The following is a 144,179-nucleotide window of genomic DNA, read 5'->3' on the forward strand; positions in this document are numbered from 1 at the left end:
AAAGACTCGTATCAAACATGTTGGCCTGTCCAGCCATGACAGGCACCTCGCGGTGCTCCTCGAGACCGTGCTGCCCGACACGAGGAATTTAGACACCAGTCGCAGCCTTACTGCAGCCGAAACCCCGGTTAATTAGTGCGTCCACGTGTGGAATACACCAGAGTTGTTAGGAAAGGTGCAAGTGCCGACAGTTAATAGACTTAAAAGCAACTAAGCATCTGTTGATTCTGACATACTGCATTTATTTAATGTGGGCTAATAGTATTAAAAACGTTAAGTTTTAGGAAAAATCATTCTCTTTATCTGTTAGTAAAGAATAATACAGTTTAAGCAGTAAGGCTTTAGAAGACAAGCCATCAAGAAAATGTGCTCTACTGCTGATGCCAATCTGAGAAAAGATTTTGTGCGTTTTCTAAGGGACGTACCCCAAGAAGAAACACTTCACTCACCCAGGATAACCCATCCCATCAAAATAGTAATTTTAGGCTTCCTATGTTTATATGAATTTTTATTTCTGTATTTTTTTTTCCCAAGGTGTAGTTCCTTTTATGCAAAGGATAAACTGTGATTCATGCATAGAAAGCCATCTAATTAATACTACGAATACTTTGAACAAGATCACAGGAGCGGCAGAACCAGAACAGGTTATTGTTCTGTTACGTCAGGCATTTGCTTCTGGGATGGCCTATATACTGCGGGGGAGGGGAGGGCAACCGGACCAAAGCAATTTTATACATATAAGAGGGAACTCTGCAATATTACACCATGGCAAAATTATCTCATCATCAGGTACCATTGTGTTTTCTGAAGCAGGGCAGGTGCTACTTAATTATTTTCATAGCATCCTGAAAAAGCTAACCAATTGTACATTTTGATTGGTTTTTTATGTTCTATAAAAATACAGTTTCTGCTGGTGGTCATTGCCAGAGGTGGGTCACGTAGGGTACAGACAAAACATTGGCGGTAGGATGCGGCATATTCGATTTGAAGTGGACAGCCTGAGCCAGCATCAAAGGAGCGATCTCTGCACCATCTTCCTTAGAAGAGGTTATTCCAGTTAATAACTTAAATTTCGGTACCCCGTGGGGTTTGTGTTTTGGTTGTGGGGTTTTTTGAGAGCTCTGAACTGGGAGCACTGTCACCGGCGGGGCTTTCTGCCACAGCCGTGTGATACTTGGTGCTGACCTTGCTCCCCCAGCTTCTGGATGGATACCCTGGAGTTTCAAGCCTTTTTCCAGGCGCGGGAAAGGAGCCCAGGGGGGCACTCCGCTCCGGGGCGGCGCCGGGGGCCCAGCGCAGGGCGGGCGCTGCCGTGGGGGCGGGGCCGTGCCGTGCCGTGCCCGCCCCCGGGCCGGGCCGTGCCGTGCCGTGCCGTGCCGTGCCGTGCGGGCGGGGCCGGCGGCCGCGTACAAAGGGCGGTGCGCGGCGGGGCCCCCCTAAGCCGCAGCCCCGCGCCTCCGGTAGCAGCGGACCCCGGATTCAGCCGGGCGTCGCAGGGCGCTCGGCCCCCTGCCCGTTCCCGGCCGCGGCGGAGGGTGCCCGGCCGCGGCGCATAAGGCTAAGGCTTTCCGACTTCAGCTACAGTGCTAGCTAAGTCGGGGAAGGCAACACGGAGCGAAGCCGCGCGTCCCCCGCCTCCTCCGTGCAGCGGGCTGAGGCAGCGGCGCAGCGGGCCGGCATGGCGCGGCGAGCGGGGCCGGCGGGCGAGCGGCGGCGCGGCGGTCAGTGCGCGGGGGGGCGGCCGGGCTCCCGCGGGGCTCCGCTCACCGCCCCGGCGCGGAGGGGGCGGGGGGCCCCGGCGGGCGGGGGGCGCCGCCGCCCCGTAACGCGCGTCCCGGGGGCGCCCCCCCCGGCGGGGCTGCTGGGCACGGTGGGTGCGCCCCTGACTCCCTGAGCGTGTGTCTTGTTTCTCGTTTAGGATCCGTGCTTGCCTTCTTTACGTCTGCAAAGTTCCTTCTTTATCTTGGGCATGCACTGTCCACTTGGGTAAGTAAAGAGCCTGGCAGAAGTACGGCTTTATTAATCTAGCGCGACTTACCTGCACGGGGTCGATGCTCTGCAGAAAATCTCCACGGAATAGCACACCGCCACGAAGGCGGAGGGCTCGTTACAACGTCTGGCCGTTAAAAGCCTCCATAATCTTTACCTTGTATGTTGCAAGAGGCGCAGCTTTCAGTAGTGCTGCCCTGGGCTTCCCCGGGGCCTGGATCTGTACCCTCTTGTGCCTGTAGGTAACCACAGAAGCAGTGAGACTCCTTCTAGAGTAAGCTCTGAGTGACAGAAGCGAAGCGTAGGCTGTAACAGCATGAGAGACGGTCTGTTGCAACATGTGTTTGAAGGACTTGCATACTTACTAAGGGGCAATACTCTGTGTTTGCCACGGACCCATAACTGCCACTTGTTAGCAAACCTCTTGGGAGCGGCAGGGAATGTCCTTCTGGCAAAACTTTGCCTTAGCAAATGCTCTCCTTCTGGCTAAGGTAACATGCTACCCAGTTTTTAATCATTTGAAGCATACTAAAAAAAATAATTCATCTTTAAAATATGCACTAAAAATAGACAATCTGGTTCTATTCCTATAATAAAATCTTATAATGCAATCTTAAGTTTCCATCCAGTGGCTTGATTCAAAAAGAAGTGGAAAGGCCCTCCTATTCCCTGTTCTGTCTTTAGTCCTGTGTTTGGACCAGTTTAGCGTGTGCTTTGTATAGCATTGAACAAGTGGCTGATATACGGTTACACCGCTGCATGCAGAACCCTGGCAGCTCCTTGCTGGCGCTAACCTGAAAGGTCACACTGATGCTTCTGTTAATGGGAGCAGCCTTGGAGTGGTGTCACGCTGCTTTAAACAAGTGCACGATTTTAGCAATTATTATTATTACTGAAGGAGCTGAGTGGCGATGGTTCTGTTCAGGTTGCTGCTTTTTAGAGGCCAGGGTTGTAACCTGCAACAGTTTCTGTCAGGTCAATGCCTACAAAGTGCCCAACAGGGAATTGGCTCAGCCCTGCTTACTCCTCTGAGGAGAGCTGCAAAGCTTGGTAGCGGGGCTGCTCTCAGGGTACATGAGTCAAGGTGACAAAGCAGGGTTTGAAAACAGTGTTGCACACCATAACAAACATTAAGACTGCAAGATGTCTTTTTAGCCGTTTAGTGGTATTAATGATTATCTCTTTGGTCTAGTCTGTTTTCTTTTGTGCTGCAAATCTTGACTCAAAACCAACCAAACCTGCTGAAGCAACATAAATACAGCTTATTTTGACAGGACTGGGCACAGGACTGCACCTTTTCTATCTCCTGAGCTTTAGTGTTCCTGTGGTCTGAACATTTTTGCTTACAGGAATGATAAACGAGCACCTTAATCTTCAGGACTCGGAAGTAATAGATCATCTTTGTTCTAAAATGGCTACATCTGCAATGCAAAAGCTGGCAGAAATGTGGTTTTGCTGTGATTGAGAGAGCTAATTTGGTTTCTGTGTTACTAAGCCGTTCCCAAATACAGGAAAAAAGCTGTAAATAATTAAACGTGTCACATCTCTGCAAATGCTCGGATTTGAACAAAGCCTGGACTATGTCTTAGGCTGCTGTTGAGTAAGGCCCTTGAATGTATGCTGTGATCTTAATAGTCTGGGCTGCGCTGCTGAACTGGAGGCTCCGAGCTTACGCTGTTGCCTTTTTTTTTGTGTGCTTAATTTGTTACTGTCTGTCACTTGGCAGTGAAGAAAGTACAGAATGAAACGGCGTTCCCCTTGTTGGTGCCGGGAGGTCAGTCCCCTGCCTTGCCTGTGCCCCTCAGACCCCAGCAGGCCTGTCGGGAGGGAGCAGCTGGGCTACGGCTCGATCTGCTGCCTGCAGCTCTGAGACGGGGTCGTATACGTTTGGCCCGAGATTATTGTAAGGATAATTGTCACAGCAGAAGAGCCAGAACCATCTTTAAAAGGATGGGGATGCTAAACAGCTGTAGCTGTCGAGAGTTGAAATACCCACGTTTTGAGACAATTTAAGGTGGGATTAAGTGTATATATAGTTGACTTTGGCCGTATCTGAAGGCAGTACTCATTTACGTTTCAGTAGGTAGAACTTAGCTTGCACTTACATACCTCTGTAATTCACTAATATTATTCTTCCCTGATACTAATTTATCTTTGCTCTTCATGGTTTTTAATTCTTGGGAAAAAACCCTCTTACTTCTAGGTTGGAACAGCTTTAGTTACTTGAAAAATTATCTGTGTTGATTGGCCTGTTCAAAATAGTCTGGGTAAATGTGTTGGATATAGTTGAACGGCGTTCACAGGCTCCTTAAATGAATTGTGTAGCAAAATCGTGATCTCGCTGGAGTCAGGAATCTTCCTGTGAGTGTCAAGTGAGGTCAGGTTTTTCACTCTGACATTAGTGGCTGGCATTGATTATAACATGCTCACATTTCTTAAAAATGCCTTTTTCATCTTGTGAGAATTCAGTAACTGAAACATCACTGCTGAAAGGGGAAAAAAAAGAAACCCAAACCAAACTTCTGTTACGAAATTTTAATGTGAAAGTACTCTTTTGGCTTATTTTTTCTAGCTTAAACAGGTATGCAGGCTAATCAAAACTTGTTAACCCACCTGCATGTATTTTAAGTGAAATTTAGTAAAGAGGTGCCTCGGGTTGTACTAAGTGTGAGTGCTAGACTTGGGAAGTGGCATCCTGGTGTTTTCATTGCTGGGATACTTTCTATATACTTCTACTAACCATGGACTAAAAGTGGAACATATTTTACAGAAGACTTTACATCTCTCTGGAGAGTGAAAAATGGTTTAATATGTATGAGAGGGCACATCTAAGCTGATGTGATTATGTTTGCATTTTTTTAATTGCTTTTAATTAAAAAAAATGTACAAAATCCAGAGGTTTTTCTTGAACAGGTGAACGTGATTGGAATGTAATTTTTTCTTTCCACCCAAGGTTAAGGAAACAATTATGAATGTTTTAACATAACGATATTTGAAGAAACCTCCTTCAAGGAGCTTCAGTAACATTAAAGGCAAATTCCTTTTGTGTATCTGTACTACACTGAAGACTTCAATCAAACTTTGCAATTATTTTGAACCTCCAAATAGTATGCTTTTTATGTATCTTTGGATGTTATATGATCTGTTAGATCAGGCAGACTTTGCTTTTAAAAAGTGCTTTTATGTTAATGCTGTCCCCTTAGAAATTTGTACTATTCACTGTATCACATTGCTGCCTTATCTTAAATAAGCAATTGCTGAAGAAAACAGTTTCATGTTTGGTTTATAAAAGGCTAACATTAGAGACCCTTACTAAACACTGTGTGGCCTAGAATACTGTGAAGGATTTCTATTCATCTGTTTCATTATTGATTACATAAAGTGTTTTTTTGTAGTGCATTTCTCTCAGTATGTGCAAAACCATATGTGACTCCTATCATGTGACCACACAAAAACCTCAGTGATTTCATTTGCAAGCCACAGGTCTGTTTGGTAGCAGAATTAATGTTTTGAATAGTATGAAAACTACTTCACTTGGGCATGTTTAGCATTTTGTTGTTTTTTTTTTTAAGCTGTAGTTTTAAGTGATATCAGAACATGAAAATTGTGTATTCTAAGCACTAGGTTAAACTAGCAATAGGCTAGATAGGTTGAACTAGCAATGAGTTTGCAATGGGTTAAACAAGACCTGATATTCTACTTCTTAGTGATGTGCTGATCTTTAACGTTGTTACAAGATCTTAAGTCCATTGGCTTCGGAAACTTCAGTTAATATTTAGGAGAACATCTTCCATGATTTAGCCATATCCATCCTGAATTGCGTTGACTTGTTTTGGCTTGACTGGCTCTTGTGTTTTAAAGCAGCGTTTAAGCTTTGATCATCTAAGAACAAACTGCCAACTTGGAAAGTTACTTAAATAGTACTGGTAATCAATGAATCTGTCGATACTTGATTTGCGCTGGAGAATCTGTGTAAGCTTTCTGAGCCTTGTTGGATGTGGCTGGTAATGGACTTTGTTAATATTATTATAACAGATATTTTTATGTAATGGACTTTGTTAATATTATAATAGAAAAAATCTGGGATATTTGACACGGTATTATAAACTGTGATGTTGCACTTGATTAGGACAGATTATTTTAGTGAAACTGGGATAAAATCAACGGTGGCAGGATGTAGTCATCAAAAATCCCAACCTAACCCCCCAAATAAAGTAAACCCAACATCTTTCCCCTGCCCCTTCCCCCCAAAAAAAAAACAAAACAAAACAAAACCAAAACCAAAACCACCCCACACCTTGCCCCTGCATGTGTAACAAACCTTTATTTTAACACAAACTTTTGTCAGGACGTTAGTGAAATAGTCAACTTGGGTCCTCGCAAGGTGCGTATAGTGATGTTGCGTATGTACTCTCTGTTACTCTTTAAGGGAGATCGTATGTGGCATTTTGCTGTGTCTGTATTCCTGGTTGAACTTTACGGAAACAGCTTACTCCTGACGGCAGTCTACGGACTGGTTGTGGCGGGATCAGTTCTTCTCCTGGGAGCCATTATTGGAGACTGGGTGGACAAGAACTCCAGGCTCAAAGGTTAGATGCACAGAGCAGGTTATTTACTGAAGGATGGATCAAATCAATGTGAAAGGATAAAGCTGACTCCTCAAGTCAGATATGAGAATGGGGCTTGCTAAGTTTTTTGTGTTGTGTTTTTTTTTTTGAAGAAGAAGAGTGATGTTTGAGGGTGGTAATGATTATACAAAGATAGTGTCACAGACTGGAAGAAAACAGTTTTACATAGCAATGTATCTGCTACTCAGGCTAAACCTGTATAGTACGTATTAGTGTGTGGACATGCAACAGGTAAAAAGCACATCTCTTCAAGAACTACAGGCCCAGCTCTTCATAGTCTAATACTAACATGTACTCGCATTATTTGTTGTCTTCCATCTGGATACAAACATCTTCCACTTAGGTGTAATGTAAATGCAGTGCATGTTTACACTTACTTTAAATATGTATGCTCTGTTCTGTTTTATAAATAATGTGATATTACATTCTTCAGTATACAAAACAGCATCACTTCCATGGTATGCTGAAGATGAATTTTAGAGACCCAGGCTAAGCCCTGGGTTTGCCCCTTTAAAAATAGTTTCAGCATTTGAACAGGTACAGTTTGATGGGTTTTTTTTTTTTTTGATTAAGACCTACTTGGGCTGTAAACTGTTAAAAGCTGTGAGTTGTTAACAGCCACAAAGTTACATCAGACATTAATACTGTTTCTCTAAGACAAGGGAAGATTCAAAATCTAGTATGAAGTATAGTTTTACCACTTAGTTTTGAGGGGGAGAATAAGAAATAAAAGCATTTAAAGATTTTTTGTGCATGTTCCTTAATATTAACTGCCTTAAGCTTATAGTTAGCTCATTCTTATGTTCATAGCTGTTGCTGTCTGTTTTGATTTGAAACAGTGGCCCAGACATCCTTGATTGTACAGAATGCGTCTGTCGTCCTGTGTGGTATCATCCTGATGGTTATCTTCTTGTTTAAGACTGAGCTTTTGACCTTATACCATGGATGGCTTCTGGTGAGTGCTTGAACATGTTGATAAGGAATTAATTTGCAAAGAAACTTATGGGGAGTGTGGGAGACAGGTGAATTTTGATTTCTCTCTAGTCTGTTTAGACATTTCTGGGAGCTAAAACTAGCAAATAAACTTTGAGCTAGTTGGATAAACAGAGGTGTACATTTTCTATCAGGAATTGTAAAGTAGACTTGGTCGTGTTTTGTCTGAAGAACAACACTAAAATGTATGGATTCAAATGTAAAAATGTCTTTTCTGGTTGTACAGGGTAGGAGTGGAAATCTCCATCAATTTTCTCACATTGTAACTCTTTCCCCCCATTTCTCTAGACGATGTGCTATATCCTGGTTATCACAATAGCAAATATTGCCAATTTGGCCAGCACTGCCACAGCCATCACAATTCAGAGGGACTGGATTGTTGTGGTTTCAGGGGAAGACAGAAGCAAACTGGCAGGTGAAATATGTTGCCTTTTTAATACCTTTAAATGTCTTAATTTCAAAGATTGTTTTTTAGAGTTTTCCAGACGTCAGCAATCTTTGAGTCCCAGATACTGTTTTACAGCAGGTAAAAAAGGGCAGCCTTTATTTTCCTCTCCACTGCTCTAGACTACACTTATAAGATTAGAAATTACTGTTGTGATTACGGTGTAGTTAGGCATCCCTAAACTTGATTTGTCCACTTTTTAGTCCTGCTGCAGCTTTGTTGGGAAAACTTTACTCTTGCTGAACAAAACCAGACACCACACTCTTAAATCAAATAACCAGTGTTTAATAGAAAAGCTATTTAACTTCCAGGCACTTAAAGCGAAGTGTCGCAATACTTTATTTTTAGGTCCCTGGAATGAAATGGAAAACTGTTGCGTAACTGGGCTCCTCACATAGGAATCAAGAAAGAGGTACATGAGAATGAAGTCCAGAACTGTAAATAGGCAGATGAGAAAATTGCTGGTAGGAAATGATGTGCATGCAGATATATTTGAAATAGGGCACTTCTCTAGCATTAGATGTCTAACTCAGAGCTGTGAGCACTTTTCTTCAGTTGGAACTGAAAGCTCTGTATTCCTTTAATATCAGATACCTTTGTTATTAGGGTATAGATTTAATCTTCCTCTTTGCCTAGTAAATATTTTTCCTTCTTTCCCCTTTCTTGCACAGTGGTGTGGCTTTATTAGGGGAGAGAGTGAGTTCCCATTCGAATTCTGCTGCAGCCTGGTAGTCGTGGCACTGCTTAGATGTGAGAGATTGTTTGGGATCCTCCTCCCCAAGGATGCATTGAACCTGACCCTCCTTGCTGGAGGGTACTGCTGGCTGCAAGGCCATTCACCCCAAGGGGGGTGTGATTCACCTCTGGCTCTGACTGAACAGTGTGGGAAGCAACATGTATTTTCTTTTGCAGTGAACTTGGCCAGGCTTTGTGGGCTCTGAGTCAACCCTATAAGGGAACTTAAGCCTTCCCAGATATAAGAACTGATACTGAAGTGCGAACAAGGCACAGAGCAGCTTAACATGGCCAAGACATCTTCAGCTCGCTGGAGTAACTCTGGGACCAAAGTTTTAAGTCTGACACTTGTGGAGTTTAGATACCTCCAGGCCTAGACAGCATTTCAGCTTGTGGACTCTGATTTTGGATGAAGCTGCTTAACTTGCCCATAAAGTTCAGTTTACATATCGGAGTCTTTTTAGGGATTTGAATCCTATATTGCAGATTTATTCTGTATCTCCAGTAAAGGAATCTTACTTGCCTGTTTCATCCAGGAGAGGCTAGTTGTTATTAGATATATTAAGTGTCTTGCTTTCATTTCCCAGTATACCGATTTTCCACCATAGTCTTTTACTTTGACCTTGCAGTGCCTTTTAAGGCACTTTTTAGTACCTTTTTAGGTACAGAGCAGCAGTACAGGTTAACTTTCTTTATGAGTGTGAATCACTAGTAGAAAAATGCCATCTATCTGTAAAAGTCTTAAAGTTCTAATGGTCCTCGTTAACCTTTCTTGTGTCAGATCTTACTCAGCAAATTGTCTCCCCAGTCCCTGTGCTGCTTACTACACATGAGATAAGGCACAGGCCACGCCTGGGGAGAAGTGCGGCATGGGAGGCAGTCCATTGGAATTGTATGACCACTTCTAGGCTGGATTGAAAAATCAGGCAAGAGGTTACTCCAAACTCTCATGCAACTTAATTTAAAAACAAAAAACCCCACTGAGCAAGTGCCTTAGTTCAATGGATCTATCTAAAGGATCTCCTCCAGGCTGAACAGAGTTGTTGTGTGTTTGATAGTAATTGTAACTGGGAGACTGTGGAAATTGCTTAACATAAAATTGAACACCTGCATTGACTCTGCAGCAGATACTGTTTTCCAGCTCTGCGCTGTTCCTCAGAGGAGCCTTAGTTAAGCAAGTTAGGGAAATGAGGAAATGCCTTGGCTTCCCCTTCTTTGTTGTCCTTGATTAGTTTTTCTATTCACTCTTAGTTTGTACCTTTTCTGAGTGGGAGTATTTGCCTTCCTCAGCTCGAAACCCAGAGCTTAGTTCTTGGAATTTCTAAAGCCAAATATTGTGCAAGTATCTAACTTATCTTAGTTAACCATCAGTCAAATAGTTAAGATTGAATTCTAAATAGAATAACCTAAACATTTCTTTGAACAGCAAAGAGTAATTTTCTACAGATTCAGAAAAGCAGCTTCATGCTAGTATACGGTTTCACTTGCCCTTCAAAGGCTCTGATTTCATAATAGGACCCTAGAAGGGTTTGAGATGCACTTCGAAGTAGCCTAAAGCCCTGATGTGTAAAACTACTGAGTGTCGAAGTGACTTTTAGAAGTGGAACAATGGTACCATTAATGGGAAGCTTACAGGAGCCCGGAGGGCGTAGTGATGCTAAAGTGGATAAGGCTGGGGAGGCTGAGATGTCACCTACCAGCAAATGGAAGATGTGTTTGTGCTAAGAATGGGCTCCTTGTTTTGACCGGAGACATCAAAGTGTGGACCAGAAAGGAGTGAGGACTTTGCTCAGTAAGTTCTGAGACTGCCTGCAGCTGCCATCGACCAATGTGACTCAATAAGGAAATTTAGTAATTTCAAAGGTCTGTTGCTATCGTGGTGGGTGCTGTGGTCACCAGTTATAAGAAGTCAGTGGAGGAGATTAGGGGATACATGGTCCAGTATTGGGAGGTAGTAGTTGCTAAAATTATATTTACAGGAAAGAATTCTACCGAGTGGAATTCCTTTTTATGTCTGGAGTTAGGCATGCTGGGTTTGAATGTTAGAGGCAGGTTTAGGAGTCCGTAATATCACTAGGATGTCAGGGTAGTCTGATCTCATGACTAACAGTTACTTGCAGGAGCAAGCTAAACCTGGAAGGCCTCCTGCAGGCAAAACTGTTGGGAGCGGGGTTTTGGCTTACAAACACCTTGGTTGATCACGACTTAAATGTTGCAATGCTCTAAAGGTGCCCCTGGTTAGCAGCTGTAACTCCTGCTGGAACCAGTTATAGCTGGGGCAGGGCTTTGTAGCTGGATGTATATATATGTGTGCAGTCGTCAGGTATGTTAGTGAATGTTTTACTGTAAGTTTTCAGCAATTACTTTGTATCTTCCAATAATTTGACAGATATGAATGCCACAATAAGAAGAATTGACCAGTTGACCAACATCCTGGCCCCAATGGCAGTTGGTCAGGTAATGACGTTTGGCTCCCCGATGATTGGCTGCGGATTCATTTCTGGCTGGAACCTGATGTCAATGTGTGTGGAATATCTGCTGCTCTGGAAGGTTTATCAGAAAACCCCTACCCTGGCTCACAAATGTGCAAAAGTTGAAGAATCGGAACTGAAACAGCTGAATGTGAAGAAAGGTATTGAAAACACAAAAGTATTCTGTGAATTTCAAGTTATTCACTGTATCAGTCGAACTGAAGTGTGGACTTGCCTTTCACAGATGCTGCTGTGAGGCTGTGTAGCTGCCTGCTCGTAGCATGGACATGTCAGGTTTTGGATACAGATACCAGGAGCTCTAATCTAAGTAACAATCCTTTGTGCAGCTATTTGAGGAAACCTGTAAAATGCAGCCAAAGAATGAATTATCTTCTTTTAATTAGTCCTTTAGAGTGTCTGCCCTGTTACTTGGGGCTGATTATGAGGAATGCTCCTGTCCATCTGTAGCATAGTTAATAAGCTGGACAAAGCCCTTTGTATGATCTACGAGCAAAACAGCCTGCATAGGACTCTTTCCTGCTAATTCAGCTCTGCTTACACGTAGTACTAACAGGCTTTCAGGAGGCTGTAGAATAGGTGGTAGTATTTCTAGTCTGGCATGCTTCAGTGAGTTCCACATGCTGCAGGAAATGGTGGAGAAAAAAATAAATTACTTTGAGCTACTCTGCTGCAAATCCCAGTTGTTCAGCTTGACTAAGAAAGCAGGGTACTAAACTCAAGTGTTTTCCCATTTTCAGGGTACCAGTAAGCGGATACTCATGAAAGCTCATGCTATAGGCTCCCAACTACAACCTGCTGTGGTTGATTCTTTTTTTTAAAGAAAGGTTATAAAGAATTTGGATTTTAAAAGCTAGTTAGGAATCTGCTCTTTGCTCAATATATAGTGAGATAGGAGGCTGCTACTAAAAGTATTGAAGAGGCATTTCTTCCCAGCTAGCGGATCCCCTGTGGTAATAGCTGGTCCACTAATCTGTCAGACTAAGCTGATGGCAGCCTAGGATGGGGGAGCAAGATAAAGAGCATAGAAGGCTCTGTAGCTTTGCAACTGGTTCTTGAATGCCCCTGAAGAATGAAGCATTTGGCAACTGTCAGTATGTAGGAAACATCTCTCAAAGTTTGCTGTTTCAGTAGATGAGTTGCATTTTTAAAAGTTGCAGAAATACTTTGTTTCACTTGCTGTGTGTGGAGTTCTTCAGACTTGGCAGTGTAAAAACACAGCTCAGGCATTCAAGCATCTATCAACATTAGTAGTTTCTATCAATGTTACTAATCTGTGGGTTTTCTGGATTTTTGTTTGACCGGTGGAAGTGCCTTTCTCCTATATTAGAGGGGAAAGGGAATTGTAGAAAAGCATCGTCTGAGTCTTATGGTTTTCTTTTTTTTAAGTCAAGTTTTGAAAGCTTTTGGCTTTGGTAGCCTTCAGCAAGTGTATCTGCCTTGGTTCTTCTACCATGATATGAGGTACTGATGGTGGGGGAAGTATTCCCGATGTTCTGTGGTTAGTGCATTTAAACATGCAATGTTAAAATGCAAACCAGCATTGGCATTCCTTAAGCAAACAATTTCTTTATGGAAATGGAGCACTTGCTCACAAGTCTAAGGAAGAGAAGCAGGCTGTGTTTTCTCTGAGCACAATTTAATTAAATAAGCAGGAGTCTGATAGGGATAAACCTTACCTGACCTTACTAGACAGGTGGGATTTAAGGACACTTGAAGACATTCAGGTGACCAGAGGATGGTTGACTGCAGAATTTAACTGATGCACTTCTGTAGCAGCGAGCTTAACTGCAAGCGATTGTCTCGCGGTTCGCACTCTGGGCTTTCCGGGCAGGCGTGTGCCTAACAGTTGCATTTCTGTTTACAGAGAGTGACACGAAACCAGCTGAAGGAGTGCAGTTAATTGTTGAGAAAGATGTAACTGGCTTTGAGCGCCAACAGGAGAAGGAGATCGGCTGTGCTGCCCGCATCGCCGAACCTTTCATCACGTTCCGTGATGGATGGGTGGCGTACTACAACCAGCCGGTGTTCCTTGCCGGCATGGGTCTTGCATTTCTGTACATGACTGTTCTGGGCTTTGATTGTATCACCACCGGCTATGCATACACTCAGGGCTTGAGTGGCTCTGTGCTGAGCCTCCTGATGGGTGCCTCGGCAGTCACTGGAATCATGGGAACAGTAGCTTTCACTTGGCTCCGTCGCAAATGTGGCCTGGTTCACACGGGCCTCATTTCTGGAGTTGCTCAGTTTGCTTGTCTGGTTTTATGTGCCATCTCTGTGTTCATGCCTGGAAGTCCTATGGATTTGACTGTTTCCCCGTTCGCTGACATCAGTGCCAGGCTGTTTGAAAGTGAACGATTGCCTACTATAGCATCTCCAGAAGATAAACCTGGAATAGTTTTTGCAACTGGAATGCCCAACTTGTTAAACGGGTCTACTACTCCTGCTAACAGCGACCCAGAGATGAGTCCTGAGCCTGTGCCTTTAATCTCTGTTAGTCTCCTGTTTGCAGGAGTCATTGCTGCTAGAGTTGGTAAGTATTACATCTCTGTTTAAAATCTGATGTACTGGCTGCCTGTCCACTAAATACAAGTTTGAGTTCAGAACTGTAGGCTATGGTGGTTGTGTCACATTTCTAAGGCTAATTCATTGTATTCCACATAAAAATAGAACAATCTTGCAATAGTGCCACTACTGCACAGACTGCAGTACTAATTTCTTGTGTATTGTATATCCCTAATAGGGGAAAAGTAAGTTACCACATCTGGAAATGAATGTAACGTTTTTTGGAATGCTCATCTCTAAGTGATCTTCCTTCACAACCAAATAAAACCATTTGTTAATAGGAAACAGAACTCAACACATCTGCTATGAAAACCTTCAAACTTAGCAGTTCACTAAACGAATCCATTCACTAAATAAACTGTCTGACCTTTAAACTTGTGACCAGCAAGGAGATTTAGAACAGAAACTTAGATTTGGATGACAGATTAATTTTTTGAGGAATTGCTGGTTAGCGTTAGTATTACTGTCTGTCAGCGGAAGAGGCAGTCAGATGTGTAAATGTAATGAACAGTAGTTCTCATCTGTAGAATTTTTGTACTCTTAATTTCTGCAGGTCTTTCTGGGTTTTGGAGGAATAAAATACTTCATTCACATGTATTAGGTTTGTCTGCAAGATAAACTTCTAAAACTCAATCTTTAATAGACTAAACTAGTATAGAAGCTTGTGTCAACTCAGACTGTAAGTTAGGTATTCTGTGTAGCTGAAAATGTGTTTGACTTTTGCAAGCCTCTTAGGCAAAACTTAGCGCTTGTAGCTAGCATGATCACACTGCAAGGAGCTGTTACAGCTTTTTAAATAAGGAACAGATGAGTGAAGCGTTAACTTGATAGACGTGTTGAAGAAGTATGTGACAGGCAAGGTAATGCGTCAAGCTGTATGTATTATTTCAGGAAATACTAGTAAAGGGGAAGTAAATTGCTCTTGACTGTCGTGGTGAAATCCATTGCAGTCTGCCAAGAGGCTAGCTTGTCCTCAGCACTTCTTCCAGAAGTGAGTGTGTGGCAGTATAAATTTAATTGTGCAGTAATGAACTGACCATGAGAAGCCCAGTTGTATGGATAACTGGTTTTTTTTTTTTCTCTCCATAGGCCTTTGGTCCTTTGATTTGACTGTCACACAGTTGCTCCAAGAAAATGTGGTAGAATCTGAAAGAGGTATCATAAATGGTGTCCAAAACTCCATGAATTATCTTCTTGATTTGCTGCACTTCATCATGGTCATCTTGGCCCCGAACCCTGAAGCTTTTGGCTTACTGGTGCTTATTTCTGTGTCTTTTGTTGCAATGGGCCACATCATGTACTTCAGATTTGCCCAAAAAAGCTTGGGAAAACAACTTTTTTTTTGTTGCACTCCTGATCCCAAAGCAGTCTCTGACTGTTCACCACCTGGTAATACATCTACTGTCTGAAAGGATCCACTTCTTACTAACCTGCTACAGGAATATCATGGCTAAACACATGCTGCCTTCTGTGACCCTGTCTAAGGTGTTTCTCTAGAGTTGAATGCAGAAGTTAGCTGTTTGAGGATGCTGTCCCAAGAGAGCTAAAATTCATCTCAGTTTCATTTTTACACTTATACAAAATCCAGCGTAGTTGGATCTTGACAGCTGGTGTTTCAAAGGATCCCGCAAGTCATACATCTAGTACTTATTTGATCGCAAAAAAAAGGTGAATTTGTGTTGCTGACTCCCCCAGCGATACTGTTTAGTGGGTATACGTACTCAATTTCTTCACGAATTCTGAACAATTCTTGTTTTCATAGAGAAAAATGAGAGGGATCTTTTATTTAGTTGCTTCAGAGTAACTTGATATACAGTATTTAGTGTTCTGGTTTTTTCTTTTTTTTTTTTCCCCATACCATGAATAGTTCTGCTCCCCTATCTTCTCAAATTGGTATAAACATCCTGCTTGGATTCCTGAAGTGGACTCCAAATGCCAATATTTTCCCCAAACACCTGTTTAGTATTCTATCTGTTTTGGTTTAACTTTAGAGAAACACTTCTGTAGTTTTGTGTGTTGCCTTACAAATTAGACAAGTGCTAGGTACAGGATATTGTATTACACTTTTGTTGCACTTGATAACATAACACACAGCCTCATTTTAACAGTTGCTATTAATGTAACATTATAAAGCATGGCTTTTTTTAATTGCAAGTGACAGGTCTGCTCAGGTTTGATGTAGCAGAAAGTGCTAAGGTCAGGAGTACTGGTACAGAAAGATAAAGTCTAGGGCTAACTTAGTTTTTGCCTCAGAGTACAAGCAGCTGTAGTCTATTTTGAACACCTTTTGTTTTCAGAAACCCTATTAAAACCTGACATATTGAAAAAATATTGAAAATTATTAGTATTCCAGACAAAAGAAGCCAGAAAGTGGATTTCTTGCATTTAGCTGTCTTACATGTGTGTGAATTTTGACTTAGTTTGATACTGCTAAAACAATGGGATGTTGGACTGCGTGGCCCTCTAAAGCAACTTCAGACTGATGAAGAATGTTATGTCCCTCTGATTTTCAAGAAGTTCTTGTGTGGTGTTTTTTTGACCCTGCACGTGTACTAACACAGTACTTTCATAGTCATTAACCATATGTGCACTTTTGTAGGAACTACTCTACGCACTTTGCGTTCGCAGTGGAGTTGAACCTGGTGGTGTTCTGAGTTTTCCTCTGGCATGACAGTATGACTTCTGAACTTCAATCTTTGTACAATGTTTGTTTGCAAAATAAGTGGTATGCAAAAACATATGACAACTTGCAAAAAGTGTCCTCTAACTTTTAAAGCTTTTTGTATTTTAGGTACTGTCCTTCACACAGTCATCTGTGTTGCCAGACTTCAACCCTGGAATGTAAGCGTGTGAACTCTGTTGACACTGAAGGTGTTACACCAGGGCTGAACCTAGGCCATTCATCATAAAATTTGCAATGATTTACATTATATATCAAACTAAATAGAATTTAAGCAAAAACCTCTAGAGGCTTTTGTCTCAAATTACAATATTTTGTAAGGGGAGGGGAAGTGAAGGAGTAGGAAGCCAATGTACAGCCAATGCACTTGTAGCCCTCAGTATTCAACAACTGGATGTAACAATCTTCCTCCTCTTAATGGACCAAATGTAGTCATTACTGCTATGTTACTGAAAGTTTCTCAGGGATGTTTTCACTAGGTTTATAAGTGTTTATACTTTGACCAAGCTTTTGGGTTTTGATATAATCAAGTAAAATATGTAAATTAGAATAGCTTTGAAATTTGTGACTCAGGACTGAGTGTAGCTTCTTAAGGAAAAGGGAATTTTGCCATCAGCAGAATTTGAGTCAGAAGACAAAACAAGCATATCTACATTTGTAGAATAAATATGCCCAAAGGAGGATAGCTTATACACTATAAGTACACTAGTAAATGAAATACCTCCGATTTGCCAAGTATGTTTTCTTATGTGTATCCAATCTAAATTGGGACCAGATTTTAATACTGCCGAATGTAAAGGTAGCCTGAACGTCAGTGAATGCCTCTATATGCACTTTGAACATCGGAATGCCACTGTATATATTGGATTCACTGGCCATCAGGGAAGCCAAGCTGGAAATGCAGCTTCTTGTGGGCTGTCTGTAGCCTACAGAACCCAGTGTGCCTAAAGCTTAATGCTGCAGCACTAAGCACCACGCATCCCAGAGAGGATGTATTCCTCTAGAGTGCTCTAAAAACATAACAGAACTGGGAACATACCATGTTCCCATGTGTTCCTAAAATTTTGTTTTTTTTTTTTATTCCAAGAGTAATGTAGTCTTGAGTTGCATAGAAATTTGTTGCATGAATGGATCCACTAGATAGTGCAGTCTGAATCTCGAGCCAAAAAAAAAGCAATGGAGGGACTGGACCTTTGTATTTTGTACACATAATATTGCTAGGATTCGTTTTCGGATACATGACTGGAAGGCAAGACAATCCTAAAAGAGAAGAAAGGTGGATACTAGCTTTAAGAAGAATAAAGATGTATACATTGGAAATCTTGTTATGTATTGGTCTGAGTTGGATGTCAAAAAAAATGTACGCTGCTTGAGCACAACCCATTTGTGTATAAGTCTTTAAGATGTATGCAGACACCTGTACTGATTAGTGCTTTGAAGCAATGTGGAGCCTGAAGTCTTACTTAGCAGGACTTTCATTAAGTAAGCATTTTTGGCCTTGTATTTATTTATTTTTTTCTAAAATGTATCCAATTTGGATGAAAACTGCCCTTAAAATGTGCGCACTAGAAATCAATCTTACCAGAATAGCATATTTTATTATAAAACCTTATGCTGGACATAGTATTGATTCATGTATTGCTGTTGTTAAAGCTAATGAATAAATTTGCATAAAATTTTATTTGTCCTGTGTTGTTCTGTTTGTGGGCATCTTGGTGTGCTGTGTTTAGCACGGATCTTGCAGATGAAGGTTTTCCACAGTGATGGGATGGAAACGGCTGTGAAGCACAAACAAATAGCATTGAGGAGGGAGCAGGTGACAAGTGTAGTAAAAGCCTTTCTGTGACTGAGCTCTGGCTTTAGTGAACTGATTTTTATTTAGTATCTGCAGCGGTAACCTAAGATGCAATAGCTGAAGCTGTGGTCTTACAACCTGAGCCCAGGACCGGTGTTGGTGATACAGCGGTCTGGTGTATTGGCTTGCTGAGCGACAGAAGGAAAAGGATTCTGCCTTCTCAGTCATCTTTTTAGTGTACTGAATCTGAGCTGATGGCCTTCTGCAGCAGCAACCCATAGGGGAGAACACTGGGCAGAAGAGTGGTCACAAATAAACGTGATGCTTTTAATATTCCAGTTTTAGTCTTGAAAAGTACCTGGTTCTTGTTCAGTGTATTAGGATACACTTAGGTGAGCAATCCATCTTTGGAAGGATGCTGTGCTCAGTCACTGGGGTTTCCCTGAACTGATTCCTCTTTGAACTAGAGGTTTTCCTAGAAAAATACCTGTGTGGGTTGTCCTCAGTTATTACCATGTTAATACCCTATGGGAATTAGATTTATTGCTAGTAATACTTAGTTATTCCCATGTGGGAATTAGAATGCAAGGCGTTAAAACTACAGCCTTCATTGCACGTACCAGCCTTGGTAGCATTAGGGTAAACGACGTGCCCCTGTAATGAGAGCTACAAAAACGTCAAAGTCAGGTTACCAGTTTTACATTTTTAAGAACCTTAACTTCCTTTGCTGCCACGTACAAACTGAGAAAAGCGTTAGTTCCAACTTGAAAATGTAGCCATGCTGATCCACTCCTGTAGGTACAGAGAAAAAAGAATTGTGAATCATGTTGTGCAGCAAACTTGGTGGATAAACCCCCTTTTTCTGGCTGAAGGTGGCCCTTCTCAGCTTACCCTTTCATGGCTTCAGGGTTTTCCTTTGCTCAGGTATTCATGTTTTGGCAAGTTCTGAGTTTTGTAAGACCCTGTGGAACTCTGTGCTCAGCAAGCAAACGCAGAATGATTGAAGACACCACTCTGTTTACTTGCTTGTTGCACTGCTTTGCTTACTAGGTGGTTGAGATACCAGCTCTGCCTGTGGAAGGCAATGTGTATTGCATGTTACATATTTTATTGTTTTGCTCTGGAATACTTAATTGCTTTTATTTTCAAAAGTTTTGTGGTTTGTTTTTTTGTTGGTTTTTTTTTCTGAGCACTGAGGATGCAGGGATTGAAAATTGAATCTTTTTAGAGGAAAAAAGGTAGTGTCAACTCAGTCCCTTCAATTTAAACTTTTTTTGTTTCCTTAATGAGAAAACTGTCTCTTACAAATTCCCCGAAAGGTTAATATCTAGTTGTTTTAAAATACTACAGTTACTGCTGTCTTTGCTTCTACAAAGCGCATGGTATACGTATCCCAGGTTGGCAGAGCTAGCTCGTTCCCTCCGTTAGCTGGTGAGCGTGCCCTCGGTGCCGGCTGGGGAAGATCACAGGTTTTCATGTCCTGGTGTTACACACGCCTTTCCCACTGGACAGAGGCTCCTTTCACAGCCTCCTACATGACTGCTTTTGCAAAGCATGTATTTAAGCTCTTGATCTACAAAGGATCACAATTTGAAGGTAGAGCTTCATAAAGAAACCAACTATTCTGTAATTGCTATGATCAGGCAATTCCAGGCTCGTTAAAAATAATCATTTCCACTGCTTTTTGGTATTAGAAACTCGCAGCTACTACTGAGTGGATGCCAAGTCATAGGTTCTTTGTGACTTTGAAATGGTAATGGTTTACAAGTGAACCCGGAGTAATTCCGAGTGAAGTTTGTTTCTACTAGAGCAGAGCACAAGAGATCCAGCTTTTCTGAGCCTGGCGCTGTGGGGGTGCTGATGCTGTTCACCTGCCTCAGGACTGACGTGTTTCCAGTTGTGCCGTACCCTGCGTTCAGATCTTTCTCAAGTACTCGGTACTGGAGAAGCTAGCAGCAAGTATTACTAGTCCTTACTATCTCACCTTGTATACTTGCACATTGGTTTTCCTCCTTGGGGGTGCCGTTACCTGCAGGGTGTAATAATCGCTGTAGGACTGAAAGTATTTTATTCCTGGAGGAAGGCTATGCCTCTAGCTTCTGCTTTAAACAAGACAGACTATATTTTGCAACTCCGCAGGGCAGAAACAACTGAGCAAGGATGTTTGCTTAAAGGCTTGCAAAGTGCATGGACAAAGTGCACGCTGTTCAATAATGCTTTTTCAAATACTTCAGCTTGTCCTTGTGCAGGTCAGTACTTCTTTCTAGTTAAACTTTATTGCAGTTGGTCACAGGAGAAGCATGCAACTGTGTGCTTTCCACTCTTATTCTAGGTATGGAGTGATGGAGCAATCTGTCTTCACACATGCCGAGTCAAGAGTTCTTAATCCTTTGTAAATGCACGGGAAGTTACTCATGTTTAGAAAATCTGACTCTTCTCCTTTGGCAGATAAGGGAAAGAGAATGTACAGTAGACGCTGCTGTTAGAACTTCAGTGGGTATCTAAGCATACCTCATTACGACCAAAACCACCCCCCAAAACAGCAAACTGCTGATTAAAGCTGTACAGATTGGCTTAGAAGACAGCGGTATGTAGCCTGTATGATTCATGAATTGAGTCGTTCTCTTTCAAACTGGGAAAAATGGAGTGCTGCATCCCATCTTTCCTTCATGTCCACCTTGAAGAGCCGTGCTAGCTGGAAAGAAACCAGAAGAGTGCAACGGTTGTAATCACAGCTCTAGGAAATGAGACGAGGGTGAAAGAATTAGGGTCATTTAGAGACGAGAGGTGATGTGATAACAATACCTGACTGGTAAAAAGGGGATGGGACTAAGGTATAATCTTGCCTGAGAAGACAAGCATCAACAAAGTCAGATTACAGCATGCTTGAAACCTTGGAAGTCGTGGAGTTTCTAATCCTGAATGTCTTCTAGGGTAGGTACCGTTTTCCCAGCTCTGTTCTTCTCCGATTGCATGTGATGTGTTTCTGCAGTTCTTCCAGTTCAGTGTTTCCTCTAGGACCACTGCTGGGAGAGCCGGGTGCTTCACACGGACAACACCCCCCGCCCTGCCAGCTAACCGCCTCCAGAGAGCTGCCCAGTGGGCAGCTGGTCCATCAATCCATGTATCTTTTCCCTTCGTTTAATGTCTTGGTCTTTGCTTTCAGTTTGCGAGCCATCTCGGAATTCACTCTTACGAGCTGTTCTGCGGGATTATTAGAGCTTTCAGGCATCTTTTATACAAGCGAAAGCTTTTTTGCTGGGTGCTGTCAGAGCCCGCGGTCACCGCGGTCAGGTTGCGTGGAGCAGTGATCCAGCACCTTTGCGAAGGGGTGCTGGCCAAAGACGGAGAGCCGAAATACGTGTTCGAAAGAACAAAGTAGTTCATGTGAAAATCTTCTTTATGCTTGGAAAGTACAAGCAAAGCAGCTTCAGCACCTTTTCACCTAAAGATCCTTTTTAAGTAGGACACCTCAGGCGAAGAAAACTCCTGACGTTAACATTTGCGATACAGTTCAAACCATTTCAGATACTTTGTCTTGCACTGAAGGACTGAAACCGACGCCTCTTGATTAATGTTCACATAATTTCAGCCAAGAATCTTCTTTAACTGAACAAAGTCTTCTGAATTATTTAGTATGATAGTTAGGAGTACTACATTTGACCTCAAGTTTTTTTGTTACGGCAGGACGAATATCCCTGTTTTCATTAGACAGACTGGCCAGGAGTGTTTTCCAGAATGCCCACATGTGATATTCCTGGTATGTACGTATCCCCTGCAGCCTGCTGCTTTGAGATCTTCAGGCTGGCGGTGGCCTGCTGATTTCAGTAAGGGCTGCAGACCTCAGCTTGGAGGGTTTGGACAGTGTGTTTCCTGGGGCTGCTCCTAGAAAGGCACAGTTGGGTTCTAAGGATGCTAAAAAGTTTGAATCCCTTCACTTCTGGGAGCTCCCTCCCCTTGGCTGACCACGTTACACATAAGAACCGACAGGGAGTTATAAAAATATGTGGTCTATCCAGCTGAGAAAGAGGGAGGAGGAGTTGTCCATGTCAGAAATATTTGTTCAGCTGCTACTGGAGTAAGGCCAGTCAACGTTACTGTTTACAGTATGAAGTGTGCTGCAGTTCATTTATCTTCAAACGATAACAAAGCAAGATAAAGAACCCATTCTTTGGGACATTTTTGAGAAAAGTTTCAGAGGAACAAAACTGACCCGAAACTTCAGGAGCTTTTGTAAAATTTATTTACTTGCTTGGCTGCAACGTCCTATTCTCTGTCATCCTGTACTGACCTTGGCATTCCCCTGCCATGTCCAAAAAGCGCAAACTGGGATGCAGCTGGGGAGCGAGGAAACGCTGCAGAGCTCCCGTGGGGGTGTCTGAGCGCAGGCGGAGCTGCGCCGCCAACCCCCCCTGCAAATTTCAGTAGCATCATCTCAGGGTAGCAGTGGACTGAGGGGATGGCATCAAACATTTCCCACAACCCCTGCACACCACGGGGCAGCTGGAATACAACCGGTTCCTGGGGAGAAACACAGCAAATAGCACTAGAAGTGGTATATGCCCATGGAAGAATGGGGGAAAAAAAAATGTTTCTCCCAGGAAGAAAGTTTTGTACAGGGAAGGCTCCTGAATGTCTTTTTGAAAAGCTTCTTCCCCGTTCTGAAATACCAAGAAACGTCATCTGTGTCAGGAAGCCTTTATTTACTTATTTTGAAGACAGAATGTTTCTCTTATTGCATCTTACTGTAAAGCAACAGCTGTTTTTGTCATGCACACCTCAAGGACCTTTACCTTTACAGCCTTTGTACTGCCTTTACTGTCCCAGGATAGCCTTTCCGGGGATTTTCAGTTGCCAAAGAAAGAGAAGTCATGCTTTTGCTCTTTTGTTTTCTATTATCTTGCTCTAACAAGTGCCTGAAGCTGGCAGCTACCGCTAGCCTCAGTGCAAACCCCACAGTGTCTACAAAAGAATAAACCAGATCTCATCGCTTTCGGTTCCCTGCCCTGAATCCGTGTCATTAGGCTCATACTTAGCCAAGAGAGGGAAACTGCTCTCCCACTGTTTGTTCCCTCTAGTTCTTTAATTTTGTGTGATTATGTGGACACAAGGGAGAACAGGTTTTCTGAACAGAGGAATTCAGTCAATAGAGCAATCAGACCTGAGGGTGCCTAATCTTTGGACTCACAGCAAAAGAAGCCTGATTAGACAATAACAGATTTATTTTTTTTTCTTAATATGAATGCTTAGATACATCCTCCCTCCACAAATTATGAGCTCTTATCCAGATCTACTTTGCTAACCGAGACTAGATTTTCAGTAACAAAATGGTAGCTTGGGTTATTAACGTACCAGTTCAAGTTCAGGGCTGTAGAGGGACGTACGGTTTCATTTTATCTGCTCAGCTGTGGTAAAATCTAAATGTTGTCTTATCTAAATGGAACAGAGCAAACAGAAGAGACCAAGGCTGATAGCTGCCCGTTCAGCAGAGGGCTGTGACTTCGGGCTGATTCTGTACTTCTTCCCCCTGTTGCATCCGCTGCCTGGTTGGCATCCCCTTGGCCACAGGGGACACAGGGGAGGTGACATCGGGGCATGGCAACCAACGAGCTAGGAAATCATACCGACCGCCTCAGTGCTTCCTGCTAAGTCCTCTGACCCGTGACGAAGGACTGGGCGTGCAGAGCAGCGTTCCCCTCACCCCTAGCCGCAGACCACCATGCCCACAGAGCTCCACACCGCACCAGTTACGTCTGTGCGTCCAGGATAGGTGCCGAGTTCTGGGTCTGCACGTTTCCCACGCGTCCCCTGTTTGCTGAAGCAATTCTCTATTCATTGACAGATTTGACACCAGTAAAGAGGGTGGCACCCCCGATCAGTGGCATTTCAGCAGGGTTGTCAGTGTTTGCCAGGGGCTAAGCCTCAGGGTGCCGGCGTCGCTTGCAGCCCGGTGCCAAACAAGGTGGCCAAGGCAGCAGCAGCAGCTTTCCCTCTCCTAGCTCGCCAGCTGTGTGCAGTGTTACTCGGGGGCGCACCCAAGCACTCCTTGAGGTCATTCTGTGCAGACATCCGTGCACTGCTGTTATAAATTCCAAGCACTTCACCTTGGGAAAGGACAACAAGCAAATGTGGTACCAAATTAATAAAGATGTATGTTCAGAGAATTATTTTTCTATGACCGTTTCGGTCTTCTAATTCTCTTCATTAAAAGACAGAATTGTTCTGATCCTCCTTGTTAACACTTCAGAATAGAAGGGTATCAGTATGTTATCCTGCTTCTCGTTAGAGACATCAAAAACCATTTAGTCCCTATATATTGCTGCCTGTGAAAACTGTTACTGAGTGAAAGTTTAAGCCATAAAATAGGAATAGCTCACCTCGGTGGTACTGACTGCGATTCCTCCAATGCGTTTTTATTCAGCTAACTTTGCTTACATCTACGAATAACACTGTTCAAAGAAAAGGGAAAGACCAGTTTTGCAAGCCCATCCTGAGGAAGTGATACAAGGCATTATTAGATGTGCTTGAGGATGAGTCAGCGTTCTTATCTTACATCACCCTAAATAAATTATACCAGAAGCTGGGCTACGATCACAAAACAATAGGATGGGGAAAGTCAACCAATTCTGGAAGCCTTCAGTGTAAAAGTTGATTAGGAATGGAAAAGACGGTTCTGGGTTTCACAGAGCAGCAAAGCATGGCTGATAGCAAGAGAGGCAGGGGAGAAAGCAGTTGCTATAATGGACTATTTGTCCAGCACCTGTAGGAGAGCACGTTGGAGAGCTCGGACTGGGACGATAAAAATGTATAAACCAGCAAGGAAGCGGGAGGTACGGCAGCCCACCGGGAGCGTGTGACAGAGGCCTCACAGATCCTGCAGAATGAGATTAATTAGTTTCACGAGGTTACCTCTCTTCTAGTCATCCTTTAAATCCCTGCACCCTTCAGACCTCTAGTTTATTCAGGGGACGTTCCCACCCTTCCCTGCACCCTTACCCCTGGAGCATCGCTCGTCACGCTGCAGTAAAACACCTCGAGATCCTGCTCCTGCCTCTGAGGTCATCCTCAGTGAGACAGTCCTGTGCCATCCTAACGATACCCACTGAAGGTTAATTAATACAGGTCGTTTGTGTCCTGGGCTTGATAAATGCAGAAGACCGCTATTGCTGGGCTCTGATATCAGCCTCGGTCATTCGCTGCTGAAATCTTAAAAAGTAGTACCAAGAAACAAAACGTGTTTGTGGATTTCAGGAAGAGTAACCTATCGGGCAGAGACCAAGAGCAATTACCTAATCACAGCTGCGCTGAGGAGTTCAGCGAATTACTCACGAACTTGTGAGAAACAGGGAGCACAAAGGTAGCTGTAATTATCCTGTGCTAAGGGTTCTTCATGCCGTACAGCAGAAATGGGTAGCACGAAGTACCTAGGACCCCCCGTGCGGCGCGGATGTGGCAGGTGGCCCCTGCCAGGCAGCTTTGCTGAAGCAGCAAACGAGCTCAGCGCGTCTCTTCAACAGACCTCATGTGTCCAAGCCACCACAACTTAGAGTTCCGTAAAGAAAATTCTGGAAATACCATCCTCTGCTGAGTAAACTGCCCTCCGCTGAGCTGGGCGAGCCGGGCTGCCCACGCTTCCTGCCTGGAGACCGTTTTGTTTTTCCAAGACAGATTTTATTTGCAAGAAAAAATACATGATTGTATGTAAGTTACAGACAAAATGCAAGGGCTGCAACTTCAAGGAGCTGTGTCACCGCAGACGTTTTTCTTACCCCTCTTGTAATAAGAAGTGCATGAGAATGTTTCGTTATGCGATACCCAGACTCTTGTGTAAAGGTTACAGGGCGGATGGTTAGAGGGTGATATACTTTATGTTCTTTTAGAAAACACCAGCGCGGTTTAAATGGCCAGATGTTACACGGGTGGCGGTCAGCCACCGCCCGGGATGTCGGATCGGCCAGAGGGGTGGGAAGCAACACTCCCAGAGGGAGCAGGGAAAACTGCAGTAATATTTCTTCCCTTCCTAGGCTTCTCCCTACACTGTCTCCGTGGCCATCCCCCGGGGGCTGCTCGTCGTGCCCCGTTCCTCTCCGGGCTAATGATCCCTGGGCACCCAGCAGCAGCCGTGGTGCCTCAGGGCCAAAGCAAGAGGTGCCGCACGCCGGCACTGGGGTCTGGAAGGGGATGACTCCCCTGCTGCTGGAAAAGGGCTGCCCGGCCGCCATGGGCGGACTTTGCTAAGTTCGTCCCAGCAGCCTGTGCCGTGCTCTCTGCTGATAAACACAGGACTTCAGCCCAGGGCTCTATCGCAGCAGGGCAGATGGAATAAGGGAGGAGGTAAACAGGGCACCCAGAGAAACTGGGAGGGCAGCTCTTGTCTCTCCCCCTGCCTGTGGGATGCCAAAGGCCGGCAAATTGTCATTACAGAGCCTATTAATGAGCATAATGAACTCCAGCTGGAGGTTTTGAACTCAACGTTTTAAACCCCCTCCCTCCTTGTTAAGGGCATTAAGCAGTCACTTTTTCCAAGACCTTAGGGACAACCACTTCCCTCATATTAATTCAATCTTCTTTAAATGATCAAGGCTCTTTCTGCTCCTTAGGTCTAAGAAATAGCTTATAGACTATGTACTGAGAGCATTGCCCCCCCACCAGAGGGGACTACAACAGAGGGATGAGCAATACCTGCTACCCGCCGATGCCATGTGTGTAGAAAGGCAAGTACAGTTTCTTTTAAGGTGTCTCAAATTCAGAATGCTTCGAAAATGTGTTGGGGGCTTTCTTGTTCTGTTAACGTTTAATGTGAAAGGAAGAGCTGCAGTAGGAGAAAACAAACTTGCTATTCTTTTTCTTCCAAGTATTCAAGGAAGACACTTCTTCACCCTCTGCAGCTCTTCAGCAGACTTCCCACTGCAGAGAACACTGATAACTTGTATGTGCTTTGCCAAGTGAAATACTATTTTTGGTATGAGCCTACGGGTATGATTCAGCAGTTTCCTAGCTAGCAAGTAGTTCAAACCTATCCCAGAGTATTTTAAGACTTGCTATCATGTGTTTCTTAGTAACAGTTTTCCTCTCTTGCTTTATCTGTGATTATATGGTAAATCTATTAATGTATCACTCATTAATAATAACTATGGGAGCACACTGGGTTATACAATACAGTGGGAGGGCTCAGTCAAATGGATACAGTGGCCGCTAAAGGTACTCATGTTCAATATAATTGTTACGGCACTCTTTTAAGATATGTTAATTCTTGTGAGAAAACTAAGTTTGAACTAACAAGGTCTGAAATCCTTGAAATACAACCCCAGCAGGGTCAACTCCTTGGTTTTGTACCATCCTACCTATGTGTCACGCTGCACACGGGTGGAAGGATTAGTAATCTTCTCAAGGCTGCTAGTGCAGATGTAGCAACTGGTGTTGTAGTTCCTGGAGTGGGGTTCTGGTTGTGGTTACCTATTTGACATTGACAAGAAAAAATTAACACCGTGGTCAGAGGTCAGCTGTCAGGCTGGAAACTTGACCTGATGGCCTAAGTGTGAACACAAGCATAATGGAAAAGGTGGGATTCAACTGTCTTAAAATATGGGATGTGCGTGTGGGAGGCTCTTGTTTAATCTGCAGCCGGGTGTGCGTTACTGTGACTGTCGTGTGTTGGGGCTTTGTTCTGCATAGCAGAAATACAGCATCGTGAGCAGCAAGTGGTGTTCCTGCTGCCTTAAAAATCTCAATTAGAACTGAAAAGGAAACACAACTCACATGACGGATGCTTCAGCAGTTTACAAATCCCCTTTCTTTGTTCACACAGGACTGCTTTGCACAGATCCCCTCTCCCCGCTGCCCTGCCATCCTGCTGTGTCACTGGCTAATAGCAAGTGTGGGAGCATCTCCGCCTCCAGCTTCCCCAGCAGGAACCTTGAATAGGTGCTTTACTGTGGGAAGGCACTTGGGTTCCCTTACTACAGCAGCCCCCTTGTCCCATAAAGCCGGCTTTCACAGCTCCCCCTCAATCTTCAGGCAGAGAATAGGATGCAGCACATCCGATGCCCCTGGACACATCCAGCCCATCCCTCGCCGGGAGAGGGAAAGCCCGTGTGTAAGATGCTCCCCTGGGAGCCGCTGCAGCCTCCAGAGCTAGGGGGTGGCCAGGGTCCAGCAAGTGGCCTCCCAGCTCCCTGCAGCAGCCACCCTGCCAAGGGACTGCCCAGCTCATTTGTCTTCTGAGGGGCATGAAGATTAGTGGGGTTGTAACAGGGCAACTTCCAGTGTCCCTGAAATCGAACGTGTTCCTCCAGAGAACAATTTCTTACTATTTCCTTTGCAGGGAGGGGCAGGGAATGAGAGGTGGAAAGAATCTGACCTGATAGCACAGTGCTTGCTGAGAAAGCATGAAATACCAGCACAGTTCTCCGTGGAGTTTAGTGGTTGCTGTTGTTCATATGGGAGTGAGGCACCTGAAAGCCTTTGCAAACTCTGTCCGTGATCTAGAACTGAAGTTTCCACCTGGGCAATAAAACTAGAGATCAGTTGTGACCGAACTGGGGAAAAAGATTTCTTGAGAAGGGAGGGGGGAAAAAAAACAACTGTGGATCTTGCTCAGCCTCAAACATTTGAACATTCTTGGCAAAACCTGAAAAAAATCAACAACAAAAGAACATGTGCTCCAAAATATATTTTGGGAAAGCCAAATTATTGGGCCTTATCCAAAGCATGACTGAAAAAGCAACATGCTCTAAACAAAAGTAACTCTGCGAAGTGCAACATTCAGATGTTTTTAAATGTCAAACCTGAACAACTCACTTGTTTGCTTTTTTTCACTAAAGTGAAGAGGAAAATCTATTTATTTTAGTTGAAGCTGTTCTGATTTAAACCAAATTCACAACAAAGCTAGTTAACACCCTAGCCCCAGCCTGCTGACTTGTGCTTTGGAGGGTACCGGGTGTATGAAAATGAACTGGTAAGAATGAGCATGATGCCACAGCAAGGCACCAGCATAGCAACAAGCCAAAGAATCAAGACAATAAAACCCCTCCGAGAATGAATCCGTTGCCCTTTGGCAAAGGTAACCTAAGAAAATGGCTGTGGAAGGGTTTGGGAATTTGTTCACTCAGCTGTCCAGGGGCAGGATTAAACACTTTGGCAGTGAAATGCAAATGTGAGGCGTGTCACGGGAGGTTTTCCCTTGGCTATTGCTGGCAAAGTAGGGCCCTTAGGGTGCCTTTACTCACCTCTTGACCTAACCAGTCAATACAGGGGGAAAAGTGTTTATCAGAAGGTACGTTAAAAAAAATCTGGAGTAGCTGGAGTAGCGAAAGCTGGCCTGTGCCTGCTGCCTTAACGCAGTATGAATTAGTAACTGACGATGGAAGCTGCTTTTTTTTCCCCCTCTTTCCCCCCCCCCCCCCCCGGATTCCCACAGTTTACATTTTTGTAAGCAAGTGAAGCTAAATGAAAATATGAATGCCTTGCAGACCTCTGGGCTTGTCAGCCGCTATGTAAGGCAAAGTTCAGCGCTCTGTGCTCCATCGCTGGGATTCTTGGCAGCCCAAGCTTTCCTCCTACCGCCGCTGGAGCCGTGCCATGGCCGGTTCCAATGTCTCCTTGTTTTAGTCTTTGAGAAGCTGACAGAGGACGTCTGGCATTCTACCTGTATCTTTCCCTTTTTTTTTTTTTTTTTTTTTTTTTTTTTTTTTTGGTGCGGGGGAAGAAAACCCACCCTAAAATCAACTCTTGACACTGCTGTGTTTGGTCCTTGAGGAAATTACTAAAGCATTGAAATTTCACTAGAAGTTCCCAACACTTTGGGCAGATCCTTGTGTTAAACAGAAGTCTCTGGCAATCCAAGGCACTGGTAAAGGTTACGGTTTTGCAAAAGGTTGCACTTAGTTTTAGATTCTTCTAGCAAAGGTGCTCGTGAAGTTCCTAGGTGGTGACAGTCTTTTCTTTGTGTCTGGTGGTTTGTTGGTCTTGTTGTTTGGATTTGGGTTTTTTTCCCCTATATGCAAGAAAGTCCCTTACCAACACACATTATGCTTCTGGACGGAGGCAGGACTTGCTCCTACCTGCTCAAGCTTTGTTCTTCTAATATATAAAATAATACACTGCTCAAATTGCGCATGCCGGTGGTTCCATGTGCCCGGAGAGCCAAACACCCTTCTAAAGCAGGCTCTGAAATCACTTCACCTGTGATTTTCATTAAACGCTGTTTAATGAAATCAGAGAGAAATCTGGACAGGACCTTCCATCATTTAAAAGTTAATACAGCGTTGCCTTTACCACTCATCTTTCATTTCAGATTCTGGAAATGTTTAGAATGAGAAGGATATAAACATAAAGGTTGGGTGCCACAGATCTGATAAGGCTATCGATTTGAAGCCTAAACCTTTATTTTTCAAGGTAAACTTTGACTCTAAATTCTTGTGGCAAGCACTTGACACAAATCAACTCCCTGCGTGGGCTGCTGCCCTCGGGAATGAGAAGGAACTAAAGCATTGCTGCTCTTACTAGTAAAGTATTATCAGAATGACAATTACAGCTGCTCACAGAATCACAGTCCACTTTGCCGACTGCAGACTTTGATTCTTTGCTGCCCTGAGCGGGAGTTCTGCTCTCAGGATCAGCAAAGGTGTGCCGTCTGCTCCGAGACGGCTTTATCACGGCTAGTATAGATTTTTGAATTGCATTAAATCGCTGAACCCGAACTCTGATTACGAGTCACGGAGCAGCTGTTGCAGAATGCAGTAACCTATCTCTGAAAGAGGAAGCGATGTGGTGCTTTGAGGTAGAATTGTAATAATCAGTTTGTTAGGATTTGTTAATTTTTTTTTTTATTTTTTTTTTTGCAAGTTCAAGCTTCTCTTTTAAGTTGGGCTTCATTCAAGGAACGATATGGAGCAGTTGCTGGAATGATTTAAGCTTTATGAACTATTGGCATGGCAGCTCAATTACTTCTCCCTTTGCCTGTAACAGCGCTCATTATTGGGTTTGTTTCCTGAGTTTAACAAATGCCAGGAAAATTATGCGCTTTAAGCTGAGAAACTACAAGTGAAAAATATGCACGGAGGAAGTTTTTCAAAAAAGCCTAGGTTCTGTTGGCTGGCCGAGGTGTAGGAGTGGGCACACACACAAAAAACCCCAACCCTATCTGCAATAACCAGCACTCTAAGAGAAGCTCTCATGTTTTGCCCACGGATTGTTGTTCATCACCCATTGCAGAAAACCAACAAAAATTGGTCAGATTCTGGAAAACTTCTGCTTAACTACTAACACGGTGGAAACTTCAGCTGTCCTGCTCTCTGACAGGGTGAATACAAAGGTTCTCTATGAACTAGCAGACAACCAGCTTTAAAGGTGACTCTACCATTCAGCCTGGCTGATCATCTTTAGCTTGATATCCCAGGCTGAGCGTGTTCCTGAGCTTCCAAAGAGTGGGAGCGCTTCGAAAGGCTTCGTTAAGGAACGGCTCAGAGCTCCGGTCCGCGTCGGCATTTCCCCACCCATCCTCCCTGGAGCACTGCACCTCTAAATGCACTGTGACACAGGGCTCCGTTCTCGTGCCACATCCCTGTCACTGCGTGTCTAGTACTGGAGGAATAAAAAATAGTGTATTTTTGAGTTGCTTTTGATGGGAAATCAGTAGTCTTCATGATAATTTGTGAGGTTTCAAACGCTCATTTATTGCCAAAGTAGTGGAAATATTTCCTTAAAGAGAGATGCGGCGTACAGTAAAACATTTCTCAGCACATCGAAGAGATGTGGATGTGAGGCGCGTGATGTATAAAACACCATCTGCAGTGTACCGAGTCTGCTTAATTTAACACGGCAAACTTCACCCGAGCCATGAAACACACCTTCTGTGCAGGCAGTGCTGGGGAAGCAACAGCGTGCTGGAGGGCAGCTCCATCTGCTCGCCGCTGCTCAGAAGCTGCGACTAGCCGGGATGCTCCAGTCCCTGTCACCATCAGGAGGGTCACTATGCCTCTGGGTACGAGCGTCTGTCAACCCCACAACATTGTCTACGTGAACCAGAGAATTCATGCGGCACCCTTAACTCAGGATCGCTTGGTATAACATCTGCTTTATTTCTGCATTATTTCTGGTCTTAGAAAGAAAAAATCATGTTTCTCAGCACAGACAGAGCAAATATAATCATGCTGATACTTGTAATTGGGGAGTTTCATTTCCTTGAAACTCTTCTCTTTCCTCTGCCCTTGGAAAAACAGAAATGCAATTAGGAAGTCAAATTGCTGTCTATTAGTTATCTATGGAAAGTTGGCACATGCTTCACATGATCTTTATTTTTGTCTTGAAAAGAGCTAATGTGCTCTTTCACCTTGCATGTGGTCTGGAATGAACCCCTAGCTTTTGTTTGCCCTAGTTTAGAGAAGTTACTTTGTTGGGGTTTTTCTTAATTAATGCAAGCTAGAAATTAAAAGAAAACCACCCCCCAAAAACACAACAAACAAAAAAATCCCCTAAACAAACCAAAAAGACCCCACACGAACAAACAAACAAAAACGACAAAAAGAAGCTTAAAACTTAAGGTAAATATGAGTTACAAATATATGTGTAATATTAGTTTCAAGTAATTTCAGATGCTAGGATAAGAAGGGATTCTCAAATGACATTTTAATTAAAAAGTGTTTTTGTAGAATTCATATGGTGGGTCAGAAGTTATTTGTCACGCTGTACGGACGCTCGCCAGAAAGGGGGGGTGGGGGTGGGGTGGGGGCAGGAGGTAAGGACAAAGCGGCTGCAGGCTGCGAAGGGGCACCCAGCAGGAGGGCTTGCCAAGGTGCCCAGGCACTTCGTGAAGTGCAGGAAGAACAGGATAAAACCCAGTAAGGTAAATAAAAGCACATAATCTGTCTGCCTGTAAAGCTCTAAGAATGTGTTTTCTTACATGTCATCTGCTGAAGTTAGTCCATCAGGGGTTGTTCCTGCCTTTTGGTGAATGAAAGTTATTTTTTATTCAATTTACTTACTATAGCATCAGAAATGCAGGGTGGTTTTTTGTTTGTTTTTTTTTTTAATAAGTCCTGCAAATACTCCAGCCTCTTGAAACAGGGAAGTTGGGCTCCTCAGCTAAGTTCTGGTGGAGAACTACATGTTTGAGGGAAAATGGTTTATACTGTGCAGTACTACACCCATAATATGTGCACCAGGCGTGATGGTGCATCCTCATGTAAGCATACGTGTACTATCAAACTCTAAATGTACACAAAAATTGAGATTTCAGAAGGGGAAGTTTCTTTAAAAAGGAAACCTTAGCTGTAAATAGTCTATTTTAATAGATCAAACCCTGAGTTCAGTGCATTCCGATTCCAGCAACAAGCATGCTCTGTGGCTGGCCCCGGGGAGCAATCGCATTCATTGTGCTCATGACACGTAAAAATATACAAGAAATTGTACTTCTGAGGTTTCACATCCTTTCACAATGTAATCAGAAGACCCAGGAGCAGATGCCTGAGCAACGCCAGGAGTACTGCGGAGTCATATGTTTCCCATGGAAATCATTTGCGACTTCCCTCTCTTTACTGCCACGCATCTTCAAAGCACAAAACCAGCTTGTGTTTGGAGCGGAACGATTATTTGCTTTACATCAAAGTTTTATGTAGTTCTTAATTCAGACTAGGTTTCAAAGGAGCCACATTAACGCAGGTCTGTGTAATGCGTGGGTGGTGATGTGCTTCCCCCCCTCACGCTTTCTGCTGGTAGATCTCGCTATACTTTACAAATACTAACGAGCCAGCTGCTGGCCAGGAAGAAAACGTGGTCTGCTGTTTGACAGTAAGGACTGCTGCTAATTGTTGCTCATTCCTCCTGGTTTTGCAAAGAATTTTGAGAGCAGCCACCTCCACACCTTACCTGCTGTGTGACCTTAGCAGGATTATGGTCTGATATATCTCCAAGTATTTTAATTTTAAGCATCTGGGTGGTCTAGTCCGATATCGTACAACTTCGCCTCTCAGGATCATACCCTTGTTGCTGCTTGGATTGTTCCTAGGGGTAAGAATTTAAAATAAAACCCAGGCCTGTTGTCTTATGCTTAATGGCTTAAAGGGCTGCCTGAACAAGTTGTTTGATGTCACGTTCGTGATGCAACTGCAACACTTGAAAAAAATGAATTAGGAAGAGAAATTAATATGAAAAAAATCTATATGTTCTGTGTATTGTGCTGTAGGAGTCTATCAGTTGAGACAGCCATTGAACACAGATGATATTCCATGATAACCCCGATATTTGGATCCGCATATTAGGCAACTTCTTTCATCCTCAAGGCAAGCGCTGAGCGTTAACTAATAAAGAATGTGGACAGTGATACTCCTACCTGTACCCAAAGCCCTGCCTGTGATCCCGGGGTGCAGCTGTGTGCGGTGCTGCCGCCGCGGTGATGTGACCCTGCGCCGCAGTGCACTTGGGTCCGGCCCTGGAAACTGCTGGTCCTGCAGATTATTTGCAGAAAGCCACTTGTGAACACTTTGCTTTTGAATTTCACGCTCGGTCTAAAACTGATGTGAACCAAATGCTGCTTTTTCCTGAAAAGGCTAAAATGGCTTAATTTCGTAATGCCTTCACGGTAAATAGCCATTCCAGCCGTTGTGTCTGTAGTTCTCCGAAGGAGCTATATGCCTACATAGGGCAAGAGGTGAGAGTAGCTCTTTTGCAGTGTTATATTTACCACTATTATAACTATATTTAAAGATCTCTAGAATTGATGTTTTTTAAACAGGGTTAGCTCCTGGTTAAGTTCAAGAACAAAACTAAGACAGGACTTGTTTTCGTTCCTGCTGCAGTCCCTGGCTGTCAGGAACTGAGGCAGCAGAAGCGTTTTGCTTCCCAGGCTGCTGCAGCACAGGTGACAGCAGAGATGGGCGCTGCTGCACGGACGGGACTTTTCCTGGTGGTGTGACATCGAGGGGCAGAGGGTCCTCTCAGAGCAGGGAAACCTCAGCCCCTAACCTCCATCCGGGGGGGAATACCAGGCAGGAGTATCAACTAAATAGCTCTTCTTAGTGTCTACCTGCTCCTTATGCAGTGTGTCAACAGTTCTATTTTATATTTTTACTTTACACCTCCCCATCTCCTTTTTCTACTCACAGACTCTCAGTTCTACAGCAAGATGTGCTTCTTTCCAGGCCAGCCCCAGAGAGGAAACTTGGCAATAAAAATACAAATGAAACATCAACATTGTATGTATAGACATAAAAATGAAGTGTCTAGGGAGTCCAGTTTAGACACTGTGCTTCCTGCTTACCTCTTTGGCTGCCCTTAGACATCGCTGCCCGCCTGCAGACCGGTTCGTCCAGGCTGCCAGACTCGCTGGAGTCCAACCCAAGGGCAGCACCATGAACTCCCTTAACCCCGACGCTGAGTCTGCGTCTCCCACGTGTCAAACCCCTTGGTGGCTCCATCTCTGCAGGAAAAAAACCGTGAATATTAAAATAGTTTCTAGTGACCAGAGCCTAGTGGAAGTCATCATTCCCTTGTTCTCTTCCTGCAGGGGCCAGGGTGAATTTGCATGTTCTATTTTCTTCTTTTAATTTTTTTTTTTTTTTTTTAGTTTTTCCTTTTCTCCCCCCTCCTCCCAGTGCGTGTTCTGCCGGGATGGCTGTGCGGTGCGGCCAGGGCAGGGGAGCTGCTTCCGTGGCCAGCCGTACCGAAGACATGCCGCCTCATGAAGGAAGTCAGCCCTCGGGAACCAGAGGAAGGAAACACTTTTCCTGTTTCATGTTAGCCCTCGCTGAAGCTACTTTTGTCATTAATCTAACCGGTTGCAGTTTGTTGGTACAAAGAGAGAGGTGTATGTTGCTAATCTCTGAATGTCTTTCCTCTTTGGAATTCTAAGGTGGTATGAAATCTTTGGTGCAGCCACATTTTTTAATGGGAAAAATGGTATATTTTTCCTTTGTTCATATATCTGGCCACAGATCACAAATCGAAGATAAAAAGTATTTAGCGAGAGGCTTACTTCATTCTTTCTCCATCTCAGATATTTTACAGGGTTTCTTTATCTAAAAATAGATTTTATCTAGGACAAAAGTTGTGCTTTGAGACAGTCTAGGAGATGCTTCAGCAGCGTGAGGCATGCTCTGTGGGAAGGGAGCCATCAAGGATCGTTTCTGCTCCTTGTCATGGTCCTTCCTGGGGCCCTGCAGGTCTCTGTGGGGACATATTCCAGCGAAACTACAGACACACACACACCCCTTGCTGTACCTGCTGGGTGGTTTGTTCCTTGGCAAAATCATTAAACTAAATAAACGGTGTAGGGAAACTTAAAGGAAAAACGGAGAAAAGCACCTTAAAAACGGGATGTGAGAGTACTGAAAGGAAGGCAGTGCGTTACTCAATAGTTGTGTTGTTTTTTTGTGGCTAGGCAAACTGTTTTGGCACGGCTGCGAGGGCTGCTAAGCGCCAGAGACCCCCGTTTGCGCGGGGCGCAAGCCGCAGCGTTTGTGGTATCAGCCGGCTCGTTGGTTGAGGTGCTGGTTGCAGGGGAGAAGTGCTGTGGCTGGTGCCTGGTTCAATGACCAGCCGTTCCTAAAGTAATGCCTAAAGAATAAAAATGACCCTTTGATCGTGTGATTTTGATCTGAAGAATATATTCTTGTGATTAAGACAAAGCCTGGCGTGGTTTCCAGCTTTAATTTACTAAGGCAAAATGTTTCACGTGGCGAAGTATGGGTTTGAAAACTGTGCGTGAGAAATAATTGAAAACTGTAAAATATCCAACTAGCCTCTGAACGGCTTCGGCGTGCTGCCTACGGTAATCTCATGGTTGCTGTGTGAGATCAGCGCTCGCAGCAGCATAAGTAGCTGTAGATCGTGCTTTTAGCTTTAACCTTTGGGATCTATGGCCTCAAAACTGTTTAATTTCACCTGACAAATTGTAGCCGGTGCTTTTTGTGTATTTTCTGAGTTTGTGATCAGAAATTGGGATCGGTTTAGCTTCTCCAGAAGTGAAAAATGTATATCCTGAAACAGCGCCGATGTACCTGGAGGCGCGGCTGCCCGTCTGAGCACAGGAACCTCCCGCCGGGCGCGCAGGGACCGCGCAGTCACCCGCTACGAGCTGCTCTTCCATTACACATTGCCCTAATCCTTTACATAAATACTGAATACATTTCCCCCCGTCTTTCTTAAAAGGCTGCAGATTTTAAAAGCTTTTCAACAATATGGTGCATGAAACAGGTTTCTCAGCAGGACACTTAACTTTGCTAGCGGAGAAGCCTCGAATTTGTGCAGTAATGCTGCCAGTTGCCCTAACGACCCCAAGAAATGAGTCTCAAGTCCCTGACACAAATTGAGGTTTTTCAGAGAGGGGGGTTGTTTTTAATCGTTCACAACTATACAGTCCATAAATTTCTTGAGTGCTGACACATTGCCTAGTGACTCCTTGCACTAGCTTCGCTTAGGATGCAGAAGGTTAACACCGAATTGCACGTGACTTCAGTGCCGTGGAGCAAGAGTCCTCATCCTTTCGGAGGCAACCTCACTTTTGGGTTTAGGGAGGTGTGATATGATTTCTGCGTGTGAGGGTTCTCTTGGAATTCAGTGGGTTGGGTTTGGGTTGCATCGGCTTAGCTCCTGGTTTAGGAACTGCTGCAGTAGACAACTGCTTGTGCTGAGTGCGATCGATAATATGTGCGTTATTTCCAGCCAGGGCAGCCCAGGGACAGGAGGTAAGCTGCATCTTTCGTGACTCCAAGAACTGGTTGTAGAGGTTACCTCAGCGGGATTCATTCCTGTATACATAAAGAAGTATATTGATAATGGGAAATGTGAAAAAGCATCTATAGATATTTGAAATACTCAATATTATAGTTGCTTCAAAGCTGTGAATTCTTTTAGCCACGCAACCTTAGGAAACACACAGACACTGAGTGCGAATGCAATTACATGCCTGATCACCTTGACCTGCTGGTGTACGCTACACACGTCAACCCAGAAAGATCATGTATGTGTGTGTTCAGCTGAGACTCTTGCTTAGCAGAAGGGTGCTATCTGCCCAACCTTCCCGTCTGACTGACCTCAGGGGCTTCACTGGGGTTTGTCTGTCATCCTAAACACGCACAGGGAGCTGAATTGCTGTCCAAATAAGCATTTTTCTTTTATTTTTTTTTGGTAGATCTAGGAACCCAGGTCTTTGGGGAGCTAAAGACTGTCATTAAACTTAACAGACTGGCAGCACACGCTTAATCATATAGAACCTCTTCGCTTTATGTGGTGTTTGAAATCCAGAAGCTCATTAAGAACATGTGGTGCTACCTCCTTGGCATGAAACTTCGGCCTCTTCTACCTCCATTTCCCACCCTCTGAAGGCCTCTAGGAGTCTGAGTTTTGCAAACATGTAAGTAATTTCTAATACATCTGAATTGTCCCAATAAATTAAATTAGTCTAACTTTGTGTGTAACTCACATGAAAGGACTGGGTCTTTCAGTCTGTAACTTTAATGACGTTAAAGTTCTGAACAGAGAGAGACTGACATTCGGATTTAGATCTTACTTGGGCTTGTGAAAACCAACAGGCTAGAACTGCATCTAGGATTGTAGAACAACTTCAGGCGGCTGGCAAAGCAATTAGTCTCTCTGACTAGACGTAGTTAATTAGCGGTGCCTACTGCTGTGCGTTCCCTGCACATACAGCTTTGTGTGCCTGCCATCAGGGCCTGATCGGGGAGAATTATTTATTTAGTCCCCTAAACTGCTGGTGTTGCAATGTTAGAATTGCGTTCTTTTTATCCTTTTAAGCAGTGCTATCTGCTCCAGTTTTAGGAAAATTAAATCGAACAAATCATGAATGTTCTGTGCATATCATCTGGCTCCAATTACCTAGTTCAGAAAATAAAATAAACCGTGGTGGAACTCGCTCAGCTCACAGGCGTGCAGTCCAGAGGCATGGTACCGATTAATGAGGTACATGTTTGGGACTCACCCACCGCACAGCTCAGTGGTTTCTCGGCTTACTGGTGCGTTGCAGAGAGTTCCCCGACGGCTCTCGTTAGCACGCAGCTGGGAGCTGGCCTGGCCCAACTACAGACCAGGCGAAATACCGAAAGCAAACAGATCCTGTGCTACGGAACAGTGCCCTGCATTGTCTTCATGCAGTACTTCAAGGATCCTTTTACCATGATTTCCGTAGAAGAAAGTCAGAAACAAGTGGCTCAAGTATCACAGGAACATAAATTAAGTATAGGCATGAAATTTAAGGTAAATAAATAGAAGACAGTTTCCTAGTAACTTCTTTTGGCTAAGATGTTCAGAAAAGTAGATGAATTAAAAAATAAAATCAATTGTCCTGAAAGTCACATTTCCTCTTTCAAAATGACCAGTTGTTTTCAGAGTGTGACAGTGTACGTGACTGAAAGAGTTTAGTGGAACAAGGGGTTAGTAAAATCTGTCTAAGCAGTGATATCTGACATCCCAGGAATGCCACTTGATAAAGGATATGGTAAGAAATCTTGTCTTGTTCTATGGAATATACCATCAATTTTTAAATGGATCTATTCTATGGAATAAGATTATTCTTATTCCCAATTATTCTATGGAATATACTGTCAAATTTCTTTAAAGATGGGCTATGCATGTCTAAAATGTATTCTTCCTTTCTCTCCATTTTCTCCAGTTAAGCACAGCCATGGGATAACGTTACCTTAGCAAGGGGTGCTGGGGTTCCTTCACCGTTCCTGGGGCTCCAGGCAGTGTCCGTGTGCTTTCCCTAAGCTATCGGTTAGGACTTGTCATCTTTCTCAAAAGAGAAGATGCTGTAAATACTAACTTCTTCTCATATATCTACTGGTTGTATCAGTACAGTTGCAGGAGGTGGAGAAGTGGAGTAAGCCAGAGACACAGCTGTTTGGTTACTTCTAGAATATTTTTTCCTCTTTTTTTTTTTTTTTTTTTTTTTTTTAAAGAGCAGAAGTGCGTAACTTAACTGTGTCCTCTGGAAACTTGAGGCTGAAGGTAGATTTACTGTCAAGAAACTTTTCAAAGTATTGAACCTGGATTTAATCTTTTACTCCTGTCTGTTATACTCAGATGTACAAACATGGTGCCGCTTCCCCTCCTTGCTTTTAGACACTGTTGCAATAAAAGATTACATATGTAATTAAATGAGTTAAATTCGAATAGTCTACAAATATTTGGAGGATGCTATGAACTTTCTAAACTATTTTTGAGGTTACTCATTACTTCCATCAATTAATGTTTGTTTAAATGCAAACACAGCTGTTCCGTGTGTTTGTTCGGTTGTTGCTCCTCTCGTGAGGGACACTCTAAGTGAGCAAACGAAACACATCGGGTTGGCAAACCTGATTCCTTCAAAGCCTGTAATCCCAAATGACAAATAGACTTGCTCTCCAAACCAGGGGGATGTGTGGGGGTGGGAAATTGGCTTGGGTTTGGGTTGGTTTTTCCCTGATGTTGTTGCCCTCTGGTTTGTAACTTGCCCTCGAAGCCATAAAATGAACCAAGCTGAGCTTCTACTAATTGCTTGTTGGGTGGATCTTGTCTCCACCAGTGTGGCGGCAACGTGCACATGCAGAGGGTCCCCTCTGTGCCGTACGGGGAATGTGTATTTGTACAAACCCAGCAAATTCACTTTGGACTCTCCTCGCTACTTGTGTAGGTGGCCGGGCACGAGCCCTGCCTTGCTGCAGGTGACATTTGGGCCAGGCGGGCTTCACCTGGTCAGAAGCAGCGACAGTAATCCTTTCTTTGCTTGAAGAACTTGGACCAACATATTTGCCTGTGCCTTGCAACCCTTCTGGTCTGAAATCTGCAGCGTGTATCCCTGTTTCACTCTTGCTTTACAGAAACCAGCACCAGAAATACCCCCTGCTTTGGAACCCCTCTCAATAACACCATCCTGCAGGGCGCTCCAGCCTTCCCCAATTGTTCAGGTTTTTCAGAAGGCTTCTAATATTCTAGTTTTTCTTTCTTTAAATATGGGTTTCCTTCATTTCGTGCCTATTTTTCATTATGAAGGTGGAAGGCCTAACCTTTCTGATAGTTTCAGCGAGTAGTGAATAGAGGATTAGCAAACTTGCACAGTGGGTTGGTTCACGTTTCGTTCTCTGCAGTGTGATCTCATTAATGCATAGTCAAATGGAATTTGGAAAATGAACACTGGATAGAAAAAAGCTGCTTTGTACCTTTCAGATTCCACTCAAGAAATAATTAATGTTGACTGGATCTAATGAAAAGGTAGACTTTTCAATTTATCATTTTAAATTGGATGTTTACTATGGAATTCCTTTTTCTTCTAATTTCTTGAGAAATAACAAGACCTAAAGATTCTGAGATCATTTCTATGGAACCCTGCTGATCTCATTCTTACTAAATTCCACAGACCTGAGCCTACAACTATTATACAACTTAAAAGAAGATGACAATTAAAGTGATTATTTCAGTAAAATGTTAAGAAAATTAACCTAATCCCAATTGTTAAGTGGACAGATTTCTTTTTCCTATTGTGGAAAAAAAAATATAACCAATAACTCCTAAAAAGGCTTAGCCTTCTGAGGTCTGTCAAGCTGTTCATATTTTACACTTTATTTAGACCAGAGCCATGTTTGCATTAGTCTAGGTATTGCTTCTTGGTAACTCTTGAATCTTTTTCAAAAAGGTGTCTGAAACCACCGTATGGTTTAGATTCCTTAATGAAAGCAGCTGACTCCTACAGCTCAATTCTCTTTTCTTGTTAGTGAATATTTAGCACATGAAATGGAGCGCGATGGCTGTTCCACGTTTCACGACGGATGCGGAGAACCAAGCAGCTGTGTTCACGTCTATAGCGGATTTTTTGATCAGCAAGTACTTGTGAATGGGAAAACTATGTATGCTTTGACAGCAGAACTCCACTGTTCCTGCCAGCGCTTCTCCTGTGCAAAAGCAAACTGCACTTAGCCAGGAGCACCACAGACACGATGGCCGGAGCTTGACTGCATGTGGAAATTAGAATCAAAACACAACAGTTCCCAGATGCTATCTGTATCTTCCTTTGGAGACCCTTTACTTCTCTGTAAAGCTCTTCCTTTCTTTCTTTTCTTTTTCTTTTTTTTTTTTTTTTTTTAAGAACCCTTTTTGTTTTAATTTTATTCCTGTGACTATCAGGTTTGGATAATAGACCAGTTAGTTATTTCCTGAATTTACCGAAGTCTCGTAAATTCAGATTTACTGAAGTCTCATAAATTTGTTCTGTAATAGTGCTCTTTAGCATCTGCTGTTTGGTTACTTGCATCTGTGTTGATAACTGCTGTTGTTGTTTTAATTATCTTCATAATAGCTTGCTCCAAATTCACAGACCCTGGAGCCTTACATCAACAGAAATCTTCCTTTCAAAAAAATTTAAAAAGAGTAATTGTTGCCCAGAGTCAAACCTAAGCTGTTACATAGTGGTGGTGTCTATTGTGCGATCTGCTGTGTTGCGCCTGTACTGTTTTTGGGTTGTCTCCGGTTGAACATCTTTATACTAATCTGAGTTACTGTAATGAAATGATTACAACATTTTAGTAACTCTTCCAGTCCATTTGACGTGGCTGCAGGAAGCCTCCTTTCTGCTTCTCCTAACCATTCTTACTTAGAAACTGTGACCTAGACTGACTTTGTTAATTGGGGTTTTGTTGTTGTCGTTGAATCTATTTTGAAGTCTGCAGGTCAGCAGGTTTTTGATGCGAGGTTCTGGTCCCTGCGCATCAGTGCGTGGTCACCCGGGTCACCGTCCCTGGGTACCACGGGCGGGAGCGCGGGGGAGCGGCGCAGTGGCCACCCCTCTCCCTTGGCATGGCTGGGCAACGGAGTCACAGGAAAGGAGAGAACTCCGTTCTAGGTTGGTTCTGTTCAAAAAATGAAACTTGCTGCAATTTCTCTGTGTGCGTCTCGCTCCCCTCCCCGATAACTTTTGAACCCTTTGGTCAGTGTTAACCCTGTTGGGTGGAGAGGTTATGCTGCCGACACCGGGGCGAGCGGGTGGTAAGAGGAGGGAGCTGCCATCAGCGTCCTGCTGAAGAGGAGCCTGTCGCTTGGCACCACAGAATTCGTAAGGAAAAGGGACGTGAATGCTCCAGGTAGACAAAAAGTAGCCGTTGGAGACCAAGTGAAACCCAAAGCCATGAGATTATGGAAAAAGTAGCAACACTGTGCTGTGCATTGAACCTTTTTGTTTTTCTTCCTCCGAAAGCTTCAAGGCATGTTTCTCTCTCACTTTTTTTCTTTGTTCTTTCTTTCTTTGGTGTTTTTTTTTCTTTTCTTTTTTTTTTTTTTTCTTTTCTTTTCTTTCAACTGTTCCCCTTTGCTGTTCTTTCTTTTGCTGATGGTAGTCTTGCAACCTGAGCGGGCACCTGTGAGCCTGCCGATCCATTCTTTCTTGAGTAACAAAGAGCTAAGCGCACTGAAAATATATTTTTCTGGATGTAGGATTTCTGTATTATACATCACACAGTTGTATTTAGTCTGAAAACCTGAATAACATCTGAATAAATACCTTTTTAGTGCAAATAGGCAGCTCCTCCCCCCGCCCCCCCCCCCCCCCCCAAATGTCTGTATTTGAACTGGTACCCATCTTGAAGTTGAGGTCTCAAGCAAGGTTGTGTTATAGACAGATTTTCACAGCATTGCTGTGGGGTCTACTGCACTGTTTTCCCTAACTACGTGAGCGGCTTGTTTTATTGCTGAGCTAAGAAGGGTGGCAGGAAACCTCCACTATTTGTGTATCCCAGCCCATCTTTAATTGTTTTGTAAGTAGTTCTCCTTACAATGCATTATTCAAAGTTTAAATGGGTTTGGAACATTCTTTGCTGGGTAACTGGAAAGCTATTATTTATTGCTTCCAGGTGATTTGTGCTGATGTGCATTCAGGGTGGTTTTCTGGCTTCATCTGAGCCAGTTGATTTAGAAGTGGGGTTTTGTTTTGCAAGTGATGTGAGTTTTTCTTTCCATTTAATCCTTGAGATCAGCTAGTGGATTTCCCATAGAAAAGGAAAGACAAACTGTCACTGTATCCTGAGTCTACACACAGAATATGCAGTCCAGAAATAACACACTGCGCTGACTGATGGAGCGAACACTACGAATATTTTCCTTTCCTAGCACATGCGATAGTTCTCAGAAATCCAGCTTTCACTTGGACTATGCCAAGCGCAAAAGGGCTCTTTTCAGTATGGCGCATTTCAGGGTTTAAATAGTCTCCTTGTACTAAGAGTATATGCGCGGCTTTTTGCTTTTGTTTACACTTTTAGTACTTTTGCTTCTATGATTTTTGAAGTGGCATGGGGAATGGAGCAGGCTCGGTTGGTTCACCTGGAAGAGACGGAGACCAAAGTGATGCGCTGTGCGACTTGCGCTTCCTTGTCTTTGCAGCCGTGATCTGCTGCAGTGCCTGCAACAGGAGGCACGAACCCTCTCCGAGTCTTCTTCCAAGTCAGGCCATTGATTTTTTTTATTTTTTTTTTTTTTTGTCTTTCGTATTGAAAAGTCATCTGTAACATAATTTTAATGATGCACCCTGAACTTCTGGCCAGGTTAGGCTTAATTTTCAAAGTGGAAGCAAGAGGACTGTGAGATCCCTCTGGTTTCTCCTGTATTTCTTCCTTAGAAGCACTGGGACTGTAAGCGAGAGAGGAGCAGCACCCAGGGAAGCTCAAAGCACAGAGGAAGCTTAACCTGAGCAAACTCTTTCATTACAGAAGCATCTGACTTTGGTGGGGAAAATCGCACGTTGCCTTTGAGTAACAAACTTTACAAGAGTGCCAAGTTACTTTATTATTTGTAAAGTAGGTGGCTAAGAATGAAACAGATGACATCGCAGATAATGTTGGAGAGTTTGTTTGTTTGTTGGCTTGTTTTACCGGTTTGAGGAAGAAATGAAAACTCCTTTGGTCACTAAAGGAAATAAAATAGCCAAGATATCTGAAGCTTTGTTCATAGTCTCAAATCTAAAAATACAATAAACTAAGCAGCACTGCAAACAAACAGAGGTTGAGGCATCAATAACAAACCGATAACCGGCTTTATGTCTGAGATAATTTAAATTCTGTGCTGGTTTGTAAATAAAGGAGTTAGCAGCATAAGAAAGCTATTTTGAAAAATGGGGAGGAAAAAAAAAAAGTCTTGCTTTTCTGGGTAATACCTTCTATCTCAAAGCCTATTCTTTTGTTCCCACTCTCATGAAGAAATTAGACGAGTTTATGGCAGCAGTGTCTGTTCTTGAAAGATAAGCTTAATTCTTAGCATCACAGCTGTATCTGTGAAGGTCAACAGAGGACGAAGGTCATGGCTCCAGTAAAGATACTTCACCGCATGTTAAAAAACTTGTAATTCTTTAACTGGTTTCATTTTAGAAGCTAAGAAAAGATTCCCCCTCAGCAGGTTAATGCCATGCTAGTGTCACTCTAAAAGTATTTTCTTTGGACCGCAGGCCACTGCTTTATTTGAAGCTTGTTTATTTAGCACGTTAGTTTGGGCGAGGAGGAAGAGGGTGTAAGGGGAGACAAGGAGTTGCTGCATGGGAGCCGAGGTGCCTCATGCATCACAGCAAACACCTCCCAGGGATGCTCCAGGTCTGGCTGCCACTCTCCTACTCCAGGGACAGGCCCTGTGACAACAGGGTGGGATTTCAGATGCATAACATTCCAACCTCACCTCCTGAGCAGCCAAAAACCTCTTGAGGCCCTTCCCTCTTGGTGGAACTTGGCTGTAGCTCTGTGAACATCTTAAACTATTTATTTGTGTATCACCTGGTTTCGTTGCCAGCCAGAGTTTGTTCCCTCAGCCTAGTTCCCCGCAAAGGCAGTGCCAGTTTGTGTTGGCGCAGGCGATGCAGGAGCATCAGAAGCAGCAGATGGGGGTGGAAAGTGGGAATGCTTCTTTCCACGGCGGCTGCCTACGCCTTCAAAGTGCTTGAGGAAGCCACAACCTGGGGAAGCGCTGGTACGCATGTTCCCAGAGCTGTGTGGTGACCCTTCCTTACAGCCACACTATGGTATTTACCTAAAAGGCTTAATCTGCTGTATTATGAACAATATTAAGAAGCTGTTCTTTAAGTTGCTCAGACTCCAGCCGCTTTCAGACCAAACATAGCGCTCAGAGCACTGTTTATAGCAGTATTTTAAGATCTAGAACTTTATCTTGTTGGTCACGCGTTTGTGACCCTGGACTATAAAGCGAAAGGGTGCTTTGTCAATGGTTTCTGAGGAGCCAGGATTTCGTGCTGAGTTGCTTTACAGCAACGCCAATTGCAGCCACGATTTCTGCCATCCGATGATGGCGTCTTCGTGCAAAGACACACAGCTGTGACACATTCTCCCCTTTATGTGCAAAGTCAGTCAAGCACTTAAAATCCTGAGCTGTTCAGAGTATTATTTCAATGTCTTTTGCAACCTTCAAGGTGAGTGACCCTGCTGCCCGGGCTAAATTCCAGTTTACATAATTATAACCTGCTATTCCACTCCCCAAAGAAATGCTGCGCAGAGGCCGGAGCTGGCGCTTGCCCCGTTCGATGCGAGCCGGGGCACCCACGGAGCGCGGTGCCCTGCACAGATTCCACGTTGGAGGCGGTGTCAGCTCAGGGATAACCTGCTTCTGCTGCTGCTGCCATCGCCAAACCAGACCGCGGCAGATACTAAAGGTAATCAACCAGGAATATAAGCCAGAACAGAGAAAGAAGTGGCTTTAGGGCTATCCGGATACATTTATCAGTATTAAATGGCCCTGGCAAAATTTGCCTTTGCTTTATTATCATTTCAGTCTGAACAATGTTTGACCTGTAAGCAATTAGCCTGAAGAAGGTCTGGAGGATGATTCTGGTGCTTCTAAGGGCCAAGAGAATGAAAATGAAAGGCTAAAGTTTTAGTTGTTTAATGGAAACAATAGCATGCTTTCATCTATTTTTTCTCCTAAAGATTATCATCAAAGACGCTTACCACAAACAAACATGGAAGACTAGAATAGAAATTTTGCAGGAAAAGAGATTACTTTTATTAGGAAAAACTGTGTCTGCCAGAATAGGTAAGCACTGAACAGATTACATAGATCATAGCATGACTTTTATCAGAGGTTTGCAAATTTAGACAAATATCCGCAAGGAATAAGTATACTTCAGCTACTCTGCTTCAGGGCAGAAGGGTGGACTTGGAAGGTCTGTTGAAGCCTCCCAGAGTTGTATCTCAAGTCATCATTGTTTCCCTCCATCCTATTCTCTTCCGCTTCTAATTCTGGGTGCTTCAAAAGGCTCGTTGCAGACTGGGGTTGGGCAGCTTGAGCTATCTGAACAAGGCTCCCCCAGGGTTAGAGAGCCAAAGGATCGTGAGGCAGAAATATACGTGAGGCAGAAGGATCTAGGTGATCCTAAAACATGCACTTCTTATTTTTTCCCCAATTCTTGATCAACCGAAAAATACAGCCACCGCTGCTTATGAACAGCAGCCTTTAACGTAGCTTTCCCTGCCAAGTCTGCCCACCAAGGACCAGAGCGTGTTTTGGAGCTGCTGTTCACAGGTAACCAGTTTGGGGCCACCAAACACCAGTCCACAGCAGTCATTTTCAGTCTCTGCGAACTAACCTGGACTGGAACCAGTGGGTTAAAATTACTGGTCACCTCTCCTCTACATTTAGAGCAGCACCTGAGCAGTGTCACAGGGAAGCAGCATCTCAGTCACATCCCATTGCCATGATCCAGTTCTTATGGTCTTGCCTATCTATTTATTTTTTGTAAGTTTTTTAGAAGAAAGAAGCAGAAGCCAAAAATTATCAAGTTTTTTAAGATTTGACTTGGGGCGTCACAGTAAATATGGAGAGCTTTCCTGGCCACTGAGATATATGAGGCTTAAAAAAAAAGTAAAAATATTGAGGACCAGCAGAAAGTAACTGTTTTAAAAATAAAGCATTTCAAAGCAGGCACAGCCAGACGGGTTGCAGCCCTCCCTCTGAATTCTTCGTTGTTGTAATCACAGTATCTTTTGGAAGAAGTTTTTGAAAAGTCTGGTCAGAACGTGCCTACTAAATGTACTAAAACTCTACCCAGCAATGTATTTCCTGCATGAGCAGAGCAAACATACACACAGAACTACAAAGTGAGGGCTCTCTGTTATCCCAGTGCATTCAATCTACTGTGTGAAGCAAAACAAATTTAGTCAAGACAATGGTTAGAAAACACAATGCTAACAACTGTTTTTTCCTGACGAAAATTCTGAACACTCGGGCTCTACTGTCTGAACACTAAACTAAATTGCATCTTCAGATGCTGAATTGCATGTAAATTGTCACCTGTGAATACCCACCTTTTCCCAGTAAAGCACTTTACTCTCATGAGAATGTGTGAAGTTTTAATGACCGCTGAGATTTCCTTCTTACCTCTAAAGCCGTGCTAAAGTGTTGCTGACACAATTACACAGTAATAGGCTTTGGTGCAGCCAGTGGTTTTGAAACAACACCCGTACAGATCTCTCTGCTCAACTTGCACTTGTTTTGCTACAGAGCTGAAGTCTGATTTAAGAAAAAAAGACAAAAATTTTTCAGTGTGTCTCTCCTGCTATAGCACACATTTGGGGTTGTGGGGGTGGGAGAAATCAGTTCAATTTTTTTTTTCTTTCTGTACTTTCTATTTTTTAAAACCTCAGAGTTTTCAAAACCTGTCATTTCTCAGTTAGTCTTAACATATTTTCTCTATTTGTTCTGTTGAAATTTTTCATTTAGGGAAAAATCCATCGGGTCCAAGGTTCTGAAAAGGTGGTATCAGTTCTAGATCTCTAGATAAGAGGGATGGAAACAAAAATTGCATAATGTTTGGGGAGCTGTGATTCTTCTTTTCAGCTATGTATACCGGAAGGTTATCTAAACACCTGTTATGAAAAAGAGAGAAAAATACAAGAGCAGAAAACTGGCTGTAGTTGTAACAGTGTCGTTGTGTTTTCCCGCTCCTCTCCCTTTACGTTTGAGAGAAATAAAAAAATACAGGAATTCTCAGGCAAACAAATTTTGACAAACCTTTACAGGTTTTAAAATACATATATTTTCTGTCATACCAAGGCTTTTATAAACAAAAAAGCAAAATGCCCAATTAAAAACTTTCCTTAATATCCATAATAATATTAGTCCCATGTAAATAATTTACAAGAGAAGAAAATGTCCCTCACAGTCGTTAAGTAATATATTGTCCGAAGAGCCATGACGTGCAACCTGACTGTATGAGAAGCCCTTTGCTGCCAAGTAACTGAGTTAACCCTACCTGGTTTAGTCTGAAATCGTAACAATTAATTGTCTATTTTTCACATTAACGTCTGATTAGGAGGAAATACAAAGTGTGCAATGCACTATCATCGGACAGCTCACTAACTTGTGGAAACGAATTCTAAGTAAGGCTCTTCACGCAAAGCAGTGTCTATTGAAGCATGTTTACAGTCATGTTTTGACATCCATATGATTGTAAATTTACAGAACAAAAAAAGGGCACTAGTTTTTTCCACTTTTCTGTAATAATGAGTTTTACACTCATTTTTGGCTTTGATTAGGCAGCACTCACACCTAATGACAGATGACTTTTTAAGAGTTTTCAGCGCCGTAGCTGTTTACAAACAGCTGCTGTATTGTAGAGTACATGGTCTTGGCTTTGAAACGAGCACCCTGTCCCTACCCAAGCATGTGGGTTTTGTTTGGGAGGTGATGTAAGTATTTTATTTCTGGAAGCTTCTTACCCATGACAACTGTACACAAAGATCAGGCGGTCTCGCTACTGGCACAGTCCTCGGCCGGCACAAGGACACACTCGGCAGGTCGGCATGCACAAGCACGGCTTGCCAAGGCTCAGGGAACGGCTGAGCCCAGATGCCGGCTGACCGCGAGGGATCACAGGAGCTGGGTGTGCCGGGAGGCACCAGCCTGTCCGCTGCCCCTTCCAGAGCCCGAGGCCTTGCGGGGAGGGAGCCCGCCTGCCTACAGGGCTGTGTTTCCATTTCTCCGGGGTTAAGACCTTGGGGTGGGTGTTGGGGCATCTCCTGTGGGTGCAGCTCTGCCCTCCACCCTCCCACCAGGTGAGAGATGCGTTATAGCAGCACTGTTACTAGCATGCTCAAAAGTGGCTTCTGAGGTATATGCATCCTCTTAATATAAACCAGAGTTCAGAGCAGAGTACCCGTGCCCCGCCATCACCATGGCAGCCCCAACAAACAAACGACCTCATCGCTAAACATACAGGCGGAGTCACGGCTGCTCCCATTCTAAGTAATGCTACAGCCTTCCCCTCTGCCTTCCAGCCAGTGAACCGCGTAACACAGATGAAGGATGGCTGACTTACCAGTACGTCACGGGTCAGCACTGCTTACTCCCAACAAATATCTGCATTCGTGTTAAAACGCAAGAAGTCAAACCCTCCAGCAGAGTCATTCCCAGGGGCTTGCTTTGAGTGCCTCAGGATGAAGCTTGCTGTTTTCTATACATGGATGGAAGTGACAAGATTTTGCCTGCTGTAAGATATAACCCCCCTCAAAAAACAAACAAACAAACAAAAAAATGTTTCCACCAATGGCCTTCCAGTACACGGTGTTAGACAAGGAGGGGGAGGACAGGGTCCACCACTTTGTCTGAAAGGCAGTAGTGAAGTGGGAAGAACGTGGCTTTCACTGACAAGATATGAAGCGTCATTCCTGTTTCCAACATTTTTCATCTGAGTATTTTTAGCAAAATGTTTCTTCAGAGCTTTTAGCGGCGTAGTTTCCAGCAGCTTGCCTTCGTACTGCACCACACAGGAGACTATTCGCTTTCAGGCCTTCAAAGCTACTACTTCAAATATGCACTCTGAAATAGGTCGTTAAAGTGATGTCTGGATACCACAGCAGGCCTCCCGTGCATCAGCTAAGCTGGCTGCCAGGAGAACAGATGCGTCTCCTTCTACAAGGTGCTGTTTTCATGGTATTTGGGAAGGTTTCCTTATGCTCTGATACATGTAAGTACCCTATGCCCAAGAATCTCCGAACCCCAGCAAACTTGTAGGTATCTGTATCCTAGAATCAGGCATATTAAACCATTTGTCACCTGTCTCAGCAGCTGGAGAGGAACTTCTGTGGAGGAGGCCTAGTGCCGCATCCAGGCAAGCAACGCTAACACCTATCCTGATTTCCCCTACCTAATTTTGAATTAAGTACTCTTACGAACTGATGCTGTTGCTGCTCTTGCTTTGGCAGCAGCAGCCCGGCCTCAGTGGGGGAGATTTTCAGCAGCTTAGCTGTCACTTTGCTAACCGATCACAAGTTAGATAACAAACCCAGTTTTGCTATTAGCCTTTTAACACTTGCAAGGGGAAAAAAAACCCACCCAGAACTTAGGTGTTTTCTAAAGGGCACAGAGAATCAGCACTAGCAGCAGAACCAGCTTTTCAAAACTTTAACCCCCTCCCCTCAGTTCTCCTTTCTCATGGAAATAGAGGCTGCTAAAATTTATGGCCAAAGGACTTGAAAGCTTTTTCTGAAGAATATTTAATCCACAAAGCTTCGTCTTACAATATAAAAAACCCAAGATGTCTGTTTAGAAAGCTGATATCCAGCTGTAGTCCATTTTTCTTATTTTTCGTAGCTCTTTTTCCTGGGATTTAGACAGTTTACATGTCATCTCTCCTAATAATTCCATAGGACTTGTATCTTCTTGTTCCATTTCAGTAATGTCTCTTTCTTCATCTGATTCATCCTCTGCTTTTTCACTTTCCATTTCTACTTCATCAGCAGCTACTTCAGCACTATAAGAGGAAGATGATTGGAAACAACCTAATGAATGGGCACTTTCACACACTACAGTATTGCACACTATAGGAGAGAGGTAAGTTATCATGCAAATAACAAAGTAAACATTAGATTTTGTCTTTTTTTAATCTCAGGCTACTTACAAACTACTACATTTCTCTTGCCATCTCAATGACAAGCCATTTTTCAAATAGCTGTCCTCTGTTTTAAGTAAACTTGAGCTCTGTATTTTTTTTCTCTAAACATAACACAGTGTCAGAACAGGTAGATCAATATTCTGTAAAAAGTAATAATCTCACAGTCCTACAGTATTAGAAACATTGGTCACACTGGTAGGCGAGACAATATTCAAGAAAGTAATTCTTCTCTTTCCAATCTGAAAAAGGTCACTTGGTCTTACGAACTGCTACAGTACCTAGAGTGTTACTAGAAAAGTAAAGTTTGGTTTGTTTTTTTAAACATAGGGAGGTGCTTAAAATGGCCACTCCCTTATGACTTCCAAGAGTTAAAGTGTGCTAAGTAGAAAGCACACTTCCCAAGAATTATACAGAACAGTCAGCATTTACAATGTGGTAATTAATTCACATGCCTGTTGTATAAATATTTTGGATCTTATTAGGAATGACCTGCACGGCAGAACAGTACCAGTCTTCTAAAAATCATCTGCTCGAATACAAAGTATTTATCACTTACTCAATGTCAACAGTGAAACATGCATAATACCTTAATATTATACTGCCAAGGAAAATAAAATGATTTAACATTAATAAGAAAATTACTCTATACAGTGCTATATTCTTGTTATTCCAGAGCCCGATTCTACAGCCCCTATATGTAACTTCAAATGTGCAGTTGTACCAATTCCCAGTGTCAAAGTACAAACTCTACATGTGCCAATACTTACACAGTTGCTGAACTCCTGAGTTCTGCAGTACTGAACCTACATGCAACTTTCTACACACTCCTCGGGTTAGATTTTGCCAGTCTTTTACTGACGTGCCAAAAAGACTTTTACTTGTGTCATTCAGTAACAAAGCTAGCAATACGGGCCAGCGCAAGGTAGCAGACCTGATTGTAGTGCTCTTGTGGCAGAATATAATGCACATGCAAAAACTACTCAAACTGGTGGTTTTTTTTTCCCCGAGTAAACCCTGGCAGTATAAACCATCCTCTCACTGGTCTTTGCAAATTCAGAACGGCAGCTGATACCAATGATGTATTTTCATCTCTGGCTTGGCAGAGTTTCATTAGAGGCTTTAAAAAACAGACTGCACAAAAAGTACAAGCATTTAACTGGCTTCTGTGTAAGTGACAAAACATTAATCTTAACACAAGACTACAGTCACAACCCCTGTGCCTGCATTCATTTTCTAGCAGTAGCCATCGGTCTCAGAGGAGCAAGCTACAATACATTAAGTACCTATCAAATGACTCCACTAAATCGGAACTAATGCATCATAAGACAAGCTTAGCCAACTGTCTTCACAGTATATGCTCATATGTTGTAGCTTAATTAGGAACAAAATTTAATCTTAACAGCTTGTTTAGAACTCATGGTGTACCTAGAAACAGAAACCAAGAATTATGCAGGAAGTCATCATAATATCAGATAAAGCTGAGAATCTGGCATCTATCAAAAAATGGCACCAAAACCATTAAATCCCTGGAATAAAGTCAGACTCATAAAGAACATTTGAGTACCAAAGGCAACATGTTGGGTATGAGCACATTATGCTAAACAGCAGCAAAAATAACAGCAACAAACGAGCCAATCAACTAAACAGCCAGTCTGCTTACGTCCCCAAACCTATGTAGTTTTAAAAACCATATCTTGCCACCATAAAGCGTTCTACTAAAATAGAAGAATGGAGAGTTGGTAAACTGTTTTTGTACTTTAAACAAGGACATACGTAATTTAAAATAACTTCAATAACTAAAGAGAGTTCTTCAATCTTTCTTACCTTTTGTTCTCTTTGGAGATGAGCAATGAATTAATAAATATAGGACAGAGGAAGGAAGCAGATGGCAAAACATGTGCCGGAGTGTGCAAAAGCTGAAAAGATAAAACAGAAGCTTTATGAAAGCCTTTGTTTGTCATGATTTTGTTTGGATGCTTACTGTAATTACTCCTACCTCTTTGACAGCAGGTGAATCTTGCTCATGCTTATTTTGAACAACTCGTTTTCCAAGGTCTATATCCTGTTGTGATTGCTGACATCTGTGCTTTCCCAACAGCAAGCTAAATGGGGTCACAGGAAGACTTTCTTCTACTGCCAGCTTGAAAAAAGTGAAAGTTTTAAGTAAAATCTTAGTGTCACAAATCTAAGTTCTATCTCATTTTGAGTTACCAAAATTCAGAATCAACCTCTGTGACAAAACTCGGCACTCACATTTCTCTCAACTGAGACATATGGCTCTTTGTACTCATTCTCTGTCAGGCATCCTGAGAGAATCCTACGCAGAGGTAGTAAAACTCACCAGGATCTGGATCTGGATTCAAGAATGCCAGATTTTAGTTGGCTGATGAACCAATTAACTTCCAAATACGGAAGCTGGTGCATGTGCCAGAAAAATTAAGTATGGCTTTCAGATACCACTTACAACTAAAAGGTCATTTATACCCCAGCATCATGTGCCAAGTGATTTAATTACATAACTGGAAGCAAAACATGGCAACTTCCCTTCTGGCATTTTCCTAGATCAATATACCTTAATCTGAGTACCAAAGTATTCCCCCACCCTCCAACGAAACTGATTACTTATACCCACATTCCCCCTGGATTTTGCATTAGAAAGATACTAACTTCTACTTTGATCTATTTTATCTAACCAACTAAATCAATCAAGCGCTGCTGTTTTAACTCTGTTCAGGGGGTATGGAACACCACTTTGTGAATTTAAAAGATTGCATTTCCCAGACTACTTCTGCACAGAAGTACGTACTGGAATATAAATTTGAAATTCCTTCTCATTGATAAGCCACAATTGACTGGCAACTGTTCATCCTCATCAGAAAGCGCCACTCAGAAAATACTATTTTCCACTATTTTCCACGTGTTAAAGAAACCAAGATAAGGATAGGGCTTATTCAAACATCTTGAAAATGAGAGCAAAACCAATGGTTTTGCTTCATTGTGTAACTGGAATCCTTTTAGAAAGGTATCATTTTTTGTTCAGGGGAAATGAGAAGGGGAAGCAGCAGCTCACTAATACTTTTGAAGGTTTTTACAAACACCAGTTCAGTCAAAAAATAAGCAAATACAGATTACTGCCCCTAAATGCCTATGACTCCACCTAAGGATCTGGCGTGCATTTTCATGACAGAAGGGAATCTGTATCTGACAAACTGAACAACTCAATTTTCAACTGCTCTGTCAGAACTTCTGTGAGAGGTACCTGTTTGCTTGACGGTGTAAGCCTTTCTTCTAGAGACTTTGTGCTAAGCGTCATTAGCTCCTAAAATACAGAACAATGTAGCAAAGTTATAGTATGCGCACCTGCTTTGCATATTTCCACACCCTGCCTACAAAAGCTTCCAACTGGCCCAAAAGCTTTTGTCAGTCAAGTGGAAGAGGCAAACGCACCTCTTCCTCTCTATTTTATACAGAAACTGAAAGGAAGCGGCAACAACCTAGAAGATCTATATAGACTTTTTGGGAAAACAAACAAAAAAAGACCCCAAACCACCCACCAATGACCGCAGAAAGTGAGTATCATATGAAATGTTTGGATAATCAGCAGTAATACAGCAACGTAGGCAATGCTCCCAAATGATCTAGATTCTTGTATGAATGAGGCAGCAGATACTATTAGCAGTAGAAAACTAGTAAATAATCGATTTTGATCTTCAAAGCTTCTAATGAAGAACAAAGCATGGCTTACACTGCCTTGAAATCACAAAAAGAAACTCTTATACTCAACAGCAGAACACTGAATTTGTACCAATCCACATTCAGGAAAATACCTTTTCCCCAGGAACCACTTGCCAATCACTATTTCTTACTTGTGTATCCGTAAGAAAAAATAGTTGGGATCTTCTTAGCCAAAGGTATTTTTCTGAGCCAACTGTTTCAGGTTCATCTCTTGGAATGAAGGCAGCAAGCTGGATCTTTTCCTTACAAAGGTTCCTCTGGATATAGATTGGTCGTGGCTCATTTGGTTTAAACACAAACACTGCAAAATAAAGGACATCTTCTCGTTAAATCATGAAATTCTTACCTTCCTGGATAGCTGTCAAAGCCCTAGGTATCAGAGCCATAAAGGGCTGGACAGGATTGCCTTTAAGCACTAGTTTGCAGGAGCTATAAATGGGTAACCTTACGGTGTAACAGAAAGTACCTTTCACAGTATTCCAATCCAGAGAACATACTTGGAAACTGATGTTTCTGTGGAACAGTAGCTCTAGGAAGAGTAACCATAATTTACAGTCAAAGCTCTAAAACGTGGCTGTACAGTTCAACCATGGTTTTGCATTTACAGGAGAGGGTTAAGAACATTTAAGACCCTCACCCAGAAAGCATGGTTAACCCTGTGCTATATCCTGTACCGTAAAATAACTGTTGGACGAAAATATGGGGAGCCAACATGTCTTTTCTAATGTAACTGATTCCATATTTTGCTGCTGCTGCTGTTTTCCACAGGTGCAAACACAGACTCAAGCCTGTTTTATGGCTTTTATGGGGATGGATTCTAAGAAAACCTTTTTCCAGAAATTATACTTTCACAGTTTTAAATTCCAATGACTATTAGTTGTCAAAGAAGCCTTTGTACTTACGGCTGGACTCTTTTGAGAGCCATGAGACAGCAGCAATGTATTCTGAAAGGGGATCAGGTTGCAGAACTAAGATGTTGAGGTGGGCACTCCATTCCACTGAAAAGCAAACACAGCAACAGCCAGACATGAAAAGGTGGCATTCAGTTCTATCCCACTACTTTGCCAAACAAAAGGTCAAATGGGAATGACACACAGGGCCTTCACCTCTGGAAGAGGAACGTGGTTTCACTTATTCCCAGATGAATAAAAATAGAGAAATACTATCAACTTGTACACGATCGTAGGAAACACTATTTGTCTCATCAGTCATTTAACTTAGAAGTTACTATGCACATGCACACAAAGCACATGCACGCTGGGCAGGATATCATCCTGACTGAAGTATGAAAATTATTATGTTTCCACAGGACATTTTGTAGTGGGTCAATCGGGAATCAAACTAGAATTATTTTAAGGTTTCATAGTAAATTCAGGTGTTAAATGTTACCACTAGCACACATTTAAGCTGATCTTACATGCACAACTGAGTAGGTTCCAGCAACACAGAAAGCCATGATCAGTGGCACCAATAAGGTACTTGGAACATGTTAGTCTCCCAAAGCAGATGTTCCTACAGAAGTAAAAAGCCAGAACAAGTTAGTGACCTTCAGATTTCCTCCTCTTTTCTCTATGTAGCAATGATTCACAAGTCACAAAACCATTCAGTTAAAACTTAGTTCTTGTATTTAAATCGGGCTAAGTTTGCTTTTTGCTATCACCCCTAGTGGCATGAAACTTCACATACAACCACCAGATAGGTCTGGGAGATTTAAAGTATGAATAAATCTATAAGGATTACGTATTCCTATAACATTCTGATTTCAAGGAGTGATTTTAAACTCTTAAGTAAGTTACAAACCCCTAAGTAATAGTAACTGTTCACATCAAGCCTGGTAAATAAATTCCTTATGTAAAGAATTCCTACTATTGCCCTAAGCACTAGAAAGGACAGACAAAAAAAAAAGTTACAGACTGCTCCAACTGAAGAAACTGTGACTTGTTTTCACGCATTTTAATTTCCCAGTCTCTTCTTTGAGAATATTAGAAGAGCCTTTTGATTTCTAATGCTATAGAACATTTTCAAAAAAGCTAATAAAGGGCGGAATTTCTATGTTGAAACATCGCCCTTTGAAGTTATGATACTAATACAGTCATTTAATATAGCCCTAGAGTTTCCTTTTAATATAACATATAGTAAGGCTACAAAAGGAGTAGCTGTCCTGGGAAAAACTTGCCACTGCACCAAGCTGTCAAGAGAAGTTTTCTGCATAAATAGTAAAGACGTGGCTTACACATTTTCCTGCACACAAGTTTAGAATCATGTTTCTAAATTTCTAATTTTAGAGGACCAGTATAAACAAAACTGACTTGATCACACAGAATAAAAGATAACAAACATACACACAAGAATAAAGATTCTTCATGCCAGAATCTTTAAAAAATATTGTGACTGCACAATGTGTTGCTCTCCATTTTAGATGTTTCCTGGAAAGGGGTATATGAAATACCTCTAACATTACGGTAGTAATGCCTTTGAGAAGCAAGTCTGAGAAGCAGTTCGAAAAACCTCAGCACTGAAAGGGAATGCTACAGTAGGTGTGTAGCATCTTCCTGTTTCAGCAACTGTTTAGATACAGAGATCTGGCACAGAGATTAAGTAGATGAACCACTGAGGCCACCTATTGCCCCATTTTATTCAAGATTATCATAAGAAACGTGATACTTTACCTGGAACAGAAACTGCTGTATATTTGCACAGTCCAGGAAGCTCAGTATTAAGACTGCCCTATTCTCTGAGTCTCTGACATTTACCTCTACCATCGACCTATGCCATTCCTCATTATCCTTACACAACAGAACGGTATCTAGACCTTCAGGATGTCTTTTATCACGACAGCACACAGTTTAGCATGCTGGGATAGTCTGCTAGGCAAACGTGGATTTTCCAGCAGAGGTTAGAAAGGATCAGGATATATATTTTGTAATGCAGATAACAAGGTCAATATGCCTTTATGGTTTATTGATATAAATTCTGTTTGTATGCATGAGAACATGCCTAAAGAACTAACATCTTGTATTTGTACTTTTTCAGTACTTTGACTCATCCCTAGATTAATGGGGAAAAAGAAGGGCTATTAATACCCTACTGCATGCCCAACGATAGATTGAGTACGGGAGGTAAAAGAGTCCCAAGCAAGTAAGAAGATGAAACTGCAAAGCTCAATCTTATTAACAGTAAGCTATCAACAACCTAAAAGCCATTTTAGAGTTTTTTCTATGTATGAACTTCAGACGGTTAAATTCAACATTTATAAGAACATACACAAGGTCCTGGACTACTATGAATTGATTCTTTAAGTTCTGAGAGTTCAAGTATGACATAAAAAACCAGATGAAAAGCATACCTTATTTTTCCAGGTGGATGGCAAAACGTACACTTAAGATCCCAAGTAACTGAATCCCATACAGTGACAGTTTCTTCAAAGCTAACAGCAAGCACAGAGCCGTCTTCTGAGAAACAGCAGTTAGTAGCTTGGTAGTTGTGGTAGCTGCCTACGAAGTCACAGTTCCAGCTCACACTTTGCTGTGCTGCATTGAATAAACAGGCTAGTTAATTCAAGTCTATACACGAAGAAGAATTCAAGTACTAGGGCTGCAAAATAGGCTCAAGAGCAAGACAGTTCTGTTTCAGAAAACATACACTTTGAGGAGTACAGAGAATCTGTCCCGTTCTAGTACAAGAAACATCTAGTAGGTTATTCATTTGTCCTCAGTTTTGCATTTGAACAGTGAATCATAAGACTGACATGGTACAACATTCACATTTACTTTACCAACTGCATTAACTGAGGTCTCAAACAGGCAGATATTAGATAAAAGGGAAAAATAAAAAAAGATACTTAAGTAGATTCAGCATTTAGTGTTCTGAAATATAGTGTTATTTTAAATTGGTAGCAAGAACAGGAGCATTACTGAAAATCTGAACACAGCTTGCATTTCAGTCCAACAAAACTCATGGCTCATTTACAGAAAGTTTGAAGATCACAGAGTGACCCAATCAGCATGCTTCCTTGTGTTGGTTAACCTGCCAGCGTGTCCAGCTGGGATACCTTTCCTACTGTTGGTAATTACCATAAAATAAACAGAAGCGAAGTGATGTACTTACCACATAACATACAGTTCCCAGTATAAATAAATTTATACAACATGTTTTTGAAACACAGGAGTAGGATGAAGAAAGGAAGGAAAATAAGTTCACCCTATGCTAAGATATCCTTTATATAATGGCTATCAGTTGATGATTAAAAGACCTGCCTGTAAAAAAAAGCCAGAAACAATTCACTACTTTCAACTGCATGGCACCATCTAGAGGCACAGCGAGAGATCGATCTGCTGCAATTAAATGCATGCCAGAGTGTAGGCTACTTACGAACCAATCAGTTTATTAATATGTGGTGCACAGAAGCTGCAGCATGTCAGTTCTTTCTACCTGAGCATTCCTACCCTGCCCCTGCTAGGCAAACACACCACCGAAGTCAGCACTGATTTGTAATTTTACACATGCCATGAACAGAACTCTGTACAGTCACTTAAAAACAAAGTCACACAAAAAAGACCCTGATGAGGCCAGTCAGCAGATACGATCTTGCTGAAGGAAACAGACCCCACTAGGTTTCATCCCCAGCCCACACTGTACCCAAGATCGAAGTATCTGTTCATTAAAATATAATCTAGGCTTAGAATCATTTACAAAAAATAAAAAGAACCCCCACACACACCCTTTCAGATACCATTGAGAGAGTTGCTATTAAGTAAATATATACACAAATCCTAGTAAATGAATACAAGCTTTTGTTTTTCTTCTCATGAGCAGCCACTGTTGAGGAGCAAACGGCTTGGGAAGAGAAAGTTAATTTGGCAAAGTAAGTTTGCCACATGGAAACTAGTAGCTCAAAAGTACTTTTGAACATGTTCACCTGCCCATGAAAACACAAACATGTTATCAAACAGCAAGCGGTTCAGCAAAAGCACTACCACATCTACTGGGGACATGAAAAGATAAAACACCCAGGTAGCAGGAAAGTTCCAGCTCACTTAAGCGTGCCTGGCACTGTAGTAACAATTAAGTAAAAGGAAATGAAGAAGCAGAAAAAGTCTTGCATTTCACGTGCAGAGGCATACAGGGTAATACAGCTTCTTCAGACACTCTATTTAAAATAAGTGAATATCAGCATGCATTTTGAGAGGTGAAATTTTGTTACTTAAGTATTTTGGAAATGGATCCTAAATAACCATTCTAGGACTTTCAAATGTCTATGGGTAAGAAGGATGTTCAAAAAATGAACTCTGAAGTGGTGGAGCAGCGGAATGGCAAAGTGCTATTATTATATACTGAGTCAACTGAAACAGAGTAACACATTTCTGCATCCTGCTCCTTTGAGCAGAAGTCTCAAATAAAAAGACTACCCAGATGAATGACAAAACATCCATTCATCCATCATGGACAAATCATTACTACAAACAATCCTCTAAACAATAAATACAGGCTGTCACAGCCTTCTGCAGCAGGCTTGGCAAGGTCTTTGCTATTTCAGGAACCTCCATATCAATCCATAATACTGCAAGAAACCTATGAGAGAACTCCATCACAGAGGATGCTCAGGAGAACACAATACTTCATTCATCAGCAGAAACAGGTAAATGCATGCGACTAAAGGGCCTAGTTCTGAAGGATGAAGTTAGGGTCAGAAATTCTATAGCATGTTATAATGTGGCAAGTAAGAGTAAGTTACGTTTTGACCATATTTACCTTCTGGATCAGTGTCTTCTACCATCACCCAGACTTTAAACACACAGTCTCTGCCAGCTGTTACCAGTATCAGAGAGTCATCTTCTAATTCATCCATGTCACGAAAGCACATGTCTGTTACGTGGTCCTCATGGGGCATATTTATTCTAGTGTTCAGCTTAAAGCTGTAGGAAAAGAAAACAGAAGCTTGCCATTTTATTTCATTTGGAACTTGGGGAAGATTTCAGTCCAAGATGATTCTGGAAGGTGGTGGTGGTGGGGGGGGGGCAGAAGAGGAATCAAAGTAACTTCTGTCTAATTAGACAGCTACATGGCATCAGACCAGATTTCCTTATCACTTCCATACAGCAAGAGAGATTGTAGGCCAGCACTGAGAAAGAATTATCACTAAGCAAGGATCACTCTCAAATATTCAGCTTGAACTCTGGGTAGTCTTTCCAGCACTTAGAAAATCAGTCACATAGCTACTACACAGATCAGCTTTATTTTGCTTTGTTTCTTCTTCAAGACAGTAACAATTTATAGTAAATTCTTCTTTTTTAAACAAAAAAATAAGGGAATGTGTATGAACCAGATGCATATGTTAGCTAAAGAAAAGACACATAATCAACAATAAAGACATAATCTGCTCTACCCTAGAAGGACTAATCAATTAATGGTGGATTAGACAAAAGTTGGGAAAACTGAACAAGTTATTCAACCATTCCATCAAGTCCATAATTTTTAATATGAAGTAAACGTGAACTTAATTCCCATGGTTAAAATAGCCTGTGTAAGTAAATTAGGTTCACAGCAATTACTTTCAATCTGTATTTATGTCAGCTCTGTGTGTGGTTTCAGATGCGTGTAGCACGCATGGCAAACTCTCACCAGAGTCTTCCCTAGATTTTTATTAGTTGACTGGAAAACCTCTGCCTTTGCAAGACAAAGCCTGTACAGACATTTGTGCGATACTTTAGATTTTGACACCCAGAAGGCCAGCTCTGTTACCAGTACCTTTGTGTTTCTTCATCATAGAACCACAGCTTCAACTGTAACTCAGGGTCGGTTACTTCGTCTCTCTCCTCTACTGTTGCCAACCACTTGCCTTGTGCACTAAACGCAACTTTTACCAAGTCAGTTTGCTTCAAACCTGCCTGATGAATGTATTGTCGTTGCACAATATCCAACTGCAAAACAACGAGATGAAATTTAGAATTCAAAATTCAAGCAAAGATTTGGAGGTATCATTTATGAAACCATGGAGAAAGGACGTTCTGAAAGCACCAATTAGGACTGACTGGGCTGTGGCATAAAGAAAAATGCAGGGAAAGCATAATTACAGCATGTACATTCCACAATAATGCCAAGTGTAGAAAAGAAGGAAAAGCAAAAAAGAAATGATATTTAAGAGGGAGCTTTTCCAGAAATTTTTGACATTTAACAGGAGTAGCACAAGTATTTACTCAACTATCAAAGTTTAACTATGCTTAACAAGTAAAAGAAGTTTGCGATAAAGCCAAAACCATCTCAGCTTGGAATCCAGTCTCAGGGTAGAGCCGCTGGCTTTTTTCCTGCTTGCCAAATTAAGTTTTCAAATAAATTCTGATGCGTAACTTACTTGACTGAATAAGTTAAAAATTTAGGACAAGCCCATGCAACTTACACTGAACAGCTGTTGGTCACTTTGGAGACAATAGAATTGCAAGTGGCCAGGCTCTCCATTCAGGACCAAAGCCTTGGTTCTAGGATCAACCACTAGACCTGTCTTGACATCCATAGCTGGAAACAAGAATCAGATGACAAATGACCTAAGATTGAAAGTGACATATTCTGCCCTCTTAAGCAGAAGATTAGTTTTATCGCACTTACTTTTGATTAGCCCTTGAATACATTTGGAAAATCTTAGGTTGCTGTTGATTATTGTAATTCCTGAAAAGAAAAACAAATAAAGGCTTGCAAAAGGCTTCTGCAATGTAACCACATCTCACGGTGGGGAAGGGACCTTAACCAACTGTACTTAATCCTATAAATGTATCTTTTCTCAATTTACGACACCCTCACATCAAGGTGGAAAGCCAATTTACAGCAGTCGCCACGCAAATGCACAGACCGACGACAAAGCAAAAGATCACTTCAAGCATCTGCGCTTTCAGATCAATATTGAACTTCTATGTCTAGTTAATGAATCTAAAACTAACAAAATGAAGTTATTTGCATTCCATTTTGCATTAAATGATACTTAAATTATGTATTGGCTTACTGTTATCTGTATGCAAGGTGCAACAGAGTGCACCATCAGATGACATGGAGATGTACTCAATAGGAGATCCCAAACGGGGAAGGAAATCCTTTCGACAATCTGATCCATTGTGCCACAGAACTAGAACAGATTCAACTCCACCACTCAGCAAGCTGGTTCCTTTTCCAGTAATGAAAATACAGTTATAGGTTTTGGTTAAGAAAAAAAAAAAAAAAAAAAAAAAAAGTATCATCAGTTTACAATGACAGGCAACCGCAGGTTTCTCAAAAACCTTTCTTAAACTGTCACATACAAAGCAATTATTCCTCATATCCAAGTGTGGACAACACAGGTATGTTTCTCATTACCCCACGTCAAATTGCTGGACACAGGAACAAGAATTTGTGCCTACAATAAAATTTAAACAATGCCTTGGGAGCAGTAAATCCCACTACTTTCTGAGTGAGCCGAGTATTCTTGTTAGAATACAGCTGATTTGTTCTCCTTCTATCAGAAGTACTTTGCAGCAAGAAGTATCCTAAGGACAATAGTTCAGATCACACAATTCAGATATAAAAAATGAACTATATTTTTGCCACTAGGTTTGAGCTTGGACAAGGCTGGCTTGTTTTATTTGGATGCAAATAAGACTGGCAAGAATTCATCAGTGTTACTGATGAAGGGGGCGGGGAGCAGGGCAGGAGAGTAGAGATGAGGGGAAATAGGTAAGGAGGGGCTAAATTTTATATTCTACCACAGAAGGTAGATATTTGACGTTATGAATGCCAATCAAAATATATCAAAAAATAAACAGCTGCTTCCATTTTTGTTTCAAGTCCTTCCTGGACATATTTAATATTCTAGAAATTAATCTGTTAGTAAGTGGACAAAATTGAACTTAGCCTATTGATTTTTCTGTCCCTGCTCCAACTCTTCAACTTTGAGAGGGTTTGTTTGTTTGTTTGTTTGTTGGAGGTCTTTTGTGGTTTGCAGTTTTTGGCTTTTTACTCACCCTCTATAGAAAAAGCTAGATCCATGACAGTATCATGATGCCAATGCAGTGTGGAAAATGTGTATTCTTTCTTGTGGTAGAAATTCCTCCTATGTGGGGAGCACACCATCAGCAACACAGCAAACAAAAAGAAATACTGAATTAAATCAAGTACACCATCCTCTCCTCTAACTTCCAGTTTCTTGCGTGATCAAGTGATGCAAAGGGAGGAACCATGCTAGCAGGTTTTTGGCGCCTTCTCAGTGCACACTGCGCATCTTGCTGAGCAACTCAGTGCTGTAGAGCAACTTGGCAAGCATATTGTTCTTAACCACACAATCCCACTAGTGTGCTCTCTCTAGGACTCTACTTGCCTGTAAGGAGGTACTTCAGTTGCTCCTGCATTACCTTTTTCAATGGAGCACAGCTTAACAAGAGTATTTTCCCATTTGACATTAAACTGAAGTTAGCCAGTACAGTAGCTTCATGGCACTTGCCATTCTTTGCCATTTTCAGAAGTCATAATGAGCAATGCTAAGGACGAATTAGACTGCTTTGCTCAGGTTTTACTTAATTCCTATGGTTACCTAAGTTTACAGGCTACACGGCTGAATTAAAATGCACATACCAGAGGCGAATCTTTCCATCAGCATGGCCAGTTGCAATACAATCCTCCGTAGGATGGCATGCTACGCAAGTGAAGTGATTGTTTCCACCTTTTGTCTTCACTGCACTTAAAGAAAATCTTCAAGAATTAAGAAAGTAACTTTAGTTACACGAGTTGGTTTGCTGTTTTTTAAACAAAGCTTCAAAAGGATCATCTAATGCACATAAAAATAATTCTGGCCAGCAAAATTAAACATCTCCAAGTTGTTACAGTTACATGCACCTTCCAAAAAACAGAGACAGACTTATTTTTCTCTTTATTTCATTAGTTCTTTGCCTTCAGCCAAGCCATAAGATTTTTCCTTTTTTTTTTTTTTCTCTCTCCTTCCACCCCTGCTCTGCCCTCTGCCTTTGTTTTGGCCCTGACCAAACTATGTCACTTGTTTCAGTCCAGCATCAGCTTAAGCATTTCCCTGAAAAAAACTATATGCCCAAGCTGAAAAGATGAGTTACCAATACCAATGCAGCATCCCACTGTCTGCCTCTATGGGAAACTTCTTGTATAGTGACCACATCCCCTCCTGCATAAAACCAAATAGTTGCTGACACATACAAATTACTATGTGCACACATCACCAGAAAACCAACCTTTATGATATATCAGACTGAATCAATACCAGACATTTTCAGTCTTACCTGTTCAACTGTTTCTGTTTGAAAAAATAAACTTGGAGATTAAGGTCCTTCACTGATGCCACATATTCACCCTGTATAACAAAACAACAGCTTAGGAGGTACAGTTTATGTTCTTACACATGAAAGAAAAACAAATAAAATATGTTTTGATACAAAGTATTTAAAAATAAGCTGTTAAGTAAATATTTACCTATTGTAAGTGCTGTTGTTTCTTTTTCTTTTCTTTAGAAAAATAAACCGAAGTCTTACACAGAACCATTTGTTTCAGTGCTGCTGTGCTTGTATAAAAGCATAAACAGCATACAGTTCAGTGGGAGAAGCCCAACCAATCAACACTCAACAGAAGGAAAAAAAAACAAAACGAAAAGGTGAACATACTTCTCTCCCAAACGCAATAGACTTCGGTGATGCACCCACACCATGCAAAACCACTGACAATTCCTTGGCTTCCAGATCTTGGCCCGCTGCTTTTGTCAGCTTAACTGAGACCAGTTGGAATGTATCTGACCAAAGAAAAACCTGTTATCAAAAGGTTTTTTATGAACAAGTTTACATACGCCCCTTACAGAGGAGATTTACATCTCTTCTACCTTAAAACTAACATGTTAGTACCTTCCAATATTTTAATGAGTTTGAAAAAGTTTGTAATACCTTTCAAAACCAAGAACTGTTTCAAATATTTTGATTCAGAAAACATTATTGAAGATTGAGGACTAGATAGTGGACACCAGTGTAACTGTAAGCAGAAACCAAGCAAAGCTGCATAATATTTGCTCTTGCTCTGAAGTGACATTTGTAGCAATACAGTTAAAAGTAAGGTCAAGCTATGTTTGTATTTATGCCAGACAAAATTCTAGGAAAAAAATCTAGGCATGCTGTTAAATAGAACAAGTCTATTTGAGTTAACAGTGCTTAAGGTGGAAGAGTAGTTTGAAGTACTGTAGCATACCCTGTGCCATGGTAAGCACTGCTTAAAGATTTATTGCATCTACATCAGATACATGTAGTACATGCTTCAAATGTGAAGATAAGCACTCCTCTAAATATTTTTTTTAAAAAAACAGATGTCCTAGAATGAAAACAGAAAAAAGGCACAAAATGCAGGACTGCAGACATCTGTCACAGGATTTTAAGAAATATTTTCAAAATTCATAAATTAAAGCACGTTCTTGCCACATACCATTCACTGACATGACAGTAGCTTAGACACAGAATTACTTAGATGGCAAGGAAGACGCTGATCATACTGTACCTCTTTCACCACTCTTTGGAATGACAACAAACACTGAGTCCTCAGAACTCGCAAGTGCGTACAGTGCCAGAAGTTTGGATCCTACAGTGAAAGTCTGAAAAAAAAAAAGACAAAAAAGACATGGACTTCAACAATTATTACAATGATGTGTATGGCTTTCAACAGTGAATAATGCTAAGTTTTTACAAGACGGAAAATACACGTGCTTTGAAGAAACCTCGACAGATCAATTAAAATATTCAGTTCTAAGACAAATAAAAAGACCTTTATTCTATCAACGACTAATACAAACTTTATAACAGTACTGATAAAATATGAGACATCAGATTTACAGAAAAATCTGAAGTTGCCTTACCCCTAATACAAAGCAGAAGGCCCATCTATAGGAAAGGGCCTCTATTTAGCAGAAAACGGGAGGAACAGGACAGTTTGCAGCCCGTATTTTCAAGCCATTGTATCAATTCCTACTGGCACATCACAAACTGCTGCACACTCCCTACGAGCTACACTGTGCAGCAAGTAGCAAAGTTAGCATGTCAACACAGATCCCATCTTTCTCCCCAAAAGATTTTGCATCAGCATGAATTTCTGCAGCGACACGCACATCAATTGCTGCATTTTACTACTGCCATGCATTGGTGGTTTTCAGGCTGTGTTCATGGCAAACCAACACGTCTCAGACTAATTTGTGCCCATTTGTAGCAACTGCTACAGCAAGCCTTATTCCACTAACAATGGGTCAAGAATAATTTTGACAGGTGTTCAACAGGTATAACTCAACATACTTTAATGGGAATCCCATCCATGAAGTCCCACAGCTTAATGCTGCCATCAAGAGAGGAAGAATAGAGCTGAGGGGAAAAAAAAGTAAGTTAAAGTAATGCATCAAAGCCAGCTTTTATATAAAATCACAGCTTACAAGTTGAAGGACTGATCAATGGAACTGCGACTCTGAGCAGCTGAATCATCAAAAATACAGGACCCATATCAGCTCTGTACTGCCTTCAAAGAAAGTGCAATGGAAATACAACACTATTATTCTAGATTGAAATCTACATTTTCATGAAGTATGAAAGAAACGGGTGTTTGGGCTTAATAACTTGAGACTTACAGAGCATGCACAGATACCCATCATGCGGACTTTTATTAACATTTGCATCATTGATAATATGCTGATGCAGTCTATTTTGGCAAGTAATCAAGTAATTATTGTTTCTAGATAGACAACAAAGAAATTCCAGGCAAACTGAGACCCAGAGCCAGAGCAGCAGTGAACAGGGAAGGCAGGCTGCCAGTACGAAGCTAGCCACTGGGCAAACTTAACGGATTTAGTCAATTATGCATCTGTAGCAGCAAATGGACTGGGGCAAACACCAACCACAGCACGTGTTGCTGATTTTCTCACATGCCTTTCCCCCCTTCAATAATGAAAAGAGAAAAGGGAATTTTGCTGACATTTCCATTTTGCTGTCATTCCATTCAACAAGTATTATCCACATGGTGTTTCACGTTTTTACTTGTAAAAAATAAGATTCAAAGTTTACCCCCCCAGGAAGACTTTTGGCGAAACATTACCTCAACAGTGCTATAACCGCCTCCAGCTCGTCCTCCCATTCCAGCCAGCCCCCAAACACCCGGGACAGCCCCCGCGGAGGCACTAAGCTCGGCCGAGGGGCAGGAGCACCCCCAGCACCCCCCTGCCCCGCGGCCAGACCCCCTCCCGTCAGACCTGCATATGATTGTGGGGGTTGAGCTGGATGCCCGTCACCAGGCCGGCGTGGCCGCCCATCAACCGCAGCGTCTCCTCGGTGGCCACGCAGTACATCTTCACGAAGTCGCCGGAGGCGCACAGCAGGTACCTGGCGGGGGAGCAAAGCCGTCACCGCGCCGCCCGCGGGGGAAGGGGCCCAGGCACGCCCCGGCGAGCGGCAGGCCGCAGGGACCCCTGCCGGCTGTCGCCCCCGCCGCAAAGCTCCGGATCCGCCCCCCCCCCCCCCCCCCCCCCCCCTTGGCAGGCTCAGGGCACGGCCCCACTTGCTTGGAATCGGCGGAGAAGACGGCCCTGGCGCCGTGGAGGGTGCTGCCGCCGCATCGCACCACGCGGAGCGTGGCCGGCGCCACCATCTTGCCTCAGCGAAACCCCCGACCTTTCACCCCCGCCCCGGCGAGCGCGGCCGCTCTCGCCCCGCGTTCCGCCGCGACTCTATGGTGCCCGCGGCTCCTCGGTCACTTCCGCCCGCCACCGGCATGGCGGCGGGGGCAGGCTCGCGCCGGCGCTGGTTGGCTGCTGGGCTGTGGCGCGCGCAGGGCGGGCCGCTCGTGCGCCCGCGCGGCGTATTCAGGGCCGCTAATGGCGGGATCGCGTCCTCCGCCCAGCGGCCGGGAGCGCGGGGGGCCCGGGGCCGGCGCCGGGGCCGGGCTTGGGCTGCCGCTGCCGCCTCCCGAGCTCAGCCCAAGTCTCCAAGCTCACAGATCTGCTCGGGGCCCCGGCGGTGGCTGCTGCACCGGCGCGGCAGGGGCTGCCCGGCGGCTGCAGGGGACAGCAAGCCCTCAGGCCGCGTCAGGGAGCGCGTGGGTACCATTGCGTGAGGGGAAAAATGCCTAATTCCCTGGCTAAAAGCAGGCAGAAAGGCTGTGCAGAAGAGATAGTTAGGTACGCTTTGTTAAAACCCCAGTTATTCCCTGGCTGGAACGAGTTGTGAGTTCGCCGAGTTAACTGAGGACATAACGTTCTTATGTCTGAAGGGAAACTGTCAGGCGCAATCTGAACGTCTGCAATAAGGCATGATTTATGCTGTCTGGGCCCTGCACTTCTGCTTCAGAAATAGTGACGGTTCTTGCACAGCTGTGTATTTTTGGCTGCTGTTTACACCATTGAAATAAAGTGAGGATTGTGCCAGGAAAGTAGTGCGCACATTGGGGTATCATGGTTGTAGGGAACCAGGTAAGGATGTGCGAGAGCATAATGCATCCAGAAACTTGGCTCCTAATCTCAAGTACTTTAACAATTAAACAGTGTGCGCCTTCTGAAGTGGAGAGCAGAATTTACAACTTCTGCCTAATCACGGTGGTTGGGCTGAGCAGCTGTGTCGTTCTCTCATTCTGGTGAATATTTTAGAAAGTGAAGGCAGGTGCTTAAAGTGAAGGTAGTGAATTCATATGTTAAATTTCCAATTTGGGGAATATATTTGAGGGAAAATCACCTTATTTTCCTTCCTGTGGTACACAAAACCTAGCATCTCATTTACTGAAAGGAAATTTACCAGGACAGAGGTTATAACTGAGGGACGCATGGCGTTATGAGAAGCCCCTACAGTGCTGCACATTAGTAGTTTTCTTTTTCATGTTGGGAAAGCGTCTCTTCCTAGAGAGGAAGATTGGTTTGGTAATGGGACCGTGTCCCCATGGCCATGATTCGTGACTACCGTGAGCACTAGAGGGTGCCAGAGGAATGTCTGCAACATCCTGGTGCCAAATATCATCATAAAATTATTTCAGCTAGTATTTTTTATTTGACATATGTAACTCAGACTAATAATTTTGTCAAAGAATTTTTGTTTTGAGACATCTCTGTATCGAGGGACTAAGTTAGCATATGTCAAGAGTGAGTAGAGGCAGGCTTTATAAATGGAAATTTGAATTTTGATAGTGATTCCAGAGTTGGCCTTTTAAATAATTTCATCCCTGTGTATGCTTTGGTCTCTGGTAAATTGTGAAACAGAGTACTTGTTATACTTTGAGTTTAATTTTAAATATTTGATTTTGAATGTAGTGTTCTCTTTTGGAGGTTAGAAGAGTATTTAATACTACTGAGTTCTTGATAATAATGTCATGTGATAATGGTTTGATTTTATAAGTTCTTTAAGTATCTTGGAAATACTGGCTGATAAGTACTCAAATTTTTGAAGCATATTGTTTGTCAGTAGAGCTGGTTAGAATTTTTGTTACCAACACTTTCTGATAAGGAGATAATCAGTTACCTAGTAGGGAGGTAATGACAAGGTGAGAAGCCTTGCAAGGAAGCAAAACTGAAAACTCATATTAGAATTTGCCAACATGGATTTCACATAAATTTCTTCCCTTTTCATGAATTTCTTGATATTTTAATATTTTTTTTAATGGGAAAAAAGGGAATAGGCTTTGTTGTCTGGCCATTTCTAGTAGTTAGTAATCTCTTCCTTTTATGGAAATAGAAAAAAACATAATGTAAAAGGCCAGCAGAAGCTCACCTTGTGGTGGTGTAGATGAGCCTGACCTCTTCTTCCTTCACTGGATTGTGCCTTTCCTCTTGGAAAGGACATTCTGTGGAGACCAGGTACCAACTGAACATACAAGTACAGCTGTGCTTTTGTATACACAGGTTGTGAATAGTCTTCTAGCCTATATATGGGACTTACTTATGGTCCTGTATATGTGTTGTCCCATATGGCAGTTTTTAAAAGCTGTGCATCATCTGCATTTTATGCATCTGTATGTGCTTTATACCAAAGCAATCACAGAAGAGTCAGGGATTCAACTGAGCCAGCAAGCACCTGGTAAATAAAGTGCCAGGAGTATCTTCCAGATTGACCCAATAGAGAGAGCGGAGCCAGAGTGTTAATCCACATGCATTTTAAAGCTTGTTTTTGCTCAATGAAAAATAGCTGTTATGTTGTACAGTTCTGTGATGGCAGTGCCAGTCAAATACAATTGTTACTAACTGCTTATTTCTAGCAGCCAGATGTAGAGGTGCAAGGCTGGTTTTGTATTCTGGCATCTCTCTGCTATTCTGGTAACAAAAAGAAGCTCTGAATAAATGAGAATAAGTCCTTTATAAGCAGCCATGACATTAAATTACTTTAAATTACTTTATTGATAAGGTATTGGCTACTGCTGGATATTTTTTCCTTTCCACAAAAATTAAAACAGGCAACTTGTAACTTCCTAAAGAGATGCTGAGTATCCCAAAGATACCCTAGTTAGCAAAACAGAGCCTGCATTTTTAACTTCTTTTGGAACTGAAACTGGTCTGTGCAGAGAATGTGCTATAAAAAGGCAGACATACTGTAAGAATATATTATTTTGCATGAAGATCTTGCTTCAAGTTTTGTTCACTTTAAATAGTGGCTTTTAGTAAGCAAAGATACAGTTTGAGAGGAGTGGGGATCAAATGAGCCTCGTGAGCTTATTTACCTCAAGCAGCTGCTGAATCTCTACTGTTCCCTGTTCCATAATGGCTTTGAAAGTTGGTGTTTGTTTTTTTTTTTTTTTCACCTCCTTACCACTGGCAAAGGAGACCAAGCTTTGTCCAGCCAGGGAAGGAGAGTACTACAGTATTTACAGAAAGATTCTGGATTAAATGGAGAGACTCTCAGTCCTTTAGAAACTCTGTGCGTGTAGTCTAACAAGTGTTCATGGCCTTGCCTCTGGTACAAACAAGCTGTAACTCTGCATTACTGTGTGTAAACAGTGTTCTGCTGCTAGTGTTCCCAGCCACAAATTACTGGATTGTAAGCTTTACTGTTCTCTTGTTCATCTGACCTGTGTTACTTCTCCACTACTGATAATCCCTCAGTTTTTTTAAATCCCATCCCATTCCTGTTGAAAGCAGCAAGAATAGGGTCCAGCAGTGGATTACGTGTTTAGTGACTAGCAGGCCAAAGAGACTGGGGTCTGGGTGCAACTTCTAGTGTCTTGGTGAAAAGTTGCACTGTAAAAAATTGGAACCCATGAAGAAAAATGGTACTTTTCTGCATTACTTCATTTGGATTAACCGTCTGCACTACTTTTCCAGAAGCAATTCAGAAAGCAAGCATAGACTCTTATTTTTTTCTGTATTTTCATTATTTACTTAACCATCTCTCTTTAGGATTTTTTTTTTTTATCTTTAATGGCAGAAAACTCTGGGAGGGGCCTCAAAGATTCATAGATAAGATCAGTGAGGGTGATGCTTCAGAACTGATGGGAGTCCTTTCCCAAGTAATGTAATACAATGGGTCAGGTCATGACCCACTTCCCCTCTTCTGATATTGAAGCTTGCAGGGTTTACCTGTTTTTTCCCTCTCACACACCTGTTTCTCATGAGAAATGTATCCTCTGCTTTCTTCCTGCATTTTGCACTGATGTTTCTTTCATGCCTTGGCATTTGTCTGACACACGTAGTCTGATGTTTGCTGAAGGGTATGTACCCTTTCCTATTTACAGGCCTCCTCTGAGGTAAACGATGCCAACAGATCTCTTTAAGTATATTGATGTTGGGGTAAAACTAATTTCCCAAATTATTTCCAAGGGCTAAGTGATGCCTATTAGGTTTGGGTTTTTCTTTTGCAGCAGCTGTGGAGTGGATTTTTTTTCAACGGTTGTATTGAGTTTCATAGCAGGGAAAAATCTTTTGTTGCCAAGTGGTTGTTACCATCATCTCTACTGGCAGAAGGATGTTGGAGGGGAGAGTGAATCCAAATTTACTCTTTATTTCAGAGTTGTGTCTTTTAATGTACAATGGTTTTATTATTCTGATTAAATGTTGCTGCTTTAAGTAGTAGAAGAAAAATAAAAACCTCATACCATGATGTATTCCAAACTGGGGCTTTTTAGCTACTAGGAACAACAGTTGGTCATCACAGAATAGCTTTGTATTTTGAAGTCTATTGGACTGACAGAAATTAACAGGAGAATATCTCCTAGCTTACATGCAATTAACAGGTTAGGTAAATGTGTGCAGTGTTGTTTAGGCATGACACCCTCCAAAATCTCTCCTGCCTAACCCAGACACAGTTGCTCAGCTGTACCACTCTATGCCTGTTCTTTCAACAATCTGAATTCATAGGCAGTGATTATAACTAAAGGATCTTATAAAATGGTATGCACATATTGATCCGCTACATACTTTACACACCCTTTCCCAGTTTACTAGAACTTGGTAGGTGGTGGAGCAAAGATTGTGTTTATGTTTGTTGCCTTTAGCAATTGTTGCTAATGCTTTGTAGCTTTTAGTGGCACATTTTTTTTCTGGAGGTTGCATGCTATATTGGCACAGTGTGCTCCTGATACACGCGGTGTATTTGCAGGGCACTGACAGAGTAAAAAGTTCATAGTAATGAACTCCAGCTGATTTTGTGACTTGGAAGGGAAGTACTGGTCCAATGAACTAATGGTAGTGCCATATTTTTGCAGGCAGGAGTAGCAACATCCTTGCTGTCTTCAAATGACACAGATGATGGCAGGTCTTATTGAAGGATCCCAAGAGGAATATTTGCATGAACTTCTGGACTTATTTCATGACAGGCTAGAAATGTATTCCTGCAGAAAGTACCTAAGTTGCTAAAAACCATACGTCTGGTCCATCTGGAGCAAACACTGTAAAAGAAACCTACCTTCAGGAATTAAAGAACTGCTGGAGTTTATAAGGTATTTGGTACAATTTATAATTAGTTAAATGGAGAGAAAACACGCTGTGGAATGAAAACATTTATTTGGGGTACCATGGTGTTCATGAACACTTAAGCCAGCCTACTGTTCCAAATGATACTTCATCTAGTTTTGCTCTCTTTCTGTTGGACTAAAATGTTTCACTTTCACGAATAAACACCTCAGGTTGTACTGTTGGAGGACATCTGTGTGAGTTTATGCCAATTAAAATTCTTTGGACGTTGTAGTAAAATTAATGTTAATCTGATTTACCTGGTTTTGGCATACGTGTTACTCCTGAGAGAGAGAAACTTCCTGAGATACCTGTTCCTCTAGATCCTTTCCCTCCAAATCGTTTAATTGGGATATTTTGCTTATTTGTGCTGGTTCTGTTTCTTTTTCATTTCAATACATTCTCCTATCTTGACTATGTATTTAAGTCACGCCTTGCTCTTGGTAAATTAATACATCCTCAAGCTGTTACGGTTTCCATGGCAGACTTCAGCTTGACCTTATTAATTTTTTTCCACCCTCTTTGAAGGTAATTAATCTAAATTCTTGTGGTCTATTCTGTGTAGTTTCACTTCAGGATCCATAATAGGCTTTGCATTGTCTTCACTGCTGTTCTGCTTGTAAACTGCAATAAAACTGTGTGAAAGGTGTTTTTGTCTGAAGCCCTTTGTCTTTACTGTGCTACTGCTACAACCTTGCCTGCTTTCATATCCAAATTATTTTCTTCCAAATTTCAAAATTTGAGTAGTTTCCTGAGCATTATCAGAAGAAAAGAAGCTGACACTCCCTAGCAGTTGCCTCTGTTTCTGAAGAAAAATGCCCCAACACATTGCACAAACTAGTGGATAGTTTGTCCTGCTGTTTTGCAGCCTTAGTAGATGTCTAGGTAGCTAATGTCCTTTAATTATCAGTTATATTGACATATGCAGGTCTTTCCTATTTCAAAGATGATTAAATAAGATTTATCTACAAACATCAAATACAATATTTTGCCTCCACTCTTCCCTAAGACTTGCAGCTGTCATCATTTAGGAGAACTCACGGTTACTGGCTGTGAAAGGCCAGACAGAGCTCCTGCCAGAACCATTAAAATCTTCTCTTTGGTCAGCCAGCAGACTAGCTGTTGAGCTATTTGAGGCCCTCCCTTCCCCCAGAGACTACGTATGTTGTTAATGCAGTGCTCTGCGTGGAGGAGAAAAAGGAGTCAGAAATGTTTAGTCTCTTACATGATGGTATAGGAGGAACTAAAGTACTTGGCTGGCAAGGCAGAGAGTTTGATAAGTAGTCGGTTTCTTTATAAACTGTATTGTTTGTTAGCCACATGATGACTTCTGTGGAATCTGTGCTTTTAAGTATCAGATCGGAGAAGCAGGACCAAAGTTAGTTTGCAGTGTTAAATAATCTTGCCCTAGAGGATGTGTAGCTTTTGAAATATCCAAAATAATCTAGGTTGTCGAAGTAAAATAGCAAAGGTATTTGCAACTGACTTTTTGTGGCTAAATTTTCTTCCTCTATTGAGCAATTATGTCTGTAGACAAAAAAAAATAAAAAATCCTGAGAGCTCCACAAAAGAGTGGCTGCCAAATACAACAAAGGTTTCCTGTACAAATCTAGAAAGCCAGGCTTCAGTCGGCCTTATGGCAAATGCTGAAATTTGCTTACATCTGCATTTTGTTTGAATGGGTGTGCTTCAGGCCCACGAAAGGAACTGTTAACTTTCTGGATTATGAGTTTTCAATTTAGATAAAAAAAAAACCCAAAAGGCAAATGGTGTAAGAGAATACCATATTAAATGGTTTGAGTGAAATTTTGTACAGCTTATTTTTACTTGGATGCTGCTATTTATTGCGAAGACCCCACAAGCAAAGAACTGTAATACTAAAACATTTCCATGGACAGTGCAGCAGGTTCTTCCTATTTTCTGTTACTTGAAGCTGATTGAATGTTTACTGATGAAAAGTAATTTCTGAGTGTCACTCTTATAATGTTGTAACAGGAAGCATTTTTGTTTCCATCACACTAGCAGACCTTGCCAGTTGTGTTTGGTAGGCAGGTATCTGGCACGGACTGGTGAGTTGAGCAATTTTCCTTCTTGTTCTCCTTTTTGGGCATTGATGTGTTATGTCAGAAGACAGATTTCTCACCCTTTTGTCCCCCATGTTGTGGTTCTAAGTCTGTTATGGGTGTGTGCAGGAGGAGTAGTGTTTAATTTATAGGTGTGTGGAAGAAACTGAAACATAAGCCAAAATAAAATGGAATAAATATCAAAGTTCTGTAACAAACCTCTCTGTCTCATATGGACTGAAAGCAACGAAAAATATTTTTCTCTGAAATATACTACCTACTTCAATTGCAAGCTAGGCTGTTTGCTGCCTTGGAAGTCTAAAGAAAATTAATACATTTTATACTTTGTCACACTTTGGATTACTCAGGCTTCCAGTACAGAGCCTGCTTTGACCTAGGATGTCCAAATGTCGAAAAGACAAGTCACCTGAAACTAAAATGGAATAATCTTTGGGGGAAAAAAAGTCAGTAAAACTTTATTTTCCTTTCTTATTTGTGGATGCATATGTGATAATAATTTTGCTTCAAAACTTCAAGCTGAAAAATAGCTTTTGGTTTCTATCAAGCATTTCCTTCAAAAATAGTTAATAATTTATGCTAGTTTCCTAAGAGGCATGTTAATGTTAGGTACAGATGGATGAAAAGGAACCTCCTCAAGGACAAGAGGAAAAAAGTTTTGTTGAATAGATCAGTTGTTTGTCTCACTGTGATTTTGAAACCTAGAGGACAGCTGAGTTTTCCAGCAGCACAAGCAGGAATGTATAAAAAATAGGGAGGGAGTTGAGACAGCAAAGCAAGATAGTGTGAAGGTAGAAATATCACCTTTTCTTTTGACAACACTGAAAAGGCAATAGGCGAACAGAGCATATGATAAGTGAGGGAACAGATCTCAGTGTGATGTTACAGCTTTCTGGCTCATTAAGCGCACCAGGAATTCTTAGAAGATCCTGAACAGAACAACAGAACATTTGGGGCAAAAAGGTGAGGCTTTTGGGAAAGACAGTGTTCAAAGCTGAATGTTGTAAACTGTAATTACAGCCTGAAAAGGCAGGCCCTGGGTTGGAACTTGTGGGGCTTAACAATGAGGAATGTCTTTCCTTTTGTGTCCCCTGTGAAAGGATCCCGAGAAGTCTAAGATCAAGGTACAAAAAAGATATTTATGGAATGTCATCGGCACACCAAGAAGCAGTTTGTACTTGGGGTGGAGGACTGGCAGAAGTACAAAGGACTGGAAGGGCATGAAACTGAATTACTGACTTTTTTCTAGCCCAGAGTTTTGAGAATCCATGGAGATAGTAAAAGAGATACTATAGTGCCAGCTGCCTGTGCTGTACGGGTGAAATCAGTTCCCATTTTTCACTGTTGTCTTCCACTTCATTTGCCATAAAGTTACATATAGTCTGAAAAAAGAGAACTTTTTAAATTAAACAGTGGAAGCTTCCAGCCTAATCTTTCACAGATAACAAAATGAACATGATCCTGGCAGCAAAACCAGGCTTCTTTGTCAGGGTCTTTGATTCCTTCCCAAGGGTTTTTCACCAGCAGTGTTAGTACAGTATGACATAGGGACATCTAGCTTTTCAGTTTGCACTGAATAATCACAATCACATGCAACCACGCTGCAGTTCCATCAAAATGGCCAAATTACTTAAGATGTAGGTACTGTTCACGCAGCGTAGGAGAACAGAAGGAGATTTACAGAGGTTTATTCCTATATTTTCTGTGGATGATGCAACTTACATAGAGTAAAGTGAAATTACTCGAGGGAGAACTTGGTAATAAGCCTTTTTAGGAAAGGACCTCGACACTGGCAGTGTCACGCAGACTGGGATGATACCAGCCCTTTTTCTCTGATGATGAAAAAAAAATCATCAGTTTTCAGATGCTTTCATTAGGTCATTCCATTAGAAATGGAAGTGCTGGACATGTTTTGATTTGGAATTATGCAGTGGAAAAAGAATGCAGTTGTATTTTATCTATAAAATGGCTTTATAATTCAGAGTTTACATAAACAAGTGGGCTACTAAGCAAGCGAAACATTTTAAACTGAAGATCAAGCTAAGCAAACTTGATAATTGTATCTTCAATTCTGATGTAAAAGTGGCACATGATAAGCATTTTTGTTACTCAGTTTAAATTATTTCATGTGAAACTTGTTGTATTAAGTGAGAATTTTATCAAGAATTGATTTGGCCTGTTTTTGTCTGGGACTAATGTTACTGTGCCGTGGTGCATCTTTCTTAACAGAAATATTTCTGTGTGATTTTATATGTGATACTGAGGCCCTTTTATTCTTTGAGAGCAACTTTCATAAATGCTGAAGCCTGCTATGCCACTTGATGTATGTGGCTGTACTTACATACAGCCCCAGAGCTGAGGAAGTCACGATGCCAATGTCTGAACAGGAGCATTCTCTTGCAGCAGATAGATCTGGAAAGAGGAGGCAGAGACAGGTTGTTTAATAATGCCCGTAGCCCATATTACCAAAGTTTGCAGATAGCAGAACTGGTGTCATGATTAATTAGGAGAAGGACAGGTTACAGATAGAGAATATTATGGATATTTAAAAGGCTAAGGTTAAATAGCACGTATTTCTATCACATAGACAGAAGCAATTATTGTTGGTACAGGCATATGAGAACAGTCTGGCGAAATGGTGGTTGTCTATAGGAGCTGGGAGTGGTGGCTCATGAGGTGACTGATGAACAGCTGTGCACAGCTGTAGCTAGGAGAGCTAACTGATCCTTGGATGTGTCTGGGGAAGAGGTGGTAATACTTGCGTTTCCTGAAGTAATGTTTCCCTCTCAAGTTATTCCATTTCAATGCATACATTTAGTTCAAAATGGGTTAAAGAAACTTAAACTGAGAGTAGGCATGATGTTGGTAAGGCTTATTCTCTCAGGTAACTAGCGTAACAATGATGGAGAAGACCTGTTTGCCCAAAGCTTGGCAACAATGTTTTCTTGTTTGCAAAGGCACAAAAAAAAAATCAAAAGAAGAAGAAAAATCAAAATAAAAGTTTTCTGTGGTCTAAATTTGTTAAAAGCCTAAATGAGGGATGCAGGAGGAGGGAAGGAAGGTGCTGGACCTTCTTTGGGTAGGAGGAATAATATGAAATGCTGAAAAATGAATGAAGAGAGAAAGGAAGTAGAAGTTAACTTCTGTGCAGCTTTTGGCTTCTTTTTGTCTTGGTTGGCCTTAGAAATACTGGTTCCTGTTCAGGCTGTTAAAGGTATGGGGTTGCTAGAGAAGGGAACCTCGGTGGGATGGATGCTAGAGGGATGCTCAGCAACTGTCAAGAGCGTGCAGCCTTGTTTCTGCTCACCCACATCTTTCCTTCAGACAGTCTCCTGTGATCATTACAGGAGCTGTAGAATATGATCAACTCGTGTGACTGCTGTACACTCCCCCTTGGCAGCTGCCCAGTGTTCTGGCAGCGGGCTGAGGGAGAAGGGGGCAGAGGAACAATTTGATCATTTTTTCCACTGAGCTAACTGTTGAACACCTTATGTTACACACTGGTGTTTAATGAATTAGCTGTCAGAACGAGAGTGTGAGGAAGTTATAATTTGTGTACAGCAATAGGATATATGTTTAAATATACACTGTGTAGATACTGATAGCTGCTCAGTAAATAGTCACCAGAGCAGGTGCTGAAGGACATCCCCCCGTGTTTGGGCTTTCAGAAGAGTACACCTGTGATATATATTAGGGAACCTAAATCAGATCATCCTGTTCCCTGTTGTTTATCAGTTCACCTTTATCTGTTTACATGGTTTCAAAATCCATTCCTCTACTTTGTGCTAGCATCTGTTTTTGGAATCAGGAGACAGCCCTGATTGAATGAGCTGACATGAAGTCACCTCCTAAGTCATCCTCCCCCCACTCTGGAAGTGGCATAGAAGTGCTTTGGCATAGAAGAGAGGAGTGGCTGGAGCCTAATGACTCATACTCAGCTATTAAGTAAAATAGTGACATTTTATTTTGAATGAACTACTTTGTCTTCTACCTCCCTTTCACTGAAAATAGGTATCCTTCAACTCATTTCCAGCCATGCTCTTTAGTTCCAGGACACCTTGCCATAATAAGTAAGGAGAGTGTTTGGAATAACCTGCCCTTTGCCTAAAGGCTGAACCTTTCTTTTAAGCCTGTCCCCTGGCAAACACAGGATTCACTTTCCAGAATGTGACATCAAATTTTTTAAAGGAAATAAAAATAATTATTAAGTGCTCAAGCAAGAGGTCTTCAAGACAGTCCTCTATAAAACCTGAATTAATTCCTTTTAGTCCTCTCCACACACTAGTGTTATCAATTTTAGCAAATTTGAGGGGAGTCTACAGACACTGTGTAGTCAAGAGTCTTGAGACTATGGATTTAATTTTGAGAGAAGTAGAAATACCTGAAAATCTGAAGCACCAGCCAAAACCTATGGAGAAGACTGAATTGCATGTGTTTCCATTCAGCCTTTAGGAGCACAGCTGAGACTTGGAAAGATTACTTCTCCAAGACAAGGCATTTTGCTTGAAGCGTATCACTTCTTGTTCTGTACTGAGTTATAAATACCAAAAGATTCAAACTTTAAAGTGTATGGTGCTTAGGCAGGAGAAGGGCAAAGCCTGTATCTCATCCTAACTAACCTAGCTCCTTCTAGGTACAGATTACTCTGCGTAGGAAAAAGACTAAGACCTCCTGAGGTGAAAGAGATATAGTAGCTGTTAACAAGAGTGGCATTTAGTAGTTAGTAGTTCTCTAGCAGTGCACCTGTTGTGTTTCTTTTGTTCTTATGTGAATGATTATGAACTGTTGTGGGTTGAAAAAAGAAACATCAGACTACTATGTTTAACTTGCAGGTAAAATTTTGACATGAACATACATTGGGAGCCTAGAGCTACAGCGGTTAATGTATTCTGTAAAGGTATTTCTTACCTACATCAGCCATTGAATATCCCACCTTCTCTGAGTGGTGAAACTTGTAGTTTACAGGTATTCTACATATAGATTACTTGGCCATATAAACTAGTCTTTAATATTTTAGTTTTAGTTATTTTGAGCACCTCAAAGCTTGATTCTGTTTCCAGTGTTTACTTACAGTGATGTCTAGTAGAACTGACCCTTCTAGAGTAAAAGAAGTATCCAGCCCTGGTTATTTTTAAGGTGCTGCCTAAACCCATTTCAAAGCCAATTCTTTAGAGGAAAGCAAAGTCGTCATTCATCTGCTGGAATAGGAATAATTTTTTTTCTAGTTATAGCGGAAAAAGCATTCCATCATGTTGTTAGACCAGCCAAGCAAATCTGTGACATGTTATTAATCAAAATAATATATTGGCTTTTAGTAGGAAAAAGAGAAAACTTGTATTCCTGCTCAAGGAGGTGTCCTGATGTTTTAGCTGTACCATGAAATAGGTATGTGTATTAGTGGCTGTAACAGCAGCAGGGAAATTGGGTTGTTGTGTATTTTTTTCTGAGGTCTTATTTGGAAATCAATGTAAAAATTAGAATATTTTTAGGAAAAAAAGACTTCTGCTTATTTTGCATAATCCAGACACCTACAGAATAACTTCCTGTATTGAACAGGGAAAAGCCAGCATCTTTCAAGTACTTAACGTAATGCCATATAGCACATGACACTTTTCAGTTCGGAGTTTGTTCAAAACCACCTGACTTCACTGGCAAATACACGATCCATCTATTCTGAGAACCAGGCTTTAAAATTTAAGATAAAATGGAGATATGAATGTTAATATTTGGCTCTTTTGTGTTCAACTTTGGTGTAGGGATTTGATTCTCAGAAGTATTGTCAATCCCCCCAAGTAGCTCTTCTGACTTGACAGCAGTTAGCAAGGTAAATTGTGATGTACAGCTGGGGCTGATACTAGAGGTGGCACCGTAAAAGGTGGGGGTGGGAATAACAAATCCTCTAAACTGGATTTACACTTGCAGAATAACAATAGTAATGCCAGAATAAGTAGATTCAGGAGGCAAATTGAAAACAAAAGTAACTTGTTCATTGCAAACTTTGGACTAGTTCAGTTGTAAGGGCAGTTTTATGGGACCTACTTTCAAGCACACATGCAGAAGAGAAAGCGCGGAAGTTTCATGAGGAGCAGCACAATATACTGCACAGCCATCCTCATGACGTTGCTTTTTTTTCATGTTGCACTGCTCTCTTCACTAAACTATTTAGATAACCTGCAGTTCACAGACTCCATGTATGAGCACCAAACATCTTACTTTTTGTAGAGAGGTTTGGGATTTTCCAGCACAATGCTCTTAACACAAATATTTTGCATTCTTGCTTCCATCTGGCTTTGGGCAGTAGTGGGATTACTTTCTCTTAATCCTCTATGCTGCTTTCAGAAAATGTGGCATTTAAAAAAGGATGCTTATGCATTAGATGCTTCTAAGAATAGCTTTGTTTTGTATTCCAGAGACACTTACCCAAAATAAATGAAAATAGATGTGTCTTATTTGGCCTTTAAGAATGATAAATTTAGCTAATATTTAAATTCTTCTTGGTTCAAAGTTCTCAAAATAAAATACTGACTACAAGATATAACTGTGCATGCCTCTTATTTTCAGTCACGCTATATGTAGGTTGGGTGACTGAAAGTCACCTACAGACACCAGCTATCTCAGATGACTAGACACTGGGAAAATACCAGTATAGGTTTGACCTACACATGTGATTATCTCCTAACACTTGCTGCTGGCCAGTGTTGGTCACAGGACAATTGGTCCATCATTGTGTTTTTAAAAGCGAGATTAAAAATAATTTTTGTTTCTTCATTCTTGTTTGTTTTTAGTAAAATAAACACACATTCTCTTATTATTTTTGAACAACATTTTCAGTGTTCATAAGGGCTTAATATTTTCATATTGAAAACCTTCTTTCTAACTACAAGCTATTTTTCTGTCTTTTGAAGCTCCCATGAGGTAGTTGAGAGAAGCTGAATGTGCTGATGAAATATATCTCCTTGACTCCACAGCAGATTCTTTTCAGTTTTCTGGGGTTTTTTTTTGTTGTCATTTCTTGCAAACGTAGCTAGTACTGGTCTAAAAAAAGAATACTGAAACCCAGTCATCTATCTGATCATTTGAGCTTAGTATCTAAAAAAATCTGCACGCTCTTGGCTCTTGTCTGTGTTTGTGCCTTTGGCTAATGGGACCAGAAGGGTCCAGGTTTGTGTTCCAAGGTCTGTTTTTTAATAACCACTAGTAAGTTAACAAAGATAACAAAGATCCATGTGCTGCCTGGGTTCTCTCCAGTCTCTATCCATGTTGTTATATATGACATATAATGCCCAACTTTGCAATCTGTAAGGTGTTTGTCGTACCGTCACTCTCTCTAATATACCTGGTCAGCACATACCCCCTTCAATAGAAATAACAGTGCAGCAGGAACTTCACTTTATTCTTTGTGGCTGGAAGTCCTGGAAGGTCTACTGCTGCTCTGGAGAAGAGGTAACGGGAACATTTGTCAGGAGTGGAAAGGCAGAATAAACATGAGTGATGGCCAAATCTTCCCTCATTTTTGTTACTTGGCACTCTTCTAAAAGTGTCTGTCAGCACTCCTTTCTATTGCACAAAATACTGGATATTCCCTGGTTAATAGCATTAAGGATAGAATTTGTCATGTGATACACGTGATAATTTCAGCTCAAACTGTGCCTGAAGAGTTACACAGAATTCCTGCTTTAGAGGTTTTTTTTCACCTAATTTACTAAAATCACTAAAATTACTAAAATAAAAAGAAAGCTGTTCAATTTGTAAATGAGACAAAGTCTTCCAGCAGTATTTGACAGAGACAACTGGAAGAGTCAGGTGGTGTTATCAGCCAGTGTCATGCTCTGTTAGCCACTGGCATGGGTCAGCCAGGTAGTAAACTTCTTCATCAGTCAACTGAAGTTTGCTCTTGTTTGGTTTATTGATTCTTTACAGATACTTTTTTTCAGAATATGCAGAAATAAGGTTAATTATTGAAGGCTAATCAATAAACTTTTTTAACTCCAAGACACCATGCCATCTGAACTGTAGCAGTTAAATTATACATGCCAAAACAAAGCAACCTATCCCAAAACCCAGAAGAAAAATCACAATGATATTTTTACATTTGGTAAGTTAAGAATTGCTGTGTCATCACAGTTTTTGGATATCCTTGCTTTGAAATGTGTTGCTATCGAAGTTTAATTAGATCACTTTGGTTTGTGCATGCTGTGCCTGTGTCAGGTCACAGGATTTGTACATTGGTGTGGTTTTTCTCCAGGAAGTGACCAAAGCAAGGAAAAGGAAATACTCTGACCCTAAGTATCTAAATGAATGCTTTAGTGACTATCTCTTTTCTTCATATAATAAAGAGGATGGAGCAAAAGGAGATTGGAGGCTGAAGGAAAATGACGTAGCATGTTACGTAGTTTGCATTATGGCATTGGAATGTTCTCAGTTTAATTCACTTACTGACAATAACTCAGAAAAGTTAGCTCTAAAATTTAAAGTTCTCTGTGTCTCTCTGAAGCTTTCCCTGTTCCCTTATGGATACCAGTGCCACGTAACAGTGAGGACTTGTCAGCTGTGTCTGTCCCTGTCCGACACCAAAACTTGCAGTAGAGAATGATGCTGTTCTTTAAGTGGGACTTTGTTGACCCCTGGAGTAATCAGGTTACTATCTTCTTTTCTTGACTATCATTGGGGTGTGTGATGTATATAGTTGGCATCACAAGGAGATGCTCCAAAGAAGGTAAATCTAAGATAGTATTATACTACTCCATCTCTCCCCAAAGATAGACAGAACCAGAGGTAGCAAATCACATGTGCTTGCTGGTACCTTCACTTCTGCTGCCTAGGTTATCTCCAGACTACGCTGGTGTGTACATCGTTACAGTAGTTTAAATGAGATTGTTTTTGTAGGTGGCTGTAGTGAAAGAAAAATTTTTGCTACTGTCTTGACTATTATTTTTGCCTAACATGTTTGAGATGGATGGGAAAGAAAAGTATATGGCAAGCTTCTACTCCTAGGTGAACTAGTACTGGTATGTTTTGAACCTCTTTTGTAAACCCTTTTGTCAGAAAGTTGACTTACAGATGAGTTGGTTTATGTATATGATACAAGGCAGCCGTAAATACTTAAAAACTGTGTTAACAAAACCAAAGATGAATTGATACCTGGCTTTTTCAAGATCTCTATTCCTTTTGATTGCTCATTGCAACCCCTTAATCAATATATTTGATAAACTATCTGCCTTAAAGCTGTGTTGGCAGTCTGTTCTGACCTGTTAGCTCTCCATGTCTAGGCATCCCAGGTATCATGTTAGCTAATGAGACATGAAATGTTTCCTTATGAAAATGTAAATTTTTGGCTTTTGTTTTCTTGTCATGATTTTCATCATTACTAGCCACTACCTAACCAGGAACAGTTCAGAAATGATGAACTGCCGATGCATTTTCTATCTCTTGACTCAGGCAGCTTTTCATTGTCAGGCTTGAGAATTTGTAGTTCTCATCAGCATCTGTTAACGCCTCTGTGGGTCAGTAGTGGATGATGTATTGTTCTTTAGCCTGTCACTTGCTTTTGCTTGAGCTGGTGTGCTCTACATTCTGAGGAAAACTAGATAAACAGTTAACCCTGCTGACTTTTCCACTATTACAGCTACGTTAATTAGCTAACATCACCCTGAGTTCAAAGCACAGTTGTGTAGGCTTGTGCATATTTAGGTGAGATCACTGACAGAAATAACCTTAATAAATGGTCATTTTTTTTCTAGAACTCTTAACAGTTGCTTCTTGCTGACAGTTTTAGTACCACATATGCCATCCTCATTTTCAGAAATTCTACTGATCTTCTGATTCGTAAATCTAAACTAAAGCTCTTCTGTATTTGTTACCTGGCCTTGCTATGACAAAATGCAGAGCCTCATGTTCATGGCATGTTTTTTTAAGTCAGGAGGAAAGAAGGCATATTCATTAAGCATCTGTCAAAACATGCCTATGAGTTATTTCTGACTGTCTCTTCTCAAATATGCATGTGCTGAGAAATGAGTGTTCTGTGCATGAAAATGGATTTTTGGCAACTTGTCTTCTGACCAGCATCATCAAGTTTCTTAAAGCTTTTAATCCTTCTTCCCCTTTCATGCAGCATTCCCTAAGAGATTCCATTTTGAAGGAACACTGACTTCTGTATTTCAGTCATAGTTTGATGCCTTAAGTAAGCTTTTTTGAAGCAGCAGCCTTGTTGCTCTTTAATGTTGTGTTACAGTGAATTAAAATAGAATTGCATGAGATAATGTCAGTAGAATACTGCTTTTGCTAAGTATTATAGGTGCATCAATTTATTATATTTTTATGGCTACAGTTGCAATCAGAGAAAGTCTGCCGGGGGAAGCGGGTATTCTTGTAATGCTGCACAATATTTTTTTTTCTAGAGTTTAAATGCTCTTAAACTGTGTGTACTTTTAGTGGTTTGGAATCTGCAGCATTTCTAAGTGAAACAGATGCTGTACAACAAAACCCATTTATAAGGTGGCATAGCTTCCTTCTGCACTCACATGCTTTTGGTTTGGATAACAGCTTAAGTTCTAGATGTGTATGTTTTATATTTTTAATGGGTCTGCTGGAGTGGCAGCCATGACATCAGTCCAAAGCAGAATTACATAGTCTCTGGAAAATGCACTTTGAACTGGCCAGCAGTGAGAGAAAGAGAGAGTGTGTTAGACTGTCAGAGTTTATGCTGTGGAACAGATAAAAGGCCAAGTGTAGTAACTGCCAGTTAAATAATTTCTAAAATAAGCCAGCTGATTTTTTTCAGCTAAAAGGTCAGTTTTTCCATAACTCCTCTAATCTTTTAGGTACAGTTTCTGCTTTAGAAATGCTACTGCAAAGCAGAGGCAGCAATACATAATCTTGTTAATGGAATTTTTATTTATATATGTATATAATTCTTATATTTATATATAAAAAGTTTACAAATCACTATTATTGCAGCACGGGGCACTATTTATTGTCAGTCTTCCTAAGTCTTTGAGATATGTGCTGGTGTATTTATTTCTTAAGCCTCTTTGAAGAGAGTTGGGAAATCTGTGGCATCTCAGCCAATGCTGCCAGGTAATGAAAATGGCAGTGACTGAGTCCTAGAGCTGGAGATAACTTCCAAGTATTGAAGACTTGGCCTCCCGCACATGTCTGGAAGTGCTGATGCAGGACAGCTGATGATATCTCCCCCTCTTTCTCAGCATGGAGTTACCCATAGAGATCTCAAAACTCTTTTTCAGGAAATCGTTGAATAATTTTTCTTCAGCCTTAGATTTTAAATTATTTTATGTGGAAATTATCAAACTGCATCCTAGCTCTGTATACTATCTATCCTACTGTGATCTGTTCCTGTTGCTTCAGAATTGTGAATAAAGCTGGATAAAGCATTTAACAAAACCCCATTGCATTTCAGTTTGGAGTTGAAATCTTCTTATGTCTGAATCAGCTGTGACTTGCTCACATTTTTGTCTGTGCTTACAAAGCTTAGGCCAAGCAGGATTAAAAAAAAACCAAAAACCCACAAGATTTTTCACCTCTACCAGCCTTTGGAACATTCTGTGCTTTTTATTATAGCTCTTTCCATCCACAGTGTATTCAGTGGCAAAAGATGTGGTATTACAGCTAAAAACCTGCTTCTGGTTTTGTAATCCCACTTCTGGTTCCAGCAAAACTCTCAATACAAATGTGAATCCAAACTTTGCCACGGGTTTGTGAAAGATCAGCCATGTGAAAACAAGGTTAATTTAATAACCGAGCTATTCTTTCCTTCAGAACCAGCCTTCAGAGACCTCTTTCAAGTCAGACCCAAGAGCTGTGTCTTGTAAGTCATAGCCTGCTTGCTTGCAAAGTGTAGGATTACAGGGTCCGTGACACATCTTGTGTTTTACCCATGTTAGTGTGTGTTTGGGTTTTGTTAAAGAACAGGGTTCTAAACAGTTTTACTGGCAGAAGGAGCTCCATTAGCTGTCGGTGAAATCCCTCAATTTTATTATTAGGAACCGTGTGTACCTCTGAAATTTGTATCAGTCTTCTTGAAAGTTTGGAAAAAAATAATTAGGATGGTCTCATAATATTGGGATTTCCATGAAGTGTTCTTTTTTTGTGTGTGTGTGAGGGTATATGTCATGTAGGTAGTCCACCACACTCAGCACCTAAGTGTTCACTTGCTGTGAAACTGCAGGAGCAATCTGCAGGTCATCCCATAGATCACTGAACAAAAGGAACGCCTCAGTTTCTTAGCTTTTCTTTAAATGTGTTTTACCATATAAGTACTGATACCTTTTTGAGCAAACATCTTACATTTGGGCTTCGACTATGTACTGTAGTTCCTGGCTTTCATTGCTTTCTTATTATTCAGTTGATTTTATTCCACCACCCCCCAAAAAAAAAAAAAAAAACAACCCACAACAAACCAACCCAACCCAAAACCCCCCAATTAATTAAGTCTGCTAATGTAATACAGATTTTTAGAGCCTGATGGACCCTATGCATGAAGTTTCCAAGCAACCAGCTGGTTTTGAAGTGTTCATACACTGTAAGTTTAACCTTCATCAGTTTCATATACATACAAGCAAAACTGGGTTGGATACATACCAGCAGCTTTCCAAGACATTAAAATGAAACAAGCTTTTGAGCCTCTTTAGCAGGCTGTTATAGAGTATTTTGCCTCTCTATTATATTATCCAGCCTCTTGGCTCTGTTGAGGGTTTATTTTCAAACTAGAGTTGATTAACCTTACTGCAAGTAACAATAACAGTGCTGAGGCACAGCTTCTCCTTTTTTAAAGTTGCTTCACAAATCATTCGGATAGATTTGAAGCATGGCAAATAAAATTTGAAAAAGCTTTGTTGTGAGGGGATGGAAAGTTGTGGGTTGTTTCCCGCTCCCCCCATTAATAGAGGCTATAAAACTAGAGGAGGAGAATAAAACTGGATAAACGCTAGTAGATATTCCAGAGATTATGTCCAACTGGTTTTGATGCCATAAAAAGAAATCCAGGAACTATCTAAAGCTCTTGTCAGTCAAACAAAAATACCCTGAAATTAAACTCTGAAATTCATGGCTATTCTTCGGAATGCATTGACCAGGTATATAGCATAGCAGCTGCCACTGCTTTGTAAATCAGTAAGAACTTCATTTGCCCACTGATTTCAAGCATTCATAAATGTTCGTATCTGGGTCAAAGGAAAGGATTTTCATGGACCTATGTCTGTTCTCCCATAAATTTATCTTCAGCATGCCAGTGCTAGCCTATGCTTAGCAAAGATGCTTATACTTCGTCACGTATCACCTTCTGCATTATCTTCCTTTGCCATGTTAGGACTTTCATTCTGAGTCTGAGGACTTGCTAAGCAGTTTTATTGCATGCTTGGTGTTAACACAATTATTTTACCTTTGCTTATGATAAATCTGCATTTGAGTTCAGTGTTGCACCGGTGCTGGCACTTTGCAAAAGTGTATTGCAGGCCCATTTCCTCACAGAAATAATTTACCACCTGAACTGCTGGGTAACTGAATGCTGAAGTGCCACCACATTAAATAATATTTGAGAAAGAAAAAATAGTAAGGGGTTTCTAGTAGATCTCCCCATCTGGTTATGCTTATGGCCCTTTCTGACAATGAAACAACACATGGTGCTCTCATGATGGAATGTTCCATGACAAAACCTGCCGGCAAAGCCGAGATTTCTGCTGTTGGAAATTACTAACTTTTCTAATAAAAAGGAAATTTTGGACAGATAAAATATTCAAATTTTTGAAATAGTAATTGCACTAAGAAGTCATTTCTGGAGAAAATATGGAGCTTTGAAATATAGTAGGATTTCAGGTTTGAGAAGTCTTGCCACAAACTAGTCCAAGAAAGCCAGTAATTAATGGGGCTTAGCTGTGTGGCAGGGCCAAGAAGAAATATGAAGATGTATGAATTATGAAGAAGTATTTTCTGAAACATAAGTTTGGTTTCCTAGTGTGTGGAATCATTATTTTTGACATGATGTGGGTGCTGTAATAGCTATGCTTTAGTGTATGAGATACCTGTGGATCCTGTTGGAGTTAGTTTCTGAGATGTTAATGTTAGATTTTACCCACAAGCGCAGATGAATTATGAGTTATTTTGTACAGTAAAACTTTGCAGCAATACCCAGAAACGATTAATATTTTGTGAAACTAATATATGTATTGTTGATTTCTCTATTCCCAACTAATTCACTGGAAATGATGATGAGTAGATGAAATTCTATAGTATGAAAAACCAAAAAGCCCCTTGGATTTCTTGAATTTTACAGCCATTTGTGAAATCTGCCACTAAGGACCTAACCATGCTGATTTTCAGTAACACAAGGAAAATTATACAGACAAATGCTTGCCTGTGTGAACTCTTAGTCCTACTGGAGTAAATGAGGCACTGGTAACTTCTACTATATGCAGCTATGCTCAGGTGAGTAGCTAAAGGCAGAAGTTATATTCTCTAGAATTCTTTGTTTTCAAGCACTAGAGCTGTTGATTGCATTCCCTCTCAGTTACTCAGGTGTTGCACATGTGTGAAAATAATGGAAATAATTTATTGGCTTTTGTGGACTTTAATTTCTTCTTGATTTAATTTGCTTTAATTAAAAAAAAAAAAAAAACACAAAAAAAATCCCCCAGCTGAACCTATTCCAGGGCAGTGACCACCATGACTACCATAACTACAGATTTTCTCCAAAAGTTAGTTTGGTGAATTCCCCTCCTATCTCAGGCTTTGTCAGCTATGTGAATGATTGACATTTTAGTGAAAGCTTCATAAATTGACGACAGAAAAATGGTAACATATCAGCTGGGCTGGATAAGGGTTAAAAAATTAGAGTGTGCTTACACACCAGATGGTTAGGTCTATGCCCATTAATAAATGTGGTATATGAAGTACAACTTGTTTCTTAAAATCAAAACACAAAACCTAACTGCAAAGCTGTGAACTATCTGATCTGCAAACCATATGTTGGATCTCTTTGAAGTTCTGTTTTTACAAGCAGCCCAATAATCTACAAGAGAAATTTTATAGAAACATAATAGAGCAGTAGTATTTGCTAGTTAAAGTAATATTTCTTAATCTGGATTGGTTTTCTTTTTTGCTTCTCAATAAAGCTAAGCTGTTTTACTGGGCTCTAGTAGTGGTAAAAAAATGTTTAACTGGTTTGCTTGTACCAGGGGTTTATGATGGATCTGCCTACCTGGCTGACCGATCACTTCTGTTGTTTTGGTTGTCATTTACATATTTCAGCTTGTTCTGTAGGTGCATCTCAAGGCAGCCTGAAGTGATGTGGAGGTGAAACTTTGTTTTAATCTGCGTTATTCACTTCCAATGTGACAGTTTTCTGACAGGCGTTTGAGAAAGCACATGTGTATATAAGATAAGGGAAATACAAATAAGAGTTTTCCCCGCTTCTAATAGAAGGTAGTAGAGCTTGTCTATTTTTCACAGCCTTTTCCGCAATGTCAAAGTAACCTTAAAAACTTTTCCTTTAACTTCCTGTGATGGCATAATTCATCCACGTGTTTGAAACTCTCCATTGTTTGTAGGATACCAATGAATGTATATTCAGAGAGAAGAATTATTGATGTCATTAATTAACTGGACTTTTATCACCGTTTATCTTAACTACATAGGTTAAGGAGCATCAATAAAATGTCTCAAAATCCTCACCTTCCTTCAGGCACTAAAACGAATATTCTTTCTCTGAAAACTAGTGAGTGAAAATGTTAAGCCTCCAGAGAGATGTTTAGATTTAAATAACGAAGTAGATCAAATGGCCCTTGAGTGCCTGAAAGTGTGCTGTTATGCTCATTTTCACTTTTAAGCTATCAAAATGTGTATGTGCTTGTGTTGCGTGTTAGATTTGAAATCCCTTACAGAAAGACACAATACCTTAAAAATTCCCTCAAAACACACATTCGTGGTGACTGCTGTTGTAATAGGCAAGGTTTTCTGTTGTTCTTGTTGCTTTCTAATATCTGATGGCCACAGGCATTTAATCCAATTCTCAAGATTCTGTCCTTTTATATTTTAAAATCAAAACAATTTTTTTAATAACAATAACTTCTGAGTAGTATCTCTTGAAATATATCTGCACCCTTAATTCCTTTAGTCCTACATCAGAGGAACCACATAGATCTCCTAATACCCAGTTGACCAATTTTTAGTCTAAAGCCTCTTTCAAACTCTGTAGAATTTGAATAAGGGACCTCAAATGTGTATCTAATAATAATAAAAAAAATCTACTGTGGCCAAAGGAAATGGCTTTTATCTGTGTTCAAATATTCTCTTCTGACCCACTCTCCTAGGCATCCATTAATTGCCTTATTTTTACAGGTGTTAAAGGTATGCTTGATTTTTATTTCGTGGTTTTTTACAAGCTCTAAATTAAAACCGAAGAAATCATCAACAGCCTGGTAATTAATGTAGAAAAAAAAAAAGTGGAACTGTTTCTCTGAATACTTCCACACGTTGAGTGTACTCAAAAAGAATCGGCAGCTGAAATTGTCTGGCCTTGTCTTGCTGTAGTCACACAGTTGTTCTGTCATCCTTAACGGCCCTTCTGTGTGTACATCAAGGTGAGGTAGCTTTGTGCTTCCCTATAATTTATAAACTACCCTTCAGGTTGGTTTTAAAGATGTTTGTTTGAATTCACGGTATTATATTGTTCCCTCATAAAACACACACATATAAATCCTTACAAGTAGTGGATGCTACGTCTACGTAACAAGAAAAGTACCATCTGTGGTAGATTACAGAGCAGAGCACACATGGTTCAAATAAGGGAAAAAATCCATTGTTTACTGAATTTTTATATTCTGCAACAGATACCACATGAAACTCAGACCCTTTTTTTCAAGCTTCTGTGTCAAATGTCAGGGAGGAAAGCAGGAAGAATGCGTGAATGGTAGTGGCAGAAAATCTAGTGTTGTATGTCTTATTTCGTGAAGTATGCTAGAAATGCGTTTGTTTTCAGAATGAGCAGCTGTAAAGAGGTAAGGACAGAAATACTTTCTCTAACCATCTAGGAAGTCAGACCTAGGACAACCCTAACTATTCTCTGCATGTCATTATGTTCACCTGGATGTAATAAAGCTTTCCAGGCATGGATATACTCCTGACTTCCATGCTGACCGTGCAGCTTGCACTCAGTATACCTCTTGCACAGCAGATGAGTTTTCCATTGCTATCAGCAATGTGATGACATGTCCATTGCCACCATCAGCCCACCTATTTTCATGGAGAGTAACAAGAAAATTAAGTTTCCACAGCTGTTATGTATCCCCAACTACTTGAAGCAGCTGTAAGGATTATTTTTTTATTTTATTTTATTATTTGAACATCAGTAGGAAAAATAAATATCTATTTCTCCCAGTTTTTTTATTGCAAATATAAATGTGCTTTTTTTTTTTTAAAAAAGTTGTGCCTCCAACTTAAGGGTGCAAAGCTCACAAGGGCAGCAGACTCTTGGTTTCCCCTGGTAATCTCTTGTAAATTTACATGCACTTGTAAACAAATTACCCTTGAACTGGCATGCATCAGGGAATGCACAGATCTGTTGAAAGAAGGTTTCAGAGGTGTGTAGCTCTGCATTTTTAGGATCTCTTTTGAGTGAGTTGCCAAAGTGAAAATAGCTGCTGCTACGGGGCTGCTGAGTAACCAGCGGAGGTCTAGAAACAAATTTTGAGAACAGAACTTGTAAATAAGGCTAGGCAAGGCAGCTGATACTGGTAGTAGAGGTATGAGAACCATTTCTGGGCATACAGTCAGCTTCCGAAGGAGTCTTCCTCTTTGAATCCCTGTGGTACTGTGTGGTGACACATGGCAGTTCTTGGGGGCCTGGTCTGAGATTCCTGGGTGCCCAGAGTACAAACTTCAGGCAGGGTCGTAAGCTAGCTAAAGGCTTCTGCAAATGCGTACCAGGGTGGTTTAAAAGCACTCCAAGCACTTCTTGGAGTTTGAGAGCTGGCTAACTTGCTGGATAGACAGCGGGAGCTGTCTTCCTGTAGCCCCCATCTAGAGTGTTGAGAAATTAATGCGTGCATTTTCACCCAAGTTAACATGTAGAATGGTTTCACATGCATTTTAATGTGAGGAACAGTCGGTATGAAAGTGTTACACCTCAGGCTAAAATCATACCCCAGTGCAATCTGTGGAAAACTAACAATTTTATTGTTTATATTGAGTTCAGATTTAACTGAAATTGGTAAATCTGTGCTTAAACGATAAGCACAGTAGGGTGACGTTGGTCCCAGGATGCTTGTTATGGTTCTTCCAAGCTTTTTTTAAGACACCACTTGTGTGTGTTGTTTAATAGCTTCTTACACATCTCAGAAGTCAGCTGCCCCACTGCAGAGACTACAGAGTGAGTAGCAGCACCTGTTCTGCTTCCATAGTGCCTGTGAAGGCCAGCACAGCCCGCGAGGGATCCGAGCTGCGCTGGGTAGGAAAGGTGGCACAGAAGTGAAAATTCCGTGCAAGTACCGTCACTAAGAAATCAGCCTTTTGTACTGTAGACATAAAGAGAGGATAGAAGATGAGCGAACAGTGAAAAAGTATTTACTCTGGTAGGGTTTTTTTTAACCTACTTTATTTACTTTTTTTTTTTTAAAATGTATTTACTTCTATTTACTACGTCACAATGTGTGTGATGGTTACCACAATGGGACAGCTTTGAGCAGAAGCAAGCTTGAGCAGCTTCCGTGAGTGGAAATTCTTCAAAACACAGACATTTGCTAACGTTGCACACAGGATTGATTTAGGTAGTTCATTAAATGTTTAGCTCTTGTAGTAGAGACTGTACTATTTGGTTTCTTTTCCTAGTTTAGTTGAAAGACAGTTGAGTGTTGGGCCCTGACAGGCCCCCAAACTGAGCATGTTTTGGAGATGCCTGTGGGAGGGCACAAGCAAGCCCCTTCCTATTTCTTACAGTTGCTTTCCAGACCTACCAGGAATCCCCCTTGTCCTAACTGTGGGAAGGGTAGGAAAAGAACGAAAATGAAGGCAACAGGAATGAGACCTTAAAGAAGTTGGGAATGACTACGTGGAAGTCTTACCATCAGATATGGTACTGTTTACTTTGGTGAGACTGCCCAAATCTAAAATTGTGTGCTGATGAGTCCTGAATTTCCGTGCATGCTGGCAGAAGAAAAAAAAATGTATGTGAGATTGCAAGAATATAAACACAAGAGGGAATTTGTAGTTCAATGTTTTGTTATTCAGTGTCATGCAGTGTTTTGAAACTGTAGACAGGCTTTGTTTCACTGTGCCAAAAGATTGTATCACAGGGAACCTGGTTACCCATGTTGATGTCTCATTGTTTAGACTTAGTAGTAGATTTAAAGCTATAAAAGTCAATAAGCAGTTAGTAAAGGCATAATTCAAAAAGATGAGGGTTTTTTGGCACTGAGCATGTGACTGCAACATTTTGTAGTTAGACAAGTGGTAAAGAAGCCAGCTGCATCTGCCTGTTTGTAGTGCAGGTCATTAAATAAGAAAACAAATGATCCGTCCTGGTTTAACAAGCTCTTAGTCTGATGATGAAACTCTGGGACAGAAAATAAACCAGAGGACAGACCGAGTCTTCACTGCAATGCAACATTACTTTAAATTGTAAACTGTATGGTGAGCTTTTGCAGTAGTTGTGGGGACGTTTTCATTTGCCATTGCTTCTTGCCCCACTGTCCATTACTGTGCTGGAATTGCTTTAACTCCCCTCCCCCTGTGAATCCCTTCTGTCTTATCTATTATCCAGAGACTGAGAGTTTCACTTTGTTTTCCACATTCTTTGAATTTCAATTATTTTTCAAAAGCAATGCAGACTCCTATTGTAGGGCTTAGAGACCATCCATAATTCAAGTGTGATTCTTGTAATGGTTGCACACTGAATTCCAAAAGCTGTCAGTAAAATAAGGTGCTGTAAAGTGTGAGCCTTCGATACTTGCTTATGTTTTCTTACAGCAGAATCTGCTGCTTGTTAGGGATTCAAGAACTGAAATGTACTGGCATCTCTTGCAAGCAGGAAAACCTAATACTTCAGTCACACATCTGCTGACTTAGCTGTGGTACTTAAAAAAGATCTTGCCTTCTCAGTTAAGATGAAGTGAAAACTGATTTGTAACACTTTGCACTAACAGGACAAAGCATGCTTCATTTATTAGTTCTCATGCTGTTGCACCCCCTTCCCTGCACATGCATTCAAAATCATCAGTATTTTTCTGAATTTCCCCCTGTGAAATACAGGGCTCTACATAGTTCTGGGATTTCAGTATTTTTTACTTCATTGCTCAATTTTTTAAAAAAACAAGAAAGAAAAAAAAACAAACCCCAACCACCAACCCACAAGCACAACTCTCCCTCCCAAAACCTCAAAACTGCTTATAATGAATGCTTTTCCATTCATGGAACTTGCAGAGCGTATTAACATGTTATTTAGAGCTTATTTCCATGTTTTTTAAGGAGGTGGGGTTACAAGAATTACCCAAAGTGTTCGCTTTGCATGGAGGTTCGGTGTGTTTCTCACAATCAACCTTTACTCATATAATCACAGATTTTTGAGGCAGCGTTAATTTGGATTTCTTAAGGTAACAGAAAGCTCTTTGTCTGAAACCTTCAAATTCTAGAAATACCAAAAGCCCAAGTGCAGTTTAGAAAAAAGAAATAAGAAACATCTGGTAAGTTAGGATACTGTCTGCACTGGCACAAAGATGCAATAATAAAAAGCCATTTTTTTCCAAGTCTGTTCTTGCAAATAATATTATTACAACAGTCTGCTGGCTGCAGAGTGCCTTATGGGAATGAGAACATGTTGCAAAGCGTTTAGATGCACAGAACAGCCACGCTTTGGAAATAGTTCTTTGTTGGCGAGTTGCATGAGAGAATAGTGAGGCTGGCTTGTAACTGTGGCAGGTCTGGGCATCTTTCACAGACCTATCTGAGCTAGCAGCTGGTAGCAGAACCAAGTGTAGTGTAAAAGTTTAGATCTTTATTATTTAAGACAGTCACTGTAATTGGTTCTTCACAACGTTGGCAAAAGTCATTGGATTACCGTTGGGATCATCCTCTCTGGTTTTTCAGCCTGTCTTTGATGTTCTTGGCACTGACAGGCCTGCAAGAACATGGGGATGTTACCATGTCCACATGAAGATTGTACCCCAAACCCTAACTGTGCTGGACTTACTGATACGGATTGAGCGGAATCCCCATTGCCTACAGCAGCCGGCTTTGGGCAAGTAGCCAAAAGTCCTGGCACAGGGTGACTCTCCAGCCCACAAAGTGAGGCACGTAGTTGCTGTAGCCATCGAAGCGAGGGGAGCTCATGCTGGTTGTGATTTGAGCACTTGCGTTCAGAACACAAACAGCTCTTGTGCTCTTTTAGTGTGCAAGCTCTGCGCACCCCTGCAAAGGTAATCCTGATACAAAATGTAGTAAGATATAATAAAAGTATATAAGGTATTTTATATATATACTAGCTAATAAAAATAAGTAATAATACATAATAAAATAAGATAACCCCCTCACAAACACAGTGAACTCCCTATTTTAGTAGCAGATAAAATTATTTTGAGATATGACAGCCAGTATCACCATTCTGGAAACAGTGCATTGCAGAAAAATGCTGTGACTGTACTCCTCACTTTCAAGTCAACCCTTGGTATTTTTAATGTTTCTTTTCCCTATGGTCAAACTCGGATGTGGTTTGGTGTGGAACAGGAGGGGCCGCTTTATCTTAGTGTCAAACTAGGAACCCTTCGTGGGCTGTAGCGTGGTCTTTGCCCCAGTGTACAATGGCTCTGCTGGCACCAGATGTCAGTGTTGGTCTGTGCTAACGAGCGTGGAAGGGCACATCTGTGTCCCCTCTGCACCGGCCGCTCAGCAAGCGCCTCAGCAGCTCAGAATGGTGACAACCTGTTCGTGAGGTGGCATTGCCAGCAGCTGAGCTGTAGATGAAAAGTGCTATCGAAATGCCACTATTGCAACAGATTTAGGAACCGAACTCGGATTAGAAAGTGACACCTGGCCTTATAGAATACTGGGCGCACAGAGAGAAACGGGGATGTTTGCTCTGCTCTCCTGAACGTGATTGTCCTTGATTTCTTACAGGCTTCCACTGAATTACTTACTGTTTTGATTCCAGTAACTAGATAAGTTTAAATGTGCACTAATTTATTTCTACAAAGCTCTACATTTATTTAGGTCAACTGGTTGAAAAAGTCATATTAATAAATTGTAATTATTGATTATTTTTAATCTACTCTAGACAATTATTGTAAAGCAAGTATGTTATACAGAGAAGACTTTTCATGTGTTTCCACCTGTACTCATCTTTAACGTAAATGCTCTTTCTAAATCGACATTGCACTCATACTCCTGTTACCATTACATACTTCTTGCCCTCAGTGCAATTGCAAGCCTGTTGAATATTAATCAAGATAGGCTTTATGGTTTCAGTAGATTAGCTGCCAGCAGACACTTGATACTCATACTGGACACATGGACAGCAATTGGTCGTCATAAGCTAAACAAACCAAAGATGAAAAGCTATTTGCCATGCTAAAGACAGCTTACTTAATATTTGTAATTTTTTTTAGATGTTGGGAAAACAGTATTGTAGTTTTTTGCTAAAATTGTGACGCTTCATTATTTGAAAGTGTGCAGGTGAAGCAATTCATTTCTTAGAAGGAATGTAAAAAAAGTCATAGCAGCTGACTAGCTATGAAGTAATTAGACAGCTTTTTTTATCAACAGCAGACAGGAGAGTGAGCTGTTTCAGTTTACACCATTTGGAGTCTTCCTGACTGGTTGTCATTTGTTTTGCTGAAAATGATGGGCCCTGCTTCGGTGTTTGTGCCCAGTGGTCTGGATTTTTGTGAGGCACTTGTACTGAAACAAGCTGAGATGAAGGTTTCTCTGCAGAGTCTGGCTAGCATGCTGGATTGTCACCAGCACAAATTACAGTAGCCTGGGAACTTCCCAACTGCTTAATTCCAGGTATCCAGGTAGCAGGTGTCCAGGATTTCTTGGTTTTCTGTGCTGAGTCATGTCAACTCTATGCCCCATCTCAGTATATCTTAGTATGGCTTTGGCATGCATAGATAGGTAAGTGCAAGGAGATGACATGCCAAAAATAATTCCCTATCATTTGACATGTTTTTAATTTCCTTACTCCTGTTATTCTGAATAGGACTATAAATAACTTTCATAATTCTAAGATCTTTTATCACTTTTATCACTCTACAACAAAATATTAAAATATATTATCGTATTATAATTAAAGACCAAGCTGATCTAGTAACATGTGTTTGTCTCACAGGAGCCTATACCAGCTTTTTTTTTTGACAAATGACTTAGGAGAAGCAAGCTGGATAACACTGTTGCAGAAAGACCACAGTGGGATTTTTTTTTTTCCCAAAACACAAAAGATACTTGATAGTGGTTAAATATTAGAAAACTTGCTTTTTGATTATTTTTTTTTAAATATTTGCTTAGAAAGTAATTTGGGAAATTGTATCAGCAAAGGAACAGGCATTTTGCTAAGATGTGCATCTTCAGTTAAATCACACTGTTGTAACGTAGCCAGTTCTAGACTTAACTTACCTGCAGCTGCTGTACCTATACTAGAAGTGCAGCCTGTGGAAATCCTCATGGAGTTTGCAGTTATGCTGTGCTAATTGTTTACGGGCAAATTATTTTCACTAGAAAAAGCAGACTAAAATTGTATTAGCTTTACCAAGATGCCTTAAAACTTGAAGAAATAAATTGTTATTATAAGTTAATAATAGTCCTTGATATAATGAATAATAAAAATGATGCAAGCTCAGCCTGTGGAAATGTGTGCAGGTGTGGAAAAAGGAGTTTGGATAAAGTAGTTTGGACAGGTTTTAAGGCGGTGACCGACACTGCTTTCTGAGTGAGAATCTGGGTTTCCCCTTTGCAAGGATTGTAGAGAATTCTTGGCCTGTCGTGATCCACAGCCTGAAAGAGCTTTTGGCATATCATTGCCAGGGAAATATTACCGTGTTATGGAAGCTGACGCTGGCTAGCTTTACTTTGAATGGCCCCGGTGCTGTGACTCCTGGTGCCAGCACGGTACTGCTGTTAAAGGGATGGCCTTTGTACGCAGTAGGAGTTAGAGTTCAGGGTTGGGGATGATATGCCTTGACTGGGACCTTCAGTTTTGAGGGGGGTATACAAGCTGGTTTGGAGTCATCGTAGTGAACCTAAGCAAAGCCTATCTGTGACTTGAATTGCGTTTCAGAGGTGTCTGTCAGCCTCTGATCATGGAGGAGCATGTAACAGGCAATATCTTGGGTTAAATATATCATGTAAATGCTTAAAGTTAAGTGTAATCAAAGGTAATATCTTGTTGTTTAATAGATCTTGATGATTTTTTCAACTATCATTTTATAAAATTGCTATCAGTTTTATAAAACTGTTGCATTCTACTATCAATTTGAAAATCACATAAGCTTTTGCCCTCTGTGGCATCCTGCAGCAAAGACTTCCACAGGAAAACAGCCTGTTGTATGTAAAGGTATCCCTTTTGCCCCTCTTTATGCCCCTCGATAATTTACGTTCCTTAATTCCCATGTTTTAAAGAAAGGCAACTGATTCCCCTCTCTGTACACTTCAATATCAATTTTTCTGTCAGATATCTGCCATAGTCCTTTCTTCAGTATCTCTTTCCTAGAAAAAGTCTCTGTATTTCTCAGATCAGGACTGCTCTGTGCCTCTGGTAATGCTTCTCAGGTTCTGTCACTTTGCAGAAAAATGTTTTGTTCTCTACTTTTCCCTAATACTTCTTCATATTCTTCTTTTTTTTCAACCTTACCAAACAGTGGATATTTTTCATAGAACTATGCATTATAACCCTCAGGTCTCTCTTCTGAGTGGAATTAACTGGTTTAGATCTGTCATATTATACGTACTTGTGCCTTTATAAAAGGGCCACCTTTACTTTGTTCATCAGTATTGGATTCTGGGGAAGATTTTGGAAGTCCTTACTCTGATCCAGATTCTAGTGGGGAAGGCTTTCAACCCTGACAACCCATTAGGGAGAACCTACTTCCAAACATGACAGTCTAAAATCTGAAAATAGCAATGCTTGTCAAGGAACAGAAAGTTAAATGCTTGGAAAACCTCTTCTTTGATTATAGTTCTGTCAAAAAAAGATGTATTCTTTAACCTAGCTCACACTTGAAGTAGCACTTAACGCTGCTCTTTAGATCCAAGCCTCCTTACTTCCAAGCTATGTTGTTATAGGAAGGTCTGGATATAATTTTGTTTCCTAAATTTCAGAGGTATTGGTACATTATTACCTGTGTATGCTAATTTCACATGCTACTAACCATGCTATCCATAACTGGTTTTGTAAAGAGGGAGTTACTCATAGTCACTTTAATTTTATGCTCATGGGCCCTTTGCGACAGGGAAAATGGTTTTGTACTTGCATATTCCACAGCTCAGTTATAACAGAACCAATGAAACATAACCCACATCAGTGCTGCTGTAATTGTTCCCCAAACTGTAATATTACCTATGTCCATCTCCAAGCATATGGCCGCTTCATAGTTAAAAATTTGAAATATTATTTAGTGTTTTGCCTTTATCTCAAAAGTGTTAAGAGAGAACTGCATAAAAATGAGAGAATCCCAACGCACGCCTTTCAGTCTCCCTAAGTGGCAGCTATTCAGCAGGTGAATAGGTTGTAGTTTGGGGGAGGGTGGGAAGCAGATTTTTAAAATACAAAATTATATTAATTGATCCCTGGTGTGAAAGTATTTATACCCGTAAATGAAAGCTGCATTAGGCCCTCAGAGGAGGGAGAAGGTGAAGAAAAGCAGAACAGTAACTTTGGCTTAGTAGTACTGAAAAAAAGATCTCTTTGGAGAGAGAGAGAATACCAACAGTGAAAGAATTGGAACACTGCTTTAATTGAAAAGAATGCTAAACTAATGTTTATATTAGGATAAACTGCTGGAAAAGAACAAGAGAAAGTATGAAAATATATCTAGACCACAGAGTCAAAATAGATTAGATTTTAAGAGGACATAGAAGGAACCTGAAACTTCCTGTTACTCACCTATGTTAAGTTCGTAATAGAAATAAGAAAGCTATCTTAGCAAGAAATGTATTTAATTGTAATCTCTGACTCTTTTTTTTCATATTACCTTGGAAAACCATGATAATGAATAGTAAAAAATAAGAGCTCCATATGCCCCACCGTACATGCTTTGCTGGTTTATGGTTTTGTTGAAGAAATTCTACTCCATGTTATCTGTAATATAAATACTGGTGTAAGATTTTATGAAAAAGTTGCTTTTCCCCTAGTTGAGAATAGAGGGAACTCCACACCCCCTACTAGATGCAACATGGACCAAAAGGTCATGACCGAAGGACATGAAGGAGCAGGAACACTGGGACTGTAGAAAGTACAGAAGTACTAGCAGGTGCTATTTGATACTGATATCCTCAGAAAGGAGATTGTGACTAATTAAAAGACTTGGATTTTTTTTTGTGTGAGTTTATGTGATGGTTTGTATCAGCTTTTTTATATTTGCTTTATAGACACGGGAATTTCAGCAACCTTGAGTTTTCTGGCAAATACCAAGATTTCCTACCTTTTTTTTTTTTTTTGGGGGGGGGGGGGGGGGAGGTGTATTTCTAGCTCTCCCACATCTCTTTCCTACCAGTTACGTACAGCCTGACCACTTCTTTGCAGCAAGCTCTCTGCTTTTCATGAAGCTTGTCATTCATGAATGCTTTCTGTTAAAAAACAAACAAACAAAAAACCACCCCCAACAATAAACCAACACACACAAAAAAAAAAACCCAAAACCCCACCCCAAACCCCACATGCTGGCCATCTTTATCTCTCATCAACCCAGAGACACCTCCAAATACTCAAAAATGTTTAGCCAGGGAATTATCTCTGACGTTATATTGCTTATTACCCTAGCTCTTTATTGCCTTGTAGTCTTGCCTGTGATTTGGAGTCTCACCTACCACACGTACTCTTGCTATTTTCTTGTCTCACCATAATGCTGTAATGGCAGAATCTTTGACAGATACTTCTAAGCCCTTCCACAAAAAAAAAATTAAGTCATCAGTTGTTTAAGTATATTCTGACAGTGGTAACATAAAATGATGTTAAAGCTGTAATAACTTGGTTGAAAAATGGAAATACTGGTCTATTTTAGAAATATGTAGAAGCCAGAAAGTAGCCACAGCATATATCACATCTTATTATCCTGGAAGAATTACAACCTGTTAGTGTACTTCTAGCTGTGTAGTAAGACTGCAAATTAAATACTCCATTTACTCAAATTTTCCTGCTTTGTGGTAGTAAGACCAACCGACATTATGAGAATGTTATTTTAATAATGCTTTGAGAGATGAGGTAATAGTTTGACCACTGAAAGGAACTGTCTTTCTGTAAGGATTTTTGTCTTGATTTACTAAAAAAACTGTAAGAGCTCTTATTTGTCTGGGGTTTTTGGAGTACTTTAGCTGGGGAAAAAAGCGCAGTGCACAATTTATTTTGTCATCCTCTAATTCAATGACAGTGATCCAAATCCTATTGGGGTTCAAGAACTTTTCAGCTATTTCTACAGACTTTTGCATCAGGTTAAAAAAATAAATAAATGTATCCTTTTGACTTTCATGCATGTGAACAGCTTGTCTTTCAGATCATCAATCTAGTCACCAGTGGAAGTGGGGCAGAGGAATGTCCCTTAATGGGTGTTGTGCTGTTGTTCAGGATTTTCACACACACTTTCTTCTTGTGTGCAAGCAGTGACTGAGCGGGACTTGGCTTTTCAAAGGCTGAGGGCTGATGGCTCTCTTGTTCCCCATTTTTTCCTCAGGGAGCAGAGAGGATTATTCCTCCTTCCCCATGGTTGCCCAGCATGGTGTCCTCCAAAGAAGGCAAGAATGAGAAGGATGTCTAGGACGCTTCTTTCTCACATTTCCTCCTTTAATAAGTCTTGTGCTTTATTTTCCTTGTACTGGATTTACTCCAAATTTTACATCGTGAGCACACAGAGTTTCACTTAAATCTTACATCTGCTGAATCTATTTGTGTGCGGCAGACTGCTACAGTGATTAATATTTCCCATCTTGGTGTAGACAGTTGATGCAAAACACAGGACGATATTTTCAAAACTGCACATTTCTAACTAAAATCGTATTAGTCATCTTTTCTAGACAAAAATGAAGGGCCATGTCTACACTCAAAATGAGGTTACTTAAAAAGCAGACAGAAAATAGCACGTAAAAGTTCACTGCATTTTTCAGAGCGTGCATTGATATATGTAGCTCTAAAAAATTCCACGGTGTGCGGTTTTTCTTTTCTGGGAGAAAAGACAGATGTTTGAACTCCAGCATTACCCACAGCACTAGTCATGTTTTCCAGGTTGGCTTCCTAGATGAACTGTGGCTTCCAGTCTATTATATCTCTGGGATTCCTCTTCTACTACATCAACATCTGGCATAGTGATTTCATACAGTTTTGTGATTACTTTCCTCATTTAAAACACATACACCATTAAAACGTGGTGACATATGTTATCATACAAGGGGAGAACGGTTGTGGCAGCAGAACGCCACCTCTGCTTTCGTGGTTAAACATGCAGGTTTAGTCATGGGAAGTCAAAGAGCCTATTCATAACTTATCCTTGATTGTATTTTGTTTTTTCTTGCATCTGAGTCAGAACCTTCATCAAACAATAACTGGTGGACAGACATCTGAAGCAAGCGGAGAGCTTGCAGTCAGTGAAGAAATGTGGGCACCAAACAACTTCTCAGTCAAAGCCTGGTGACCTTTAGCAAGGCTGCTGTGGCCCAGCCCCGCCTTTAGCCACACCTAAACCAAACTGCTGCCACCAGAAGGGTGGCAAAGAAGTGAAGGCGCGTCGTGGTTCTTGTGCTTTCTACTTACAGAGGATAAAACAGGCAAATAACACACGTTGCCCAAAACTGAGTCTGAGCATGAAAATAATGCCTATGATGAAATTGGGGCAGACAGGAGTGTGACAAAATCGGCTAACAGAAGGTGACCTCATAGAGTTACAGACTTACTGGCATTGCCTTGTACCACCTAAATGGCTGGGCTTGTTCTTCAGCCTTAGACCACTCAGAAATCAAAGAAGGTTGAGGTCCTCTATTTCTGTTGCCTTTCTCGAGCCCTCATTTAAAACTGTATTTCTTACATATTTAATTTTATATGGGACCAGTGCTTTTCAATGTCATTTCATGAAGGTAATTTCTACTTGTTCTAACCATTTCATGTCAGAGTTTCCTCAATGTGTGTTTCTGTGTGCTACAGATGGAACTAGAAGAGCTGCCAGAGCTGTATCTCCCTGTTGTTAAAGTGGCTGGGCTGCACACCGAGTCATCTTGCAAGGGCTGAAAGACCAGGGGTTCTGCATGGCTCACTCAGAAACAGGCTGAATTTGGTGGCTTCTAGGGATACTGATACAGCAAACATGCCTCTGCCAAGCAGATTAAATGCTTCCATTGTAAATTATGGAAGAGGAAAGTAGTAGCTAGCCAAGGTTTCGTGGTTTAGTTTAATTGCATTTTAGCATATTGTAAATTAATTTAAACCATCTAGAGCCTTGGAGGTAGGTTTTCAAAATTGGTTTTATACTAAATTAATAATATAGTAAATAAAAGTATAAATCCTTGCATTTAAACTAGTTGAGGCTGATCCATAACCTAAAGCAGAAAGGCTGGTTTATAATGTAATCAGATTTTATATTCTATATTTATCATTTCATCAAGTAGTCCTACATGTCCATCTTTTTCACTAGTCTGAAAACAGTAATTGGAATTCACCTCTTCTGTGGAATGAGGGGGGTAGGTAAACTCTAAGTACAGCAGTAAACATAACACTGCTTACATTCCTTCCTAGCAAGGAACACCCACTAATCCCGTAATTTAGAGAGGGATGTCCAAAGCCACCTTCAAACATTCAGTCATGAGTCCCAAACACTAAATCTAGATATTTTCTTTGATCAGAATGCATATGAATGAATCAATTAATAAATGCATTTAATACTCACAAACTCTCATACCAGTGATGCTATCGTAATGTCTTGCTTCCTTATCAGTGCTTGCATTCTCAAAGATTTCTGAGTACAGCATTGACTTACTACTGTAGCCACTAATGTTTGCCAGAATTTCTTAACTGTAGTCATCTTTGTAGCTGCAATTGTGGCAAAGTTTCTTGTCTTGTGCTCCCCTGAGAGTGCCTCTTATTGGCATTCTTGGAAAATACATCAGTGACTGTTTCAGCCCACGTTCTAGCGAGTGGACGACCTCTGTATCCCTTTGGATAGCTCTGTAGTGACTCACAAGTCTTGTCCAGCCATGGCTTTATTAACATTTTTCCATTCAGTTGCAGAACAGTGATTTCTCTGCAGTCCAGCTGTAAGATCACGAGGGAATTCTATTTAACGTGAATTAAGTCAGTTGACTAAATCTGTGCTTCTTACTGGGCTTCTCATATGGCAGTTAATTGCGTTTTCCCTATTATGAATTTCTGTTTGACAAGTCTGTGCCCTGAGCAGCTAGCAAACAGCGAGGGATCTTCTGGGTACCGCCTGGCTGTGTGCACGCCAAGCTATGCAGCATGACCTTTGCCTGGTGCTCCATAGATTGCTCCTGTGTTCAGCCTGATTTAATTTACCGGTTTGCACAGATTTTATTTTGGGAAAGAAATCTGGCCACGCTGATATGTGGAACTATTGGATCACAAAAATCTCTGTGTTACACAACGAGAAGATAGTGATCTGTTTGCAAAAAAGATCAGCCTGAGTAAAGTATGTAGCAGGACATAGTAGTTTTAAAGGTATTGAAAACTACCAACAATATAGTAGACAAACAGTTGAGAGTTAGTTCTCGTATAGCATTTCCAATAACAACCCTTAATTGAAAAGCAGTTATAGAAATGCATATTTCGTTACACGTACTGCCTCAATGCAGGGAACAAGACTGGCCAAATCCCCACCACATTTCTGTAACAAGGAAGCCATAGCACCAGCCTTGGCCTGCCAAAATGTGGGAGGTAATGGGATCCAGGAATATCCTTCTACGGGACAGCTTTGTCCAGTCCTTACAGCATCAACTTTCCATTTGGAGCTTCCATAAACTGTGCATCAGCTTAAAAAACCTTGTAACTTGCTGTAACAAAGAACATGATTTCTTGTAAAAAGTAAAACTGAATCTTGTGGTATTTGATAATTTATGATATTTAAGTTGTATTTTTTTCTAAATTTTTGTATTTTTCGTAACCTTCATACTTTGGCAGACAAATAAGCAAAGTCATTAGCTGAGATTTAGAATCATAGGACAGCTAAATCCAGGTCATTAAAGGTATTTATCCACCTTAAGATTCATGTGAGATGCATAAGGGCAGATCTTAAAGATGTTTAGCAGCAAAATCCTGTGTGCTTGAATGCTTTTATTTCCCCCCTCTCTGAAATTGTGAGAAATGCCAATTTTAGTTTTGTTGTGGTTTTGAACGCGGTAGGGGCTGTACCAGCCACCCGGTCTTTTGTAAAAGCTACCCGTGTGTGTGTGGGCAGTCGGGCTACAGCTGCATGTTCCACCAGAGCTTCAGTTCCTGCCAGGCTTGTGGTTTAGTCCCTTTACTGTTTCTGGTCATAGCCCATCCTTAGTTGCTGGGCTGTCCTGCCCACATTGCAGACAAAATCCTTTCAGATAAAACCAGATTTAAGATACTAGTGTGTTTAATGTAAAACTTAATTTCCATCTGCGATGATAAAGGCTTAGCTTTTGCAATGATGAATGGGTTCAGTGTGGGGCATGAATGCAGCAGGTCTCCAGATCCAAATTCTGAAAGTTGTCCTCTGTGCATAAGCATGTCTGGGCAAGAGTCATTATAGAAGGGAAACCTCGGTTGTTTGAAGACAAAATGTGTAATTTTTTTAATATAACTCTGTAACTGGAAATTTTATTTTTACCAGCAGATTTGATCCACTTGGCAGGAAAGAACCGTTTTGGTGAAAAGGGATGGATTTGAGAGTCTTATAACAGTCATTATTCTGAAATAGAGACTGTATTCAATAAGTAGCAGAAATATGTTCTGATTTTTATTTTATTATTAAAATATTTAAGACTCCATTGGAGTGTAAAATAGAAATGTTGTTATAGAGGCCAAGTTACTGATGCTTAATACTGCCAGATTCTGCGATAGCTGGATTTTCTGTAAAGGGTTACTTGCCTTACACTGTTAAAATTAACTTGATTTTTCCCCCCTTTTCCAGTTACAATTAGATATTTTAACACATTTAACAAATTGCTGCTATATACTTCACTGAGCGAATCCAAGGGCACTGATGCTTTTCTGTATTTACAGTACCTGCTGCATTCTTCTAGCTTTCACTTCCATGGGGTGGGTAGGAGTCACTGATCTGGAGCACTGCTAAACAAAACCTGCTCTTAAAGGTTGTTAAAAATAAGTATCTGAACATTATCTTAAAAATAAAAACCTGCATTTCATTATCACAGCCAGAATTGAATTTCACGTGTTTCACTGTTAAATGAGACTTTTTATGCTAACTCCCACCTGGTTAAAATTTGCTTTTTTTTAAAAACACTTGAGGAACTACAGTTACTTGGGAGATTGTTTTTTTGAAATGGGTTAATTTCATAGAAAATCTACGCCTGAATGGTGAGTCTTCTTAAGACTAACTAACAATGTTAAGACAAGAAACCTAGAAAAAGGTACAGCAACCCATTAGAACAGAATGTTAATAAAAAAGCTGGCTTTACACCTGCAGCTAACTACAGTTCTGGATTATTTTGTGCAGTAGCTAAGAAATGGGTGCTCACTGGTTAGTGAAAAAGGGATCCCAGTGACTGCTGTGACTCATCAAGGTTGTTAGCAAGTTAATTCACAAACCAGGTGGGACTAGGTAGAGTTGAAAAGGTGTGTTAGGCTTGGTGGGGGCTTTTCCAAAAGCAGTCAGAAGGAGTCTTTCGCATTAGCATGTGGCCATGTCGGCTGGAACTTCACTGTAGGTGAGTTGTAGTCTTTGTGCAGAGGTTGAGGAAATAATCCTTGAATATGTTGTCTCTGATTGGGACTCTGAATGTAAAAAATCTTAAAGAAATGAACAAAATGAAGTAACTGCTAAGTAGAAGAGATGATCTTTTTGTTCTTGAGAAGCGATTCAGCTAGGCTTCATTGCTTATGTATTTTGCTTGCCTTAAAAACAAAAAGCAAATAACAAAACTGAACAACCCCAAACCAATCCCTGAACATTAACCAAATTTTGAGATGTTTAGCCTTACAGAACTTATCTGTGACAGAATGAAGATCTGTGGTTTCAAATCTTTTCTGCATATATTTTTTAGAAAAAAAAAAAAAAGTTATATTGATAGATACTAACTAAAGTGGTAAGAGAAATTGTTAAAACCTTTTATCTTCTTGAAATAGCTATAAAGAGCTTTTCTGCAAAATTCTGTGTTTTACGTTGGGACTGGATGACTTGGTAAAAATTAACAAATCCTCTAGATGTTGGGAATCTAGAGGACTGTGGGTGGTGTTGTCACCAAGTCAAGATGTTATAACTGAGTATAAAGTTCTTGCCTCGTCTATCTTTATGCTGAACCAACACAAGGTTAGAAATGGGCAGTTTTTAAGGTCTCCTGTGGTCAAACTTTGAAGCTTATTTCTGTAAAGTAGCAGTGAATATTTAGGGGAATTGTCAGCTATGGTTTTGGATGGTTTTTATTAAGTGATTTTTCTTTCTAATCAAGGAGGACTAAAACTATGTGAATTTAAATGTGAGAAAGGAAAAGGAAAGTATGGGAACTTGAATTGTGGCATTGGCTTTTTTCACAGTATGAGCGGATGTGCAGGGCTGTTTGTGGAATTGTATTGATCATAAATAGCACAGCCATCTTTTTTATAAAGATTTTTATCCGTCTGGAATAATAAAAGAATAAGCTTTCTTGTGGGGGACAAAATACCATGGTGTGGTTTTTTTTTTTTTTTTTTTTTTTTTATCTCAAAAATATCTCCAAATATTCCCCGCCCCCCCATCTTCCCCATAGTAGTCAGCTCTGGCCCAGAGATACTAATCCAGCTGCTACAGCACAATGGGATTACACAGCATAACAAATAATAGCGATAGGGAGAAAATGTAAGCTTGCTTCCTTACTCTGCATTAAAACTCATTGGAGATAACAGTTACTGCTATTTAACAGTGGTTTTACAATGTGGAAACATCCAGCGAGGACTTGATTAGATGGGCTTTTTCCTCACATATACCCCTTTAAAGGACTGAGAAATCTTTGGGGTCGTGTGTTTTTTGGTTTGGTTTTTGTTTTTTTTTTTCCCTATTGAAGTTTTTGCAAGCAGACACTCTTGCAGGACACTGCCTGAAGCTGTGGATCCAGGAGTGTGACACACAAAAATCCCACAGGTGAATTCACTGTGCCTCTGGGGCTGGGAAATCAGTCAGTGTTTTGAAAGAACACTAAGGAATTAGTGGTAAAAACTGTATATAATCAGTAACTAGTAACAATCCTTTTGGATATGCCAGCATTGACTGGTTTTTGAAATGCTGATCTAAAAAGCCTCTTTTGATTGAGCTTCTGCATGCAGGCCTGTGTGGCATCGCTCAGCTGCATTTATCTAATGTAAATCATTGTACAAGTGGAATATTTTCGTTTAAATTGACATACATCTTTATATACAATTTTGTAAGTTATAAAGACATAATTAGAGATTTTATATGAGCAGTATCTATGGATGGTTGTGTTTTATTAATTTGGAAAGCAATAAAGCCTGCACAGTTTGCATTAGCTTTTGAAGTCTGTTTTCTTACCATCTTAAATTCTGCTGTGGCTCCTTGGCTGTGTGACAGAGATGCTCTCTTGAATGATAAAAGAACGGTAGCAACCGCGCTTGAGCCCAGATGCTTTAGTAAATCCAGATTTTGGTGTATGGTTGTTATGGCTTCCGCCAAAACTGTAATTGAAAATTAGTAAGACTCTCATTTGTATCATCACTCATAGTAACAATAACGCTTGCAACTTCTGCCTGCTAGAAACTTTGTAGGTTTGGACTCATGAATTAGTTCTGTATTTCTTCTATATAGAACAGAAAATTCTGAACTTCATGCTTATAAAGTTTGAATTCATGTTCTTTTATTCCCTCTCCCTCCTCACTGGAATTCTAACAGGCACTTAAAGCATTGCAGTAAGTCACTGTGGGTTTCATGTTTTTCCATGCTGCACAGATGTGTGAGTTTTTTTCTTAGCTGTGATTCTCATCAGGTAGTTTGGGATCTTTACTAAGTTATGTAGCAGAGGAGAAAAGGGAAGAGGCTTGTGAAAAGGAAGGAATCTGAGTTTAAGACCAAATAATAAATGGGAAAGGAGGAGAGCAACTTTGTTATCTTTTTAAAAAATGTTTTGGGTTTTTTTCACTTAACCTTTTCAGTCATTTGTTAAGGTATGGTTTCTGTATTCTCTAACATAATATTTTATGGAAAAGTCCTATAAGATATGATGGGAATCAAGTTTGGTTCTGGGAAACTTTATTAGAATAAATCATGGTGGGTTTTTTTGTTTTTTTTTTTTTTGTTTTTTTTTTTTTTTTTAAATAGATGACTATTATTTCTAAAGCACTTCCGAATTCCACTGGGTTTTTATGAAAAACACTTTCACAGCTGTATGGTGATGTATTCCCATTCAAATTCAACTACAGTTGAACACTGAACTCTTATTCTTTGAGAACTTCCCAGAGTACCTCTGGGTGTTGGGAAAGGGCTGTGTGGCTCCATGCGTGTTTGTGCAATGACTGCTGCACTAGGAATGCAGCTTTGTTTGTGGCTTCTAAGAGCATCAGACATGGAAATGCACAATAAAATGTGATGAAGGATCTAAAACTATTTAGAGAATTACACTGATGGGGAAAAATAAAGATGTAAAGTACACTGATAAACTTGTAAGGAGATGTATAGACAAAAAAAACCCCAAACCCAACAACAAAAAACCTCCAAACTACCCAAAGTGTTGACATCATTGTTCTGTCATCTTAATAAAGAAACAAATATGCCCTCCTTCCAAAAAAAAAAAACCCAACAGCAAAACCCCAAACAACTCAAACCTGATGTTCTATAACATTGTGATACCACGTTCTGCTGTTGTGAATGGGAATCTGAAAGCTCACGCTGCTCCAGTCTTGTGTTCCCCCATGCCAGACCTTCAATAACCTTACAAGCCAACAAGCTGTACTTCCTAGGAGCCTGAAGTACAATTGCTTTTTTTAGATCAAGTGGACAAACCAAGAATTTTGCATGTATTTAAGGTTCTGGTCTCACAGTGGGTCAAACCATAAACTACATACTTCTCTAAACGTACCTGGAAAAGTGAAATTTAATAGGTATATTTTAAAATATGGGGGGGTTTGGGTGGAAAAGTTTCATAAATACTCTGACCCTGCAGGATGAGAAGATTGCATACTGCAAAATTAGCAATGTGGAGACCACAGAGGGGAATGCAGCGGGAAATATAGCACCAAATCCCAAAGAAGCAGTGCTTCTCCCACCCCTCCTCTTGACAAGGTATGGGAACGGTTGTAGCCTTGTAATGCTTATTCGCTTACTGCGTGAAATTTGCTGACAACTAACTTTATAGCCATCAGAAGAAAAAAATTTAAAAGGTGCTTGTAAATTGCTTTAGTTCCCTGCTTATATACTAGGTATTAGCAATTTAACTCTCAGAGTTAAACTGTAAATTACGTGCCTTTGATGTAACACATGGAAAACCCATATGGGTAGCGGTCTCAGTTTTTCCCAATGCCTGGCACTTTGCCCTAGCTCATGTTTCCATATATACTCCAGAGATGAGTAAAAGGTCACCTTGCCCTCAGTCTGTGAAAAAGCCGCATGGAGCATCGTTTTGGTATGCTAGACAAAGGCCTGTCTATGTGTTATGTAGTAGAAACTACATTGAAGGAAATTAATATTGTGCGTATGAGTCCCTTTGTGCTGTCCCCAGCAGCAGTCCCAGGTTGCTGCTGTGCAGAAACGCTGTATGTTACCGCTTTGTGGTAGCACCAGCTGCAGTTCTTAGGGGCTGGTGGAGAGGAGGCTTCCAGGCTCCCATGCAGCTCTGGAGTGTTGCTTTGTAAAAACAGTAGGAAAATTCAGTCATCTCAGACCAAGTAAAACAGTAACGAAGAACCGTAACAAGAACAACAAAAACATTTGCAGTGTCTGTCTGCCCGCTCCTCTCTTGCTACTCTTCACTTGCCCCTCTGAGCACCTGGTAGCAGCCACTGCTTTTGGGTTTGTTCCATTTGTGCAGCCGCTGCACTGCTGCTCGCATTCTGATTAGCTCACAGAGGGGGGAAAATAAATATATAAATAATCCAAATATAACCCCCAGAAGTTAAATAGCACAGTTCCCACAGACAGTAAGAGTGGAGTGTAAAAGTGAGGGCTTAAAGAATTCCTGTCCTGACCTCCTTAATGCTTTATCTGAACTTGCATCTGAGTTTTCTTTTAGCAGTTTTGGCAACAGTTGACTTACGAGACATGCGCTCTTCATCTAAGCTGCACCAAAGGAACGAATGTGTAGGATAGGATTTGCTTTTCTGCTGGAATTATAAAAATAACACTGTCTGGAAGCAATTTGAAGAGTTCCTGCATCACATACAGTACACCATAAAGGCCTTCTGATTTGGAAAGTATTTTCTACTCCATCAGGTTTAACCCTTTGGTAACTGTAGACGTGTAGCAGTTGATATCTTCCATACAGTGGTGTGATCTAACAGCGTGCTGCTGAGTAGTACATAAGGTTAAGAAATGACAAAATCAGAGATACTGGTGTTCTAAGCATGTAAGGATAAATTATATATCTAGGTAGTATAATGCTGATTAGAACTCCCAAATGTTTTTTGGTTTTGTTTTTTTTTCCCCCTAAATATTACTTTAATATATAGTGTATTTTTATATATATGTATAGAATTGAAATACCTGTGTGCTTCATGCTTTAGATAACTTTTTCATGAATATTAACTGGATTTGCAGTCTAGAAAATATTTATATTCAAACTGCTAGCAAGCACCATTCCAAGAGAAGACTTTCTTTACAGAAAGCTCTTATGTAAGTGGAAAATGCCTTGCTGTTTACATGTAACTGCACACACAAAAGCAACATTATAGGTCACTTGTTTTGGCAAAAAACAAATGGGACCTGAAAAAGATTGCCGGTTTGTAAAAAAGCTATTTTGTAGATGCAAAATATTTTGCTTTAATTTTTCCCTCTCTTCCATTGGGAAAGAAGTGCTATGTCTCATAGTGATGTTTTTCATCAGCTCAAGGGATCTTACAGAATTTTTAGAGCATTGGAAGGGTCATGTAACAAGGATGTGTGAAACAGCATTTGTGAGCAGTTTGTGGCCAGCTCTAGCCACAAACTTCCATCTATGCCCAGAGATGTCACTTCTTCTAACAAGACTGAAAGGACTAGATGCTTTCTTTAAAGCTTGGTTTCTAAATTGTGTTCTAAAATTAAGTAAAAGATGTGTCTTGCTGGGGGTAGCTGATAAGATGGTTATTCTTTGCTATGCATTGTCTGACCTGCTCCTGAATTGCGTTGAAATCCACTGCAGTTTCCCTTGTAGCTTTTGAAGAAAAGCAAATTGTTGCCTTCTGTTGCCTTAAAATACTGTTGAGTGAATCGTGCCAGTTGAGGTGGTGATGGTGAAGATGTCACTCGCCCCTGCAGTGGGGACCACCAAGCAGCTGAGGCCACTGCCTCACCACTTATCCCAAGCCAGGTCATTTGTCTTTGTTGGCAGCGAGCTGCAGCCTATTTCTCCTTTCAGGTATACCCTGGATTTGTATGGGCAACTTCTGCTATTCCTTTTTTCTTATCCCTGTAACTCAAACCATGAATTGCAATGCCGCTTCACTGAGAAAAAGAATTATAAGCATCCCAACACATACAACTCTGACTGAAAAGCATCAGGCAGAAAACTATGGTATGTTAGAGCAAGTCCCAGGGTTTCAGGTTATATGAGCTGGAAAACATATTTCTGGAGCAACGTATCTCAGCTTATTTAATAACCTCTGCCTAGCGGCTAAGGGAGAAAGTGGGCGCTTTTTTCAGTCTAACACCCACTCATGACATGCCTTTTGTTGCAATCCAAGGAGCTTGGGAAATAACCATTTACTCTGTAAAAGTTTTTTTGTGTGAACTGAAAGAATAAACTCAGCTTTATGATTACAGAATTAAGATTACTTTCATCCCATTTCAAAGCTGAGTTCCAAACAAGGTCTATGTTTAGTCTCCAATGAATGAGAAATAAGTTCCCTACTCCTACTGCTAACTCTCTCACCTTTTCCAAGTAACTTCTGTGTGAAGCAAAAGATGTGCCTGAGCCATGGAGGTGGCAGCAGCCTGTGCTACGCTTTGATTACAACTGAATTTTGCAGAGAACTGTTGTGTGTGCAGAAATCGGGCTGAACATCCCTTCACTTGAGTGACATGCCCACGAAAAGGCAGGGTAACAGAAGTCATCCATGTCTCCTTGTGTCTGTGCTCGCTGCTTAGAGACCCAGGTGTGTGTAACCCTACAGGAGCGGACTTCAGAGTGCTTTACCTTCATGAAATGTTTCCTGTTGTATGTAGGAACTATTCCTGTTCTCTATTTACATACCACTAAAACACATTGGTGGATGATATGTAATGAGGAAATTTTTTTTGTCACTATTGGACCATCGCTTTTTGATGCCAGTTTATTTTAAATTAGTTTATATGTTTAGATGTTTGGGCGTTTTAGAATTGCGTTTCTTTAGAATTTTAAAGAAACATTAATTCTATGGGATTTTCTTTCTTTGAAGGTAGTAATGAGACTTGCCATACGGTTGTGAAAATATTTTTAGGTTATTCTAGTCCAAAGACTGCAATCGCAACTGCACTGTGTCTGTATAATTCTTAATACTTGTACAAAATTGCTGTGTAGCTTTGCCTACTTAGAGAGGTAGGAATTTTACAGACACCTCCTTCAGGTACAAATAAGTCTGCAAAGAACAAAAGCAGAGGAAATTCAGTTTCTAGTTGTTTAATGTCCTCTAATAGCCTTTGCATATGATAAGCAAGTTCTTCAGCTGCTTTTTCAGAAGAGAGGAGGTAGTAGCAGCAGCGCCCTGGCCAGATGCCAGCAGGGAACTCTGGAACTCCATCTACTGAACTCCCTCCCACGGTTAGGGCTGGCTAACTCGCCTAAAGAAAGCATCCACCCACTACAGACTCCCTCGTATGCAGAAGTAGATGCAGTATGCACAGGTCCAGCAACTTCACATCTATATCTAAGTAATTTCTTTATTGTGGTAACACGACAGCTTCTTGTTGTGTGTTACGTTATGACATGGATGTTTGATCCCACCAAATTTTCTGAAATGCTGAATTATTTTGTTTCTCTTTTCCCGGTTGTGTTCTTTTTGTAGTTGGTTTGTTTTTTCTCCTTGTCTTTGATCGGATTTGGTGGTTTGTTTTCAGAACTTGCAGGAGAATTGCTTGCATATGTACCTGAGGGATAATGTGTTAACAGATGTTTTGGCTTTGGAGAAAATTTTTACTCTCTATCAAGTTCAACACTGAGTAGGAAATTGGCAGAAATGTCTTTTGTAACTATGTCTAGGTGTCAACTGCAATACGAAGTATTGCAAAATATGAGCTGACATTCTCTGTGAGAGAAAGCGTGGAGGAGAAGGCCTGGCATCTCTAAGCCTGAGGATACTGGAAGGGGGGGAAACTTCTCTCTCCATCCAAAAGTAGGATTTAGGTTTTGCAGCAGACTTTGACTTTTGCAGACGTGTTTTAAAGAAGCAGTCTTTGTAACGTTACCTACAGGAAATCTTTATATTGGTCCTTATGCAGAAACCAAGACGTGTCTCTAGCAGCATGTGTCTGAACATCTTTTCTGGCCCTGGTTCTTGTCTTTGCTTTGCTGCTTCTAAACTGGCTCCTTTGGGCAAGAGAAAATAAGCTATCCAACAGCCTCCCAGGAAGTCTTCAGAAAGAACCCCAAAGATGATGTTTTTCTCAGTAAAAAGAGAAGGGGTGTACACAGGCATCTGATTGGAAGGATGTTTGCATGCTGTTGTGTGTGATAATGTTAATCCGATGTGATGAATATCCTGGACCAACAGTTTTATTGCCTTTTCATTTTTGCTGTCTGCTACATAAACCATAGACTTTAACCCTGTTTATCTTGACCATTAGCGTTATGTATATGGTACACGTGGGCATTTTCTGATACCCAAATAAGTAGCAAAGATCTTTATTTGGTGCTGAAAGTGTATTTAAGCTTACTGTTTTAATGTGTGTTTCTACTGTAACAGGAATCTAACAGTTCTAGAACCATCCCCATGCCCTGCTTCTGCAGTCTTTATTCAGAATTGAATAAAAGCAAGGGAAAATAAAGTTCTTAATCTCTAATTTTTAATAGATTTTGCTTAAACCTTGGGAAAATGGGAAAGAAAGCAATTGCTCTTTAGAAGTCGTGTTTGCAAACAGATTTATTTGGCAAATATACCTGGTGCAGCTGTGTGTTGATATTCTCATTCTGTTGTGAAATTGATTAAAAAATAGCTGATGGTGATTTAATATTTCCTTGACAATAAAATACCTATTTGGTATGTAATTTTGTACCCTAAGCCCAGATTTATGTTTGGAATTGTCGCTAGACTCCTGCAGAATGCAGTAAGTTATAAACTCTTGTCAGTTGTCAGGGAAATGGAGACTGGTTTGAAATCTGGGCATCTTGGGTGCAAGTAGGACTTTTGCCTTTCATAGCCATAGGATTTCACCCCTGGATTATGCTGGGAGTTCCCACTCGAGAGATGCCTGAAAGCTTCAGCAATTTCTTTCTTTTTTTTTTTTTTTTTTCCTCTCTCTTCTTGGGAAATAAGAAGTTGTTTTGGGCTTATGTCAGAATCCATCTGAGTGTGTATGGAAGCAGGCAAGTTCCAAAATCACTTTAAATTAAAAATTAGGCCAATGATAGTTTGAGTTCCCTGCAAGCTGCCTACGCTTCTCAGTATCCAAATATAGCTTTAAAATACGTGGCCGCAAGGAAGGATTAGTACCATCTTATGATAAATACGATTAAATAGAATAATCTATTTGAAGTTTCTCTGGAATTTGCCACTCCTATATTTGTACACCTTTAGCTACTCCTGGAGGAAAGCAAGTGAAAGGAATTTTCCTGAGTTTTGTATGTGCAAGCTTCTTTTTTAAGAACCATTGACTCTTTTAATTTGTTTGGAAAATGAAAAAAAGTATCTATTCCCTTTTCTGTATCTTATCATACTAATGACAAAATATTGGGGCATTTCATCAGCAAACCTGGAGAAACTGTCAGTCTTGTAATGCAGTAAAGATCAGCTAGTTGGGTGAATGGTTTATATTTTGAATGCTCGGTAAAATAAGCTGACAGAATACACAGATTGAATTTACATCCTGAAACTTAATTTTATGTGAAGGGAGGGAAAGGACATAAAAGGGCTACTGCCTAAGCAATAGTCACAGGGTAAAAGTATTAAGAAAAGACTTGTGCTAAAATGTATCAGTTTAATCTTCAGGCTCTGTGAGATATAGCAGGATGTGGATTAGGATCTTAGCAGAAAATTAATGCATTTAAAACTTGATCTGAAAATATTGGGGGTGTCGAGGGGGGGGCAGGGCATACAGTGAATGTCTGGGGAGTTGTATGCTGTGGTGTTCTGGCAGATGATGGCACTAAGGGGCTTGGTGGGTCTTCTGCCCTCTTTTGGGTGAGTGATTCCTCATACCCACAGGACCTTCGTTGGAATAATTATTCTTGTGGAAATCAGTGAGCAGTCGTGTAAATGATCAGTAGCACGGTGATGGTCTTTGGAGCAGAGGTGGGATTTTGTGACTGCCAAAGCTGTCGCAGCCATAGGCACATTTAAGAAACCAGGAATTAAGAAATCCTTGTTAGGGTATGCTGCCCTGATCTTCATTTGGTATATACATATTTACATAGGTGTGTGTATAAATAAGTATCTGTAGAGTGTACATATCCATGTAGACTGGATGGATTTTGTGAATGGAGAATTCTAATTTGGCAGTATAATAGCAAAATGATTGAGGGTTACATGGATTCTGTCAAGATGGTTAGGCCTTGGATGTTTGTTTGGTTTTTCTTTTTTAAAATCAGATATACTTGTGAGATGTCATGTTGATATTACTAAAAAATAAAGTTTTTCTTCTATGAGAACAGACTCAGTATGGACAGGTGTAGATCAAGCTGCTAATTTACTCATCCTAATTCAGAGAGCCAACTTTAAAGCATGTTTCAGCCTCTAGGGCATCTTTTGATGGATAGTTATGACAGTTTATGCAGTAATAACACTTGTTCACTAGAAAATAATTTTTAAACCATAGATCACCTATATAGTCATACTAAAATTTAACTTTCAGGTATTGTTGGAGTGGATTACATTTGATTTAGAAGCCTACCAGTCAAAACACTTATATTTTGTTATCAAACCTCTGAATCCCCTTCTTTTCCTGGAATTGCTTTATTTAAATACCTAAATAAGCCACATATTTTAACAAAATGAAGGAAAATAATATCTGCAATTTAGAAAATCTAAGTAATCTTGTGCAGGGTATAAGAACTGGAAAGTCAAGCTGGTGTGTACAAGGTGGGTGGCTTTTATAAAATAAAGAGAGCAAATGCATTTAATAGCATACCTTCAAAAACGTATGTGACCTTAACAATTCAGTTCGGGTGCCGGTGTCTCTTTTGCAATGTAGGTAAATATGCCAGCAGTCAAACCCAGCCTTATCAGCTGAATTACGCACACATCATGGTAGCATACAAGCTTCATGCTTACTGTAAAAAAAAAAAAAAAAATAATAAAATTTGTAAATACTTTTGTAGTTCTTAGTTATTTCTGCTACTCTTAACACTATATAATATGTGCATCTTCTCACCCTCTTGAGTGGCTACAGTGTTTATTCTTTACAGTGGAAAACTTGATGGCTGATAATGAGTCATCTGGCCAGCAGCAACCAGCCTTGTCTGGAATGATATAACTGGTAGTCAGATGCATGGGAACGGCAGTCACAATGCTAAAATTACAGTATTTCTAAACCAAAAAAATCAAACAACAGAGTAAAAAGCTTGCATAGTGAAAAGGGTGCTCAATTTTTTTTTCAGCATCCCCTAATTTAATTTCAATGGTGCTAGTAACTGTTCTACACCTCTGTAATTCCCCTGCAGCTACTCACCATGCATCCCAGCTTACTAGATAGGTGCTGTGCAAACTGCAGGACAAGAGTTTTTTCCAGTTTTTCTCACTGTGACCAGTGCATGATATGATATTCAAAATCTGTGCATTGCCAGGAAACTATCTTTATACTTCTTTTAATTCTGGAAATCCGGAGAATATTTAATATTTGTGAGAATAAGCCTCATGTGTAGTGTTCCGATTAACCGTTCCTTTGCTTAGAACTGGGGCAAGTAAGAAGGCAGCAGGGAAAGCCTCTGTGGATTTGTAAGGCTGTTCTGTGTCCACTCTGGTATCCCTCTGCCTTTTTTCCAGCATTTGCAGCCAAGCTTGATTGTGGGACGGAAAACAGGTGTCAGCCCTCCAGACCTCCACATCCGTCTTTCTGTGCCACCGCCGATGAACCACTCCTAGCCGAACTGCACCAAGAGCAAGCGTGGCGGTCTCCACATTTAAGGCTCTTAAGGTCTCTGAAAATTAGCAAATAATGATGGGACCCTTTGCTGTTTGAAGCAGACAGGGTCGTTCCTTCATGTGTAGGCTCTTTTTTTTTTTTTTTTTTTTCCTGCGAAACTACAGACATGCCATGTCGTATTTGCCATGTAATTTTACTATCATGTGCTATATTGCTGCATAACTAACTTTGAGTTGCGGTTTTGGACATGTTCATGATGTGCTAAGTTAAGAAAAATCTGTATTTAGGAAGTACAATGCTTTTGAAAATAGCATTGCTCAAACCTTTTTGGCATGTTTATCTCTGTGGAAAGGCAGAGCTGGCAGCAGGATTGGGCTTTGAAACAGGTTTGTGTAGAATTTGGTGTTCGCTGAATGGAAGTTTCATTGCTAGCACCGTAAAATGGTAATGGGTCTGTGAGCACTGAAGAGGCACAGCATAGATATATATTTATTTTTTAAACAAGGGAGAGCATTTTTAGTGGACCAAATTTAATCATTTTACTGCCAGGGAGGTACTATTAATGCCTTAATTAAGATTTATTCTTAGTCTGCTCCTCAAATGCTTTTTTAGACTCAAACTGGAAATGCAAAGTGCTTCGGAGCCCTGTTAAGTGACTTGAACATTCTGTTGAGTCACATCCTGCCCCTTTCTTAAGGGAAACAAACATGAGAGGCATTAGGTTTTATGCCAGCAATTGTATGTTTAATGTGAAACATTTGGCCATAACGGACCTCATTTTCATGCTTGTGCTGATTTTGCAGATTGGTAACTCTGCTTATTTCAGTGGCACTAGTGGTGTTTCATCTCGGAGAGCAAAGCTGTGTTCATAATGGGTAAAATACAATTTTCCAAACACAGTAACAGCATCTTTGGGGAAAACAAAGTGTTTTTCGTCATCTGCTCTTGACAAAGATATTTGTAATTTCTGCACTAAGCTCTTTATGGTAGCTGGGCAAGATAGTATGAATTCATTAATGCTGGAATATAGGAGGTTGTTATCAAAAGGGAGCTTGAAATATATAATTATAGTGTAATTTTATTGGCATTGGTAATTAGTCACAACAGTTGCTGGGAGGTTCTGCTGGAGTTTGAAACAAATCAAACTAAAATATATGCACAGACATAAAAAATACATATATTATTCTGAAAAGAGCTTTTCTTTTTAATGAGACAGACCTAATAACTTTTCTGTCATTAACCAGACCAAAATTTTGCTTTGCAAGATGGCTGTTAAACTCCTGAATGGTTTCATGACTGTCTTGAGATTTCAATTAACATTTTATTACATGGAGTACAGTGTTACTAATAGCCAAGAAAATGACGAGATAACATTGTAACAGGAATGTCTGGTTTAAATGGAGAATTACAAATGGGAAACATTAATGCTGCAGTAGTCTCTGTGAAGTGAGTTGTTTATGGTAGCTCTATACTGATAAAAGTAGACCTCCAAAGAAAAAAGATAGGAGTGAGAAACGCGGTTTTAGGGAAATTGATGAGTGATGCCTCAAAGCTGGAGGAAGTGACACTGCTTTGCTTTCCTTCTTGCTGCAGGAGAAAGCTCTCCAGCTCCGCCAGAGAAAGGGGCTGTGCTCAGATGTTGGTCCAAACTTTTCCTTTTAGTCACAGTGTAATATTTCCCTGGGGTTCAGGTCATCCTTGGATGACCAATCCAAAATTCATCCATCACTTGGATGAATTTTATATCTATTTCTATAATTATTGTATCAACAGCATTGAGACTTTGGACACACAGTTTAGAGTTTATATTAATGATGCAATGAAATCCTTATTACCGAAGTATGAACTGCGATAAAAGGCAGAAGGAAGTGAGGCCTAATAACATCTTACTGTGGGATAGAAAATATGGGCCTGCTATTGAAGCATGAAATTAGTACACGCTTCTTCCAGCAGGTTGATTTTTATTGTCACACGGATGAAATATAGTTATAAACAATGTTGAAAAAAGTAAAGTGGGGAGAAATAATTCAATAGATAAAATAACCATAAACATCTCGTAGTAATTATAGAAAAGCCTGAAACAAGTGTTAGGTTTCTAGAGGTTAAGTTGCTCAGAAAAGCGACTTAAAGGCAAATAAAAAGACTGGAATGCAGAATAAATACTCTTTGTACAAATTGGTTTGATTTGTTCCCTGGTTAAAAATGTTTACAAATAAGCTTTAATCTGGGGCATAAATTGCAATAATTGCCTGTGATAGCTTTGAATGTCCATTTGCTTTTTATGAGATTTGCCTTTTGCCTATGTTTGCTTGGAAAAGGTATTTTATTAATTAGGCTATGAAATATGACTACCATACCTGGTTTAAAATTTTGTGTGCACTTTAAGTGAAGTAGCGTACAGAAGTACCTATTCCAATTTCTTTGGTTTTGATTAAGTTGTAAACCAGATCTAGAGATCTTAGAAATTCATATTTCTAAGATGGAAAGTAGACTGCAGAAAGCACCAGTTTCACTGATTCTTGACAATGTATTAAAAAGATAAGGCAAAATGAATGAGCTTTGCTTCCACAGCAAACTGGAAAAAAGGCTATTTTTTTTCTTTTTTTTTTTTTTTTTTTTTTCCAGAAAGCTTTGTGCCTTTATAATTGGGGTCACTTTCAAATATTCAAAATACAGTTCTTCATCCCTTATCTGTTTCTTCTTCGTTTCCTTCACTTGGACATAGCTGTGGAGAAGCATAACTACCCTGAAATACCAGACTGCTTTGGTAGGAACAGAAATGATGACAGATGCAAGTATTTTGGGGAATGAAAACTGCTAATCTATGTCATGGTAAAAAACATATGAAACTCGGTGATGGCTTCTTTGTATCCCAAAATGTCTAATTGTTCACTTGTGATTGTCTTTGAGCTTAATCTGAAGAGCTCAGGGCAAACAAACTTCCTGGGAAACCACGGTATCTGAAAACCAGCGCACATAAATTGGAACCGTGAAGATGATTTCATCACATCTTCCTTATGTGGGGCTGCAATTAAAAAAAAAAAAATGTTTCCTTGGGTGGAAAGAAAGTCTGCATGACCCAGATGAACTAGTTTGGTTGAATTTTCTGGAATGCACTCAAAGAAGCATCATTGTGTGATTCATATCTATTCAACAATTTTTGATTCTGCACCAGAAGAAGTATCTTGATAGAATGGGAAACTTGGGCTTATAAAGTGGCTTTGCTGGTTACCGTTCCCCAGTTGCTATGTGGAACTACTGTTTTGTTAAAAAAGGAATATTGAGATGTTGGTGAATTACTGTGAATTTCCATATGTCTTGCCTCAGATTCTGCACTTGGCATGAGGTATTTTCTAGCTGCTTTTTTTTTTTTCCCTCTCAGCTTCAAACTTTCATTTGATATTACCTCAAGACTGGACTAAATCGAGAATTTTTATTATTAGACTATGAGTGTATAGTGCAACTCTGAAAAATACACTTTCTGCATTTTATTTTGTTAAATAAGTTACAAGTCACGTGTAAAATTACTTGAAAATTAAATAAGGGTAAAACCAATTTCATTTCCTCTATTTGTATTTGCTTTGCAGAAGTCAGAGAGATAAGAAAGGAACAGACTGAGTAGAAAGTCTAACACCTAAATAGGTCTTTTGCTTTGCAGATCTGATAGTTGCCTTTATTTACAGTGTGGATGGTATTTTAAGCTTTCAGGCTTTTTATTTTTTTTTTTTTTTTTACTACCTTACCAGTGTCTGAGTACATAACCTTCCTTTTCTTCCTTTTGCAAAGCAGACGTATGACAATGGTAGCTTGGGTATTGGAAAATTTTTGAAGCAGTAGAAGAGAAACATAGTTCAAACTGGCATTAGATTAGTTATTCACAGTTTAAAACAACAACAACAAGAAGTCTCTTAAAAAATCCCACCCTTCCAAACAGCCTGTTTCATGTAGAAAGCTTGATGGTTCAATTCATCTTTCTTGTGTTTTCCTTGGATGATTTTTTCCGGTCTGTAAACACAACTAATAGCTTTGGGAAACGTCATAAGATGCCTTGCAGCCAACTCTCTTGAGTTTTTCATCCTCAGACCCTCCCAGCTCCTTTGCAGTCTGTTTTCATTTGTTTAATTGCTGTTCGGTGGCAGCCCCGCATATCTACTCTGTTTCAAACCTTTGCAGCTGGATTATACATGTTTGCTAAAAACATTAGTAATGGTTAAGTGCTCTCAATTTGGATGCAATTAAAATATATTTTATCATATATATTTCCTTATTTTGTTCGTAAGGATTAGGACGTCTTCAAACTATTCTAGCGTATAACTACCAAGAATGTATGCTGCTGCTGTTCAAGGACTGTGGACTTCTTGCTGGCCTGAGAGTCCCTGGTAGGCTGTCATGGATTCAGACAGCTTCATGAACTCCAGAAACATGTACATAAGATTTAAATTAAATTACTTTGCTTTTGTGCAAAATGAAAGTTTAGAAGTTTGGGGGTTTGGGGTGTTTTTTTGGTAGAACATCTGGAAATTCTAGCTTTTACTTTGCTCGAGCAGAAGGAATTCAACACTGTCTGACTAGAAGTTTACAGCAGTGAAGGATATTTTCTCTTTGATTTATTGTTTCAGCCTGTGCTGGAACAATATGCTCTTTTAAACTAGTTTGTGCCTGAGCTTTAAATGTTAACTACTGGGGCCAGATATCTCCAAGTGGAAAGAAGCACTTTGAGTTAAATCCTTCCTAAAAACTAAACAAGATGAGATTGATCAGTTCAGGTTGTGGCTTGGAAGCAATGGAGTTTGTGAAGAAGAGTGAAAATTAACTGGAAAGCTCTTCCATCCGCAGTGTTAGCCTGAGAGGTGTGGCTCAGAAACTCAGAGTTAGCAGGGAACAAGGAGCCCCAGCGCATTCAGAGAGGGATCAACACTTGATTCTCATTTTTCTTGGGGAGTCCTACTCCATAGAAATGATTTTCAACATTTTAAAAGGAGGACTCCTCAAAAGAACTACTCAATGATTTTTAAAATGTGGCATCATTTTAGTTCTCAAGGCTGCGCAAACTGAGACATAAAGTTAGGGACTTGCTGAAGCATAGTGAACCCACAGGACAACCCAAAATAAAATCCTCGTGTTCTGATACTGAACTCTGTTCCTTCTACTATGGTTACATAGAGATGCTTTCACTGTCATTGTACTAATAACTGAACTAATCGTAAGTGGAAACTAAAGAAATTAAGATAAAAATCCACTCTTCTATTACATTTAATGACTTGAATCAAATGTTCATAGCTAGTTCCTGGGAAAAAGTTGCAGGAACTACAAATAATGTTTTTCACCTTTTGAACTCCATCCTTCTTGGTGTCCTGATGTGATCTCTGAGATATTCATCTTTAATTAAACTAGTATGGCCATTCCTAAGTCTGTGAGAACAGTCATAAAAAATGTAGCACAGTCCCTCTCCCTCCCCCCGCTTTGCTGAAGTAAAATGCAGACGTTAGTATTTACAGCTGGAGGTTAAAACCCTTCACAAGGAGCAAGAAAGATGAGTCATTCCTGATTCATTTAATTATCTGGTTCTCCTTAGTCCTGTGGTGTGCAGCATCTCTCTAGCTGTCAAATTTTTGGCAACCGGTGTCCCAGTAAGTGTAATAGGCAGTTTCTTCTTTCTCTTAAGTGAAAATACAGCTGTCACTCCTGAGGGTGAAAGCAGGCAGGTTTGCCGTGGCCCCAAACCACGTCCTAAATGACATGGTTTAAGTCCCACAAATGCTTGTCAAGTGCTCCATCACCATCGGAGAACCAGCCTGCTGTTTGCTGCAGAAAGCAAATACATGATCATTTGGAGCCTTCTGTTCGATGGCACATGGCTCTTTCCTTTTATCCTGCACAGCCGCAAATGTGGCAAGGCATCTCCTCTACAAGCGTAGGTAGGAAGAAATTCCATCAGATGATGAAATTTCTCAAAACTGTATAGCTTAGACAAAGCTTTCCTTGGCAGCATAGTTTCATGACTTGATCAGTCAGTGACGAGTATAAATTATATTCGTTCAGAACCCTCAGAGCTGTAGGAAAGCCAAACTGGCTTTCCAGGTTAAAAATAAGGCAGACTGAAGTGATAGTCTATTTAAGAATAGTTAATAGTATCGGGGTGCAAGAAGATGGTCTATTGAAAAGTGTCTGTAAAATTATACCAAAACATAAAAGTAAATATAATATATATTAAAAATTAATCCCATATCTATTAAGAAAGAGAAATTACATCTCTGTTTATGGAATGATTTAATGTAACCATACAGCAGGATACAAATTCAATGAAATGACAGTGTAGAAAACAGTATTGCACAATTACTATGTTTTGTGTTTCCACGATGGACAGATAGATTTCTCTGCCTGGAAATGCCTTTAATATAATTGCTTCCTCTGTACATGCCATTCAGGTGACATGTCTAGCAAAAAGACAAAAAGAAAGTGTCCACAGGGAAGTCCTGCACGTAAGTTGGGCGTGCTGATGGAGGGGCAGCCCATTACATCCTCTTATATCACGGTGGCAGGGCAGAATCATTCATCACTGTTTTTAAAGAGCAAGGATATGAGTTAATTGCATTTGTCCTTCCACATCAGGCTTCAGGTACCAAGTATAAAGAGGGCTGCCTGAAGTTTACTATCCATTAGACTTGCAGTGATAGAAAACCATTACAGTAGTGGGAAACTGAGTACAGCAAGAGTTCCAAAGGAAAAAAATTCTTGTTTTATACAGTTCCTCAGTCTGTGTGGGTTCCCTGCTCACCAGAGAGCATCCACAGAAGCTTGGCGAGGCAGGAAATGATGCATAAATCATTACTGTAAGGTCAGTAAATTCACTGCTGGAAGTTAAAAGTTATTTGTGATCAGAGAATAGAAGTAAAAGCTATCAAATAGAGGCTGCAGAATTCAAATAAAATTTGAACAAGCAGACAAACTTTCTAACATGATCTGTGTGATTCTACTTTACATTAATAAAGCTAATTTTATATTTGCCTGTTCGGTCTTTTCTGGAAATAAGAAATATTGCCTTTAACGTGGGAACTATTTTTTTTTTTATTGGAAGCTTTTACCCTCTGTATTTGTACTGAGTGGTACTTCAGGTAAACCTATAAAATTTCATGTATGAAACTTAACTGCTGTCCTCCTACTTTTCTGCCAGCAGCCAACATGCTCCTGGCACCATAGCTGCTCTCTGATTCTTAACCCCGTTTGCTAGATGGATCTGGTACGTGGGCTTTTGGAGTGGGAGAGGAGCAATAGCACTGCAGAGCTCTCGGAGACTGTGTGTTGCCTACTTACGTTCCTGTGTAGCCCCTGCGCTTACCCACCCTTGAGTTAGTTGCGAGCCGGGATGCAGCACACTCCTATCCAGGCTGGATAGGTATTTCGCCATCAGGTGTGCCCAGATGGCTTGACAAAGTGTGTGATGCCCAAGAAGTTTATTCAAGGAGTCTCACTTAATTCAAGAGCCCTGGTTAGCTCCCTGTTACCTGCTCATACTGTTACGTAAAGCTCGCTTCGCTTTCGTATTACAGAGCTCTCAGGACATGGACAGAGTCTTGGGAAGTAGCTTTACCACTCCGCAGCTAAAACACTGGCTCGTAGAAGGAACTCAAGGGTTTGATTTCTACTTCAGCTTTCTTCTGGAGCCTGTAATTTGTAGGTGTCCTACACAACTGTCAAAAAACCAAAGTGATTTTCCCCTGTGGGAGATCAACAGCTGGCATGTTCCTTCCTGCTCTGGGACTGTGACTATCACATGATCACATGGAGGTTTTTAGGCACACAAATTAATTTAATGTTTTTCCTTGTCTCTTCTTTCCTCATTGTACTTATTTTGCATGTTTCTGCTTATTCTTTCTTACATCTGAGTCGGGATGTCTCCCTTAGTGCCTATGGCCTTCATCTGATTACCAAGGAATGGTGTTAGGATGCTGAATTTCCTGGCTCCAAACCCTCCTCTTCCCTCGGTAGCTCAAATTAAAGTGAGTTACTTCTACATTATAAAAATAATTGAAACAGAAGACCTGAGCAGCACTGAGGACAGGAATGCTTTTGTGTGGAGGATGGTATGTGGGCTTTTTTTTTTTCTTTTTCAAGACATGTAACCCATAGTGGTAGTCATCCAAAAATGTTTTTACGCATTTTGAGCTTGCACACCCAGGAATGATAGTGTACCTAAGGCAATGAATGGCCTCGGCTCTAGTTTTGCCTACTGCTGGCCTGTTCTTTTAAGCTTTGCCTGGTGTTGGTTTCGGGTGTGTTTTGTTTTGGTTTCGTTTTTTTTTTTTTTTTTTATAAAGTGGAATGGTTTGAATTCTGGGCTATCAACTGCATTTGTCATGCAAATTAAGTATCTGACGTTTTCTACACAGGCAAAGTGGTGAAACACTCTGTTGCTATTGGCAAGCTTAGGTCAGGTATTGCTGATACTCCATATGGATCGGTGTGACCTGTCATGATATCCCATAATGTGGATTTTCCACTGTTTTCCAACATATTATCTGTGACTATATGCAGTTCTTAGTTATTGCTTAATTTCCCTTCAGTTAATTGCTAACCAGTTAATTTCAGATTTTTGGGTGTTGTGTTATGCTATAAACTATCCCCCCAATGTAACTGAAATATTTTTAAAAGGTTGAGGACCGGATGGTTACCAATATCACTGGCAATTACCTGAGAATATTTTCACTCCACTTAGGTCAGACTTTATCGTGGATAACGATAAGTGGATTGTAAATGTGCTTATTTTTTTGAAAGTTCGTTATTCCAAAGAAACTTTGGCTTTTGAAAAGAAAGCTTCATTTTTGTGTGTTTTTGTGGCTCAGTTTTACTAGACTTAATTGAGGTCATAGCAATAACTGGCTTAATTTATATGGCATTGGGGTGATAATTAAAAACTTAGATACAAAGAGTAGTCTGAAAATAAGCTGTCACTGAGCATCAGGTATAGATTATGGGCTCAATTAGGCTGCTTGTAATACTGAACCATACTAACAAAACTGGATCGGGGGAGAGGGAAACTTATTTTTGCTAATGTGTGTCCGTGTTCCTGTGCTGCAAAGTAGGTGCTGACTAGTCCACATGGATTGGTAACAACGCTGTGCCATTCTTGGGATTTTCAGACATGGGTGGATTCAAGACAATGAAATCGTTGGGACAGAGTCTTTGCATAGAAATTGTCCAATAAATGAGTAGTGAGTCGTTCTGGACACCATACAAATGCAGGGAGTGAAGTGTAATTTAAATCAATACATTTGTTCAGTGTTTTCTCTACTGATGCAATGCTTCCCTTCCAGGAGAGCAGGAAAGAGGATACAAGACAGGCATTTCTGAGTTGTCTGCCTTTTTTTTCCCCTTCCCTCTTTGAAATAATAATAATAATAAAAAAAGGATCGCTTGTAGTGAGGTTTGAGGCTCACTGTGCATTCACCATAATGTCTGTAGTGAAGTGCGGCCCTTTCTCCCCGCAGTCTTGCTTTTCTCTGGGAATTGTGAACAAAGTCACTTTGGAGAGGAAGTTCGGTAGGGAGGTAAGGAGAGGAGGAAAGAGATTAAAACAATACAGTGTGGAAATATAAAGCACGTAGATAAGAAATCCTGGTTAGGAGGCTAAATATTTGTAAGCTGTTTTTGTGAGTATATGCCGTAGCATTAGGTGAAACCATTGGCATAACAAAACCACTGTTATTCATTTCAGTTTTGGTCAAGACCTTCAGTCTTGAGTATCTTCCTTTCTTGTCTGAAACCAGGTGAGGTTCTGCTATCTTCTAGTCCCTTTCCCCTGCCTGTGTCTCAATAACCTTGTTTAATGGCAATGTTCTAGTGTGTGGGTACGTGATAAGCTGATATATGAGTACCAGTTCACTGCACAGGGTTGAGACTTTTAGGAAGGATAAAAAAACCCAAGAAAGAAGTGTCAGGCTTAGAAAGCTGGAGTTTTTAGGATGCGTCAGCTTATCAGCTGTGGGCAGAAAATAAGAAATCCTTGTCCATTTTCTAGGCTGCTCTACTGATGTGTGTCTGTGTGTTGGGAAGAGCTGAAATACTTTTATCCTAAACCCAAGGCACAGGTACCAAAGCATGAAAATTAGGGAATAAAGTAACTGGGCAATAAATCCCATTGCATGGAATAAATACCATTGCACAGTATTATAAAGCAAGGTATAGAATTGGCCTAGTTATGCAAATATTTTCAAAAGTAATTTTGGGTAAGTAAAGCTGTACTGCACCCCAAACACAGTATTGTTTCCCCTCCCCAAATCTGCCAAACACTCCTGAGCTTGGAGGGAAATAGGACCTCTTCTAAAATATATATTTAAAGAAGTGACCAAGCACAAGGAGTGTCCACGTAAATCGTGTTTTCTTCCAGCTTTGGCAGTTGTACGTTATCTTGTACTTAGGCAACGTAATTTTATGCCAAGTTACTTTGGTTGACTTTGTTTGCTTGAAATACCTGTGGCAACCTCTCAGTTCATGGTCTTTGAGGTGACATGATGCATCTCAGTGACACGTTCATCTGAATGCAGTTGAAGAATTTTAAAAATAAGATCACTTTTACCTTTTAAAAGAAAACTCTCAAGGCAATAGTTTTGCAATTACTTCAGTTGCTTTCAAGAAATGTTATTTTTAAATGATCTTTTGCACATCCTCCAAAGATGAAAAAGCTTTGAAGTTTCATTTTATTAATACCTTGAGTTTTAAACCATGTTGATTTACTTTGGAACCATCTCTTCACTGGACATAAATAAAAAACAACTGCAAAAATGGAAAGCAAGTTGTAGTTTTCTGTCTCTCTTGTCTGCTTTTCACTTGATTTTCACTCTTTCTCTTTTTTCTTTTTCTCTTCAAATTACCTATATCTACTAGGTTAATTAAAAATAAGGATTCCTTTTCTGAGTTAAGTAGTAGACCATGCATTAAATTTGAGAAATATATCGGACATCCTTTCACAAGGCTTATGCCATTATATCTGCAAATTACAAAAGGTACTATTATTTCCTCAGAGCTTTCTTAAAGTCAGGAATACCAAGCTGATGAGTCAGAACCTCTTCACATTTCGCCTTTTAATAATTTTCCAGTTGCAATGGTTGTCTGTGGTGGTTTTTCTAAACCCCATAAATGTAAAAAAAAATTTCTAATTAAGTGGAAACAGACTGAAATGTGACTCATCCTACTTGTCAGGGATTGGTTTGCTGATGTCATTTTGCTTTCTATAGCCAAAACTTGGGAATAGTTATAACTAGATTAAGATGATATTATATTTCTATTCAAGTAAATTAAATCTCAATACTTTTAAAGATTTTTTTTCATGGGAATTACTTTCTTTCAGTCATCCTGTTATGAAGTAAATCTGAGCACTCCTCAAATCAGTCCTGTACTCCTGCACGTCACATGAACCTCTTATTAGGGTTTACAAATCCAGTGGAGAATTTTCGAATGAAACAGCAGCTTTTATGCTCCATCAAGAGGGATTCCTAGTAGATGACTGTGCAGCTGTAGTAACCTCATTGTTCAGGGCGAAGTGAGATTCTGCTTAGCATAACGCTGGATTTCCACCCTCTCTCTGTATTTTCTGGGGAACTTGGTTAAGAGGCAGAAGAAATAAATTTTCAATGTTGCATTGCTTAAGAAATACACAAGAAGTTAATTTTTGAAAAGTTATAATTTCTTTGGTTCCAAAATGCCTTAGCTCACAGTCTCTTTGCTTGATTTATTATTTTATTAGCCTTGCTGGGAAAACAGACTTTTAAAAACTTATGGGAGAAAGGGAGGAGGAGCAAATAGATGAACATCTGAGAGAAGATTCTGTGGAATAAAATCAGCTTTTTGGGACACCACTGCAAAGTGAGTCATGCATTTGGTTAGGGACTTGTGGAAGTGGGACTGTGTAAAGGAGACAGCTGAGAGATGGCCCGAAGGGGAAAGGCAGGCAGAATGCTTGCTGTCTGATGAAAAGGGGAAATGTCAGGCATGTCTGCCACTTGAAGAAGGTGGGATGCTAAAGTGGGATGACTTACTTCATTCTGCTCACCTCTGCTCATCTGGCCAGAATTGTCATCTTTGTAATTTGCAGATCTTTCAGTGTCCTAGGCTGGGTGCTTGCACTTAGCCTGCACAGGGGAGCCGCCTTCGGAGCCCTAAGCCTTGGCTCTGTGCTGGCCCAGGTGCATTCCCAAGGGAGTCACGCCTCCATTCTCTCTTTTCCTTAGCCCTTCTCCTGGATGCCTCCAGGGTGGAATCTTGCTGCTGTGTGTTCACTTACACATGCCTTATTCTCAGATCCAGTACCCTCCTTAGCCAGGACGTCAGCCTGTGACCTGCCATTTCCCTGGTCTTTTACCACGTGTACGGCATGGAGTACAAGTGGAAGTCATTTGTACGGCATTAGTTGTAGAAATAAAAGCTCACAGTTTAGGAATCCCTCTGGCAAAGTCGGGAAGTTGTGTTTCTGTGCCACAGCCTCTTCTAGCAACCATGCTACTCTTTAGTGTCTGATTAGCCAGAAACTGGGATGCATTTCTGCCTCTCTCGTTAGCTGCCACTGTTGCTGTGATCCAGCACGCCGATACAGCTGGAAGGGAGTGTGCATGGAGAGCGGAGGGTGGTAGTGAGGTACACAGTGGAAAACATTTCTGTATGGAAAATAGGGACTGCAGGTACTTTGTGGGTACGTGCCATCTCCTTGCTTGCGCCTTGTGGTGTTAAACCAGATGTCTTGGATTTCAATTTATAGGTTTGCAGAAATAACAAATTAGCACAAAGATCTGAATTTGAATGTTCTCTTCAAGTGATGACTTTCAAAATATTATTACATGATGCAACATCGCTCACTAGAGAAATGGCAAATGTTAATTATTATTCATTGAAGTTACTAAGCTGTCCGTGCGCTCTCGTAACCCAGCAGATCCTGCCAGCTGCCCAGTTCATAAAATGGAACACGTCTCTCATTCACAGAAATAATTACTTTTGTCAGCATATTCTCTGTGACAGAAAATTTAGGCATGACTTAATGTGGCCTGGGATTATATTAACTACCGTATCGTTAACAAATGGTATGAAAAAGCAATACCACATGTTCAGCACCTATTTCCTTTACAAAATAGCAATATAGCTCACTTTTGGCCAACGTTCAAATACTGCGAGATGGGGCAAGTGGTAAAGGAATGTGAACAGAAATATTACAGCTGAATATGTAACGTATGATGTGCAGTCGGGCAGGGCAGTAGGGCAGGGAGGACCAGCAGGAGCTGGAATATCGATTCCATGGTAGTTCCCTCCTCAGCCTTGTGGGAATGATGTGTTGCTGTGCCTGAGATCAGCGTGTGCCCAGCTGCCAGGGCTCTGCAGAGGAACTGGTTGTGGTTCCCCTTGTCCTCTGCTTGGCTCTGCCTTAGCCCTGACCTGCTGTGAAAGCTGCTAGGGCTTTCATAGCAATTTAAAGTGATGCATTTGAAACCCTAGTGAGGGGAGTCCTAAGGAACATCTGCCAAACAAGGGGATGGGTTGTGTCCAACCCCTTATGCTGCTGCATGAGCCCTCCTGGTATCATCTCTACGTGCAGAGAGCGGAGCAGCTATGTCCATGCCCAGTTCCCCTCTTTCTAAGGGAGTGGGAAAGCTCAGAGAGCGAGAGGCTGAGCTGATCAGATGCACCCTCCTTCAAATTGGCACACGGGAGGCTACCAGCCCGAGTCCCTTGCTGGCCCCCGGCAGCATCGACACAACTGGAGGAGCTGCCACGTTGTAAGCCACAGCTGTTTGCAGCTCCCTATCTCGTAACCAGAGCTAAGCCTCAAGCTAACATGAGCCCAAAGCCAAAAAAGCTGACTAGTCTGCTGAAACATACTATGTTTTTTCCCATTTTAAAATGTAATCTGGCCTACAGTCATAAAAAAGCCAGGAAAATGAGCAGTCATTCAAGAAGAGCTGCAGCTGTAGGCGAGTGTGTCTTGCCCTCAACAAATAAGTGTAATGTCTATTAAGTTTAATGAGACTTACACAGGTTCATTGATGACCTTGGGATTTCAAAATATTTTATGATTTTTATTTGAACACTAGTGACTGAATTTTCCAAGCCTGGCACACAGCTGGTTTTCTCACAAAAATATATGTATATCTCCAGTTAACTATTTAAACCTTTCTTCACTTCTACAATGGGAACAGAGGATTGCACAGATGAAGAATTGTGCTGATTTTATTCCATTTGCACAAAAAAGTTCTTTAATTAGTCCTTAAGTTCCTGAGTATACACATAATTATAATGCTGACCCATTTCACAGAAGTTCTGCATTCATCAAAGTGTGAAAAAATATTTACTTGAATCCTTTGCTAGCTCTTGTTAAAAAGTTCATTTGCATTTAAAGGTATACCGTGACGGTACTGCACAGATGTGAAAAGGTATTCACTGGGAACTCTGAGCTAGCTTGCTAAATGGCAAATTACTTTAGTGCCTTAGGCATAGACTTTGCTTTCAGAGATGGAGGAAACAGGTCAGTTTTGAGAATTCCAGGACCAGCAGAGAGAACTTGCAGAAGGGCTGAGTTTCACAGGGCTGGTGCATCATGAATGTCTGCTAAAGAAGCAGAAGGTTAAACTTCAGTTATGTCTGTCCTTAATATTACAGATAAACTCACTTTCAAATAAAGATAGAATAAAACATTAAGACTTCACTTGTCAAGGTGAATATTGGACGCCTATATATTTAGGGTAGAATACTGTAGACAAGCCAAGCTATAGGATTAAAACCTTCCAGTAGTCCCTGCATAAATGTGAGTGAACACCAGACAGAGCTATTTTTGGAATGTCCTTATAGACAGTGGAGAATGATTTCCATGAGGGCTGATTAGTACCATAAACTTAAGTTTTAATATCACTTAAAGTAATTGTTTCTGCAGTTCCTTTGAATCATTTCTCAGAGTATTAGAAAACAGCATTTGTCTTTTGCTTTTCTGACAGTTGCTGACCTCTGTGTTCAGAAAGGGGACTTTGTGCTGGCTCGAATCTGACTGTGAAAATGTGACTTTAGGTAAAGCTTGGAAATAAACAACTGCAAGCAGTCTTTAGATGGACTGAGGGATTTTACTGAAAGATGCACTCTTATAGAAACTACTGGTCCTTTGGGTACCACACATGGTACCTGGAGTTGGACAAACATTACAATAAGCATTGAAGAAGTATGCTATTGAAAATGATCCAACTTCATGAAAATAAAGGAATGATTCTAAATTATGTATCTGTTCTTTTCTTTCCCTTGTAGCATAAGTTGGGGTATGTAGAGGGTTTTTTGGTTGGTTTTTTTTTTTTATTATTTCTGATACTTTAGATTTTGTAAAAAAAGTGCAGGATTCAGCTGTGTTCCTGTTTATACAGACTTGTTCTCTGCCAAAGCAAACATTCGTCTGTGTGCCACCCTAAATACTTCCTCTGGTCTATGCGTGCATGTTAAGTTCAGCTTGGTCTTCTGATGGTCTGTTGTAACGTATATGTAAGGTGGTGGGCTCTTAAAATTCTTTGGTTTAGGTTTAGCAGCAATTATTTGAACAGCCATTACAAGACTGTCATACCAACAGTGTGTTGGGCTCTCATAACCTCTACCTGCGGCTGTGGAGGATGTCAAATGCTCTATCTGGCTAATTTTTTGTCCACAGAATCTGTATTTCTTTATTTCACTGTTGACACAGGGGCGGTTTGCCTCCAGCTGTGGTGGCGGGCTTTTTCAAGGACGTGCTTTAGCAGGTCACTGGGCTGAATTTCTTCTAGCACTGATAGCGATGCTGCAGTGCAACGAGCCCTCTGGGATCTGTAGGTCCCACCCTCATTGGAAAGGGCTTGATTACGCAGATCGAGAGGGGATTTTTTCAGGGGCCTAAAAATTCTCTGACGAGGATATAAATAGTGTTCTTAAAAGTCTGTGGCACTGAGGAGAGGTCAGGAGTAACTTCCCTGCCCGCCCCCCCCCCCCCCCCCCCCCCCCCCCCGCTTCTGTGTGTTTTCTCTATATTAGAGTACTCTTGCAAGGTTATTCAGAAGAGCCTGTGTGCAAGCCTGAATCTAAGGTTTCAAAAAGGCTTTAAACAAAAAAAAAAAAAAAAGGAGAGAGAGAAGATATATTGAGTAAACTCAGCAAGGCCTGGAGAATGTCGAAGCCCAAGAAATATTTCACTAAATGCTTGTGACTTTTAAAGAGTTTGCCACATCCTTGAGTCAACACCTGCATGGAACCTTGCTGACTTCTGTGGGGCTTGTGACAGCTTTGACAACTATTCCTAAGAGAGTGTTGCAAGATAAGGCTGGGATCAATGTCTAGTTCATGTCAGGACTTCAGCTCTGACATGTGAGTGTTTGCTTTCTCTTCAGAGGGACATTGTCACAGGCTTCTTGAATAAAAATAAATGAGGTCAAGATTTTACATTAATTTTTTCCTCTTTATTCTCAGTAGAATAGGGCTAAGATTTCATGCCAGTCTCTTATTCTTGGGTATAAATCTAGAAACAGTTGGAAGAAGCAGATGATAAATCTGGAAAATTCTTCCACCTTCACTAGAAATGCATATGAATTGCCAAATTTTCTACTGCAGGTTATATGAGTGTATATTAGATAATAATAATAGATATTTAAAGCTTGTATTCCAGGTGCAAAAAGTAAGCTTTTATTAACATTAAGCAAAAGCATCTGTTCCATCCCGCTTGAAGGTATCATTCGTGCAATTTAAACTTTACACTTCACAAGAGAATTACTGCAGTGTCGAATGTTGGAAGCATACCAAAGAAGTTGAAACAGCATTTTCATCTGTGTTTTCTATCCAGTCTATGAGATGTTTGAATATAGGCATAAACATCACAATGAGACACTTAATTCCCGGTGTCCTAAAATCTGTAGAACATAAGTACTTTGTATTTAGGCCTCTTTTCTTAACAAATATGTGATTTGGAACGTATTTAGGAGACAGTATTATGTGAGGTTGTATTATTTGGCTTTGCTTATTTAATCCTTTTGAAGGTAACATGAAAGATTGTTAGGAATACCATAATGATACTGTAAAATGATAATACAAGATGAGACATCTCTAACCAACAAGCACAATTACAAGACATGCGAGTTGCAATGAGCTCATACCTATACTTCGTGTCGGTGGATGTGTTTGTGCTTGGGTTAAGTGAATAAAGCTTAGTCCAATAAAGTTTGAATATATGTGACAATTATAACTACAAAGTAGCGGACATGGAATAAAGCAGGCACAAGAAGTGTTAAAAACGTGAATTTCTATTGCAGGCCAGCAGAGCAGCCTGTAAGGCCGGGGCTGTGTCCCTGCGGGAGGCTCAGGAGCTGGTCTGCTCCCTGGGTTGCGGTGGGACGCCGCACTGCGGGGTATCTTCCCGTGTGCCTGGGAGGTCTGGGCAGGGGATCTGCATGGTAAATGCATTAAGTGATGGAAATTGGCACAGTGAAAAAGAGGTCTGTGGGTTTTACCCGTGTTTTGTCCGGGGTTTTTGTATACACAGCTAAGTCTGCGTTGGCTTCGCTCTGTGCAGCGGTGTTTGGACTTTTTTTTTTTTTTTTTTTTTGTGTGTGTGTGCTGAACTCATGTGGGTGTAAACAAATGTCCTGGGGGATTTGAGGGAGAGTATGTGTGACATGGTATGGTACTTTTAAAGTACTTGAATACAAATCCTTTACACAAACCCTTGCTTTCTAACAAGAACCCTACATTTTTCCCCAGATACCAGTCATCAGCTGAGGGGAAAAAGGAAAGTCCAGTCACCCGCTGTGGCTATTTTTTCTCTCTGGCTCCATTTTAAATCCTTACTGAATCAAGGGTTACATGGTGACTTTGTGTTCACGTGCTGCTGTGCCCTCAAGTTGAAGTATTTTACCTGCTGTAAGAAAAGACATCTTCAACAGGGAGACCGTTTATTTTTTTTTTTTACCTACCATAGGAATTTTAGGGGTAGGGATCTTTGAGAAATAAATAAGTTATGCTACTAAGGAAATGTAAAATGATCTTTAAGCATTAATAACTATTTTATAAAACATCTGAAGCTCATCTGAGCTGTCATTCTTTAAAAAGGGTAAGAGGCTGGTTTCCTGAAATACATCATGAAAGCAATCAGTTGAGGCAAAATAAAACGTACCAGTGAACAAGGAGGGTAGGTATTCCCCTGAACAATCTGTTTCAGCCCATTAACCAGTTGAAAATCCACTTGCTGATGGGCCATAGCTTTGAAAATAAGCCTACCTCATAAAGAGTTCTGAAATACAATTTTTAAAAAAGGCTCAGTTAACACATTTTTTTCACAGCAAAAATTAAATGTGAATTTGATGGATTGTTTCTGAGTAAACTATGTTTTCAATTAGCACTTAAACTTGATGGATTGTTTCTGAGTAAACTATGTTTTCAGTTAGCACTTAATCTTTAAAGGCAGTGGGAAATGTGCTCCACACATGTATTCAAATCATAGTGCAATAAAGCTCATAAAAGCTATAAAATATTGGAAAGAGGACAGCATGGAAAGGAAATGGAAAAGTAAAGGAGGCAGAATGGACCTTTCTCCTTAATAAATCTGTTTTGCATTCTGTGTTTGAATCTAAAGTAACCAGGCAACTGTACTGACATTTATCTAATATTGTCCTGGGCTTATAGTTCTAATAGTGACACCAACACCCGTGGTGCTAGAGCTATAGATGTCTTGGAGAAAGTTCTTGCTTTAGTTTTGTGTGAGCGTGATTCATAAATCCAAGTCTGATATCCTTGACTCACACTAACGTTGATTCTTCCTCTTTTTTTTGTCTGTTACTTCCTTCTGCTGTTGTTGCTTTCCCCCTTTCTTTTATTAATCATCCATAATTTGGTCAATGTTGACAGAGTCTTTTCCTTGCTGCTTCCAAGAAAGAGAAATGGAATGCCCATGTCAACATGGGAAATGCTAGAATACATTGAAAATATGACAAGTTTTCCTTTTTTGTGTGTTTTTTTTTTTTTAAATGCTTTTAAATGTTTTGTTGTGGTTTTTGTTTTTTTTTTCCTCATTCCCTGGTTTTCCATTTGCCAGGCCTTACTGTCTGATAGAAGTGGATCCTATTTTCCAGAAGAGGACTCGCTTTTGAGAGAGAATAGTCAGTATATAAATCACATTTTCCTGCTGGAAGAAAAACAACACTGGAAACAATCTAAAAAGATCATCTAGACTTTCCATCCTTTAAAGCAGGATAAACCCTATATGCATTATTCCTGGCCGTGTTTATCCAATGTTTTCTTTATAGGGCTCTTGGGAGGGGGCAAGCATAAGCTGCTCATCACCATTTGTTGCTCTAGCCCCATGCAGCTGGTCGAGGGAAGTGCTCCAGATTCTGTGCATGCACAGAAAGACCACACTTGGTACAAAAGAAACCAAGATGCACATAGAAGAGAAAGGCCTACAAGTAGCTGAAGGAGCAGTGACTTGCCTTGCTAGGGCTGCTGATACACTGATGAGGTGTATAGTTTCTTTTAGTCAGTATGTATAGTTTCTCTTGGTCTGCTTTTGTTCCTCACCTCAAAAAAAATTGCACAATTCTGCATTCTCATTCTTTTGAGTGCTCAAGAGGGACAGAGTGATAGTGTAAAAGATGGCACCAAAGTAGTACAGATGTGTGCTCATGCTGAGGATTTGAACCATAGTTTGTTTATTTTAGAAACAAGAGACTGGCTGGGACTACTACTGCTGCTAGCTACTACTACCACTTGTCAGGAGGGTGTTATGTTCAACACCCCAAGCAGGGGGATGCCTGTTTATGTATCAACTTTTTTAGTTAATTAAACAGTGTATGAAAAGATTGTTTGAAAGGGTTAGAAACATCCATCCTGAGAGAAAACATGAATTCTGGAGCTGAACTGTTGCTTCAACAGGGCCAGAGTTTCCCCATGGTGACTGCTGCTTCGATATGGTGTTGAGGATATTATTAAATTTGTTTCTTTTTTCTTGTTGTTACAAATATTAATTAAAGATATTAAAAAATGCATTTTAAGAAGATTGCCTTACAAAAGGCTGAGCAATTCCAGTAAGATGCCCTGAGCAAGCTAAATTCCTTTTGTGAATGGAGCTGACACTTTTCCCAATTTTTGAGAGTAAGTGAAATCAAATGCTCTTTGACTATCCAGGAGAAAACCAGTATGATTAAAAACAGAGATTTTCTGGCAAATGTAAATGTGATGTATGACATTATATCAAACATTCACTAAACGTCTGCTAAGGTTTTTCTTTTTACATGAGAGACAATATCCTGTGTAGATAGATCCCTTCAGTCCTCCTTTATAGTGTGTGTAAAGTCACAGGTCCTTTGTTTCACATGGATGGAGTAATGAGTATGGTTTTGTAGGGGAGGAAAAATTATTCTTTAGTTCGGTGGCCCTTTCCCTCGGTGTTTCCCTCTTAAGGGGGGGAATTCTTCTTGGCCTCAGCTCTACTTTTGGCTTGCATGGTGCCTCATCTGCTCAAGACAGTCCCTTCTGCAGACCACCCAGGGTGGTTCCCCCGTCGCTCCCTGGCAGATGGCAGGCTGAGAGCAACTGCTGAAAAAGTCTCATGTTTAAGCTAACCAACAAATTCCAGTATGTTTGGTTACCTTGGGGTTTATCTTATTTAGCAACTTAGTCTGCAGGGCTTGACCAGTAACTAACTTTCCTTGACACATTATATATATATACACACACACACACATATATATATGTTTTTTTTTTTCCTCTAAGGTTAATTTTAACATAGACTTACTGTGAGTAGCCTGGTGATTCTGAAATCCATCCTGGAGTGCTGATGATGCTTCACCTATTCTCAATCCAAATCTGTAAGCCAACTCTGTTAATTGGCACATGGCGTGTACAGGTTTTTTTCAACATTTTAATTTTGCTGGGAAGTAAGGTGTAACTGGGGAGCGATGTGGTACGTAAGACTGCATCCTGAGCTTCCTGGTCTTGTTATGGTTGGTAAGAATTTTGCTACAGACTTTATTCCCCAGGCCTGTCTCAAGTAAATGACTCTGTCAGCTTTGGATGTTCCACAGAATTAGCTATAAAGCTGAAGATCAATGCTTTAAAAAATAATGATGAAGTGTAATGATAGGGAAAAGAAAACAATTGGCCAGCGTATTTACTATGCTTTGGTCAAATACTATGCAGTCTTAATTTGCAGCTGATGTTATGTTAGGCCATGAGACCAAAAATGGAAACCATGTGCTTTTGCCTTACCCAAACTGAAACAATTATAGATCCAGGAGAGCTGAACATAGGTCTGGGCAGTGTCTTGTGATAATGTGGCTATTTTGCTTCCAATAGTGGAGGGCACATGCTCTTAGGGCCTTGCAAATAAATACTAGTGAATATAGGGTTCCACCTGTATGCAGCTTTTGATAAGGGTGTGGGCAGTAAGGGTATAAATGATATCCACATCGTCTTCCTATCTTCACTGGGGTCATTAATGCTCCTCACACTTTGTGAGAATAAATTCTATAAAATGTTTGAATATGTGAAACCTGTGGTAATTACATCAATTTAAATACCAGAAACAGATAAAAAACTTCAACAGCTGTGGGTATAATAAATACATAAGGTTTTAATCATGCCCTTAGTTAACACAATTTAAACTCTAAATGACAGATATGGTGTTTTGTTTCTTAAAGACATGCCATGCTATACTAGGTCATGATGACAAGTTACCAAAGGGCTCATTTTGTGCTTGGGGCTGCAGTGAGCATATTAAAGCACAGTTCAGTTGTCTAGTTGTCTGGTACCTGTGACAGTAAGATGAAATAGTTGAATAGAAATGTCTCAGACTACATAGATTTTTAAATAAAAGAATGCCAGTGAAATGGATATAAAACAAACACTGTAGTCATCTTTTAAAACTGTGGATAAAGCTTTGAGGTGTTGACTAAGTAACCTTGAACCTCAACACAGCTTATAACAAGCCTAACCCTAAAAGAGAAGAGAGGCTTGAAAATAAGCTTCCAGCTAAGTTCCCTGTTTATGGTCCTGTTGATTTCACTATTCCCTAGGTCAGAAAAATGATTGGAGATGGGAATCTGCTTGTTGGATGGGACTTTACGTTTGCATGCACCTTCAGTCAATGAGAAAGTACAGAGTAAACTATCTTAGGGTCTCAAGGTAAATTAACATTTAAAGAAAAAAAAATGTGAAGGCTTATGATCAGTTGGAGCCTATTTGAATTACATATTAGCATGTGCCCTTGCCATTTAAGCGAGTAGCTTGCTGTGACCCTTTTATGTTTTCACTTAATCAGTTTAAGTTCTTACGCAGAAGAAAGCTAGCTTGACAATGAATTTGTAATAAACAATGAAGTAACGATGCTGGTTTTCCTGTGCTAGGTAAAGAATAAGTGTAAATTACAGAAGGACTTCATGCAAGACTTTCCCTAATTATTCTTGATATTTTGCTTAGATTAATGCCGAGTTTCATTTAATTGAGGCATTCTGAAGGAAAGGCTGCCAGTGCTAATAACCTTACTGAGCTTATTGCG

The 144,179-nt window shown here is 40.6% G+C and overlaps 2 protein-coding genes across 17 annotated transcripts; one reads left to right on the forward strand and one right to left on the reverse strand.

Annotated features, from left to right (window-relative positions):
• Positions 1 to 1,425: 1,425 nt before the first annotated feature.
• SLC40A1 (solute carrier family 40 member 1) lies at positions 1,426 to 18,205 on the forward strand. Its single transcript, XM_080398852.1, has 8 exons — positions 1,426 to 1,721; positions 1,919 to 1,986; positions 6,419 to 6,578; positions 7,457 to 7,572; positions 7,899 to 8,025; positions 11,180 to 11,422; positions 13,147 to 13,812; positions 14,934 to 18,205. The coding sequence occupies exons 1-8, from the start codon at positions 1,679 to 1,681 to the stop codon at positions 15,251 to 15,253; spliced, it is 1,743 nt and encodes a 580-aa protein (XP_080254978.1). The 5' UTR covers positions 1,426 to 1,678; the 3' UTR covers positions 15,254 to 18,205.
• WDR75 (WD repeat domain 75) lies at positions 15,663 to 69,655 on the reverse strand. Of its 16 annotated transcripts, none has more exons than XM_080398851.1 (25): positions 69,472 to 69,655; positions 69,163 to 69,292; positions 68,219 to 68,284; positions 67,434 to 67,527; positions 66,560 to 66,684; positions 66,182 to 66,252; positions 65,508 to 65,624; positions 64,901 to 64,989; positions 63,910 to 64,068; positions 63,519 to 63,578; positions 63,313 to 63,428; positions 62,664 to 62,836; positions 61,668 to 61,831; positions 59,263 to 59,446; positions 57,334 to 57,428; positions 56,819 to 56,914; positions 56,048 to 56,217; positions 55,441 to 55,500; positions 54,178 to 54,321; positions 54,006 to 54,097; positions 39,972 to 52,040; positions 35,577 to 38,064; positions 25,649 to 34,764; positions 24,697 to 24,768; positions 15,663 to 24,423 (listed from the first exon to the last, which is right to left on the reverse strand). In XM_080398851.1, the coding sequence occupies exons 1-21, from the start codon at positions 69,555 to 69,557 to the stop codon at positions 51,833 to 51,835; spliced, it is 2,499 nt and encodes an 832-aa protein (XP_080254977.1). In that variant the 5' UTR covers positions 69,558 to 69,655; the 3' UTR covers positions 15,663 to 24,423; positions 24,697 to 24,768; positions 25,649 to 34,764; positions 35,577 to 38,064; positions 39,972 to 51,832. The 16 variants fall into 16 exon arrangements, with proteins under 16 accessions (XP_080254977.1, XP_080254973.1, XP_080254963.1 ...); XM_080398847.1 differs by having other exon boundaries at positions 25,080 to 34,764; XM_080398837.1 differs by having other exon boundaries at positions 15,663 to 34,764; positions 39,972 to 48,799; positions 50,607 to 52,040.
• Positions 69,656 to 144,179: the final 74,524 nt, after the last annotated feature.

This window comes from Falco punctatus (genome assembly GCF_963210335.1).
Source record: "Falco punctatus genome assembly, chromosome: 8".
NCBI classification, from domain to species: domain Eukaryota; kingdom Metazoa; phylum Chordata; class Aves; order Falconiformes; family Falconidae; genus Falco; species Falco punctatus.

What these genes read in the sequence shown, in the direction of transcription:
- SLC40A1 (XM_080398852.1), top strand. Translation starts at nt 1,679, where the DNA reads ATGGCGCGGCGAGCGGGGCCGGCGGGCGAGCGGCGGCGCGGCG. An exon ending in AGACAGAAGCAAACTGGCAG is followed by an intron (nt 8,026 to 11,179) that starts GTGAAATATGTT and finishes ATAATTTGACAG; the next exon opens with ATATGAATGCCACAATAAGA. An exon ending in ACAGCTGAATGTGAAGAAAG is followed by an intron (nt 11,423 to 13,146) that starts GTATTGAAAACA and finishes TTCTGTTTACAG; the next exon opens with AGAGTGACACGAAACCAGCT.
- WDR75 (XM_080398837.1), bottom strand. Translation starts at nt 69,557, where the DNA reads ATGGTGGCGCCGGCCACGCTCCGCGTGGTGCGATGCGGCGGCAGCACC. An exon ending in TCCAAAGAGTGGTGAAAGAG is followed by an intron (nt 66,685 to 67,433) that starts GTACAGTATGAT and finishes TTCTTTGGTCAG; the next exon opens with ATACATTCCAACTGGTCTCA. An exon ending in TTACACCGTCAAGCAAACAG is followed by an intron (nt 54,322 to 55,440) that starts GTACCTCTCACA and finishes ACTTTTTTCAAG; the next exon opens with CTGGCAGTAGAAGAAAGTCT.